This window comes from Nesoenas mayeri (assembly GCF_963082525.1).
Source record: "Nesoenas mayeri genome assembly, chromosome: 4".
NCBI lineage: Eukaryota > Metazoa > Chordata > Aves > Columbiformes > Columbidae > Nesoenas > Nesoenas mayeri.
The window spans coordinates 20,488,752-20,632,930 of NC_137540.1; the positions used below are offsets into that span (position 1 = coordinate 20,488,752).

The 144,179-nt window shown below is 37.7% G+C and overlaps 1 protein-coding gene across 1 annotated transcript; it reads left to right on the forward strand.

Annotated features, from left to right (window-relative positions):
* Window positions 1-38,989: 38,989 nt before the first annotated feature.
* HHIP (hedgehog interacting protein) lies at window positions 38,990-109,118 on the forward strand (the record flags this gene model as incomplete). The annotated part of the gene is made up of 13 exons (XM_080343791.1): window positions 38,990-39,256; window positions 46,575-46,770; window positions 53,991-54,147; window positions 54,924-55,125; window positions 89,223-89,374; window positions 89,826-89,999; window positions 91,441-91,584; window positions 92,494-92,615; window positions 94,672-94,795; window positions 95,447-95,577; window positions 96,182-96,263; window positions 106,409-106,557; window positions 108,925-109,118. 13 exons carry the CDS (start codon window positions 38,990-38,992, stop codon window positions 109,116-109,118), a joined length of 2,094 nt encoding a protein of 697 aa, XP_080199917.1.
* Window positions 109,119-144,179: the final 35,061 nt, after the last annotated feature.

Consider the following 144,179-nt stretch of genomic DNA (forward strand, 5'->3'; position numbering starts at 1 on the left):
CCATACAACCATAACAAAATTAACGTGTTTCTGGGTCAGAGAATGGTCTACTGAGCCTGCTGCTCTGCTTTCAACAGTGGCAGTAGCAGATGCCATTTCGGTAGACTACTCAAGCCTGGCCCTTATCTGTGAGTACCTTTTTTTTAATGCCTTGTTTTAATGACATTCTCAATATTGCATGCTTTTGCTTCACGTGCTTATTTATGAACTAACAAGAAGCTTGAAAGAAACCATACATGAGTATAAAACACAAATCAATTTGCAATATAAAGCAAAAGGATTTCTCTAGGTGTTTCCATCGAAACCTAGTGTGAACAAAAATTAGCCTTCTAAATAGAAATATAACAACTACAACCAAAGACTGATTTGATAATAGATATTTGAAAAGCAGCTACGTTAGAGCAGCTGCAATAGCTTAATAAAGTCTGGGTCCTAAAGATATATTTAAGTTATGAGTAAATAAATCAAAACATCAATTTAGATCAGTATTTATGAATACTGCTTATCAGCATTTTCATATGTTGCTTCCATTTTACAAATGCTGCTAAAATACAATGGAATTTCAGATGCTCTCCACATTGACTTAACTCATCTGTTACGGAAATCAATGGGGGATTCTTTTGAATGTCCTACTTACAAGAGAACAATTTCACCAGCTCATCCATGTCTCCAAAAGCCAGAGTTCCAGTGTAGTAGCTTGCTGTTACAATTCAAATATTTCCATAAAACCAAATGTCAGAAGATTTTCTGAATATGTAGTGAAAATTGAAAACATGTTATAAACAGACTGAATTACTGTATAATTAGGATTTCCAGGAATGCAGCTTGCAGGCTAGTCAGCATTTTAAAGATGCAGAAATAATAAATAATGGGATTGTTCATGTACTAACTTCCAAACAAATACAATGCAGATTCAACTGACATGGATCCAACATTTTACACCTTTTCTAAATCAGTATTTCTTAGTCTGTGATTCCATCTGCTTTATCAAAAAACAGTAGAGTATGAAAATAGTCTATCAAGGTGAAGTTCTAAAATACTACGAAATGAACAGAATACTGTGGAAATTTGTGTTGCACCAGTAACAAGTGCAGGTGGCTGAACATAGAGGTATAGAACATTTTTCAACTAATTCTCATTATATATTAATATATACCACTTACTTCTATGTTCTACCTCTGTAAAATACAGATGTGCTCCTCCTGGTCTGATCATACAAGTTTAAACTTGGTGAGTTCAGCTCAGTCAGAAATCTGGAGTTAAAGGATATTATATGCTATATGGTGTAATATAGAGATACACATCAGGCTCCTTCACTATTTTTTGAGCAGCATTCTCCTCTTGAGAATCTCTGTCTGCCTCAGTGGCAGTTTTCACTCAGCTGAACTGTAGCAAGACGATATTTTAGGATTTGTTTGATCTGACTAATCTCCTTGACTTGCTGTTGGCAATGAACCAGGATCATCCTTAAGAAGCTGTTAACAAATAGATTCATTAAATTGTTTTAAATTTTATTTCTCAGTCTGCACTTCAATAAATTAAAATTATAGAGGAACTGTGGGAATGGAAAACAATAATTAAAGTTTACAAATATAAATTGACTTCTGATTTAACTTGGCTAAGGAATACAGTCCACCCTTTTGCTTGGTTTATCGGGACAATGGCTGTCAGTCAACGCAGTGCAACTATTTAAGAACTTAACTTATTGCTGATATAAACTACCAAATAATGTTGTGTCACTAGACTAAAAAGTGATACATGCAGGGTACTCCAGGGATGAGCTGACTGTAAATTCTAAAAACTAATGACTTCCTTGAAAATGCTCCTGTAATTTCAGTGGATGTAAACCTTGGAACAATTTTTAAATCACTCTAGTACAATTTATTTTTTTCTCCAAGCATAAATTTATACATAAGAATAAATAATTACCAGTTCTTGTGTTCTTTACACATTAAAAATAGACAAGAGTTATGGTTATTATTTCATTGCACAGAATCTTAACTGACAGGGCTGGTGTTGTTTGGGTGAGTAATTTGAATATAGTAATATGTGTAGCACTTTGTTTTTAAAATACAGAAAGAAATGAAAAGCACAGAAGAGCTTAATCCTGCCATTTTTTTAAGGCCATGAAATATCACAGATGTTAAAACTGCAAGGTGTTGCAAGAGTAGGCTGTAATACGCCCGTCATCTCACTATACTATTTACTACACATCTCGGGAGATGCATCACACTCCCAATAACCTGTCCCTAGCAGTACAATCTCCGTATATCACATCTTCCTCCAGGGTGATGTCTCATCAAGTGCAATTGCTCTTTCTTTCTCTGAGGTGGTGATTGAAATTACATAGTCCTGTTCTTAAATATGAAGCCACTAGAACAAATCGGAGTATTCACATCAGAAGGGTCAGGTACTGAATGTATTAATCCCAGAATTACAGGGATTTTTATAAATCAAGCTACTAAACCATGCCATGTATGTCTCTCAGGGACACTGTAAAGTTGGCCACTTTTGTCTATCTACCTGCCTCTGACAAGTAAGCAGCAATTTGTCACTTTGTCAGCCTAGAACCTTATCTGTTATCATTCTTCACACCTGGGACCACTACCATACTGGCCCTTATTGCATCTGCTGAAGCAGCACGTTCCTATGACTATTCTTATTGTGTCTGACACTTCAGAAGGTATTTTGTCAAATAATATTTTAATGCACTTATATCAGTTATGTAGGTAGCAGCCATGTAAATACAACTAATTTTCATCATTTCTTCCAATTTTGGTGCTTGTTACTTTTTGAGCTACTAAATCCCTGTAATAGTTTATAGGAGTAATCATGCACAGGATCTGGTTTTTACCTGGTAGCCATGTGGTCAATACATCAAAACTGCAAGCAAAACTTGCACTTTCCAAGCAAGCAAATGTGCAGGTACATATCGCTATTAAAAATAGCTTCATGTAAAACGATAAGTAACAAAGCACACAGTAGAAAAACGCAGCACCCGGCCAAAGACGAGAAACACTGAAAGTACTCTGAGATACCAAAAGTACTTTACATGAACCACCCCTTTAAATGTTTCACCTGTGTTTTTGAAAAGGGATTGATGGTGAATCAAAGGAAAATTATTCTGTTAACTGTCAGATACCAGGAGCGAATGCTGCCATGAACAGCAATACACTTTTGAAAGGTGAGTGAGGAAAGGAAGAAGAAACGACAGCAAGTTCACGTTGAAAGCTAAAAGCAGCATTGCTACTAAGCAATGAAGAATAAGATAATGTCTGCATCTTGTGGACCTTTCTGAAGATCAGAACAAGATCAGAGAACCTGAGCTGACTGATTTTCCTCATTTGCATGTATTTGTTTAAATTACTTGTCACATTACTGCTTTGTGAGTAGTAAGGAGGGGGGAAACCTTGCTTTATCTCTTTGACGTGACAAAAGCCAAATACCAACTGCATATATGATCAGTAAAAGAAATTCAGATCTACCAAATTGGGCTAACACAAGGAAACAAAATGTGAAGTTTCATTTTAAAAATTGTTTTCCTACTAACGTTCAATGCCTTCACAACTTGCTTCTAAAAACAACAGTATGTATTAGCAACAGCCAGAACTCTTTCTCTGCCATGGTCATCTGTTAGATAAACTGATACAAAAGTTGGAACGATTTATTACCAACACGATCTTGATATTTAGTCAGAGTGATATTATAGTTTTGACAACATTTTCCTTCAGTTCCAAACTCCAGTTATTCACTATAAAGGCACTTTGTCAAAGATTAGCCTCACACTCCATATCAATTGTTAATCTAAAGAGTGCCCAGCACTGACTGGCTCAGTATTTCAAAACTCTTCTTAGTTGTGGATACAACACATACTGAGGTCATAATTTTATTTTCCTACAGATAATTATTCAGAGAGTATCCCCTTTATCAACACAAGGAAACAGATGAAAAGAGTTATGCATGTTGGTAAATGTTAATGGATTTAGGCTTCTATTATATTTATGTTTCTCCAGAAGTGTTTCATTATTAAAAAATAACTAAAATATGGTGTAGTAAAGGCCTGCATCTCCTGGTCCCATGTACCCTGCTTAAGCCTCACAATTTTTCAGAACTATTTTTAAGCAATTTTCTATCTCCCCAAAGAATCAGTTGGCAGTGACGAATTCAATACCCAAAATTAAGTGTTTGTTTTAATGTAAAAGTCATTTAATCTCTAATTTGCATATTTTGTTATGTCTTTTTAGCTGCCAAATTTACAACAAAGTGAAAAATAGAGCCTCCTAAGGGATTTATTTCAATTAAGCTTGGCTTCATGGTGGTCCCTATTTCAGTCAAAACTAGAAAATTGATGCTTGATTTCCAAAGCTAAAAGCACACCAAGCTACACAAAAATAATTCATTCTAACATTTTCCAGAGTTTCACTGATGTGTGTTCATGGTATATTCCACATTTTATTAATTGTTTACGCATTTCAATACTGCATTTCCAACAATCTGTAAAAAAATCTTTAAATGTGGCTGTAAGAAATAGCACAGATGACATACCCTTTAATTTCTTTTTCTTCTAACTTGGATTCTTTCAGTGAACCTTCGTCTAAGCTAACATAATGTGACTTTTTTTGTTAAAGGCTATTACAGAGTACTAGAAAACATTCAAACAATTAATGAGACTAAACCACTAAAACTTTTTTTCAGTCAAATATCTCCAGGAAAAGAACAAGCATAAGGAATCAAACTAGAAAATTTAAGATATTAGAATACAGGAATTACGGTTTAGTGTTTAAATGCAAAAGAAAATCACAACATTTTTCCAGCTTATTTTAAAATGCAACATTACATTCCATGAAAATGTTTTTGAGCAAACGTGATGGGTTTCACATGAGTTGTGATGTTTCTAAACATCTTCATATTTGTCACAGAGTTAGACAACAACAGTTACCCTCCCACCTTGCTTCCAGTACAATATTTACAAATTTGTTGAATGTTTTCATCTGACCGGAAAACATCAACGCAGTAAAAACAATTGATTGGCCCCTCTATTCACAATTGCATTGCGAGTGTATTGATAACAGTTGAGGCATACTAACTTGCCCCTGGATTTCTTTCATGTTTTCATACATATAGCATGTGTTTCTGAAGTCTACCCTTCATCTATTCTGGTAAATCTGTGTGTACATTTTATTTAAATGTTTGAAGTTGCATGCATACTTCTCTCTCAGATCAGAGGTTGTCCATTCTTTTGGGCCAGGTTTTCTAACGTGAATTAAAGATCTTTAGTACTTTCAGAAAACTATCGCTAGCTCCTTCATAGACAGCTCCAAAATTCTGCAAGATACAAATGGGCTAAGACAATAGTATACAAAATTGTAATTTACCCAAAGAGCCATTCCTATGGCCATATATAGCTGCTTCATAGCTTTAGCAGATAATAGAAACTACTAAGCAGAGTTGCAGAAATATGAAGATATACACAGGCATATATTGCATATGTACATACTTATTTTGGACATAAAATATTTGCTTCTTGGCAGCTGTGTCTCTGGCCATCAATTCACAGTTCAATGTTACACTTACTGGTGCAATTACTATGCATCCTGGGGGAGGAAGAAAACAATTTCAGTCTCCTGCATAACTACATCTCTACACATGTAGAGATGACTTTCAGAAGTACAGTGATTCCCATGTTGGTCACAGAACATAACAAAACAAAGTGGCCATTTCTGTTCCTGTGATGAGATCCCTCCATACTTTGTGATAAAGCAGTTTAACTCCAGAGCTTTAATATTCTGCTTCCTTTGAACAACAGTATTGGCTTCAGTAGGAGGCTTGACAACATGACCAAAGGTGATCAAAATCTTTCTTCTCTTTTATTAATGCTTTTAGATTAAATTTGTGGAAGTTAGCACCACCTTGCATACTGGAAACACCTGGGTACAAATGCTCCTATTTGGACTAAACACTAAGACCATATGAGTATAATCAGATAATAAAGCTGCTGAATGTTATCATCCACAGAAACAACTGATCTTACATCCAACTTGATAGCCACAAAAGTACATGCTGTATTTTAAAGAAATCATGTCCTTTGGATCTAAATGCCAGTGTTCTAGAAAGTAATGGTAAGTTTTCAGGGAGAGGACTAAAACAGAATTGTAGCATTTACTGATGTCAAAGACATGGTATTATCAGTTTATGTCTTGCCACAGTTTGTAGAGCAATACGCCCATTTGTTTATAATGTAGCCAAATAAATATTTATCTTCATTTTTGTCAATTGAAATAGTCTCTCCAACTATCTTAAATATTTTGGCTTACCCTGTAATACTCTTTCTAGAAGCAAGTATTAAAGATTTTAACATTCACATTAAAATGGCATTTTTAGTGAAATTTTCTGTTACTCCAATTTACTTAGAAGTCATAACATGAAGATTCAAAGATTAAAAACTCCTATCTGTTGTAATGCTATTGCTTTAGCAAGTGTCTGACTCAAAATAAAATCTTCTAGTCATGATTAGAGAAACAGACTTCAAGAAGTAGTACCTGACATGACTATACATCACGATCCCAAACACTGTTTCATCACTTACACCAGTAATGAGTAACTGCACAACATTACAAACAGTAGTTTCCATCAGTTCGATTTCTGCCAAAAGACACAAGAATGACTTTTCCAGATAAAAATTGAAACAGTAAAAGTATGTCCTGTGGTATAAACAGAGAAGCTCCAGGCACATGCCAAAGAATGGAAGATGTTACATTCATCTCTCAAAACTAATTCTGAACAAAATAAGCCCTTTACACTTCCCAGTTCCCATCTCAGAGCTGAGCCCAATAGGACTGAAGTCAATTTTGCTAGTCATCAGCTTAGCTGGGAGAAGTATCATGCCCAAAACATGCCTTAAAATATTTTTCATGCCCCAGTTCCAAATAAACCATATGGGATGTTTGATTCTAGGATAAAAACATCAGAGGCAGAAAAAATGCTATAGATAACCACAAAGAAGGAGAGCAATATTATTTTGGTACTTTCAGTGAGTGTGCCAGAAACATTGGTCAAGCATATTCGCTTTTACTCTCCAAGTGTTTCTGTTCCAACATTTAACAGGGATGAGCCAGTCATGAATGGCTGCAGTGAGCTTTCTTCTTCCTGCAGTTCCCACCAGCATCACTGCTCTGTGTGTTATGAGATATTACAGGCTGGCAGAGTTACAAGGTCACCTCAACCAGCCCTCATCCATTCAAAACCTGTTTCTCCTGTTCACTTGCACTCTGTCCTGAGTAGACTGCAGCAACAGGACCTCTCCTGATTCCTACAGAAATTTATTCTTTAGGCTCCTAGGGAGCGTTTTATTTTCTCCTTGATATTTTCACCTTTCATGCATTCTGCTCTATCAGACATTGTCACATTATCTTTCTGTTCATTCTTTTTAAGACTCTGCTCATCATTATGGCATTGTGTGGTATGATTAACTTCTATGTTTAATTGTTGAAAGTGCTACAAAAAATTTTCTCTAAATATCTGTCCATGTTTTAAGATAGTTTCTCTGCATGACGTGCTGATTGTACTGAATGCAGCCACATTAAGAGTCTCTGCCTTGATGATCAGGGTGGTGGGTAGGAACAACTCTCATTAAACTTCACATGCATCGCCTAGAAGAAGAGCATTGGCCTTACAAACTCCAAGTAGCTGCCTAACCAACATCCCAGACTACAACAATCCAGCTGCAACTGCTTGTATAGGAGAAGTAATGGGCTGTCCTGCATCTTAGGTCACTGTGCATATGATACATAAAAGTATCCTGCATTCTAACTGCACAGTTTGGATCTGAGGATGTCATCTGAAGATGACTTCAATCAATAACTTGAACAGAATAGCCATTTATATACCAAGACAGCCTTTAAGATAAGACAGTAGGCCATTTCAAAATGGCTGAGTCCCTGTTTTCTCCACCCACAATTTATTTCCCACTCTTCCAGTTCCGAGATGAATCACTACCAGAGTCTGGTTCCCAGGCTGCTTCACTGTTCAACTCAGAGAGTCATAGCCCACCACTACTTCTGAACAGAGCCATGGACACTCTTTTCTTCTCCCTAGCACTTCTTTATATTTGCACAATGCAGAGTTCTTACATATATCCTCATCCTGCTCTGGTTGCTGCTGTTCATTCCCTGCAGCAATTCCATATGAACTAGGAGATTAGGCACTGAACTCTGAGATGAAACAAGCAGATCTCTGGTGTACACGGAGCCCTTCTCCTAAGACACTTCTTGAAATAAACTTCCTAATACACAAACTCCTAAGAACATCCGCCATAGACACCACTGATAAGATGACCAAAATGAAGGTCTGTATAGGAGTCTGTCCAATAACAATGACAGCTAACTGAGATTAGTCACTTTATAGCCGAATATGCCACTTTGCTGATTATTTCAGGTCACAAAAGTCACGTAGGAGGGCCAAATGTTTAGGGTCAGCTGGTCCAGTTAATTACACATTGTACGGCAATCATCAGAAAGGTCAAGGACTTCAAAAAGTATCACAGGAACTTATGCTACTTGGCCAGGTGCCATAGGACGTAGTAAACTAGAAAGGAGTAAATAGCATAGTCTGTCTGGAACGAAGTAACTGCCTTTGAACCAGAAATTTGCAGCACTGTGTAAAGCCCACTGTGATGACTAGACTCCAGAAATGGCACTCTTCATACCACAGAATTGAAGACTGCATAGGAAAAAGATGGATGTGCATCTGGGTTTCTTCCTTGTTTGATATGCCTTCTCTCGCAGGTAACAAGAGAAATAACTACAAAACAACATGGGCATATGCAGCCAATACTGTGGCCTACCTTATGTAATCCAAAGTTGACAAATAATGACAGCTTCCCCAACATAACCATTGTCTCCTCACATTCATTTCCAGGAAACCAGGTGTTTATCAGCTTATTGTGAAAGTTCTGGTACATGATCTGTTCAGATTATGTTCAGAATAAGCAACAGGAGATACTGGACAGTAAAATGTGCCTAAAAAATGATACCACTATGCATAACACATTTTCACGACCTGAGAGCAGATAAACAGGGTAGCAGAACAGTTGGAAATATCTGCTGCCTGGAGGGCACTAACGAAAATGTCAGCTTGGCTCAAGCATATCTCAAGGCTGGGCTGGAATCAGCTTGTACACAGATTCCAGAAACCTGACACAGGTATGTAAAATAGGGGTTGGTATCAGAGACAGTAATTATATTCATACCATATGTCCACTATCATCTGATGAGGCCACAGCTGGGATTAATGGAATTTTTTAATACTTATTCAGGTCCTGCTACGTGTCCATACTATCCTCAAATATTGTCTTTCCTGAAAATTCTTGTATGGTCAGTGTTCAGTTTTCCAAATGCCCAAGGAACTTGATTTGTTCTTCTCACTATTTGCTAGTTTTTTTAATTCTCCAAGCATCTTACAGGCCATGGATTAGTCAATGTGGACTGATAGGCTGTGCAGGGCAATACTCATCAAAGACTTTGATGGAGGTAGTCAAAGGCATCCCAGAACTGAGGGTGGGCCTGTTCCACAACTAAGCTCTGCATAGCCTCAGTTTGCTCAGTAATCCTATTCAATTCAAGCCTCCCCCGTGGGGCTGGGAAAGCCGGAGTAGGTGGCCTGCTCGTCCTCTGCCAAGCTTGTTTCCCCAGCTCCTCCAAATGACCCGACACAACTAAAGGAAAACATACTGGATAAGTCACCAAGTCTGCTTTCTCCTACTCTTTCCACCCACTGACCCCCCCTGTCCCATACCTCTAACCTGAGTTTAGATGCTCTTGTATCCAGTCTCATAGTCAGTCTTACCACCCCACTTGTCTCTTACACAATACACACCTTCCCCCCATATCCCTGATAGATCTGCTGCTATTTCCCAGTCTATTCCATCTCTCCTAACACATACCTTCTGTGTCTCTGCTCAAACAGTCTGCTAACCCAAAAGCCTGGATGAGCATGAGGGAATAATGGCTTTTATACTGGTGGGCAAGCCTTGTTCCCAGTTTGGGAGCCTTGGTTCTGATCTTCCTGGGTGGGCTAGTCATGACCCTGTCTTGACAAGAATTAAGGACTTTCCACATGGGTTGGGCAATATTTAGGCACGCGGCATGAGGGAAATGAATTAAAACAGGGATGGGTGGAGGACAGAAGGCTGAGTTAGCAGGGGAGAATCGTATGAATGTGAGAAAAGCAACTCAGAAGGCCAGAGCACTTTAAAAATCTCATTGTGGATGGCTATCTGACTTCGATGAGTAGTGGTGCATCCTTGGGAGGTGAGGTTCAGCAAAAGAGGATATGGACAGCAAGACTTAGCTACTGACCTTCACCTAACTAGCTATATGAGAAACAGAATCCTAATATTAATGTCAAGAATCTTTGCCAGGAAAGCATATTACTCACCAGTTATATTGAAAACATATAATCTTATCTTTTAAAACATTTCTGTAGCCTAGTCTCTTGACTGCATTTTCCAAGGTTTCTGGAAATATGATGCTTAGAAGTAAGCTGCAGTTTTCTAGGATAAACACTATAATCTCCCAACATCCATGAAGATACATGCAGTGTACAAATTAACTATTTATGTTAACATTCATATTGCATTCATTTCAGCAAGTACTGACCATTATGACCAACAAACTGATTTGAAACTTAAGTATCAGCGAAAAGCAAAATTAAAATGTGTCTGTTATAATAATTTGCATTAGAAATTAGAATTTAAGAGAATTACAGCATGCATTTGACCAGGACACAGTGGTAAAAGTGTATGTGTTTTCTGACCACTATTAGCCAAATAAAATAAACTTTAAATATATTTTTTTTTCAAACAGCAAGCCATATTATACTCCATATTTACAAAACGATTTGTTAATAGCTTTAGTTTCAAAAAACTATACTTAAGATCATTTCACTCATTTATGGATATTCAGTGATGGGTTTTTTTCCTTGGCAAACTTCTCACTACTATTTTTCTTTTAGCTATTCAATTGGAATCGTGTTAGCATCAAACAGAAATTGATCCATCTTACACCGAAAACATGGTAGTTTTTCTATGGACTCTGAAGAGAACTGGATTAGGCCCACAAAGAAGAAATATTTCCCTTTCACTCCATGATACAGTTTATAATCTTCAAAAGTGAATTTTCCGTTTCCTATGAGCACTTCCACTGATTATGCAGTACCCATTTACAACTTGCTAGTTCATTTTTTATTTCTCCATCCTCTCTAGAGCAAGCTGTTCATCACAATTCAGACACAGCTTCACAACTAGTTTATTTCACAATCCACGTCCAGGCTGCCACCAAAAGGGAAAGTTCTCCCTATGCTCTTAAGCTCTTGGCCCCTCCTTTGTGCCAGCACTGGATTGCTGGGATCAGATGGATTGACTCTATTCAGCTGAAAACTACCAAAATTCATTAATTAGTTTTCAGGCAGATCAGCTCTCTGATCCAACCAATTACACAGCTGCATGAATGTTGGTGCCAGCAGAAGAAAGGCATTATAATACATTGCCTCGAGCGGAAAAGTGGTGGGACAGTAGCAGAATAGACTTAAACTGGTTTACACCAATTGTGAAACTGCAGCCATGTAACTGGACTGAACATACTGATCACCATCTTCTTTAATTAAGGGGGTAATAAATAAAATGGGAGCTAACAAAATGAAAGATTCAAACGAAAGAGTACTTTGAATATTAAATAGTCAATTAAATAGTTGTTAATGTGACGGGGCCAATCTGTACAAACTAGATACTAACATGTGAATTTATGAAGCACTATATCACTATTTTACATTCCTCTTTTTTTTTTTAATTTCACTGAAAAAGGGACCTTTTAGATAAATTTTTGCTCCTCATCTATTTTTTCTGCTTCAGAAATGTTAATATTTATACCTTCTTACTAATACTTACCTAACAAAAAAATGCCAGGATTGCCCTTTCATTACACAATGAAAATGTTAAATAAATTTTATCCTCATCTTATGCCAAGTCAATTCCCTTAAAAACAATTGTTACTGTTACTATACATACAACAGCTATATCTTTTAAAAAATATTTGGAAACATATTGTTTTGATGAGTCCAATAATAATCCATATATTCATGAACAGGTTTCACTGTTCATATGTTTTGCTTTTTGTGTTTCCATAATTTTTGGCCCAATTGAAGATCCTAACAGGTAAACATAAATGGATATTGCATATATGAAATAAGAAAGAGGTATCAAGTAATGTAATTGACCAGGATAGACAGCAGTGATTTTCTAGAAATGTACTACTCCTATTTGTTGAAACTATTTTGCTTCTAAAAGGAAAAAAATGTTCAAACTCTCTTTTTTATCCCTTTCATCTCCATCATACGACACCTGGGATTCACTACTGGCTGTTGTTAATGTCCTTCAGCTCAGCTCTGGACCACTAGGCCATACTTCAAGTGAGCACCTCAGAATATTACTGCAGAGCTCTGGTGAAAAGTCAAAGTGGGTTTTCTCAAGGAACACTGAAGACTATTGTCACCTATTACATACTACTAGGGGGATGTTTGCCCCAATATACTGATGTGATTAACAAATCACTAGCTTCCTTTTCTCAAATATCAGATTCCCAGCTATTCTGGCAATAACTTTGTCTTGTTTAATTCCTCCTGTGGACCCCCTAGACCACCCTACCTAACATACTTAAAATCACAAAGCTACTTGACTGTAAGTGATATCCTTCTACTCTACCTAATTCCTTTACAGACCTATAAGACTTGCACTGATATCAGTATATTGCAATCAGGAATTTTTTTAAAAGCCAAGAAAAAAAATAATCTGAAAAGAGTAAGGGATTCTGGCTGTAGTTTTTCCATTTCACCTTAAAATGCCAGAAGTCATTTGTCACTCTTACTGAATTACCTCATATATGTTCAAAGTCCGCCAAGTCCTTTTTACTATTATTTCCATCAACCTTTTGATGTGATGACTAATCTGCTGCAGAACTACATGATGTAAGACAATGGTTAAAAATAGTAAGGAATATCTTTGCTTTCTTTTATTGCCAGTCATTTCCAAAGTTCTTCATGCCCTCATATAACTTTCTGTCCTTATAAATTTTTAAGCAGCTTTATGTCCTTCAGTTACACTCATCAATTTGCATGCTCACACTATAATGTGTATACATGCATGCATATGTATAATTACATACATGAAAAATTAAAAAATAATGTTAAGACCACAACATTAAGCACTGAAAAATTAGGAAATACTGGAGCTGGTCTTGTTGGTGCAAGCCTACTTAAAATGTTAGTGACAGAGGCCTTACAAAAATCTCTGAAAAAATGAATAATTCTGCCTTCAGATGAGGATTTGAAATGTCTGCAACAAGTAGGGCTTAGGGCCATACACATTATAAGGGCAAAGCAATATATTTAATAGCTGTTAATTAAGTGTATCCTGTGTGAAGTAGGAATTCTGTGGAAAAATTGTGTAATCTCACAATTAAGTAAACATATAAGGGGCCAACTTTACTCCATCAAAACCTCCCAGGATTTTTCTTCTTCCTTTTCCCTATCTATTATTGTAGCTCTGTTATCACTACTGTCCATGCCTCTCTAGTTCTTCTCCCAGTTTATTCCTTACATTTATATATGTTTCGCTTCCTCCTCTACATTGCACCAAGGTAACTCCTCCTCTATGTTTCCATGGAGGTATGTGCACAAACAGCACGTGCAAAACAGATTTCCTCATCTGTTCCAGCGACTGGACCTAGATCCAACCCAGTTTAAAACAGGGTACGGATGAATGTATACAAAGCAGGAGTTCGGTTCAAGATTATTACATCTAAAGAAGAATGTAACTGAAAACTTGATTTTGTCACAGATTGTACCGAACAACTTCAGTAATATACAATACCATCAGCTCACCTTCAGCAGCAGAAGTCATATCTTTGTGTTTGTCTGTTCTAAGCACTGTCGAACAGAAGTCGTGAGGTCATGTAGTTAAACACGGTGCGTACACAAAAGCTCAAATTGAGCTGTACAGGTCATGTTAATATATTAAGTCCTATTATTTTATTGCTGAACTTGGCAACACTAACAGTGTTCTTTAATACAGATTGTGTATGTGCCTGTGTTTGTACGTGATTTGTTTTACAAAAAAGAAGATTTGATTTATGTCCTTGAGATGCAGGAGGCTTGATTCTCTTCTCACACTGCTTTACATTGCAAAACTACTTTGATTTCAGTGAAGTTATGTCTGTTGCATATTAATCTGACAGTAAATTACTGCTTTCTTTTCATACAGATAAATACCTGTGCACGTACATCAGGTTTTATCCATGCAGTTGTATATGTACACACACCTGCATACTCAAATACGATAACAAAGAGTTAACAAAGCAATTTATGTCTGCTAAGTTTTGAATATTGCCATGTTTGACTACATTTGTTCTATTGTGTTTTCTGGATCATTATCTTACTAAGATCCTACTCAAGCTTGCTGGCAGAAAATTTCAGCTTTGCACTAAACCGAAAGCTAAACTAAGGCAATAAACTAAACTCACCTCTCACTTCTGGAAGGGGTCTAACAAAAAAAAAAGAACATAAAGGCTGCTTGTTCAGCTGTGTCACTCCTCTTTTAAAGCTATTGTATGACTGCCGTTATTTCAATGATGCATGCTGCCTCTCGGAAGGTGATAGTCTGTCATATTAATTAAAAGCAGTTTTGGTACTAAACAGTCTTAAGCAGCTAACTAAAGGCTGTGACATAAATCATGTACGACATTACAACACATGAAGAATGGTTTTCAAAGTAGTTGCCAACCAGTGACCCTATCATACAATATTTTTACAACACAAAATGGACAGAAAAATATTGAAGTACAGGGCAGAAGCTTCAAAACTTCTGAATATCAAAAGCCATCCTTCCCAGGAGTTGAATTTGATTTTGCCTCTCTTTGATAACTGAAAAGGTACACGATTTTGCAAGCTAGAAGCTTTCTATTAGCTATGCCTTTTGAGGGACTCATGATAATTGTTTTATCTAACAGCTTCTGCATCTGATTAACTGTTTTTTTAAGTGTTCCCAACTGCTGATCAAAACATGAAATACATTATGCTTTGGTTTTGAAGTACTTATTTAGTATACCTTTTCTGGGGGTAATCTTCTAATGCATTATTTTTTACACAGCAATAAAATAATAATAAAGACACAAATACCACCACTAATTTAAATTACAAAAAAGTCTGTACGAAAGACTGGAGTGCAGAGATGCCCAGGCTCATTTTAAGCCAGCCACAAGAAGCCATTCTGCTCTATGTCTATGGAGGAACATACCAGCTTATTTCTTTCCGAAACTTCCATGCTTCCCCAGCAAGATTTCTTCCAGTAGTTAAACTTCCTTATTTATCCAGGTCTTTGAATACCTACACATTGTAGTGAATGTACAGGTTACATTTACACATCTCTGGCCCTACCTGAATTTAACAAGACTTCTTGATTTGGCAGCAGCTGCCATGTTGCTGCTACTATAAACTTGTAAAGTTTCCCTTGGTGATCCCTAGTATGTGATCCTGATATCTGGTTCACATACACATTTTAAGTTCATAAACACACTAAGCATTATTTTTTCTTTGCTCTACCTAACAATGGTGCATTTACTGGGTTATCGCCATTAAAAATGCAGCAGATTTCACATATCTTCCTTTGAACAGTAAAACACAGGACCACGTATTTTATTTCGTAGTGTCCCTTTAACAGTATAATTCAGAATATTTTATGAGGCTAAATATTAAACATATTTGTGTTCATAAGAAAACCGAACAATTGCTTTGCAAAGAAAAGAAAAGTTGGTTTGGCTGCATAAGAAAACTGCAGGTGAAGAAGAAGCTCTATGGAAGTCCTCCTTACAATATTTACAGTAAAGCAAACCTGCAGCTCTATGGCTTGAGAGTATGGTAGAACAAAGAGACTTGATCTCTGCTTCGCTGAAGAAGAGTATGAAGAAAGTCAAGGGGCGCTGACAGTAGGAGCGCAGAGGTTGAAAGGAAGTCCTAAAACAAGCTGTTGCAGAACTTGAATATAAACCATTGGAATTGAATGGCTGTGAGACACAGTGCTGCTTACTGCTCTCTGCAAAGAGATAGACAGCAATGTTTGACACTGATTGAAGTATAGAAATGGTAGGTCTTCAGATCATGCAGTAAGAAAATACAGAGGTCTGAGGAAAAAAAGAGATGAAAGCTTAACGTACTGTCTGTACTACCTAGCAGTTCTCACATTAAATTCTGTTTCTTGTTCCTAGAGATGCCATTATCATTAGACTAAATAGAACAACTTCTGTAAAGCAATCAAAAGCACTCTCATATTAATAACATGAGTATTTTGTGGGTAACAACTTGGAATTTTAAACCTGGACAAGACATGACTTAGAATGACTGCTGCTGACAATTGTTTTGCTTCATCCTGTTTCTGGACATTGTAGCTGGGTGGTATATACTTCCTTTCCTGTGAAACTTCGAAATGTCAGAAAGATTTCTTCCCCACATTAGAATTAACTCTAGAAGTTTCAAAGATTTTCCACATAAAAGCCAGGAAGAGAGACTCCAGAACAGCAAAAAGGACATTGTTGTCAGCGCCTTTATTTTAAAAGTCAGCGCAGGGATTTGAAGCTTAGCCTTCTGCAACCCAGTTACATTGCTCCCTGCATTTTTTGTATTTTTCATTCATTTTTTTCCTTCTTCACTCCTAGTAAAAGTGTTTATGAATTAGCATTTCCAGACAAAAAAAAAAATCACTCCCTACAGCTTTCATAGAAACAAAGAGCAAAAATAGCCAGGCATTTTGCTTGCTCTTACTGCACCACACAAAACCAGGTATGTAAAGAAACATAACCATTTGCTTGGCAAAAATACATTTATTTTAAGCAACTTGAGAATATTAATCTAGTCAGTTCTAAGCTGTGAGTAAGGATGCAAAATATTCTGTTAAGTAAGATACTAAAATAAATCAACATACTATTAACAACAATTTCAAATATTCTAAATTAAATTGGGAGTGAAGAAATCAGTCTAAGTATTAACCAGGGAATTTTCACCACTCGTATGAATTTAAATTATTTAAGCCAGTTTCAACATTTGAAGAACTTTCCTACTCTGAAGGGAGGTATTAAACGTATACATCAGTAATTCACAGATTTCTGCAGCTGCTATGCATCAGAATCTGGCTTTAATTCCACCCAGTTAAAATTTCTCTTCAAATCAAGAGTGCTTACCTCACTAAAAACATCTCAAAATCAAACAGTGAAGAAATAATCTTACTAAAGGCAGACAGACTAAAATGATATCTTCCCTTTAGCACCTGAGAAAAGGAGGTGCCTGATTATCCAAACTATCTGGAGAGCAAACTGTAACTTAATTTACATAGTAGTAATGAGCACATAGCTTTCGTATGACTTCCTGAACCATTTGCACACTGAGTTGACTGAACCTGGAGTCTAGAGAGTAAGAAATAGGACAATACACAGAAAAGGAAACAGTCCAAGCAAAAGGAGGCAATAATAAACATATGGATGCAATTTACATGGGTGTGAGGAAAAAAAAAATGGGGTCATGCTGTAGCAAAGAGTTCAGTGATCTTCATTTCACACCCTTCACACAGTCTAGGGCTACTGTAATGCTGTTCTGTTCCCAGAAGAAAGAGAAGATGAGGTAGGGGTCTTGCCATCTTGGCCTGTGCTAGGCAGGGCTCTTGGCTTTGTCGTCTCTTCTTGGACAACAGTTTGGTTTCAGAATGGCCAGCGGAAGATGTAATATCATTAATTTGTCCGTTCATTCTCCTCAGCTGTTAATCAGGTAGGCAGGGACTTGCTCTTCTTTTCTCTCTGAAATTCTTTCGTACCATTCCTCAATAAACCTTGCTATCAAAGACAGATTTCAGAACAGTCACCAACCATGGAAGGGATTAACAAATCATTTTAGTGCTACATGGCTGTCTTGAGGAAAGGGGCTTTATACCCAAGATCTAATACATTTGCTGGACATACTGAAGCTTACCACACTATGAAACACCACATAGTTTTCCAGGAATGCATCGCTACGTAAGAACTAATTTACTTTTTTATTTATTGAACAGCAGGCTAAGTCACTCCTTTTTGATTTCTTTCTCAAAATGAGACCAAGTGTCACCTAGTATTTAGTGGAACTATGTTACTTTTACACCAGATGGAGACCTTTATTTGACGCAGAGAGTCAGATACGTGTTAAAAACTCCCACTCATATTTTGTTCCCAGAAAAAAATTTTTTGTTTTCTAGAAACTCCTGTTCTATGAATGAATCTGGAACTTTCTATAATGTTAGGCATATAATGCTGTCTCTAGGAGTCTTCTAAATCTGTGTGTGATTATACACTTTGATTTTATGGATTTAACCCCATTTCTGCAAAAGAACCAATAAAGAAGCTTAATTACACTCTTCTGCTCATGTTGAAAAATTCTTACAGCTGTTTCACTGAAAGGGTCTTCAACTTCCTTTCTTTGAAGAGAGGGCTTAAAATTTGGCAGGATGCTTTCTGCTGTCACTATGCAGTCACACCCTGTTTGGACAAGCTATGAACTTCTGACAAAAATCAAGAGTTTGCACGTGCTCAATGGAAACTTGTTAAAGGGTATCAAGCAACATTCTTTATGGAGTCTGTTTTCTCATTTTTGTCTTCCAGAACTGAACAGAGCTTTTCCTTGCAACAGCTCCTCATGGCTGCCAGAAACAATTATGGCACTGGGCACTGGAACAGAAAAGAGGCAAACAGTCTTCCTGTGTTCTCAGTGTTCCTCTTATTATACACACAGCTCAGAGAAAGACTCACTTGGGTTGGAAGACGCAGTGCTCATAAAAAAGTGAGTGAAAAGTGGATGGTAAGGTCTGACAGGAGAAAAAGGACTACCAGAAAATATTGCTGGCTGTGTGAGATGTGCTAAGGGACAAGACCAGAAGGAGCAAACTGGTGGGAAGACTGTGCAAAAAAATTAACTAGTACTGCTAATTACAACTTAGTACGACTAAGTACAACTACTTCCCACAAGAACCTGGAATATGACACACAGTTCTCAGTTTTCAACATTACTCTGCTGTAGGTATATGGTTGGGAAAGTCACTGCTGAACTGTATGCATCTTCTCCGTGCTGGGGCCAACCCACAAAAGAGATGAGAGCTTATGGTTGTTGCCAAAGACTTCATTTGGAGACATGCAAGAGTCTGTGCTACAGGTCTGTAAATTCTCCATTTAATATCAATGTAGCAGTCTGTAGAGCTCCATCTAATGACAATTCCATCTTTCAGGAAGGTCTTATTTTGTTTACTGTACCCTACTTTGCAAGATAGGATGATACATTAAAACCTGTATAAAATACTATACATGCTGCAAAATCTTATTGAAAATTGAGAACATATCAGCATTAAGTTCACTTGTTTAATCTCTAATTGCTTCCTGCATGCATAATGATTGTAATTTTTTTTCCACAAATATATTTTCTCCCAGATCCCTACTTCATTCAATATGCAGGAACTATAGTGTTTAGGGAATGTCAAAGATTTAGGCTTTCCATAAGGATGTTGTCATTTGACATCTGCGTCATTTGTTCCAGAAGGCAGACCGTGTCCTGGAAGGACCAGGCAAAATCAAAGATTGGTCTTCTCTTCCAAATATGAATTTTAAAAGTCTGTGTTGAGCTGAACAGGAGGAGATCCAGAGAGAAGGATGAGCCCTATAGCCACTGAGGAAGTAGACTCTGTCAAGAGAAAGGCAAGGGATGAGAAGCAAGGTCTCCCACTAATGCAATGGAAGGAACTGCATTCTGTCTCTGAAGTCTGCCAGAAGATCTGAATTCCTACAACAGCAGCGTAAGTCGAGAAGAGCTCTGTTTTTCCCACTTCAAGCTCTATGAGCAGCTCCAAACCATATGAGCAATCAGGCCCAAAGTCTCCTGCATTCTGAGGATTAGACATTTCTGATAGAAAGGATTTGCTCTCTCAGTGTTTCAAGGACACAGATACTTCTGTGGGGGCATGGAAAGCAGCTCGTTTTACAAAATAAATTATTTCTTGCTTGCAGAGAACTCATTTAATATAGCACTAATTGCACAGAAAATCCCACATGGAAATTAGTTACTCAAAGTAGGGTTTGGCTAGAGGTCACAAACAAAGCAAAAGGGGAAAACATTGATTATGCAACCACAAAGCTATGCTGTGTTGTCAACTCAATTGAGGTATATTTAACTGGAGCAGCACAGTACCATATACGGATAGACAAGCTTGCTCTCCACAACAGACACTGCTCCCTCTGGGCCAAAACACCCTACTGCTCTATGGGGCTAAGGAAATAAAAGATGCCTAAACTGATTAAAACAAACTTATGGTCCAAATTTACTGATATTCCTATAAACAACAGGTGCATGCTAGGAAATAGGAGGTGGGGCTACAGGAATGCAAAAGGACTAAAACATTCCCAGCTCCCACATCTGTTGCTGGGACTGTCAGCTCAGAAGTAGCCAAAATAATAGCGTCCTCAAATACTACTGCTTTTCTGCGCATTCAGTTTGGAAGCAGATGAACCCTTAAATCTCTGCCCTCCACTATAATCTGCTGCACCAGAACATAAAACTACAACATGTGTTACTCACATCGTGAATAACTTGGAGATAACATGGAGATACAGTATGGATTACAGTATGGATTGAGATACAGTATGGATTACAATTCTGTCTCTTTTGGAGAGTGGTAACTACATGTGATTTCCTCATAGGGGTTACACTTGAAAACACAACCAGCAACTGATTTAGTAACCTGTGTTACCCGGACAGGAGTAAATTCTGCTTATTGCAAAGAGTCCTGAATTCACAGAATGTTAAATTTATAAAGGACTGTATTCATGTCTGAGGATCAGATTGTTAAGGTCCAGTCTGAGTAAAAGTTGCTTACATGTCTCTTGGCTCAACTGAGGGACCACAAACATTGTGTACGATGGAGCCACTCAACATAATCTGAAGAGAATATTTCCTTCAGCATAGCTGCAAAATACCATAAATAGGCATTTTCTCAGCTTCCATTACAAAGAACAAAATCTCAAACTTGGCTCAGTAAATATCTGCTTCACTTGGGGGAGAGAATCCCCTTAATTTATTTCCTACAACTATTAGTATTCAATAAAAGCAATATTAAACAAAAAATATATATCTAAAAGATGAGTCTACATTTTGCTCATCATCTATCTTCATTTATATCTGTAAATAGATTACAACACCATACTGGAGTAATTTTCACTCCCTATATACCCTCAAAGAATATTTAATGCACAGCAAGGAAGGGGACAGAATAACATGGAGATCCAAGGGCTATTACGACCATTCTCTGTCCTACTTGCCCAAATCCTTTTATGGCTTGGAAGCTAAGGAAGGCTTTTTTCTGTCAAGTGGCTATTAACTTTGACAGATTAACTTGTCATGAAAATTGTTTAGGTATATACATTGTAGTAAGAAGGGACATACACGCATAGTTCAACCAGAAAATGAGACAATTTATGTTCCTTTGGTTTTCAATAAAGAAAATGTTGTCATCTATTTTATTTTTCTCTTCCTTGAGACAACAGTTGAAAACAGTTAGCATTTAAAACATATCTTACTCTTCATTCTTTATGTGCAAACCACTTGAGGGACACCACTCGTTGCTGGTTTCCATTCAGACACTGAGCCATTGACTGTAATTCTCTGGCTGTGCTCAGTCAATTCCTTATCCATCTAACAGTCCATCCACCAAACCCGTATCTCTCCAATTTAGAGGTGTGTATGTTGTGAGGGACCATGTCAAAGGCCTTACAGATGTCCAGATAGATGACATCAATAGCTCTTCCTTTATCCACTTGTGCAATTACTTCACTGTTGAAGGCCACAAGATTAGCCAGGCACACTTTGCCCTGGGTGAAGATTTGCCCTTGGTGAAGCTATGTTTGCTGTCTCTTACCTAATTTCTGTAAAATGTTGCTTACCTTGTTGATGCTTTAGTTAAAGATATGCTTCCTTCACCTTAATTTAACAAAACTCACAGTACTTGTGTGTGTGACACCAATTCCTAGCATAATACTTCCAGAAAACATGACTTTCAAGAAGAAAAATGTTCTGGCCACAAAGATTATGCTACTCAATTATTCACCATGCTGGGAAACTACAGAGGATTCATTGGTATTACTATCAGGTTTCCAGCAAGCAATACACTGTTAAAATACATACTCTTTGATAGCCAATGAGGGGTGACTAGGATTTTAGAAATGCTGGTGAAGCTGCTAAAATAATATTTTATTTTGGAAATCGAGTCTGTGCACATACTGCAATTGAAAAGCTTGTGACATTTTTATAGGACTGTTACTCCAGTTATGCCAGTGACTGGCTAGATTCTGCCTGGGGCTGTGATTTCACTAAATCAGGGTAACAACTCTGAGAATAAATTTCTGTTAGAAAACATAAATACAAGTAGCAAAATCTAGACAAAAACTTCGGATGTTCTCACCAATAAAATTTAAAAATATTGAGAAACCACTGTGCAACGGGTAACTGTGACCTAAATTCCTCTAGTTGAGTACTTTCTGCCATCCAGACAAGGAAGAATTTAATCAGTATGAACCATATTCTCTTTCAAACCCATTGGCTTCCTAGAACTTCATTGTCTTACCCAGATAGTTCTGCATCCTGCCTGAAATTAGTTTAATGAATAGTGTGTGCCTGGTATCCTCAGTAAGCTAGTTCTGCTGCCATTTCCACTGCTCCTGTTTTTTCCATCTTGTGTAACAGAATAATCACTGCTTGTTTCAGCTCTGTGCTACTTCTGTTTTTTAATCTCCCCCAAATAATTGATGCAGGATTTTATTGCCTCTGATTCACCATCTTTTCATATTTCATGTACAGCTGCATAGTTTACTTATCTTATTTCTGTATTTATTTATTTCACTAGCCTCTCCTTATCCTTCAGTGCCATTTCTTTCTCCATGAACATTTCCAGAAACACACACTCTACAACTGTTTAATAAGTATATTTAATAACTATAACTATGTCTTGCCATCTTAAGTTTTACCTATTTTTAATATGCTATCACATAGTCATTCTACAACATTGCTGCCTGTAATTTTTAAGTAAAATTCAGTTTCACTAATGAACAGTTAGCCATAAAAAAATCAGTCCTTTTTGTTGCTCTTCCTGTTTGATGCTTTCATTCAATTATTTATTCCTGAACAAACGTCTTATCTGAAAGTTAGGCTGTCTGAATTCCTTCAGCTGTTGTATTCCCTTCCTCTTTTCTGTCACCATCAGTCATCTCCGAGATGTAAGACAATGTTAGGAAAGAAAAAGGAAAATAAAGAGGGGTGTAGAGTAGCGCAGCAAAGTGAACATGGCAGAAAAGGGAAAAGACAGACTGAAGAACAGAAGGAAAAAGGTTGTGAGGGGAAGTGGAAGGAACACCAAAGGAAGACAGAGGTAAATCAGTGTGAAAAGAGGAGCTGAGTATGAAAGAGGAAGAGAAGGAAAAGGAAAGAAAGACTTGGGGAAAACACGGTAGCTATAGATAGCATAAATAGACAATGAGAAGAACAGATGAAGAGGAGACAGAAAATAAAGGAGATTAATCAAGATCCAAAAAAAAAGCCCTGGGGAGATGATCTGTATCAGAAATAAGGGGTTTTCTTAACCAAAATTGGAGATGCAGAGTATAATGGGGAACAGTACAGAAGAGTGTAGATGGCCTAGGACAATAAACAGAAGAAATATTTTCAAATAAATGAGCACAGAGTGAACAGAGCAGTTGTGCTGCTGTACACTCTAAATAGCAAAGAGGTTATAAGCTATGAACATTAATCTGGTGTTTCTCTACATCCTAAAAGGTAAGCGGGATGCTAAAAGGCATTAGCATAACACTAAGATGTTGTATTATGGTGTGTTGTTTTTTTTCCCTACTATATGCTCCTTGGCAACCCTATGTGCTACAGTGTATTGAATACTGATACTAAAACTAGCAGGCCTCTGCTGTCATCACACAATGTCATATGGTAACAGTAAATGTACATTTGGGTATAATGCTCCTGATTGCTTATTTCAGCCTTTTGCCAAGCTGTAGTCTGTCCCATTCCTGCTAAACATTGTAAATATATTTAATGGAAATGGTCGAAATATGCAATATTATTGTTTCATGAGGCACTGGTTATACCTTACGCTTAGTTGGGCTCATTTTACTACAGAAAAGTTACTAATGTACAACATAAAGGACTACGTGGGATAAATTCAGCTTAAGAGATAATTTTTTATGAAGAATTGCATGTTGACAGATGCACTGATTTCAAGTGAGGCACCCATGTGCATCTGAAGGTAAAGATATTCTCCAACAAAAAACGGCACAGTAGCCAAATGAAATCCTTTAAAATTATATTGTCAATTTGACAAAATATACTTGGTTCTCATGGTGCTTTCAACGCATTGTGCTTGGTTATTATTATGCTCATCTTGCGTAAGGGAAAAAGACAGAGTGACTTGTCAGAGGGCACTTATGGAAGTCAGATGCAAAACCAGAAACAATACCATGGATTAATAACATCAACTTTGTTGAAGTTGATACTAAAATTCTAGTTAGCTCCAACTGTCCTGGGGCTTAAGAACAGTTTCCTGTCACTCTGTCTATTAATTTATCAGTCTAACCAGGAAAAAAAACAGTGGCCCAGCTTTTTAGGGACAGCTGCTAGTTCCCACTTGTAGCACCCCCTTTGAAGACTGTTTTGAAAGGACAAACCAGGAGTTGGACTTGATGATGCTTATGGGTCCCTTCCAACATGAAATGTCCTATGATACTATGGCAACTAGTCTCTCTAGACACCCGACTGCCCAGGAAAAGGGATGTCTAGTGCCAGTCTTTTTTTCTGGGTGGAGATGGCACAACAGTTGGGATTTAAGCATGGTTATGCATCTGAGCGATAGGTAACATTTGCTTATGAAGACAGTGCATGCCCTTACAGGCATTTTCTAGCTCCTCCTTGGCAAATGCAGCAGGCCAGATGGAACTGTTCCTTGGGCTGCCAGTTGGACCACCCTGGTTTGTACCAAACAGGATTTTAAAAAACCCAAGGGGATGGAAAAAAGTCTGAAAATTAGCAACTAAAAATAAACAGGAAATGAAGGCAGAACTGTTTCACATGAAGTGCCGTAAGTACATGAAATAGAATTGTCCTGTTAAAATTATCGAAATGATGAATTTAAGTAAAAACACTGGGAACAGTGAAAATAATGCCACAGCAGAAGGGAAAAGAAGAGTTATATTTAAACAAAAAATCCTGAACAACCACAGCTACAACAACTAGCTATCACTAGAACCACACGTGGATATCTGCAATTTTGAGATAAAGTAATGTCTATGGGATTTTGAAGGTCTGAAACATGTTAACTTTAACAAGGTTCTTGTAACCTCCTTTGGAATTCCTTATTTGTTGCAGCAGCTATGGTCTGCAGCTTGATTTTTTTTTCCCTGTAAGCAATAGTTTTGAGATATTAAGACTCAGTCTAAGTAGATAAAGGAAGTTTGTATTCTATCACTTGTATGGCATAAGCATGAGCAGTTAAATAGGAGAAAGTTACTGCATCATAATAACAATAATAACAACCAAGATTTAATGAAGACTTTTTTTTCCAGATGGATATAAGATGCTGTTAGCCTTTGAGGACATGTTGTTTTCAATATACACTATTTAACGGAAACGTCAGGCCAAAGAGAAATAGCACTACCTACAATTTTATAGCACAATTTTAGAGCTGGAAAAGTCAGAAGCTCTCAAAAAATACAGGGCCCAATTCTGTATCGCCAAGATAAAACCTAGATGATCCACACATGACCTTTTTCCTTCTTCAGGTTCTGTTATCACAAAGAGCTACGAAACTGCCTTCTGACCATTCCATTTAACACTCACACCAACAAAATGTAATCTAGAAAATAAGTGTAAACTCACATTATTTATTGTGTACACTACTGTTGATATAATGAGTAAAATACTGCAATATGCTATTCCTTTCGGTATTTCACTCATCTGAGACCTCGAGACACTAAAGGCTGTGTTTTCTAATTTTGGAGTTTTACACAAATGTGGGCACTGGAGCACTTTTGTTATCTAAACAGTTCCCCAAACAATTTAAACACAGTGAAGCACAATCAAGTCTTATCAGATACATTATTAAGTAGGACTTGCTAGGATACTTGAACTGCTAACCAAAACAACATATGCAGCACGTTTGTGCAGCCTACTAGGAGCCTAAAAACATCTTCCTGTCCTGCAAGGTGAATTCACTCAATAACACTTTGTTCTGGGGGAAAAACAACTCAATCGAGAGATACTCCTTTCCTGCAGGACATACAGAACGCAAACCATGCAGGACAGCAAACAGCAGAAGTATCACTTCAGAGTTCTTTTGCTTTTGTGAACTCTCCCAACAGCTAAGGCCAGCAATACAATCAGAATCTCAGGTATTTCCATAGCATCTTTAAGTAACCACTTTTTTGGGTGGTTGGCTCTGAAATGTCATAGAAACAATCTCTCAGTAATTATGCTTGTATACTAAAGCTGTTAAGTTTGCAAGCAAAACAGCACTAGGTTTTTTGGGTTTGTTTTTGTTTGTTTGTTTGTTTGTTTGTTTAAGCCCCATCGCTACAAGTATAATCTGAAAATGATACTGTATTTTCCTGGTTTTCTCTGCCTTACTGGTAGTAACAGTATTTCTACATTTGGAATTTAAAGTAATGAGAAGACAGTAATCAATTATACAAGAGGTTGGTTAGCAAAGACGACAACGTAGGAGAATACAAGACTGTAGGTACCAACTGCATCCTGCTTTAGGTGGCAGGCCACCTTTGGTACTAAAATGTCACTACACTTTATACTTTGAAACAATAATGCACAATGTTGTTTCATGGCTATGGATTTTTGCCTTTCAAAGGAAGTAACACTGAAGGGTCTTTTAGAGAAAGGCCTTGGGGCAGACTCTTAGCTAGTAGAAATGATCAGAACTGAAATCAAGAGAGACATGACAGTTTCAAACAGCTGATGAGCCTCCTCTTTTCTTTCAGGAGTGGGTCCTAAATGTGGCCAGAAGAGGGTCACAGAAAGTCCCATCACAGAATTTCCATGCCACGAACAAGGACACAAATCTGCCTCTGCTACAGGTTCTAGAAAATGTGCTACTGGTTTTAATGAAACCCAATTATTTTTACTTCTCTGCTTGTTGGACACTTCAAAAGATTAGAATTTTTCAACTTTTCTGTACTTGAAAAATTTTCAGTCTCTCAGAGAAGTAATGGGTTATGTTTCCCTTTCCCAAATTTAAAATGTACATTAAGACCTACATAACCAATAAGTTAATTAATCAACCTACTAATTTAACATTTCTTTTTTTTTTTCCAATGACATGAAGTCTTTACTCATTTAGTTAAAATTATTCATAGGACAAAACCAAGAAATCAGCATTCTGAATATTATCTATAGCTCAGAGTTCACACCAGAGTTCAACAACTCTCAATTACTACCTACAGGTATTCAATTTGATAGTAGAAGGAAATATGCATTTTCTCCATTTACAACCCTATAATAATAAATGTTCCTTCTATAAGCTCTATACTTTCATTTCTAGAAAATTTACTCTAATATTACTGTACAGGCTAATGTAATATGAATTAGATGACAAAATAAAATGTAGATTGCCACTGTGCAGGGCAACATATACATACAATTTAAATAATAAATTTTATTAAAACAATTGTACTCACCTTTCTGTTTCATTATGTGCCTCATTTCAGTATCACACTGTAGTCAATAAGTTTCCAAAAGCTGTGTGATTCAGACACTGTTTCACCCATGCCACCATGTGAAAATAAAATTAATTTTGATGCACATTGTACCAGAAACTCTGTACAGGTCCTGTAAATAGTGTTCTGTAGCAATACTCATATATTTTAGTGTCAACTAAAGTTTTTTAGTGAAAATTCATTACCCATTCTCAGTATGAAACATCGATGGAGTTGGCGTGGGAATCATGCTTGGGTTGCAGCACTCCTCACCATCTCAGCCAAAATTCAAGCAGCCAAGAGCGTTGGCTACCTGTAAAACAGTGATATCATCATTTCCAATTGTCTCGTTTCTGAAGATATGTAAACAAAGACATTGTATCAACAATTAAGGCTCTTTGCAAAGCTGAATTTCCATGAGCAAAGTAAATTCAAGAAATTGCAATTCCAGGCTATTTTACATGTTTTGAAAATTTCAAACTACAACTACTAAAAAGAATGAATTTTTATCATTCACTTGAACAGGAATATTTGAGTATTTACCTGTTTCTGACATAAAATGAACCAAAAGAACCTCAGTTCTTTTCTGACAGGTTACTAGCATTATAAATATTCCCCAAAAGTTTATGAATGTGCAGGCTCATAATGCATTAAACCTATATATCAAAGCACAAGATACCTCAATTTTTGTTGCTTTATGTTAAAACAGTTATTCAGGGCACTTGACACCAATGAAAAAATGCATGTTTACCACATTTAATAATTTAATAATATAAACTGCAGTGCTACTGTTCTCTAGTTTGTGTATTGCCATACACAATGACTATATCTTACATGCCACATGAAGAAATGAAACATTATTCTCATTTAAACACTATAGAAAGCTCCAGCACAGCCTGGTTAAATAATTTACCAAGAAGATCTTAGGAAGTTTGGGAATGTAAGAAAAATTTCCTATTACAAACTGTACTTAGCACTTATGAAGTGCTTTGCGTTTTCACAATACTCCTCAAACAAGCATGTGTCAACTAAAGTTGTGTGCATTGTACAAGTACACTTACTGAAATGGACAACTTTCTCTAAGATTTAAAAATAAATGTTTTCTCAAATAAGAATCAGAATATGTTGCAATGGTTTCTCCATCAGACCTCAATTGTCCAAAAGTTAAGTGGTAGGTGACGCAATTTTATTTATCAATGCATGACTGAAAATATTACATACTAATGTAATATTAATAACATAAGTATCAAAATCAATGTAAGTATGTAAATAAACAGTTATTGTATACATAGCTAGCTAACATCTTTGCACTCGTAATAAAGTGTCAAGGTGTTGTAATGCTGAAGTTCAGGCCCAGCCTAGAAGCACATAAACAGTAAGAGAACCGATAAATTTAAGGGAACCTGTTCAATGGGCTTTAAAGCAAGCCACAACTGAGACTATAAAGCGTATATAAAAGAACCTTGACTTCATTATTCACTTTTACTTTTCTACCTTGTCATTAATTGTTATCATTTCTTTTTTCTGTTTTTCAGTGTTAGCCTCATTTTCCTTTTACTCATAAATTTTTGTTTTCTTCAGATACAGGGGTCATATCTTAGCTTGGCCCAACAATGGGTGAATTGCTGCCTAACTGGAGAAATGACATCAACATGCATAATTAACCCATTTAAATGTTATTTCTTTCCAGAATTTCATCTCATTCTAATGGCTGTAGGAAGGTGGATCTCAAGATACAGTGTGGAATCCTATTTGAGAAATCTCTAAGTTAAGGATCAGTAAGAAAGCAGCACAGGACTGTTTCCCCACCAAGTCCTTTTTCTAAAAGTGTCCTATTTATGTCTTATATAACTCCCTCCCTGTAGGAAAACTGAAAGGTAACTAACTCATAGTTACTATGTCATCTGCTTGAAATTACATTTTTAACATCATGTTTAAAATTACTATTAAGACTTTTTAAAACTCTGTCTCATACCCAAAAATACTGGAAACTTTTGAATTACTATGTGTCCACTCAGCTCTGTCAAAAAAAAAAATTAATTCTGCAAACTTCCAGACTAGTTCATTGATTTCTTGGTACAACAGCACTCTCAGGGAACATACAGCTGTCACTTAGAAGTGTTCCGCAAAGTTTTGTCTGTACAGATTATCCGCTCCTGAGACATGCAAGTGCCCTTGATGTTAAAGTTCAAACCCTCTGGAAAGCCATGCTTGGTGGAGCGATATACAAGCCTCCCAGAAGAACTGAACATTCAGTGTGAGGTTATATAAAAAAACACAGGTCCAGAGAGAACAGCCCACACAGTCCCTCTGCTCCTTCAAGCTGCCAGAGGCACAAGCTTTGAATGTCCTCAGGGCCTCCTTCCATCACATATACCCAAATAAGTTTATCATAAAAAGTTCCACTGAAAGTACAGTGCTAGTATCTCAGACTTTATATTAGGAAAAAAACCAAATGCAAACAAACAAAAAAATCCCAAACAAACAAAAAAATCAACCAACAAACAAACACACACACCCCGAACCCCTACTAGAACAAAGTATTCCCTTGTGAACAACCAGCTGACCCTTGAGTTTCCATAAAAAAATTGAATGGCAGCAGAAACTCATTTGACTCTCACCCATACTTGACTGATTTGCTAGCAGAATTCAACAAGTAGTCCATAACACGCACATTGTCCTGCAAATAATGTACTTCCATATTAAAAATCATTATATATCATTATTCCAGTGGATAGGTCTGAAAAAATGATCCTGATTATCATCCTTTATGGAAGTCAACACTGAAACCATTGATTGCTTATATCATATCTAAGTGTTGACCTATATCTACTAACCTTGTCCCAGACGTAGAAAGTAGTCTGTCACTTTGTACCATCCCTGGAACACTATGATTCCTGTTTCACATTGACCATTTAGGTTCTACTCTAAAAAATTATATCAGGAGTAGGAAAGGTTAAACTGCCAGAATCATGACTACTTTAAATCTTGTTTTTGCCAGAATAAGAACGGAACCTCTGAAGTAAGGGTTAAGTGCAGTCTGTTTACCTCATTCAAACAACATCTAGTCTGCAGTGACCATTCCTTGGGAAATTAGGGATTCCCTCACATCTGTAACAAATTACGTGGAGCGGTACAGCTCATCCTTAAAGTTCTTTTGATAGTGATTATAATACATGCCTTAAGGTTAGGACGGACTGCTTAACTCAATCACTTGATTATACAAAGAATTTCAAATGCAGTAGAAGCCTGGCTGCATATAAAAGTTCTGGGAAAGAGGATGACTCACCTGGAGATCAGGGCCATTACTGTTGGTGTCTCACCACAGGCAGACCACATTCATACAGAGAATACTACTACCTAAGGGGGAAACATACAATAGACTAGAAGTTGTTTTCTATTAGAGCTGTCCAGGAACAGATGGTTCCAGCATCTGCTATTGTGTCTCCTTATCCTGGGTTATTTATTTTTTAAAATATGGTTTGGCCTTAAGTTCAGTCAAAGTTCATCTGGCATCCACATCAGTGTACATCTTTATTCAAGGATCTTCTTTGTTCATACGTCTTAACAGTCAAATGAAATAAATGATTCACACATTGCCACTGCTTGTGAACCTACCACCTACTTCGATTTATTTCTCACCAAAGTTAATGGACTCTTCATCTCAAGGTTTAGAAGAACATACACAGTCCAATCTACCTTTGAAAACCACATTCTTGGCAAAATAGTATCAGCCTGCACAACCAGGGAGTCCCAAAACCCGACGGTTTGACGGCGCTCCATACAGATAAAGCAGCTTTATGACCACATCCTAAACTCCCAGCCAAATGGGTGTCTACATTCCATTTTAATTACAGTGAAGCTGAGCATCGCTTTTTAGTTAAAGGTTGACTACAGTAAATAATCTCAGATCCACATCCTTGAAATTTGCTGTGCATTACAGAGTATGGGGGAGGGCAAGCAGGCCAAACTCAGTCACTTCAATGACAGGTTCCCATAAAAAAGCCCCTGTAAGAATTAGCTGTTTACAAAATCACCTGCTTCTTCCAGCTTTTTCTTTGCATAACTAGGACTCGGACTATAGTTTTAATCCTCTACAGACTGACCTCATTCAGTCAGGATTTAGGCTGCTAACACAATGCTCCCAATGCCCCTTTAGAGAAGCAAGACAGAAGAAGTTACCAAGGGCAAAATTTGTAACTGCAGGTCAGTGCAGGCTAAAGGGACACTTCAGAAAGATGGTACTATGTCCACATTACAGTGGCACAGACAAGACAGCCTAGAAGTGCACGCAAGCCTGCAGAAGCACGTGTGATGCCAGAAACATGAGGATGCCAGAAATGTGAGGTAGCTTTCAGCACCATTCTGGAGTCAACACAGGCCAAAATGACTGATTTTGAGCATGCTGTTAGCATGTGTCTGAGTATGACCAGTACACTAGTACTTTCTTCCATAAGCCAGAGGACTTGGTAGTTCTGAGAATGATATGTCAGGAAGCCTACATATGTGGGATGAATTCCCTACTCTCTGAATGATAAATTATGCTACTGAATTAGATACACGTTTCTATTGCACATATCAATTAGATACATAGTGTTCTAGGAAAATATATGACAATGGTTGCTGACTCCATTGCTATCTTCTACCTGCAGGGGAAAAGTTGTTTTACTGTTTAGTGTTCTACTGTTTTTTACTGTTTGAAAAGTAGAGTTAATGTAGTATATGGTGCCTTAGCATCTATGAGGAATTTGCCAAAGCTTCCATATCAAATATGAATTGACTCACACTGACTTGTGTAACAGAGTGAAATGCAGATGCACTGCATCGACACAGAGAAAACCTGTCTGACACCCCATATCATTGGGCACCTGAGAGCAGAGCTTTGTAACTGCTTAGTTTGAACACTGCCAGGCTACAATTTCCATCCCCACACTTAGCAGGCAATAAAGAATACTAGGCACAAATATTTAGGCCCATTATTCAGTTCTGGCATGCACAATATCACTTATTCAGAAAGACCATTATTCCTTTGATAACCATTAGAAGTATTTCAGAGTTTCCTTGATGACATCTTGTACAAATTGTTCTTGCAGCAAGTCAAGGATACTTCAAACACTGGAGCAAGGGACAGCATCCATGTCATAGGAAAACTGCAGTAGGCAGTGGGATTACTACAGTCCTGGGTAAGAAAGAACTATTTTCCCACAGCAGCTTCCTTTGTCTCTTTGTAACATGCATAAATAGAGACACGTTGTTGAGGTGAATTACAGCAGGTAGTGAAAGCATGCAGACCATTGGCAAGGGGGCCTCTTGAGTCTTCATTCCCTCACAAAATGGTTTGCTTTATCTGCCTTATAGTTAGCCTAGCCTATGCTACAAAACTGAAGACACATAATTGAAAGTTTGTGTTAGCAGCTGACATGATGTGCTAAATTAATCTGTAGTTCATATTCCCTGATGGGCCAATCAAGTGGAGTTAACATCAGCCCAATACTGCTTTTGTGCCCAGACGGGACTCAGGGTTTTTTTTTTAAGTCATGTTCAGAGAGTAGACGCATTAGTTTACAGCCTCAAATAGTCCAGGTGGCTTCAGCTGGTTTAGAGGATTTCTAAGAGCCATGGGGAACTCTGTGGTAAAGACATACCCTAAAAACCTGTCTGTGACTGTCTGGGCACCTATTTTCCCATAAAAAATATCCTAACAAGTCTTGTTCATTCATGTTATACCAGCTTTCACACCTCGTATTTGTGGTATGCAAAGACAAGCAACATGTTATTCTCAACCCCATGAAATGATGTGGGCTATAGCATATGCTGAATAGAACCAACCAGAAATGTTCTGACCAAGCTGAAAAATTCTGTTACATCACAAACAGCAATATAAGAAAAAAAAATATAATGCTTTTATATACTTCTGACTAACCACAAGATGCTTTAATGAAACCACTCCAGCAGTTTTCCTTCTTCATTACCAGAGGAGCTCCTACAGCAAATGGACTTGCAGAGTTCACAGCTGTGGGGAATTCCTGCCATAAAGACTGTCCCGGAGTCAGGGTTTCCTGATATTGCAGCTCTCTGCCTTGAAGCCACAGGAACCCCAGCCCCAGTGATGCAGCAGCGAGCCAGAAAAAACTCTCAACTTCACTTCTAATGGGACTCTCAGGACAGTCGGGCTTTCACCGAAAAAAAGCCAGAAGCACCAGGGCCCAGACTGCCAAACCCTGAGATTCCTGCCCAAGTCCTCATTCCAAATTTCCAGATTCTTGGGTCTCCGTCCATCAAGCTGATGGAAAACAGGGAGATGGGACCTGTAAGTTTCAGGAGCCATGACTGAGGCAGAAGCCTCAGAGCTTGGGGTCTCAAGCTTGGTTGTGTTGCAAAGTAATTTAAATGAACTGACTACTTTAGAAAGATTTTTTTTTTCTACTTTCCTTTCTAAATGAAACATACAAAATTTAAGGCTTTTTTTTTTTTTTTCCAGAATTGAATCTGGAAATGGGACTCAAATTTTGAACATCTACAGTGGAGAACCTATGACTGTTTCTTGCTGGCATATGATATAAAGTGACCCCCAACAAGAACATGAGTAAATAAGAAATAATGTACAATCACTGGCTTCACAACACATCCCACAGTTTAGGTAGAGTGCTCTAAATAACAAGCATAATGTCATAATGGACTTGGTGAAAAGCGTAATGGTGATGAGATATGGAGTGATTCCACCCTCATTTAATCTGACAATGAAGTGATTCAGGGTGGGGGAAAGCTTTTTTTCTCTTAACAAAATAAATGGTAAGACAAAAGTGCATTTGAGAAGTTCAACTCAAATCCCAGCTAAAACAAAAGCAGAGCCACCCTCCAAGATCTGAAGTCCACCTGCTGCACCTAGTGAAGTGTCCCTGATACAGAGGGGTGATCCCCCTGTACCAGTATCTTAAATACCATAATTCCTCAGATGCAGACCAAGGTGAACATTGACTTGCCTCCTGGCCTGCTCCAACATTGCAAAGTTCCTCCTCATGGCACAGCACATATTTGCTACCAGTGTGGAAAGACTGAATTTAGCTCTGATAAAGCTGAGAAGACATCTCATATTGCATGGGCATAGCCATAAAAGTGAGGTGACCACATGTGAAGTTCTTCTGTGAATCACAGGAACATGTAAAGGTGTGCTGTCGTACAACACCTGTTGGGAGTTTAAGAATAATTTGATGCTACTGCTTCCTTCCATCAAGCCTGATGCCATGAGATTACTTTGCCCAGCTTCTGTTCCTATCTGCAAATTCATATGATAGCTATTAATTCCCAAAACTTAGACTAGCTTCTACTCTTAACTACACATTTCCTCTTGTGCTCAAACAACTGAAGAATTCACTAACTCTAAATCTTAAAGCAGGTTTCTTGGTACAACTAGATTCCCTTGCAAAATATGCATGACTGTCTGAGAACAAACATATAATAACCTGAAAAATAATAAGCTCAAGTGCATGCCACAATCAGCCTTATGCTCTTTGAAGGGACACATTTAATTCAGACAATGCAGGTGCTATTATGTATCACAATATAGATAGTAATATAGATAATTAATTTAATGGCATAAATAAGCAGAGTCTGCTTATCTCCTAGACAAAACAAACAAACAAACAATCTAGCTACATTAAAACACTATAGCAGTAATAGCTTCCTTTTTTAAAAAAACCTTTCTAACCCTTTCACAGGCAATTGGAACTCAAAGTTTCTCATCTACACCCTACACACTCTGAACAAATTACAGAATTTATTAATCTAATACTGCTACCATGTTTAACCATTTCCAGCAATGAGCTTCACATGACAGAATGCAGGTTGTCTTAAAAAAATGATGTGCTAATTAACTGTATTTCCTACGTATATGTTTTTACTTCATGAGTGCCACCTTATTTCTGTTCATGAGAGGCTGGAAGTTACCTGAGGTTGACACTCTGACATGGCATACACTAATACTGACCTTAAGTTTGCAAAAACTCTGCAAAAAGGTTTATGAATAAAATCCTGTATCAACCAGTCTTTTCACACAAAATGCCAAGAATCAGCCATTTCTATTCAGAGGTTTAAAAAAAAAATTCAAACGTCTTCAAATCTTGCTTATACATCTTTATATCACTCTATCACTACAGAGCTTGAGGCTTTGAGCACTTGATATTATACCAGGTCAACAGTACATTCCATAGAATTTCTGGGAAGTATCTCCATCACAGAACCCTGTAAAATTTTGATGTAGAAATGGACCTTCACAAACTTAGTTTGGCAACCTGATCTAATTCCCATTTTGGGAAATCATTCTCTAATTAATACACCTCAGACTCACCTCCTCTGAGAACTAGTACAGGTATACATAGAAATTGATGTTTATGCAGGCAGCACTTAAAGGAGGAAGAAAGGTTATTTACTAATAGCTGCATTACTTTGATCATACAGATTTATATTCCTCACTTCCTCTCGACTTCAGCAAGAGAGGAACTGTGAGGACTGGGCCACAACTGCTCAACAGAAATTTCCACTGAACATTTGTTTTTTCAAGAGGGCATTTGCCCCACGGTCACTGCTTTCTACTGAGTTCCAGTTCCCTGCTCCAGTAAGGGAGATGTAGGGCAGAAGTATGCAATCTGCTTGAAAAGTATGAGCACCTGCCTGCACAGGGAGACATACAGACCTCCAGCTGTGTCCTTTTGCCATTACAACTCTGCCAGCATAACCCTCTGTAAGGAGTCTGCTTGGGAATAAAAGCGACTTTATTCCCATACCGTTATGCTGCTTTATACCAGGACCTTTTTCTTTCAGGATAATCTCAGTAGTAATATAGAGTAATAAAAATGGCATAGCTGTTGTAGTATAATTACCTTGCTACAGTTCTGCCAGGCAGGCTGCTCATAGAACAAATTCACATATTGCAAAGCAGTACTTTCCTCTAAAACTAAAAAGCAAGAACACTGTATCCCCACTGCTGCTGAGCCCAAAGGGTGCTATCCTTATTTCACTCACCAGCATGCCTGCTGGGGCCCATGCTGCACCAAGAGGCCTCCCTCATTCATGTTCCCTTGGTCGGGAACATTTTCAGCCAAATGGGAGCCAGTGGTAAGACAAGTGGTGGTCATGAGTTTATGAACCACTAGCCTTCAAGAAATGCACTTAAAGGGAGAGGAAACAGTCTTTATGTCTACTCAGTGATTTATCTGATGTACTGTTTGTCCATGCCAAATTCCTATTTAGTTCAGTGCGGACTGTTTAAGAGTTCAAACGTAAATCTGAAGAGACTAATTTTCTTCAGTTAAAAATAAACACAAGGGGAACAGTAACAGGCCACAGTTGATTTAGAAACCCCACTACCGGACATCAGGAACTCCGTGCTATACGTCTCCTTTCTCCCTCCAAAGGGGGCTCTTTGGATGCAAGCGTTTTTTTTCCTCTATTTCAGGGATTGCCAGCAAGTCCCTGGTAAATACACCTCGGGGCTCTATTTGTCCAGCTGCCCTTTACCTCAAGTCAGCAGCTGCACCCGCACTACAGCTGCCTCTGAAGCCCCCCCGCTCCTTTCTCCCCTGGGGGGAAGATGCTAACACCCCTTGCTCTGCCCTGGCTCCCTCCTCCCAGCTGCGGGGCTCTGTCCCACCTCCCTCCCGGGGACCCTGGCCTCTGCCCCCCCGGGTTTGCAACTTTCTCTCTCCCAAAGTCACTTCACCTCCACTACCGTTTCTCCTGGCCTTCCAGGTGCTCTCTTGTCACCCACTGCCAGATGCTCGGTTCACGCCAGTCTTCCTGCATGCAGGTCTCCCATTCCCAGCACACCAGGAGGACGCTCACCGCTCTACACCCCGCTCCCTCCTACCATTAGCAGCGGCCGCAGTTACCAACCGGCCACACTTTGGACTCGGTTGGGATGGTGAGAACAAAGGCGGGAGTGTTGCTCTATTGGCAGACACCTGCACCTCCGGTGACTGCAGCAATGCTGGACATGGAGCTTGACTAAGAGCCACCGGGCGACCCCGGCAGCTCCCAGCCCTCTCCCCCGTGCGTCTGGAACCTTCCCTGGCACTTGGGGATGAGTCAGGGTTGCCGGACACGGTCACGGCCGAGCAGCCCCAGCGCTGCCCCTCTGCCGGGCTGCCCGAAGGGTGGCTGGGGCAGCCGCGGGCCGGGTACCTCGGCCGGCAGGGGAGCAGGACCCACCTACAGCGCTCGCGTCCCGCCGGGCACGGACGTGGCTCCACCGGTTCCCGCCAAGGCAGGGCCGGCTGAGATGGGGAAGGGGCCCGGCCGGGCACCCCGGCCGCCGTTTCGCCGGGGGGCGGATGCGGGGCCGAGGTGACGACCCCCGGGGCGCCGCAAAGACACCCTGACAGGGCGGGGCGCCGCCGCGTGCCCCGCGCCCGTGGCAGCTCGCGGCGAGGCGCGCGGCCCCGCGCCGCTCCCGCCCGGCCGCTCGCGCGCGGGCTCGGGCGCGCGGCCGCTTCCCGCCGGGCCCCCGCGGCGGCGCGCGCGGCCGGTGCCGCCGGGTGACGTGCAGGGCGCGCGGTGGCAGCACCTCCCCGCGCGCGGCTTAAAAAGAAGAAGAAAAGAGGGAGCGAAACATGAGAGCCCTGGTGAGCTGCAGCCGCCGCCGGCAGCAGCGGAGGGGGCATCGCCCGGCGCGGCCGCCGCCGTCCCACCGCGGGGACACCCTTCCTATGGGACGACAAGTGGAGGGCTGCTGCCGCTGCCGCTGCTGCCGCTGCCGCTGCTGCCGCCGCCCGCTGCCCGGCCCGCCCCGAGCCTCGGCGCCTCGGCGCGGCAGCGGGAGCTGTTAAACCTGTGCCACTTGCACAACTTGGCCGGCCCCGAGCATCCTCCCGCCGCGCCGCCGAGCTGGGGGCTCGGGGGTTGCTCCCCCGTTCCTGCCTTTTCGCGTCCGCCTCTTTGGGAGCGGGGGTGACCGAAGTGCTCTTCCTCCTTAGGCTTTTTAATTGCTACTGTTATTATTCTCCTCCAGACTTTCCCCTTCTGGGAGAGGGAGGTGGTTTCCTGATCCGAAGTGCAAAGAAAAGTCAGTGGGATTCCCCTCCTTCTCCTCCCACCCCCCCCTTTTTTGGGTGCATTCACACGCTCCCTCAGGCATGATGCTCAAGATGCTGCCGTTTAAGCTGCTGCTGGTGGCCGTGGTTCTGTGCTTCTTCGAGGGGGATGCCAAGTTTGGGGAGAGCGGCGCCCGGAGGAGAAGGTGCCTCAACGGGACCCCGCCGAGGCGGCTGAAGAAGCGGGACCGGCGGGTGCTGTCCCCGGAGGCCCCGGGCGGCGGGGAGGCGATGTGCCGCGGCCTCTACCCCCGCCTGTCTTGCTGCTCCCGCACTGACGCGCAGGGGCTGCTGCACGCCGAGGCGAAGGTAGGCACCTCTGAGGCTGCTTTGGTGTTCGGGGGGAGGTTTTTTGTTTTGTTTTGTTTTGTTTCCTCGCGGAGCCCGCGCACCAGCCGCTAACCTGCTGCGTTCCCGTGCGGTGGGATGCGGCGGCGGGGGGGGCGACCGTTTCTGCCTGGGAGGTGAGGGCGAAACAGAAACATGACACTGGTGCTGATTTATTTCCTCGGGAGTCGCGGGGAGCCTGGCTGCAGATCTGCTGCCCTGGAGGGGACGGGCGCTCGGCGGGGAGAGCGCTTTGCCAGCCGACAGCCGTGCGTGGAAGTTACTTTTTGTCCGCAGCGCCGGAGTTCCTGGCGGTGGCTGCGGTCCCGTCCCGGGGCGCCGCGGTGGAGCCGGTGCAGCGGGGCCGGGCCGCCCGCAGGTACCGCTGCCCGGGCGCGGCTCCGGGGAAAGGTGGAGGCGCTGGACGGGCTTTGGCTCCCGCCCCGCCACGGGCAGCAGGGCAGCTGGACCGTCCCCCGGCGGTGCTTTCCTGTTTATTTTTCTGGAGTGAGCTATCTTGTCCGGTTTGCTCCACGTGTTTAGTCAGGAAGGTTTTTGGAGAGCAGATGGTGCCGGTGTTGCAAAACTTTATGATCTCCACCCTCCTCGGGCCCTTGTGTTACTCACGAGTACGTCTATCACCTGCAAAAGACCCACGAAGTTTCCATTTTAGGACCCTGGTCTAACAGTTCTGGCTAATGACCGATGTCTCACACAAGGTGCTCTGAGCTATTTCTCCTTGCAACGTTACCTGGCAGCGCCCCTGCCCAATTTCAAACTGCGGCCATGTGAAGCACCTCCTCTCCTCACCGGTTTCTTAAAAACTGACAGTTCCCTGCATCCTTTAGCAAGTTAAAGCCTGTTTATCAGCCCGTTGCTTAGATTTTCAAACGCGTTGGTACCTAACCCTGCAGGACCGTGTTTGATAAGCTCTGCTGTGATGACCAGTGTGGCATCCAGGGTACGCACAGGCAGGGAAGTTGCTGAATAATGTCATTAAGAATCACTGCACGTGAAATAAACAATCAGGTGTTTTTTGGTTTGGTTGTGGGTTTTTTTGTTTTGGTTTGGTTTGTTTTTTTTTCATCCTGGTTTAGGTTTAATTAAGAATTCCTCAGTTAAAACTCTGTAGTTGTCAAGGTCTGAGAGACTCTTGGAAAACTTGTGTTTCACTCTTGCTGGCCCAAGCATAATAAAAAAAAATACCCAGCCTGAATCGAATTTTTATGCTCAGTTCACGGTAGATTTCACTCCATTCTCATGTAAACAGCTTCTACGAATCAACATATGTGTCTGGGTGGTATCTCTCACTTTGTTTTGTAACAAAAAGCCATATTGCATCATTTAATTTGCTCAAGTCATGCAAATAGGAAAAAATCAATAGGACAAAAAGGGGTCGACTTATCCTCCTCCCCACTAAACTGCTGCCCACACACAGAGTCCTGTTGCTTATGGCAAAAGAATAACAACAACACCATTGTGTTTGTTAGTTGGTTCACTAATGGGTGAAACTGGAGAACATCATTCTCCTTCAGTCCCCAGCTCTGTCCAAATGTTCATGCCTTTTGAGGGAGCATTTGTCCTTCCCCCTCTATTCCCAGATGAGTGAGAACTGTCTTACTGCAGGTTTTCAGCTGCAGATCTCTCTTTATTCATACCATATGCAGCAGCAGTTTGAGATTCAAGGCAGATATATTTCTTCATGTTGTCTAGAGACAGTGTCATTAAGCTCCTGTGTAATAACTGAATTAAACTATAAACTAACCACACACACATAACCTGAAAGATCTAGCTGGGGAAAAAAACAAAAAACAAACAAACAAACAAAAAACAACAACAAAAAAAGAATATGGACTGGAAAATATGTCCTTAATTCACCCTGTGTGCAATGGCTCAGTGGCATATATGGTACTGAGATTATTCAATGCTTGGAGATCCTTGTAGTAACTGGCTCAATGCAGTAAATTGGAAGTTGAATTTTGGTTAGTTTTCAATCTCCAGGGAGCTGAAGAGTGTATTCTCTTCTTACTATTCCTTGAAAATATCTTTTCATTCCATTTATTGTTGTTGTATGTTTTGTTTGTCTTTTCTTTCTAATGGTACTAAACACCTGATATAAATGTGAGATATTGACCATATATGCCACAGTAGCTATTTCTGAGCTGTTTAACCTGTTGTTTTTTGTTTAAATATATTCAGATAAAATACACTTTTTCAGGAATACCATTTACAAGGTTTTAAAATCAGACTATTTTTCACCAAAGATTAACATTTATGAGACTCGCAAATCTGCTTTATCATATCAATATGTGTGTAGAAAAAAAAAAGACAAAATATATGTCATTTATACTTGACAGAATGAGGTGGTCATTCCGTAAAAGTCAGGCAGCCTATTATGGAATACATTTGAACAGAATTTTTCAAAAAGGACATTTTTTTAAACTGTGTTCTACTACTGTTCCAAAACCAGCTTTTTAGAATGTTGTACTCCATCATATATCTACAGGATGGAGTGGCTATGACATTAACAGAAATCTGAGCACTAGCTTCTTGGGGAAAAAAAAAAAAAAGAAAAAAAAAGAGTTGAGCATGCTCAGTAGACATTTGTATAACAGTTCAGCTAAGATGCTGGGTCTTTGAGAATTTTTGATCAAATTATTGATCTGTGTTTCTAATGAAATCACAACCATTGCCTGCAGTTTTGGGAAATGGAGCTACTATAATGAGCAGATTCAGCATTGCAGTAGCTCAAGTCAGATTTTTGAATACTGTTGTTGACATTTAACTCTTTGTCTTCTACTTTTCCGCACCGTCCCCTTGTTTATGAAGGGCTACTACATCCCAGTCAAACATTGCAATATCAGGTTTTCTAAAAGTTTGATTACAACCTGACAGGCAAAGAAGTCCTCTCTACCTTGGATGGTTTCACAGCCAAGGCTGTCAAGGAATGGGTGAAAAGTAATTGTTTTCAAGTGTGCCCTTTTACAATCATTTGTTTGCTCTGGCTCTTTCACGAACAAAGGCTATTGTTGAACACATCCAACTAAACAAATAACTCATCTTGGGGTCCCTTTAACAGCTGCCTTAGTACAATGATCTATTTACATATTACCCTAAAATTGAAACTGAACTCTTTAATGACATAATCCAGCACTATAATACAGAAGAAGCATATGTTCAACCCAACAGCTGAACAATCTCATAAGCATATGATTTTTAGACATAAACGCTTGTATGTCAAATACAGCTTAAAGAAATAACTTATTTCACTGTGGTGTTTTTTTGTTTTGTTTTGTTTTTCTGTTGACATCAAATCTATACTGACTTTCTCAAACTAGATATGACAGGGTACACAAAATAGATGACAATATTCAATGTAAAGAATTTCTGTCTATTGTGTCTTCTGCCGTTGCTTGTTCTTTGCACTATTCTTTTTATTGATGAACCAATTTAGTATGCTATCCTTTCCTGTGCATTCCAGGATTTATTTTACCTTTAGTCCATGCATTTTACTTACATGTGGCTAGAGATTAAAGGATCATCTTACAGATGTTGTAAATTAGTCAGCAGAAGGCATGATCATTATTAGGCATGTTGCAATAAATGTTTGAAAGTTTTACATATTTTCCAGAGCACAGTTAGTTTAAACCACTGCAGTTTGATGGTTTCACATACGACTTTAAAAATTGAAGCAGGAAATTAGTTTACATTTGTCCAAAAGTCTAAAGCCATTGTCAACTTTAAGGTCATTCTCAAAGTAGAGATCCAATAGAAAAAGCTTAATTCAAGTAAGTATTTCAGCTTTTCCTTAGAACTGGTTTGATATACTCCAGGATAAATACATTATCAATTTACTGAAATTTAGAACAGAACAGTTGTCCTATCTCCTAGCCAGGACAGAGTTACACATCAGACCTCACACAGAGCAAATGTTACCACCCTATTTTGCTTGAGCATTCTAAAAGTTAAATAACATTGTACTTGATTTTCAGATAATTGATTGACTCTCATTCCTTAATCTTCCGATTAGCTATTATATGACCAAGATTCATTCCAGAAATGACATGAGGGGGTGAATTCCTGTGGTTAATTCCTGGATAGCAGCTGCTCAGGGGGATTAGGATCCTTTTGTCTTAACTTTGAGGACTGAAATGTTGGCAAGCATTGCTTCTCCTGTATCACCAGGCAATGTCAATTACATTTTCCACAAGAAACGGTAAATTAGCTTTTCTATCCTGTTTGGTGTGGGGTTTTTTTTGTTTGATTGTTTTTTTCCCCTGTTCGCAACGCATTCTGGAGTCTTCCAGTAGAAGTGCAGTTTTCTATCTGCATCGCTGTGTAGGTAATTCAACAAACACACTGAATATTTACCTAGTAATACCTAGTGTTTACTTGTACTTCCAAACACACCATCACACTGCTACCACAAGAAAGCCTACTGCCCGAGATCAGCTTCCTGATGGCAACATCTGAGACTTTTGCAAAGCAGGTGATACCACTGGATGCAGGCAAGCACTTTGCACAGTTTGTAGTCATGGTGCACTTTCCTTTGGTAGAAGCACCAAAAAAGGTAATTTCATCCCTACTTTAGGAGACCTCCCAGCCTCTTGGTGACATAATGTTCTTAATAAGTGGCACTTATGGATAGTGCTTTCAGTTATCCCCTACTGGCTTCAGACTTTGTTCTTTTTGGCAGACAATGACTTGCCTGAATTATACAGGCCACTTCCCATCTGAGCCCTAGCAATGCAAGGTAGCAAGGTCAGGATGCCATCACCGCTTAAGAAAGTCCAGCTAATGCAGAAGGTTGCCTCAGCAGTGTGGATTACTGCAAGCGTATAAAGCCTATTCTCTACTACCTGGATTGCAATCATAGAATAATTTGGGATGGAAGGGACCTTCAAAGGTCACCTAGTCCAACTCCCCTGCCATGAGCAGGGACATCTTCAACCAGACCAGGTTGCTCAGAGCCCTGTCCAGCCTGGCCTGGAATGTTTCCAGGGACAGGGCATCTACCACCTCTCTGGGCAACCTGGGCCACTGTTTCACCACCCTCATTGTAAAAAAATGTCTTCCTCATGTCTATGCTACGCAGTAATAAGTCAAGTTCAAAGTTTTAGTTATTATGTATTTTGGTTATATTTTATTTCAGTTATCATTATATTTGTAGTTCTTGTCTTCAAGGCATTTTTTTCCTAGATCTGAACCACATCTGAAGCTCAAGAAATGAGACTAAGGTTAACAGTTCTGCTCCTATGGCCCAAATGAGCAATCTAGCAAAAAGAATCTGAATGTTTTCAGGAGAGAAGGCACTGGTGCTGTGCAAAGAATTCCCCAAATAATTCAGGGCCAATGCAAACCTTTTGTCATACATGTAACATGCAATTAATTGATTACTGTCTTCGAGATTTAAAAGGAAAAAAAAAAAAAAAAGACAAACCCTTTCCAAAAAAAGATGTGAGACGAAGATGTGAGACAATCAGATTCCCAAGAAAGGTCTCAGGAGAGATAATAAACCATATGTGGCAGATGTTAGACACATTACTTAACTGCAGGTGCTATGAAGCCAAGGATAATCTGAGAATAGATAGTTTAAAGAACAGAACATTTAATGCATTTAGCGATCCTGGCAAATCTGGAGAACCTCTTTTTGAAGGCAATGGCAGCTCTTCCAGAATATGAGTAGAGGCCAAATGGTGTTCTAATCAGTGGTCTAACTTACACCACTAAACTTCAGTACACATTTCAGATGGCTTTTTGAAAATACGTAAGACTAAATTTTCCTGGAAAGAGTTTGCCTTTTCAATTAAGGTTCCTTTAAATAGGATTTTGTGTAAGTGTGCAGGCCATATATTATGTAATATTTTGAATACATATCTGTTTAAAACAACAGGGAGTGCACTTCTCTGAAGTGTTGATGTTTACGTAATTATGATCTGTAAATAAAATGCTGAGTTCAGAACCGTATTCTCAGAGTACTGCATCCTAGAAGAGAATTGACCTATGAGACAGCATACCCAAACATATCAAGAGTCTTAATGCATTAAATAACTTATTTTATCAAAAGTAATTTCAATAATTCCCATCCATGTTACGTTGCAAGAGAATGACATTGGAAAGTCTTCTTACAAATCAACTCAGAGATATGAACTATAGCAAAACTGTGTCAGTATTATCAAATGTGCTATTTACAACTACTTACAAACTTTACAGAATACAAATATTTACCACGTTAATATTTCTCAATATAAGTGCCTTATGGTCTTTGTTTATAACTGCATTAAACAAATAGCAGAAAGAACCTGAACTTTGTATTTGCTTTGGATCAGATTCAGTCCCTCTCAACTGAGAACACATTTCCCATTAGCCACCATTGGGATGAATGATCAAAAAACAATCCATGTGGTTAACAATAGATTAACAAAGTGCACTGCATTCAAAGACTAATAAAGACGACTATGCTGTTTTCCATTATTTTTCACGATTTGATGACATTGTGCTCCTTAGGCTCCTGCGTTTACTTAAACAGATCATCAATCGTGGTTTAGTGCTTCTTCAAGTACTATGCATAATATATGCTTTTTTTTTCAGGACAAAGTTACAGTTTCAATATTGAGACAAACAAGATGTTACGGGTGAATTCCACTTATAAAAAGAAGTGCCTGAAAACATACAACTTTTCCCACCTCCAAGTAGTTTGCATTAGAGAGAGCAAAAAGCAGAGCAGCATTTCAAGTATGAAAAATCCAAGGCACCTGCTGAACCCCACAGCAGTCATTTCAGTAGCCGGACTGTGGTATTGTTCAAGATAACATCTATTTAACAAATACCTAGATATACGTTTTTCCTGATGCATTTTTATGGGAGTATTTTAATTTTTAATCTCTAAATACTTGAATAGGTCACCTTACAAGTTAGGTTTTTAAGTATTTCATGTAAGAGAAGTGAGCAGAAGTCCCGCTGCTGTAGTTCTTCCTTGTATAAATGACCCCTTGAGTTCAGAGGTTGGCTACGTGATTAAGAGATTGCAGGCTTGAGTCCATAAAATAACTTGAGTACCACGATTCTTATCTGAGAAAGAGAAGCAAGCACTTAAAATCTCACTGTACGAATGACATATTGCACATTTCATGCCAATAATTTTTGCACTTCCAGAATGGTGATATGAAACATGATGCATTTATACTAACTGTGTTGGTTCTGTTAGCGTTATTTATTACATTAGATCATGCAATCATTTTTTTGTATAAGATGGGGAAACAGGTTATATGTTTATTTGTCTCTGGTTTGTGGCTTGCAGATACTTTCTGTTACCAACAACACAGAATGTGCGAAGCTACTGGAGGAAATCAAATGTGCACACTGCTCACCTCACGCTCAGAATCTATTCCACTCACCTGAGAAAGGGGAAACACCTGAACGAGAACTAACTCTTCCCTACCTGTGCAGAGACTATTGTAAAGAATTCTATTATACTTGCAGAGGTCACATACCAGGTAAAGCCTATAACAAAATACGGGTCTAAAGGATGTGTGGTTTGAACTGTTGATATTGCCTGAGCGGTCAGGAGATATCCCCATTAATATCCAGGGGATTTTGCCCATGCAAAGACAGCATACCTCAGCATCTTCACAGTGGATCTTATGTAGTGAGGCAAATATTTGCACTTTCTTGCCACCCTCCTATTAAACGCTCCATGAAAGATGGGATTGTTGCCAAAGGCACCTGAAACTATTACCTTTGCTAAAATATTAGCATGTTCTTCAAATCATATAAACAAGTAGCTGGCCATCCAAAAGGCTATTCTAAACAATAGATAGCTTTAAAATGCAAGATGAAAAGGATGCTGGCTGTTTGTTGTAGATTGTTTTTTTCTGGTTTTGTTACCCTAGAAACTGATGTTTTTTCCACAGGGTTTAAAGCCCATTGAAATCAAAGGGAGCTATTTGATAGACTTCTGTGATCTTTGAATCGCTTCCAATATGCTGTTAACAACCAAATTCTTAACTAAACTAACACTTCCTCACTGTAGTCAGTAGAGTTAGTTGGACAAAACCAAAACCAGAATTTGACCTGTGTTGTCTAAGGCAGTCACCAAATGTGTGCTATCACTTGTAACTATATCAACAAAATAACCACAGATGAAGGTTCTTCTAGAAATACTGTCTTAATACACTATTATGTTAAATAACATCTTTGGTATTCTCAATAGTAAATTATTTATATGTTTAAGACTGTCACTTTTAAACTATGCTTTTTTCCCCGTCCAAACACTACTTACAAATAATGCCACACAGGAGAAAATAATTAAACTGGTTAAGATTTTTTTCCTTTTTGCTAGCAGCGGAGACTGGAAAAAGGAGTTGATAATGGATATGAAAAATGAATTTGTGACTAGTCATTTCTGACATATGAACACAGCTTTGTAATATAATATAAACATATTTGAGTCAACGGGATAGTTTAAGTGGATGAGATTTGGAGGAGGGTTTTTTAATTGCGTGTGTACAGTGTGTACTTGTTTTCTCTGAAATCCCAAGAGCACAGGGATTTCTTGCAGCGTTCTTTTAGTGACTTGAGAAAACATTTTGTATTGACTTACTTTTTCCCTTTACTGTGGTTTAACATGTATCTCAACCCGTTCAAATATGAAAATATTATTATTGTCTTTATAAACTAAGAGATGTTTCTAAGGCTTTCTTAAACCAGCTGTTTCTTGCTCTTTATCACATTCCCCAAAGCAAAGCAGAATACATCACAGTTGCCAAGACTGCCTGCTGAACAGCGATAACAGATTAGATATTCTAAATGTTTGGCCCATATGAGAAGTCAGCACAAAGGCTTTTTTTGACATGAGTTTGTAGCTAGTGCAAATGATTCGTTTATTCTGCAGAGCAAATCCCTCATAGCTGTTCTGTGAAATTCTGTGTGTTTCTGAGGAAACAATTTGTTTAATTGGGAAAAGTGAAAGAAGGAGAAGGGAGAAATAAGGAGAAGGCGGAGGGAGAGAGAATGAGAAAGGGCTGAGCAGCACAGGAGCTGTAGCCACAGGAACCTCACTCCTCAGATCAACATATGTGGTGACGAATGACAAATTTATTTTTCTACAAAGTTTGTGTATATGTAAAACTGCTGAAGTGCATCAAGATGTCAAGTGCTTTGTGTGACCACCCAGGTTGCCTTGAAAGATAACCAGATGAAAGCATAACTTAGCACTGGACAGAGCACTGTGCTTTGCAGGGAAAGAGCTTACATACTTCAGCCCCAGTTAAACTAGGATTTTTCCTACATCAATCAGATGCTAATAATCGTTCTAAATACTTGTTCTGAAAGTGGGTTGTACTAACAGAAAGTTGTTGTATACTTACATCCACCAACAGGGTTAATTTGGTGACTTGACTGGTACATATGTTTCTTGATACCTTATACTAGTATTTCCTGAAGGTTTCCATTAAGATTCAGGTTCCTGTTTTTGAGAAGATGGGCCATAGGACTGCAATATACTTTAATATTCTTACACACTCTAAAATATAAATAATTAAAATAACAACTTATTTGGGTTTTCTATTTTACTTGTGAGACCCATATATCCATAACATTTTTCCTGTAAAAGAAAGAAAAAAACATAAAATTTGGAAGCTGTGTTTCTAGTTTAGCCTGGAGGATTAGAAAAAGAGTTGGAAATTAACAGCCCCCGGAACCCAAGGTCTCTGGCAATGATTCACTGTGCATTTGTTAAAAAGTCCAATAATTACTCATTCTCTATTAAGGAGCGCTAATTGTTTCTGAACACCAATACAAAGGAGTTTAAGGAAATTGCTGACTACAAAAATAATGTTATCCCTTAAGTCCTGCACAAATGAGAAATACTATTAGCCTTTTAAGATAGCAAGCATCTTTTCTGGAATTGAAATTTTAGCACTACTTATTAACCAAGACAACTGAGAAATTATACATGAGGTTTTTTGATGAGTTAGCTCCAGAAATGCATTCGTTGTTCTGTCTCATTTTGCAAAGATGAAAACTCCAGCAGATCCTTGCTTAACTCTTTTGAAGATAGCAGTTTGCCCACCAATTATGACTGTAGCCGAACTTCCTTTGACTTTTTTAGGAATATCCAAAGAAAAGGTGGACCCAATTCTTTATTCAAACAGAATAAGAACAACAGCTGTTAGGATAGTATGAATATGTTAATGCAGGAGGGTGTAATGTTTCACAAAGCCTATGAGGTTACAACTTCCCTGCTTCATCTCAGGTGACTGTTCTCATTAATTCTCATCTGATTTTTATTGTGAGCCTCAGTTGAAGTGATTACTGATGAGGACACTGGAGTCAAGTGGCTTAATGAAGTATCTTCTAACAATAAAAATTTTAAGTTTTCCAAGGTCATAAGAGAAGGCTGTCTAATATGTATTACGAATAGGGCTAGTAAAGAAAGGCACGGTTGGTTCTCCTTTTAGGCATGAGCAGAAACTTGATCCATGCCAGTGAAAGTGACACATTCTAAGGAACAAACCTCTGCCTCAGCCACGGTGTGTTCTGCCATCCAAGGACATCCGACAAGTTTTGAACTATGTGCTCCTCATAATTTTCATTTGAAGAAATGGGTTCCAGATGATTGTGGGTGAATCAGATCCAGCCCCAGATCTGAATCCAGGCATTACTAGAACAGATGCCCGATACAAATTTTTTAACTCCAAACAAAGGCACCCCAGCCCAAAACACTGGAAATCTAAGAAATTCTGCAATCCACGCAACACTTGCAGAAATGCTCATGTCGTCAACTAATAGTAGCAGTCACTATAGTCAACCTGCAGAAAAATAGTAGTGGCTCACAATGTTGCTGCTGCTAACAAGAGCATGAAGGGGATTAACCCTGGCGTTGCTTGTGTGCAGGCACATGCAATGCATGTAAGAAGAGGGCTGCTGGTCACTTGAAAAACTGTAGCAAGTGATGTGAGCTACCACCAAACTTACTACGTTTTGACAAAGTCTGGAATCACCTCTTTGATTCAGTTTTCACTAATAGTTGAGAAAAGATAGGAGAATGTGGTTTTTGTGAACAAATTCACATCTAGCTGGCAAAAGTGCAAACCAGAAAAACGAACAAACAAACAAAAAAACCAACAACCAAAAAAAAAAAACCCAGGCAAATGCTGTTCACACAATACTGAATAATAGTCAATAATAGCAGGAATAAAGCAGATGAGCCTGATCTCCAGATGTTCTCTAAGGCCATGTAGATCTCCTCAGATGAGTGGATGGTATTCCATCCTGTGTGAGGTACAAACAAGGAAGGGAGTGAATAGTAACTTGACATGCTGTACAGACCAGGACAAATGCTACCACAACATTTGAGCTGTATATCACAGAGAAGGGTGATGCGTATGCAGGGAATCCAGTGAAGTGGAATATGGTGAATGTAGGTTAGGAAGCAAGATAGAGTGTGAGGAAGAACTGGAGTGGAGAAAGGAGCTGAGGATCAACTGAGAGCAGAAGTTTTCCACTGAAAAGGCTTGAAATCCTGCAACTTATTCCCACAGTGTTTTAAAAAGGCAAACACAGAAAGCCTTCACTATAAATGCCTCAACTGAAAAGTCTGTAGTTTGATTCTTGTTAGGAAGACATAAAGTTTTAAAAGCATTGAAATGCAAGCCTGCACAAAATCGGACATGTATAACTCTTAATGTTTAATCTTCCTTTGTAATTTCAGTTTTCTTTGTTAACATGGGCACTGCTCTGTCAACATATACACAGTTGGGAAGACATTTGTAATGATACATATAAGTCTTTTAAAATAAAGAAGGAAGTGCACAAATTCACACAGGAGCAAACGTTGCAGTCCTTATTAGGCAGAGTTCTCATAAAGGACAGTGACAGAGCTGGATTTGAATAAATTCAGACTGCAAAAAATGATCTTTTCTTTTTTTTTCTCCAAACAATTTCAGTGCTTAGGGCACTTGTCAGGGGCCATTCTTCTGGACACTGTGCGAACACTAAACAAAATGGCAAACTTCTAAACTAGCAGAGACCTTATACAGTCTAAGCAGGGTAAAGAAAATATTACATGGCTACGAGCAGTTAGGAGAGTAGAGGCAAAATGTTTTTCTAATTGCCTTTGGTGAAGCTGTTAGTATGTTGAATTTAGCATTTATAACACAAGCAGATTTTTTTTTTTTTGTAAATTACTATGGTTTTTATAGGACAAAATTCCATTCTTAATACACAGGTGAAACTGTATTTACAGAGGTTACATTCCTTCCAGTAATGCAACATTTTAGCAATTTAATGATGTATTTTCCTAGTTTAATTCAAACTCCACTTTTTAAGAGCATTTCTAAGGAAAATGGAACAGAAGTCTTATCCTTTGTTGGAACCTGCTGATGTATTTCCTCAATAGCAAAAGGCAACTCCAGTATAGCACATACTGCTGAAGCGCATGATAAAAACATTTCATAAGAAAAAGGGATTAGACTTATACATAAGAAAAGGCATTGCATAAGGCATTAGTCAATTGAGTTGGCATCTGATTGTTATTTGAAATGAACATGTACCAAGTAAACAATATGATCATAATATGCTCTCAGTTTTTCTGACTAAAGACAACATTCAAGCCAAGGGTAGCTTGTCTTTAGTAAATAGTAGATGGTATGCTTGGAAAATTATAGAAATTCTTAGAAATTGTATGCCTCTGATTTGCTATTTCATTTTTTTTAAAGATCCCCTGTGCCTAGAGAAATAAATTATTAACAGCAAAACTGTGTATTCTTAGGTCAAATAATTAAACACTAAGATTCTAGATTACCTTTGATTTTGGCATTATTTCTACAAGCCTTGGAATACCAGTCTGTGATTATGTCAGAGTTCCTCCTCAGTTGTTCCACTTGAAATTATATCTCCCATTTTCTCCAAATAACTACTATAAATTAAAACCAGCTCTTCAGAAATTATATTTACTGAAGCTTCGAATCATGGTAATTAAACTTTTACACCACAACACACTACCATGTGTTTCCAGATATTATTTTGTAGAAACCAAAGGCAGGCTTTGTCATGTTATTTTTCCAATATTTTTAAAGGAAGATGCATATGAAAAGAAGTATAGTTGGGTGGGAAAGGTTTTCCACTCCACAAAAATTCTGGGATCTAAAAAATTTTCCTATTCCACATACGGAAGAAATTGAACTCTTTTGAAATTTTCCATGAAGAAAGCCACAGAGAGACCACCCCAGGATAGCTAATAAAGTGGTTGTTAGGACATTTACTTGGGAAATGGGAGACTTGGGGTCAAACTCTTGCCTGACAGATGAGGGGCATTGACCTGAATATTCCTCTTCCTAATGAAACACCCTAATTACAAGACATTGCAGTATAGTGATATGAGGTTTACTGTCTGTTTCGCTGATTTTCATTTAGATGAGAAGTTTTAATTTGGACCAGAAACGTCATGTTAACTAAAATTTTGTCAAAACTGATAATGTTTCTGAAGAAGCTTTGGTTTTAAGAAATTGGCATTTTCCAATGAAACACAGCTGTCCCTGATCAGCTCTTATTGTAAGTTGTAAGCCAGAGGCTTTATAGCCAAGATCTATGGATTACTGCATTATTCACAAGTGATAAAGCCATGCATAAATTAGGCCTCTCATTCCAATTAAGTGCTAATTCGGTGTATCCTATGAGTTATGTATGTCCTGGACCATAGTGCATCCTAACACAGTATGCCAATAATGCAAAGAGGAATGAAGGTAACTGAAGACACATTATCTTAACATCTGTTTTAGTAAAATAGTACATATATAACTAGCCAATTCTGTCTTCTTATATTTAATATTAATGATTAAAAACTGGATAGAAATGACTTTGTGGATAGAAATAGATATTTTTCCTGTCATTAAATATAGTGTAATATCAGTAGTGCTGGGGTTTTTCCTCAAAGGCTCTCATTTTACCAACTTTTTGTTTCCCTGAGTCTTCAAACTCCTTCCCATTTTAACCTACAACCTAAAGACCACCTTTCATCCAAGCCAGCTTAAAGCCGGCTCCAGTGCAGCATGTGACATATCCCTGTTGTCAGGGGGTGGGGGCCGAGGACATAGACCTCCCAACAGGACACTGTGTTCACCCACTGGAACATCGGGAGTCAACCAGAGGCCAACTGCACGTCACTACGGGGCAGGTTTCAGCAGCGCTTCTCGCTTTCTGAGACAACTCATTATTCACCTCTCCCATCGATGTCCTGTGCTGCCAGCAGTCCACAAAGTCTTCACTGCATGTCTTTTACCAAAGCCTGCACTGAAATTTTTAGTACAACAAACCACTTAGAAAAAGAAAAGTTAAACGGAAGCTGCTCCAGCTATTTTACAGCAGATACTACACTTGATTAACAGGGTTAAAACCAAGGAAAAGTGTATCACAGCCTCAGCTCTGAACTTTCTTAATTTTTTAATGAGCAAACTGTAGCGTAATTTTGAATGCATTGGGTTTCTTATTTAAGCCCACTGAAATGAAGGTTTAATACAAATACAGATGATTGAATTATAAAAGGTAACACTTTGTTTGTATTTATTCAGAGCAGGCCTTTTTTGCAAGTAGTGCTTTGTTTAAAATTACTCCTTTTTCCACTCAATATATCATCTATTTAAAAATTGGTTTGGCAGCATGAAACTGCGGACATGACAACACGCTAAATATTTGTATGCTCTTTTGCATTTTTAAGGTTTTCTCCAAACTACAGCTGATGAGTTTTGCTTTTACTATGCAAGAAAAGACGGTGGTGTATGCTTTCCAGACTTTCCAAGAAAACAAGTGCGAGGGCCAGCTTCTAACTCCCTGGACCACATGGAAGAATATGACAAAGAGGAAGAGATCAGCAGGTTCATAAAGATAAATGCTGTTTAATCTGAAAAAAAACCTTTGCAAAGCCTGTGGTTTTCACAGTGAACCAGCTCAGTGTGTGCTTATGCTCAGCAGCTGTGTTTTCCAGATGTTACTTTCTTTTGCCGCTGCTGGTGTACGTCAAAAAAGAAAGTTACTTTAGCTTCAATATTTCAGTACCATTTGACATTTGCCTTGCTGAAAAGGTGTTAGAATCCTGGTTTGATCCCCTCTCTGGATCTTACATAGTTCTAAGAAGTCATTTCTTCCTGAATTTAATATTCCTAAATGACTACAATAAGTTTAATAGTATAATACTTATTTCATTATTTTTAATTTATTTTTAATGTATTTTTCATTGTAAAAATAATCACATTAGGTTGTCCCATCATAAGTTGTTATTTTTAAATGGGTTCTAGAAGCCAAATTTTTTCAAATTCCTGGAATTTACTGTGCTTATTACACAGTAGAAATTGTGTGTTTATTAATTCTTTTGTGTTTTTTACCAATTTTTTCCCTCATATTCCTCTGTATTTCAGATCTAAGATAAATTAATTTTCTCTTTCTTGTATACAAACCAAATTTGGCTCTTGTGAAGTTCAAATTGATTTGCAGTATTATCTGCTTGCTTACATTCAAAGAAACCATTTATTCTGCATTATATAACTGTGTTTTTAATATCACTGCAGAATGATAATTTTATCTTCTAGGGACATTGTTGTGTCATGGTTACAAGAAAGAAGAAATTTCTCACTATTTTTTTAAATCTTTCTAGAAAACACAAGCACAACTGCTTCTGTATTCAGGAGGTTGTGAGTGGACTACGGCAGCCTGTTGGAGCAGTACATTGTGGGGATGGATCCCATCGCCTCTTCATTCTTGAGAAGGAAGGATATGTGAAGATCTTCAGTCCTGAAGGAGACATATTCAAGGAACCTTTTTTGGATATACACAAGCTTGTTCAAAGTGGAATAAAGGTTGGGTTTTTTACTTATCTCTATCTGTTTATATTTTAGCCTGTATATGGGGGAAAAGGGAAGAAACTTTTTTTCAGAAATTAAAGAGTTATGGCAACAGATCCTACAGGTCAATCTAGCAAAGAAGTGAAAACTTCCTTGTTTTGGAAAGGGAAACCATAGTGTCTTCTAACATTTTTCTCTTTCCCTTCATTTATTCCTCACTTTAAATTCAGAAGAAACTATCTAACATCAGCATCCCACAGCATTCTCTTTTCATCCTTTGGGCTCATTTCCATCCCACTCAATTCAGCTGAGTTTTGCTGTGATTCTCATGGGAGCAAGTTTGGTTCAGGGCCTCCCTTGACCTGCGGGTGCTGGGTGATGCCCTTGGAGGTTTGAGAGACTCCCAGGAGAGGGGCAGTGGTGCCCACTCCCCCTTGGCTCAACCTTCAATGTGGCACAAGCTGCCCTGGTTGGGAGGCTGCTTTAAATCGGCATGTAAGAAGTGACTGACCCTCCAGATTCAGATCTATGGGTGGGTCAGTGCAACAGCTTTCATCATGTTTACTGGGGAGACTTTCATGGTCAGGGGAGGGAATGGTGAACGGGCAATGATGGGAATACGTTGGGGGGCGGAGGTAAGAAATTACGTCTAGGTATGGGGTAAGTACTTAAGTACTACTGGAAAACTTATAAGTCTGTTGGGGGATATTTTACTTCGGAAATGTTGTAAGTGTTGTTCCATGTTGATTTCTTGTCACATTTTAGAGCGGTAATGCAAATAAAATCAAGATACATAAAGCATATTTTAAATTGTAATCTAGTTTTGCCTAGAACAGGCAGGACTGTACATCATAAAGCCTCCATGGATGAAAGATATATTGACATACTGTATTGATTTAAAATGCATAATCACTTTGTGTTTCAGCTATAAGGTCAGTAAGACTATTTAGGATAGTCTTTTCTGATAGGTTTTGGGTTGTGCTGAAAGAGAGCGAAAAATGAAATATATGACAACTTTTTCAGGAAAAGAACTGATCTGTGAGATTCTGTGATTTCTTGAACACTTCCCTTTCAGCCTCTGTAGGTAACCATTATGTTCAAGATGTTAGAACAGCAGGGACTTATCGGGGCTATTTTTTAACATCAGTCTAAAGCTGTTCTGTATTTCTTAACTCAAAATTCTGATTGTACTTGTGAAAAACTGACACTGAAACTTTCCACAGAACTGATACCAGTACCAAACAAGCTTTCCTCAAGACAACTTATATAGCTAGAGGCAAGGCTAAATCAAAAACTGATTTTCCTTGTTCTGAATAGGCAATAGCCTGGTTGATAAGACTCTGAAGAGCTACTCTCAGATTCAGATTCAACTTTTAGTTCTGTTTTAAATCAGAGCCCTGGTCTTTTTAGTCTTTAGTACCTTAACTATCATTTAATACTCCAAGCTGGATCTGTTTCAACTATAACATTTTGTGTAAATAATTTGATGCTCTCTAAGCTAGAAAGTCTAATTTAATTCCCTGAGATAACAGTCCAGTGACTGAGGATAATTGTATTGCAGTGTTTAATGCAGGCTGGCAAGAACAGAGGCTTTGTGTACTTCACAGGTAAGGAGAAAGGGAATGTGCCCAGAAGCAACCCTCCAGCTTTCAAATGCAAAGGGGAAAGTACAAGAATTTGAGGAATTAGTACATTATATAAAATAATAAATAAACAGAATAAAACAAAACCCACATGATGCAAATGGTAGTTTTAAACCACAGGTTCTAAAACATTTCCATGTTTATCCCCTGCAGTCTGATTTCTATAATTATTGTCCATGGTCCTTTACCTACAAGGATGCAAGATCACTGTGACAACGGTAGTAATTATTCTATCAAAATAGACTACTTGAGGGTATTTGATTTTACTTACCTGTTATACACTTTAAAACTAGGAACCAGTAATGGAGAATACTGTGTGGATAGACAATTTTCCAGAAGGCGATGCAGATCGTCTACAGCCAGCAATTAAACAAAAATTTACCTAAACCACTGCATCCATATGCAAAGTGTGAGAATTACTGAATGTGTCTCTGTGCCTTCTCAAGAAATGCTTGTAGTGTAAGGTAAATGGATTTGTATGTATATATTTTACTTGACGTTCTTCTCGTTTAGTGGTGTAAGTGAAAGAGTAAAATGAAATCAATGAATTTTCAGTTGTACCTGATCAAACTTAGGCCTGTATGTTCCAGTGAAGTGTTTTGCCACGGTAACAAGCTGCCTTTTTTTGAGTTCTCTGTTCATTTACACAGATTCATAGATGTTGAATCAAATATCTAGTCAATTCCTGTATCACATCATCCATATAATGTTATTCTTGAATTAGCATGGAGACTCTTCATTGAAGTAAACAAAAACTATTCACCTTTTTTCCAACACTTGAGCAATGGTAGCAAGAAGTGGCAAATGATTCTTTTCCCCTAAAAAGAGTGGGTTAGGACTTTAAGTGTGAAAATCTTGTCCCTTATATCCAAGTATCTGAAAATAGCAGTTTCTGTTCATTTTTTGTCAGTATCTGAAATACTAACAAATGCTTAACTCTAGTGACAATAATAAAAATATTTTTTCAAACTTTTATAGATATATGTTGTACTCAGTAAATAATAATAATTATGCAGCTGTGGTAGAATAAAAGGTAATTTAAATTGATACTCTGAAAAGCATTTTGGACAGCTATGACAAGAAGACATTTTTAATGTTGATAGATGGAGTAAAATAGTGGTAGGTGATTTTCACTTCTTTTTCTAATGTAAAGAGGAGATTTAGGAGCGATAAAATTGTCATATTGTCACAAAGCAGCAAATCTGTTGCCTGATGATTTTCCAAGGAATATACTTAAAACTATCTTAAGGCTGGTATAACCAAGAAACAGAAAAGACATATTTCCTTCATAAAAATAATCGTGGACTTCTTTAGTTCTGATCTCACATGATTTCACTCATCACAGCACTGGCAGTCACATAAGGAGGAAAACACTATGCAAAAACAGAGGATGAGGGCTGACAGCATTGTATAGCAATCAGCCAGGATACCCTCCTAAAATGACGCTGTTTCGTTCCTCTAATGGAACTAATGGTCCCTGTGTTGATGAAATTCATGTGGAGCCCCTGACGTTGCTGTGGGCAAGCTTGTAAGGGTTCTTCACTGGTCCTGCTAACCCAAGCACAAAACTAGGATTATCTCGAGTTGCTTCTTGTTGGTCACTTCTATGAAGGTCTGTGGATATAAGTAGAAATGAAGTAAGAAGAATGGTACAACCTGATGCATATGTTTTATTGGTCCATTGGCTTTTAATGTTCATTAAAGTCATGGAGCTCTCTGCTTAAAACTTGTTGCTTCAGTAAAATCTACTAACAGTTATGTGATTTAGTTTTAAGGAGTTTAAATGAAACAGAAGAAGTGATAATGTTATATGCTGCCAGTGTCTCAGAAGGAATTAGCACAAGTATGTGGAAGTATTTCATAACACAGAGACATGCCATGAATGGATGATGGTAGCTTGTGCTTCTTGGAGGCCCGACTCAAGAGAAAATTAGATGCAGGATTTCTGAAGAGTTAAGAAAAAAAAAGCTCTGAAGAGCTTAAGAAACAATTTTTCTCTGCACATCTCCCAGTTTCTAATCCTCTTTGGCAGCACAGTTAGCAGGAATGCTTTTTTGATCTTTTATTTTTCAACTTAGTTGTTGGAAGCCATGGATGGATCTTAACGAAGAAGCTGGTAATCCAAAATCTGTGGCCCTTTCCAATGTACTTTATGTCACACTGGCTACATAAGTATTGTAGTAGGTGTGGATGGACTGGGTACTTGGTCAAGTCCCTCCTGGCACACTTAGCCTTTTCTTCACTACCTCAAGAATGTGGAGAAAAGAAGGCAGCTGTGCACCTCAGCCTTGCCTCGAAGTTGAGTAAGGACAGGAGTGAGACATGCACCTGTAACTCAAATCTAGCACATGCACCTGGGCTCAACTATTTAGGAATATATGGCCCAGTGTAGTAGAGAAAATACCAATTCCATCCATCATCTGGGCCCATTAATATTACAACATACCCAGAGTATGTGGCATGTATGTAGAAGAAAAGAATTAAGCATTTGCCAGAAACAAAACAAAACAAAACAAAACATACCCTATGAGACTGCTTCCCTGTTCTAGTGAATTACTGCTCCATCACGTTGTGGTGAAGAGAGTTGTTAGTTACGGAGCAACATTTTACAGTTGTTCCTTCAAAGTTATGTGGCAAAGACAATTTTTATATGAAAATATTACCTGTTATTTTTCTTTGGGACTGCTTTTCACTACCATTTTTTTCTTTTTGTTTTAACCTGTTGCCAAGTGGAAGTGAGATGGAAAGTCTGAATAAGAAGCTATTGAACTAATAATGGTAATGCTTTGATTTCACTGATGCTTACTTGCATTTAATGATTTATTGAGACGTAGCAGTGCTGCATATGTAACTATTACAAGATCAGTCACCTTGTAGTCAAGATTCTATCCAACTTACAGAAAATGCTGAATGCTCTAGCAGTTCTCTAAATGTCCTTACTCCTGTGGCTCTATTTCATCTTATTAACTGTATTATTTCCTAAGATTTGGAAACCTTTAGATCAGTAGCAGCCACCATAAAGTGCAGCACAACCTATTACATTCGTTTTCACTCACTCTTGTGTCGTGAGCCCAATAACATATATTGGTCTAAAATGTATTTTTTTTTAATTATTTGGCAACAACAAAAAAGGGAGAGCCTACCAGTTCTCCTGGGAGTTAGATGCTATAATCACCTTTCAAAATACTTTCTGAAAAATAAGTAGCTTGAGGGCTGCCACACTAGAGAATTTCCCCTAGTCATTAAACCATTTTTGCCGTCCTTCCCTACAATCATTCAACTTTTCCAACATCCTTTTAAAATGAAGGACTTCAGACCCGGACAAACTAGCCAAGTCTCCATCTTACTACTGCCAGTGGTTAAATCAAGCCCTGTAGTTACAAGGTACTTTCCTACTGATATATCCACTGACTGAAGTAGCTGGAATTGCATGGGTTTCATGCTCAGTTGCTTGTTATCTCTGTTCCTTAAGCTGTTTTCAGATTATTGCCACTTTTTTTGATTGTGACCAAGCTCTGGTGTGTATCTGCTGGCTACAGGGTCATAAATCATGCACCCAGAGAGAACGGCTGCATTCTCTTGCACTTTGCTTCACAAGGTGCCTGGAGTAGAAAGTGCTGCAAAATGGGTGTCCTTAACACTGCCATTATGGTATTACCATTTGTACTTGTGTAAAGATTTTTTTTTGAGCTAGTGATGAAATATGCTTAGTAGATCTCACGGGAATATTGTGATAAAGGGCAAAGCCTCTGAGGAAGGAAGGGGCAGAGCAGGAGAGGGAAGGGAAAAAGGACAGAAAAATATGTTGAAGGGCACTGTTAAGAATATCTGAGTTAGACTCCTCGATCTCAGTCACTTTCTTCTTTACTCTGAGACTGTGGTTTAACTTGTCAGAAACAAAATTTAACAGAAACTGCCCTTAAATCCTAAGCCATAATCACCTTTTGATTTCACATTACTTTCAAATTAATCAGTAAGATTAGCTTTATATGTTTTTTTAATTCCCAAAGGTTTATATTGCTATAATATAATATTGCTAAAATATAATATTGCTATAATGCTATATTCCTATGTAATTCCTTGTAAGTATTTTAAAAACCAAGAAAGATACAGAAATATCTAACAATTATTTAAGTCTATGCTCAGCAAATTTCAAAGTAATATTCTTAAGAAGAGTTAAAAGCTAGATATATTCCTCACTGTATGTTAGTTGGTTTTTATATCAGAGCACAAGTACTTTCAGTCCTGCAAAGTCTAATTGACAAGTGATCCTGTGATTTAGGTAGGACTCTTCTGTGAGTAGGAGTACAGAGACGGGTTTTCAGAGTGATGCCATGAAGAGGGGTGGGACCCCTAAATGGGTTTACATACACAGTAGACCCATTTTCCACGCGTAACAATTCATATATCCAGCATAACACTGTGAAAGTAGACTTTCAGGTATTAAATATGCTAACTATGATGCTACAAGACAATTATTCCAGAGCTTCTCAGGGTCAAATGAGCACCCTGTCACCAGAGGCAGGTTTTTGCAGGAATGCAGGGTTAGTACTGAAACTCCTAGTATGCCTTCATGTTTGTATCACAACATAACATTTAATCACATGAATACATATTAGTCAGATAATTCAATATACAATACAAGTAAAAACCTACAGAAAGTACCACAATGTCCAGCACTAGCACAGCATGTTTCAGGGCACTTATAATAGGTCATGCAGCCTTTGCAGTGAAGAGTGCTGCTACAGAAAATGACAATAAACCAGTGATAAAATCTATTGAAAACTTACAACCAGATTGTGAATAGTGTTATTTTCTGAATTGTATGCTCAGTTTTATCACTGATAAAACTTCTCACATATTCCTCTTGACAGTGGATATGTCCATTTGTTTTTGGATCATGTTAATGTACACACCTAAGTTAATGCAAACACTTTCTATTGATACCCACGGTATTTATGTTACTGACAAAAGATCCACAATTCACATGGTTCATGCTAATCCTTCCAGGCAAGTCCCATAATTTCAATCAATTTATTTTCCTTTCAAATCTTAAGTAGATGAGGATGAAATCAATGAACCTTTTTTGAACAACTTCTTTGCCTTAACATCACAGAGCGAGCTGGGCTCTCCTCCTCTAAACACCTGGTTATGCTCCCGGCAAAGGTGATCTCTGCTCCCTAGAAAGCCAAATTTATGGTCACTACTAAATTTGTGACCAATTGCTCCCAAACAGGAGTTTCTTTTGATGCATGGTGAGAAACGGGAGCAGTGGAAAGGTGTACTTGGCTTCAAGCTAAAGGACTGGAAAGAGTATTGGGAGATTCTATCTAAATTTCTTCCTTCTTCAGCTTAACAGGCCTGCAGCTCTTCAGAGTTACTCAGAAACATTGCCTACAAAAACTCTGGAAAGCAAACCTTTGTTCTACCAGACCAAGCTCCCATATGTCTGTGAAGAATAGGGATAGTGCTCTAAAATAATAACAGTAGAGTGTAGAATATAAATATGACATACATCCTGTTATGTGAACAAGATTTCATTTTCCTTTCATTGTACAATTGATTCCATGATGCTAAGTGCAAATTCTATTTACTGTCTTGCTCCCATACTTCTAACAAAGACTAAGATACATGCATAGGCTCAGGCAGAGTGGCAAGGGAAATAAAATTTTTGGTATATACCAGTGATACATTTTGGGGTGTTCTTCGGTGTCCTGAACTCCTCTTTCAGAGTGTGAAAGGGGAGCCTCTAGGATGTCTTTGGTGAGAAGCTGAAATGCAATGTTCACATTGTTGCAAAAATGACAAGGAAGTAAATGTAGACCTGAACTTTGCACTGGAAACTGCAGAGAGGGTTGTGGGGAAGACTGTTCTTCAGCACAGACTTACATGTGAAGCCATGTGGGGTCACAGGACATGAGGGTTTCTCACCCATTCAAGAGGTCAGAAGAGATGCAGTCAGACTTGTAGCATAACAGATGCCGTTTCTGAGGCCATACTTCACCTGTGACCTGCCCACTAGGAATCACAATTAATTGGTTCTAAATACCTTGCCATAAGTGAAGCAGGAAATCAGGAAAGTAAAGATAAACCAAGGAGAATGTCCTTGCTTGTAATGACCTTAAACGTTCATAAAATAGACACAATGCACAGAGCACAACAGCCTGCATGACAGTTCAGTCGTCTGTATAAAAGGAAGATTTTTTCTTTATTAGTGATAAGTTCTTTATAATAATGTGATTTTTGAGAGGGTGATAATGCTTCTGTGAGGACTTAATATACTTCAACTATATTCAGAAACTGTAAAATACAATCAGTGTTCTAGCCAAGGACTACATAATGACAGTGAAATGTGCCTGGATTTCCCATTAACCATTTGCAGATTTTGGTTCTAATCCTAGAAGTCACACAATAGTCCTTTGAAAGAGGCTGTATCCTACCACCATATAGCTCTGTTGCTTGCATAGAAAAGACAGATTCTTACAATTCCAAAAAGCATGTGCCAAAAGCTCTAGAGACCTCTATTTCTGTGTGAGAGACTGCACTAGATAACCATATCCAAGCTAGCAATTGTGGAACAGTGCAGTGACTCTCAGGTTGTAAGCTGACCAGATGAAGAATTGCCAGTTTATTCTAAGGAAATTTGAATCAACAAAACATAATCGTTTCTGTTGATTTTGGGTAGCGTGTCTTAGATTTGAGGAGCTGAGAGGGGAATGAAGATAATACTTTATCATTTTACATGCACATGTGTAGATTTTAATGTTCTGTGTTTCCTTGAGAGGAATCCCATGGTGCCAATTAACCTAACTTATTCCAAAACAATTCTCTGTTTGGAAAGAATAATTTTCATTGTGGGTGTTCCATGAAATTGTATGCCTCATACCCTGTTATTACTGAGATGTGTGCAGTGCAATTGAGAATGCCAGTTTCTTTTCCATGCACTGTATAGATTATAGCTGTATCCCACACACAGTGCTAGATAATCCCTACTTTAATTTTGTTATGTGTACAAATCCTTTTTGAACATTTAGCGGTTTTAAAAATGTAAAAATCCATCATCTTCTGAAAGTGCATTTGTTAAAACCAAAAGCTGAATTTAGAAGTGTTTAAAACCAATGAATAACATGGTAATTATCTAATTAAAAGGAAATTATTGAGTTTGCTGAAATATAACAGGCAGATCATGATATCCAACACAAAATGGCAAAGAAGGAATACAGTTACGCAGAAAATTCCATGGGTTTTAGCCAACACGGTTTCAACCACATGTTTTTCTTTAATGGGAGGAGGTTTAACAGTCCACTAAGGCTCCAAGATTCATCATCCCTTCAAGCTCTTGGACACCCCAAAATCTCTAATGAGGTCCTAGAATGCTTCAGGGAGCCCATGAAGTGCTGGAGCTCTCAAAAACAGCACCCAGTGTCCTTGAGACTTCTCCTATATGCCCATCATGGCGATACGATTTCCTCAGGCGTTATACCCCTTGCACTATGTCATAGAGAAAATGGGTCACATGTATGTCTTGAAAGAGATTCGAAATTGAATAACACATATACTTTCATAGTTAATACAGCCCAACTGCTATTCCTGCATGTACTTTCCCCAGATGCCACAGAACAATTTTCCTCTATATCCTCTTACACACATTTTCTCACAAGCTCTTAAGTCCTACTGAGGATTGAGGGAGGAACACTTCCTCTGATGGAGCACTGGTATATTATCATGTTTTCCACCTCCTTTATCCCCTTTGCAGTTAAAATTGGACAAATGATCTGTCCCTAATTTAACGGCTTATATATAATTCTAGTTTTAAAAAACAGTCAGAACTAATTTTTCCCATTACTGAAAAAAAAATCTCCAAAAGATGAAACCACTTAGTAGCTGACACTTGTTTTTGTTCACTGTCAGGGTCTGCCTGCATTCTCATATTGCTGGAATTTTTAAAGAAATTATTCCATAAATCTCAATAAAGTAATATTCTCTCTTAGATTTAATTTGGAAAATGGAATATACAATCTGTGGGAGAGAGGTCTGCAAAATACTTTCAACCATTTGTTTTTAATTTACAGCAGATACTTTTTAAAACCTTGATCTAGCTTCACAATCCCTACAGCTGAATTGCAACAACTTTAATTTATGTAATAATCATTATTTTTATGCTCACTGAATGCCCCGAAAATAAATGAAAGGGGAGTAAATCACCAAAAACTTTTATGTTTTTGACATTCCTAAACATTCTGTGAATCTCTGTTAGCTAGATTCTCAATCACTGCAACAGCTCAGAGACAACATAACAGAAGTGCTAGTAGATGAATGGATCTGAGTCACACTGTAGCGTGAAGAAGAACATTTTCTAATGCAAAACTACATAAGAAAAGTACTTACTTAGACTTGAAGTATCCATGTAATTTTCTGAAAGCGTGATCAGTTTTCATGAGGAACCACATTAGAAGGAAGTTGGCTCCAATCAGGACATCATTACAAGCTCCTCCTTAAAAATAACACATATATTTGCATTACAAATTAAATGCTTAATTGTGACTAATGAACATAAAATAGTATTGTACACTTTACAGGAGCCTAGTTGGAGGTGTGACTAAGCACTATTGACTCTCCTCATCAAACATCAGCCAGTGTTTAGGTATGTTAATGTATGCGCTAAACCTTGAATACTTTAAAGACCTAGTCAAATAAATGGAATTTCAGATTCAAAGAAAAGCAATGCAAAATGTTGGCAGCTTCCATTACTGCTATTTTCTTCCCCCATAATTCCTTTGCAGGATATGACGGGACAATATTATCAGGACACTATCACTACAGTGACTTTCTGAGGGAAAAAGCAATATGGCAGTGGTTTCAACTAAAAAGCACATGTGTGTGTGTAAATAAGTCAGTAAGAACACATAAAACTAACAAGCCACCTATGAGATGACACAGATTTGCCCCCACAGTTACTTAACAGATCCCCAAAACAACACACTGTTCCGAATGTCGTGTTTAAAGTTTGAAGGAACAGACAAATCCAAGAGCAGAGGATAGTAGGGAACTGCCTAATAGAAACTGGCCTCTGTGGGTTTTTACCCCCTGTGCTAGATTGCCCCTCACTGGGACAAATCCAAACTATTTCGCAGCCAGTATCCATGTGTCCCCAAAGGTCTGTGGCGCTGGGAAGGCCACACATAAAATTGGATCAAGCCCTTTATTTACAAATGCTTGGTAAAAAAATGTGTAATCAATTACTTAATTTAAAAGTAATTTCAGTTCTTGAAGCAGAAGCATTCAAAACTGTGTTTTTGCTGTAGTTTAATGAGTCAGTGTTTTGCAACTTGCAACATTTTGCACTTCTTGTAGAGATACATTATCGTTACACATTACATATATCCTTTAGTATTTTTGCTTTTGAAATAATATGTTAAATATGTATCTGGCACACCTGAAAGAACAAAAGGAACATAGTTCAATACAATTCATATAATCTATTTTGTATAAAATGTGTATATATTTCATGAATGTATATAAATTCTATTATATTTAACTATCTGCATAAATATTTCAACTTCCAGGACTAAATATTCTAAGGAAAAAACAGTAGCACTTGACTAAGGGTAATTATCTTAATTAGTTACTAACTAGTAACTTTTGAAATCACTTTATATGAATGGTCAAAAAAATCACAAACAAAAGGCATGAAAGAAACTACTATTCTGAATCTGAGCACTGCTAAAATTATCTTTTAATAAGGCCTGAGAATTCCCACCTTTGTTCAATAAAATGAAAATGTACCTTCAAAAATCAGTGGACAGCTTAGAAGGTGAAATGAAACAAAATGAACTAGCATCCTTAGTACTGAATTTGATTCCTCTGATTTTCTTAGGTGCTATAATTCAACAAAAGGCCCATTACAGATGTTTTCATAGAAAATGAGGAGAATATATTAATGTGTTTGAGGTAGTAGATATCCAGTGAAGGAGAGGGTTTTGGGGAAAAAACAAACAAACAAAACCAAAACCAAACAAACAAAAAAAGAAAACAGTTTCAAAAATGAAGCACTGGCTTTCAAAACAGAGTCTGCAGTGTGCCAATTTGGTTAGCAAATATGTATTACTCCTTAGCAGTAACCAGTGATATAATAGAAAGTGCAAAGAGTGTTGCTTGTATTACAGTATCACTCTGTCTGGAGTATTTAAAGAAGCTCCTGAGGCTGTACTGCACAAAACTTAGACTTTGCCCACTGTGTTTCCTTGTTTTCTGTGTTAATTGTTCTGCCCATTTGCCAAAAGGTATTATAGAAAAGTGTTTTCTTAATGCTGTCCTCAACTGCACAACTCTTAATTTGATCAAAAACTAGCAGAATTGGGATTGGTGTTTAACTGATGAAAGGTCCGAGTCCGTGACACTCGGTGTTTCAGTTCTAGCTGTTTGAAACTTCATCTTAATTTTGAGACTGAACATACACTGTGTTGTTCTAATTGCACTGGCCTTTTGAAAAGAACTTTGTACTGAATTCAGCCAAGTTAAAGGGTTTCCAAGATCATGATCTTGGCTCAGGATAAATGGAGCCAACGAGCTAAACAAATTCCTGCTTTCTTGGTTCCTATAGTATGAGAAAAATAGAAAGAGCAGAATACTTTTACTGCTTTATACAAGTGAAACACTCCTGGAAACTGCAAAAATATAAGTTAACCATGTTTATGTCAGCAAGACACGCAATTTCAGAAACTATTTTTAGCTCTCTTTCAAAATCTGAACCACAAATTATAACATTAATGAAGCAAACATTTCTCACTTGGCAAATTTAAGAAGTTAGTTTTAAGAGTAATCCCTTTGGGATTTAAAACAATAAAGAAATTTAGTCTAGTACAGACAAATATTAGTGTTCTTATAACATGTAATAGTAATAGCTGCCTTGCACTGTGTTGAGCGAGGATACAGGGCTATATTTGTTTCCACTTCTGTTACTGAGAATGCTTTTCTAATGAGCTAGATTTTAAAATTGGGATTGAAATAAATGAGTAATGGAAAAAAAAGAAAAGGAACTTCTAATCAGGAAAACAGTGTACATTCTTTCAAAGTCGTGTTTATAAGTTCAGAGAAGCAGTGGATCTAGTTCAAAGATAAACCATGTTTCAATCTGCCTTTCAAAACTATCATATAGTTCATTACTAAAGTTTGTTTTCAGTTGAATCTTAGCGTAAAAACAACGGGTTACTTGAGATACATACATCATAATGTGCTTTCAGTTGTAAGGTGTCACAATTTCTGTTTAGTACAGGTCACAAAATCATTGATTTACAGTTTGGGTTTCAGGTTTACACAGGTCTAAATTAATAATGTACAGAGGCAACTGCTATTTCAATCAGCTTATGCTGTCAAGCAATAAGAGAACCAGTAACTTGCATTTGCTGATGTGAAATAACTGTAGGATATTTAACCTGCAAGAATTCATGCTGCACAAACGTGAATTTCAGCACAAGCAGAGTTAGATGTGTAACTGCCCTCCCGAACATACAGTTTGATTCATGCACACAGGAAAATATTTGAATTTACAAAACTCTGTGTGGTTTCATTGACAATTAAGCTCTTTAGACTTTAGGCACTCTTAAAAGTGCATTGAATAAACAAGTATTTCCTGGTGACTTTCTCATGTATATTGCAGGCATGTATTTTTAAGCCTTCTCAGTATTATACTGGAATAGTGTGTGTAGACACCAAGGAGAATCATTTGTTTACAAGAATTCTAGAATACCGAAAGGGCAAATCTAGTCTTGACGAAGGTCTTGAATGAAACATATGAGTTGATTCAGTAAGTTAACGTGGTTGGGCCACTAAATAAAAGTGACCATAATATAATTAAGTTCGACATCCTCCCATGGGATCCTACCATGAGGTAATAATATTACAGTACTTTTCAAAAAAGGAAGATTTTTATATTGAGGAAGTTAGAAATAGCCTGAAGGGGAAAGTTAGGAAATTAAAATCCATAGAAGCAGCATGGAGGTTCTTTAAAAGTACCTTATTAGACTCAGAGAACGTATGTATATACTGGAACAATTAGGAATCAAGAAGGTGAGAAATATAGCAAGGTACAAGGGAATGTTCAGGCCCCCAAAAAATAATAATCCTATAATAAAATGGAAATCCAACTCAAGTGACACTAACAGAACTGAATATAAATTGAGAACAGAGTAAGGGTTATATCCTGCCATTGTTTCCCTGGCAAAGTAAGTAGGAGTTTCCATAAACATTCTGAGGTTTGAGAGGAAATTTAAAGAACAAATAGGGAAAACAGAGAAAGTTTCAATAGGTTGTGATAAAAGAATTTCCTCGAGCTAGGTGATGGTCTTTGGCACAGGCTGGTTAGCCAGACCAGTAGAGTATAAAAGCAAAAGACACAGCTTGATCTCTTTGCATAAGAGAGACTGGAAAAGACACATCTATAGTTGGTGTTTAACCTTTTGTTCCTCCACATGTAGGCTGAGAAAAAAAAAGAGCGGGAGAAAAGAAATTATAGTCAGCACCAGCATAAATTGCTCTAAAAATAAGTGCTTGAAAGGAACTGAAAATTGGAGTAGTTGAGATAATGAAGTTGTACTATTTATTTTTACAAAAGTTAACTGTTATCTGTGAGGCTGGCTATGAAAGGGCTCTGGAGGTCATCCTGCAAATTACAGAGAAGTGATAGCCTAGAAAAACCCTAGGTGGCAAAAATTAAGGGAATTGTAAAAGCAGGTCAAAAAAGCATCTCGAGTCAATGTTAATTTGCTGCCATAACCAGAATTCTGCCAAAGAATTGGGTAAGGTAATGAATAAAAATAGTTTACATTTCTAGAAGATTTTACAGTATATCTTGAGAAAGCAGTATGAGAGATTCCCAGTCAGAAAATCATTTCTAAAAAGTGGTTGTGGTTCAGACTGGACTCGGGGAAGAACTGCTCTAGACTGGTGCCTCTGGACATACCTCCAGTATACTGCTAAATTAGAGGTGAAAAAAAAAATAGAAGAAATAAATAACCAATATCTTTAAAATAATTTTAAAATGTTTAATCTAGTAGTTCTTCTAGAAAATCAGCTGTTACTTTGAAGAGTTCATGATTAAGTGGCAGAATTTGCCAGCAGCATCCTCAGGAGTTCAGCAAGACACAATTAAGTAAACAGTGTTGAAAGGGTTTTTGTTTGGTAGCATCTAAAAATATATTTAATTTGGAAAAGATAAGATCTAGCAGAAATAGGTGAAGTAATACATTTCAGAAAAGGCAACTTTGCCTTTTCATTCTCGTTCTTCTTTGATGAAAATGTTTAACAAATTGAATTGTCACACATAAAAGGAATGACATTTGAACAACATAATCACTTGTCTGTTACATGCTGCTGCTTTGATAGTTTTGATTCAACACCAATTCATGAAGGATTTGCCTGTAGTTTTCCTGCTACTATAATTTATTATGCAATTGTTTACAAAAATTACAGCAGCCATGTAGCTTTCCTGATAGGGCATTGGGTCATATGTCAATAAAATTGGGTGCAGGTAGGTCCTAGCTCTGCTGGTGTTGTAGTCTACACAACTGTCACCTTGAATCTTTCCTTCAGATTCCTTGTCCAGAAACATCCTAGTGTTAACATCCTTCTTTTTGGCGTGGAGCAGAACCAAGACATCTCAAAATTATCTTTTTTGAGAAACTGAATATGCTGCAAAGCTAGGTGACTTGGGAACTCAGGCTGGCAGACTTGCATGTAAAAGTCTGCTTTATATTAGGGCTGAATGCAATAATAAGCATTTCCAAGGCTATCAACAGTAACTAAAGGGTTGTCAAGATATATTCCAGGGACAGTTATAAAATTGTAAAATATTGGATACAATATACAATAAGATAGACGAAGTTCAGAGAGGCAACTCCAAAGGCACATATAAAGTCAATGTTACTTGCTCATAAAGAGACCTGCTGTGCTACTGTAAATAATTAAATATTGTTTGGTAAAAGAGACTCATTGCTCTGTATTGATGATCAGGGAAGTTATTCAGGATATGCAAGTTACAGACTGTAGTCCCTGCTGTGACTTAAGTGCAGAATTCCTCTTCTGATTTTAAGGAAACGGTTGTTTGGGAACCTTCTCAGGTCAAAGCTAGAAAATCTAGTAAAAAACAGAAAAAGAGAAAGTCCATAACAACAAAAACAATAGCTTGATAGGTTAAACCTTTACATGGGATGTGCAAACTGCAAGTATAGCCCTCTAGCTGGAATCAGGCATATTAACTATTCATGTGTCTTCTGCTCTGAGAGCACAGATGTCCACTAGAACTGGGGGACACAGTTGCAAACAATAGTCTTGTCAGAATCAAAAACTTCTTTTTACTGATTAGGATTTTCCAGCAATAACTGCCACAGAAATGTTTTGCCAAAAATCCTAGATTAGCATTAGTAACGCAATTCTCTGTTGCCCCACTTGCTGAAGAAGCTCCCGAAGCTTTCACTTCTCCAGGCTGAATGAGACCTACTGTCTTGGTCTCTCCACAAAGGTCAAACGCTCCAGTCCCCAACCACCCTTCACTGCACTCCCTCTGGTCTACCGATATCATTCTGATACAGAGTGGCCTCTAAACCAGATGCAGTATTTTACCTGCAGCCTGGTGAGTGCAGAGTAAGGGAGGATGCTCCCGTGCTCTGCTGGCTGTGCTCGTGTTCACACAGCCCAGGACACTGTTGGCTCACCTCCAGTTTGCCATCTCCCGAGACCCCAAAGTCCCTTTCAGCAGAGCTGTCCCCAGCCAGTTGGTCCCCTGCCTGTATTGCTGCAAATGAAATAGGGTTTGAAAAAGTCTGCAGTAATCTGTGTCTGTAGTTCCAATTCATTCCTTCTGACTGTGGCTATCCAGCCAGAGGTAGTTGTTCCCCAGTGCAGTGAGGATCAAGTTTTCTCTTTAAAACCTTCACTAGACATAGTCTCCCCCTGAGATATCTTCCTTATCCTTCTGTCACTTGTCACACCACAAAACCCATCCAGTTGCTTTAAGCACTGTAAGGCAGAGAGCTTCATATCAGGCTGGATCCTCTCTCAATAATTTTTCAAATAATTTCTCAAAAATCAATATTCAAATGAGATTTGCGACTATACAGATGTGCACAACACTTCAGAAATAACAGATGCTGTCACGCTGTTGACTTAATGGCTGTGAACTGCACAAGTACATAGAAGGGTGTGAAAGAAACCTCACCACCGAGAGCATTTCCACTGAAGAGCGTCTTTTAAGGGGTTGATTTTCAGAACTCTTAATCACTGCTGTAACCAGATACTTAGACTTGAATATTTATTATATACATAAGGCATTAAATACTTATGGTTGATTTATAGCTTGGGTTAGGATGTTATTTTTAAATAAGCCATATAAAGTACCTTCAATCCTGTCCATTCAGACACCCATGAGGCAGACTCCAAAATCATGGAATTGGCTTAAATGGCATGTGCTTTAAAAAAATCCATTTGGAAACAGAGGGAGTAGAAATTCACTGCCTCCTTACTTTTTAGCCTGATCTGTATTCTCAGAGTTTTCCCTGAAATTATGCAGTCCAAAGGTTTCAAATTAAAAAGCTGAAAACCTACTGCAATGTTTTATTCTACTAATTTCAGCTTTCAATAAACCTCTCATACTTTGCAAGACTTGTAAAATAATTGCAAGCATTGACTATACTACCTACTAAGATGTGCACACACATCTGTGTAGCTGAAAATTCCACAACATACTGAAATATTAGTTGTAATTAACAAGAGGCTGGATTGCTGAGGTTTTGTGGCATGCCTTTAAATGTTTGAGCACACATTCCTTCCAGTCAGCTCTAATGAATTTTGTAACTCCTTCATGCAGTGAGACTGGAGGAAGAGCCCTTATGAGCAGAGAACAGGGGAACCTGCTGGTTTTCTGCAGAATATTTGGGTTTTCATCTTCATAAGAGAAAGGGCAATTTTCATATTACACATAACATTTTGTGTGTCCCTGGATGGTTTTCCTCTGTTAGTTCCAAGAACAATTGCAAGGAAACATTTGTGAGTCAATGAATTTGTAGAGAAAGTGAATTTACCACTTTTTAAATATGCTTAAGCAGTCATATTTGTATTCTTCAGACATAACAAATTATGTATAGCTTGTCACTTTTTTCAGTGGTTATTGTTCTTTTCCTCCTAAGGGAATATTGTTTTTGTAGCTCAGTGAGGCTTTGCTAATTATTACATACCTTGTATTTCTAAAGATAAATTATGCTTATGTTAGCTATTTTTCTTTCAGGAAATGTTCCATTCAATACTTAAGTATAGATTGTAAATAGGTGAATTCCTTATTCCTTTTTTGGGGAAGGAGTGTAACAGAAAATTTTGGCATTTATCAAGGAATAATGGATGAGTATATCACAAAATTCTGACAATCTAGTAAATTTTTCTATGCTGAATTTGAATAACTGTCACATTTAGCTAACGTATATTCAAATACAGGAGTCACCATGTGTAAACAATTTAACATTTACCACAGATGCCCAAGTCTTACAACAACAACAAAATCAGGAATAATGAGTAGTATTTACTTAACTTGCAAGTCTATATTAAGTAACGTGATGTATTGTCTGAAAAAGTTATCAGAAGTTTTGGGATTAAATTGGTCCAAATCTTCGGTGTACTGCATATCTTTGAAAGGTGACTAGAAATGAAAGATGTACTTCCAGTTGATTGTTTCATTAAAAATCAACCCATTTGGTATATATTATATTTGTCCAAACCAAAAGTGTGTTAAGGACAAAGATGCTAAGGAGCCAGTTGTGCGATGGAGCGGAAGAGCACGGGTGGTTTGGGGAAGGCAGTGGGGATCAGATCTCCCCACCAGCTCTCCTGCTCCTTTGCTCCTTCCCAGGAGTGGAGCGATGGCACAGACGTCATTGAAAGGACACTGTGGGCAAGAGACAGAAAAAGCAAGACTCTGTATTCCACAAGTGGAACAAGACGTGTTTCATGTGAAATACAACTTTCTCATCTTCTGCATATGTTATTAGCAAATGCTAATAAGAGAGCAATAATGTTATGAAATAACCATTTAAAAATGTAGACAACTTTAGAACTGAAAGAAAAAGGAAGATGAAAGGCATTGGCTGGCCATTCTACATCTATAAATTATCACTTAATAGACAGTATTCTTATTAATGTAAATATAAGACAAAGATTTACAAATATGAGTTTAGTGCTTGAGACTAGCTTTGAGGAAATACTGATCACTCTTTCTGTGATTTCTGTGTATTCACTTTTTAGCTGTTTTAAGTTAAACCTTAAAAACAAGGAATTATTTTTAGAAATGTTCTTTAATGTTTGACATCTCAAAGCAGAAGCAACAAAAAAAAGAATCCATGTCTATTCAGAAAGATTTTTTAAAGACTGAGAGATTCAAAGAAGCCTTTGCAGGTCAATCTATGATAAATGGGCATATATGACATGGCAGGGAATATTGTTTCCTAAGTAGAACAATTCTGATGATGCTTATTTCTTTTTCAAGAGAGCATCATTTGACAAGCATGGTTCCCTTTTTCAAGTGAGGACTCGGACTCAGGACTGAAATTCTGATTGTTACAGATGATCACATATTTGACAAATTGCAACTGCTGTACTTGTCTCATTCCTGGCCTGTTTTGGGGTAGGTTTGTTTTGTTTTAAGCAAGTTACAAAGATGGCTTAACTTCAGAGAGATTTTCTTAATGGAATCCATTCCACCCAGAAGGTGTTCTCTCTAACAAATGCGAAACATCACTAAATTTAACCCAAAGTCTGAGCAATGGAAAGCTACATAGATGATGTCAGATATTACAAATATTATTTGTACTTGCTAGTTTACTTGAAGGGAAATTATGAGAATGACATCATAATGATGACTAATTTTTATTAGTGTTTTCTCTCTGAAACTCTAGACTTACAGTTATAAAGAAAAACAACTTTTAAAATGCTGAACCTGTTATTCTTTTCTAACACTTTGTGATTTTCTTATTTGTAAAAGATAGTAATATTTAAAAATACAATAGATCCTATCAGTTCTTATTCTAGTCATTTGATGTGTCAAATATTTTTTGTCTAAAAGAAAAGAAAATATTTAATGCTCACAAAAGATAGGAAATGATCACATCTTTTAAATTAATCGCTGCTTGGGTCGGCCTATGAACCTATAAACTCTGCTGGAACAGTTGTAGCCAAATTTCTTTGCAACAGTTTCATACTATGGAAATGAATTATGCTGATGAAGGGGTGATGACCAGCTTAGGAACAACGCTATGTTTCTTCAGTCAGCAAAAGCAAATCATAGGGTGCCACAGCTCTAGAAACATCCAAAATCCGCAGAACCAGTATAACTCTATTTTACAGCAAAACCTGCAGTAATCTGGGGTTGCAAAAGGACTTGGTGCAAAAGTCTGTTGGGTACTTGTGCTTACCAAGAAGTTCTGTATGAGCTCCAGCTCCAAAGGGCATTGGATGTGATCTTCAGAGCTGGAGATAGCAGTAGCCAAGGAGACCAAGAGAAGAGTATCTCCCACAGCAAGGCAAGAAACATTTTTCAAGCCCAGATGAAGGGCATCCCTACAGGAATACTGAGAGGGTCATCAAGGGACTAGATATGCCCATTCAAGTCAGTAGAGACTCCATAGCTAAAAGCTGGTGGGTGGCATAGCAACCCAAATGCTGCCTCTGGTGGAGAATCCCCCTCCCTATTTTTAGGAACTCACCACCATCAGACTGCATTCTCAGGTTCTTTACTAAGGACAAGATTAGGCCACAATACCAGGTAGAGACACATCTCCATGACTATATTAATATCTTTCTCCAAATGCTGATATCCAATTCAGCGCCTCAAAGGCAATGGAATTACCCAAGTGTGGATGGTTGACATTCTAATAGGTGTTTTGTCTACCAGGAGCTTTGTTTATCTATGAAGAATTGTTTTAATGAGAAATGAATATTCATGGAGTCAAAGTGCTTACACACATTACGGAACTTAAATATTGTGCCCTAATGCAGCCTTCATATTAATGCATTATTTTAATATGCAAAATTCAGGGATTAATTTAGCATCAATAATAACTGCCAGCCCTGCATATATGACTCTGACTCCTGACATAAAGTGATGCATTTGCAGTCTCAGCTCTCACGTAAATAAGAATATGGGTTAAGTGTGCAAAGGCAGGGCTGCAAATGTCACTCCTATGGCTGAGTTCAAACCTTACTGGTAGAGGTTTCAGTGCAAAGCAAATGAAGTTCAGCAAATAACTCAGGGGTGGTACCTTCACATAGTGCTAGAATTTTTACCTCCAGGGAATCACACAACATCTTGGGTAAATGATACGTATTTGTGTTCAAAGATACCTCAAAATGAGAGGTCTAGGTAGCATCAATGGCATTGTTCATCTCAACACTGAAAGAGAGTTAGTTCTGCGACTAGTTTTCAGAGCTCTTGTAAAGAGTTACACCACCAGGTAATGGGCCTATGCGACAAAGAATGCTCCCCTAATCAACCCCATTTGCAAAGGATTTTCAGGATAAAAATGAACAAATGATCTGTAATAGATAATAAACAGCTAATCATTACATCATTCATACCAAATCAATTAATACAGATACATTTATTCAACTTCTTTTATATATTACTTATATTAAAGCATTCTATTTTATCAAGGATTCAAAGGGATTAGGCTTTAATTTGTTATTTTAGTATACTATACCTTTAAATTGTTGACATATAAGTTGTATAAATAGAAACACTATAAATCTCTTAAAAAATGTACCATAAATGTTTTATGTATGACCTTTAAGTAACAGCAGTCTGTTGCATAACTCTGCAGGGGAAGTCACGTGGTGGAAACCTCATATTTCCTTAAATTTATGGTTGTTTCATGGTGGTCTAAAAGACTTTTTTTTTTAAGTTCCCTTTCAAAGTCGTAATCTTAGTAAATTGTTTAATGTTTGGTCTAATGCAGGTCAATGTAAGTTCTTATCTAGATTTATAATAGGAAATATATAACGTCAGATACCAATGAAGCCTGGCTAATAAAGTCAAGGATACCAGTGTTATGTTTCATTATAATGATGTGAAGATAATGCCTTTAGCCGCATAACCACCACATTAGCTACAGACCATAAAGAAATCTTATGAAATCTCCGGGTCAGATTCATTAAGTCTCCATTTTTTCCAACAATTTTTTCTTCCTCAATCAGAAGTATTTTTGATTGATAAATCCCCCCACTACCACTGTATCAGATCTCATTTACTGACACCAAAAGTCATGTAACTCTGGAGAGAATCAGCTGCCTCGGGATATTCTGGTTTGCACTAGAAAGAAAATTGGTGGAGTTTGTGCACATGCTTAAATACCTGCTGAATTAGGGCCTTATGAAACAAAATTTTATATTAAGGTAATTATCATTTCCATTAGCTGGAGGAAATTTCACTCTTTCCTACTCCAAAGGAGTTTGGTTTATACTCAGAACAGCGTTATCAGCATCAACAGAAAAGGTCTGCTTCAAGTTAAAACATGCAAGTGAATACAAGTTGCGTGAACAAGAAGAAATTATTAGTGGTTTTCCACCTCCACCAAAATCCTCAGGATCCAAAACAGGAATTTACAACGCTTGGCAAAATAAAAATTAAACCCCACTCAGAAATGTCAATATTTAAAATACGTACTATGACCATAATTTAATGAGTTCTTTAAAAAACACAGGCATATACATGAAATGTGTATTTTTCAAGACCCTTTTCCCCCAACATTGTGGGCATAACAATATTAACTTATTAAATACTATAAAATAAATTATTTCAGGTAGTTTGAACACCATTTATTTAAGCCTTAAGATATGCAAATCAAGCATGAGTGCACTGTTTATTTCCACTCATGTTCTGCTTTTGGAACTACAAAAAAGAATTAAATTTGATGAGAATTTAAACTACAGGGACAAGGAAATCTGTGTTCACCTAAATGCTGGATGCATGTCTATGTTTATATGTGTATGTAGTGAGTATATACATAACACATAAGTGTAAACAGATTGGACAGTTCAAGCCTTGCAGAATCATAAATTCTCACCCGAAAGGCAGATGTGCACGTTCCACAGTAGATGCAAATGAAAGCAATACTCTGTGTACAGCCTTGCAAAACATGAACTAATACGACACAATTCTATAATGGCACTGAAAGAGGTACTAATAATTCATTTTCAAAGAACAAGGAATCCCTCTCACTTGCCCACTTCTTCAGATAGCCTGTATCAACCTGAACATAATCCGTCAATTAAAGATAGGCGATGGTGTGCCGTTAGTGTATTAATAACATTTTATTCAATAGACTTCGAGCATCCTGTCCAAAGATCACAGGTGCATACTAAGAAAGAATGGAAAATAAAAGAATCAAAGTGGACACTTAATTTTCCAACTTCTTTTACATTGTGCCTTCTTGGTAAGCACTAAACCAATGAATACATGTTAAATAAATGTCTACAGCAGTGTTTAGTGGTGATAAGAATAATCCTGTTCAGGTATGTCAGAAATCTGCTGAAAAACAAATGAAGAGCAAGATACAATAACAGACAGTTTACTGGCATCATATGAGCATTGCTTAGCTGAGGAACAGGTAATTTGTGTCAGTGTCTTTGAACCTGGAACAGGGTTAATCCAGGATCTTGACAGACATGAAAGACTAACAAACCTTTTTTCTTCTCAATAATTTTATTTTAATAGAGCATTTAGAGCCTGAACTTAGAGAAAGGACGATTGTACTAAAGGCTAGTCTGGAGAAGAAGTCAAATGTGCACCAAAAAGAGAGCATGGAACTTTTTTCTGTACATGCAAGGCATTCATTAGCCTCACAAAAACCAGAAAAATCAGCACTGCTGGGGCTTTCACAAGTAGATGAGGGTGTCAAGGGAGAGGCAAAAATCCACCCCGCAGGCAGTGAGTCTCAGGAACCTCAGAATGCTGGCAATGGCTTCGTTAGAAACCAGAGAGCCTTCCCATGCCAAGAACAGACACTAAAATCTCAGACAGTTAATGCAAGAACGGGATAGAGAGGAGAATATTCTGAGATTTTGAAAACATACTCTCACCAAGTGTGGACTGAAAGGTTCTCAGGAAGGGCCAAATGAAATATTCCATTTCAGTGTTGACATTCTTTTAACTAAAACTAATTTCCAAGCTGAAAACAACTCACTGAAATAATCCAAATTCCCAGTTTTACAAATATTAGAACTGGATGTTTCATCAATTTCAAAACTATGTTTTTTCCCAAAACACAACATGTATCGCAAGCAAACCTCCCTTTCTATCAGGGATTGCAGTGGCTTAGACAAATCTGCATTTTCAAATACTGTCTTTATTCAGAAAGCTGCTGGCCATTTATACTGAAGACAGTTTTCATAGTAATTTACTGGTTGTCTTAGGACAAATGAATTCTGAAGTTTTAAGTCTGCATCAGCTATTGATGCACACAAACATATTCCTCTAATTATTCCATATGCATGCAATGCCTCACCCTATTTCATTTTTGTAAGTGTGCATGCTTAACACATTCCTTCTTTGCAATGTCCAAAACTATCTTTGCATTCTCAACAAGAAACATATTTCTCATTCACACATCTTGGGCCAAACCCAGATGGTATTAGTTTCCTACAAGGGTATTTCCTGCATGTCTGAATTGTCAACACGGCTGTGGATTGCCATCATTCTCCTCCTATATACAGATTCTAGTCATGAAGAGCAAACCATATATCCTCCACCACCCTGGTTTTTCCACTTGGCACGTTTCACAAAAATATTCATGTCTCTCTTCAAATTATTAATATTTTTTCGCTACTTTAGTTGAGCGGTAAAGAGGAGATCTATAGAAGCGATCCATAAAAATGCTTGATTATTTTAGCTTCCTCTGGTATTGACAAAATGTCTGTGGAAAAATCTGGGTTTCTCTGGATTTATTTACTCCTTGTTTTCAGGTAGCTGGCACATTACGTATATTTTTTAAGACTTACCAAAAGAACTCAAATTCTACGATTACTGGAGTCAGTATTTGAAATCCAAGCTGTTGCATAACTAAGCAGTCAATAGGTTGCACGCCAGCCTTTCTCACCCAGCCCCTGGGGCACCGTGAGGCTGACAGCAATGGCAAAGCACCCGGGAGGGAAACACTGAGGCACTATCAGACAATTCAAATGCTTTTTTCTTCCCAGCTCCCATTCAGTGCTTTTTCAGAAATGGGAGGGTGCTGCTGCTTGAAAGTGTTTCTGACCCAGGTACAAAACATGATGCACATGCATAGCTTTTGTTGAAAAAAAAAAAAAAGCAATAATAGCATTTTCTCTTTTTTTTTCTAGCTGCCTTTCTATCAGGATTCCAACAAGTGCAGTCTTTATATTTCAAACAGTTTGACTTTGGATAACAAATACACTTCCAATGCTCATGCTCGCATGTCGGAGCTTAAAACTTAGAGCTCAGCTGGAGCTCTAAATTGATTTTCTGTTTGCATTTGTGTCAATAACGGAAGATTGTTTTCTGTTTGAAACAATTGAATGGACAGAGAACATAGGTATAAACAATTTTAAAATTGGAGTAAATAGACATAACATAGTTGTCTAGCCTTCATCCAGTAGATCTATTGAATGTCTACTGGTAAAACATTGAAGAATACTTGCAGAGCTTCTAAGAATGCAAATTCTGATTTTGCCTATCACGTTTAGCATAGTCATCTACTGAGGTAACCAGCAACATATGCAACCAGCATTTGCTTTGAAGATATGACACATCATTATCAAAACTATGCTGAATGCTGATGCTAAATATAGGCTGAAATATGCCCCTCCATGCATCCAGATTGCAGAGGCCGAAAGTTCCTTGGATATTAGGGAACAGAATAGCATTTGCTTTATCTTTAGAATTTGCATACCCGTTCTTTGGCAACTGAAAACCTATGACGTGTTCCCATGTTTCGGTGCCTGCAGGCAAGCCCCACACTCTACATAGTGGCTCTGCCTTCAGGAGAGAATCCCAGACAAGATAATGGGTGGAACAGAAGCATCAATTGCAGTGAACTTTCACATGCTTCTTGACTCTGTCCTGTGTTTTTCTGTCACCCAAACTTCTATACTGCTAATTGTCTCCTACTCCCCTACCAAAAACCATTCAGATAATGTGATTCTCCAGTTTCTAAAAATAAGAAAAAAAGGCAACATAAAATATCTTGCAGAAAAGACTTTACAACCTTTGCTTAGTACCTTTGCAGCCTTAATGACTGAAGCTAGAAATCTGTTAAGGAAATCAACTTCAGTGAAGAAGAAAATCTGTCTATTTTACAGTGAAGATCAATATCAGTGTGATAAGCCACTGAACTCACTCTTCTCTTAGAGCAGTGACAGAGCCAGGCCCACAGTTTAATCTAGGTTATGTTGCAAATATGAATTATTACCATAGTAATGACTAGGAAAAACACAGTGTAGACTGAATGAAGCGCCTCTAGTCCATCGATACCATCTGGCAAAGGTATCCTGTTTAGAGTGTTTTTTGGGGTTTTTTTTGTTTATTTTTTGCAAGAGGGAGACTGCTAGCAACTTAACGTTTATCACTTGTTAAGTAAGTTTTAGTATCCATTAACATACAGACAACAACAAAGACATGGGGACACAATATTAAAATACCTAGCTCATGTGAATGTAACATTCCCCTTGCAAGCAGAAAAAGCCAGTACCTGCTTTAATAGAGAACACTTCAGTGCCGAGAGGCATAGGAGAAAGGCCAGATTGTTTGTAAGAGAGAGTAATGTCATCGGGGCATCTTTCCATTTCCATCTCTCTTTTTTGAAACTAGTTATTTTTTAATGCCTACAATTAGACAGATCAACATTTCTGGTTTTAATTTAATGCAGAGAGTATGATAATTACTGTTATTCTGTTCTGAATTATATCCCTACATTTCCATATAAAGTGGTCATGGTAAAACAGCATGAATTTGTTTTCAATTATCGGAGTATAGAATTTGTTGAAGGTTGGTTCATTTTACATAAGCACTGTCAAATTTGCTATGTGTCACTATACATCCTCTTTTTTTGCCTCTCTCAGCATAAAAAAAAATAGTCTTACAGCTCATTTGAAAGTGGACACTTGTGGACACTTACGAAAAGTCTTAATTTAGCAGCCCAGGGAGATCTTTGCACCATAGTAATGGTTTTATTTTTCCATAGCATATTTTTATCTTTAGCAATGACAAAAGCAGCAGTGATTGGCTGAAATGTCATGCCACATAAAACCAACTTATCTATGGAATCATAATTCTTGAACTCTTTTGACACCTCTCTGCCATTAGACCTGTATTTTAACCACAAAGAAAGACTTTATGAAATACGTTACTGAAAAATGAAGATAAGGTTTATAGACAATGGTCAAGGAATGAGAGCATGAGAAAACCAGAGTAGATGCCTGGGCAGACCACCGCCATATTACAGTGTTGATAGAACAGTAAATCACTAATAAGATTAATTTGCCTTGTTAATCTGTTTACAGAAAAATAATGTTAGCATTAAAATATGGTCTAGAAAAATCATTCTGATTTGAAGAGGTAAAGTCACAGTTTTGATGAATGAAAAAGGAATTATTAGTCTCTTGTTGTCATGTATTTGTGAATGTTGATGTGACGTAGCCTGCTCTCTTTGGAGTCTCATCTGAGATGATTTTATCGGACTGCCCACTGAAAGAGAGTTGTAAAAATTACCTTTATCACAGAAGTGGCATGGAAAGGTGGGTAAAGCTTTAAAGCAACAGAAAGAAGGAGCAAAAAATACTACAGCCATCAAGAAGTCTATTCTCCCTATTAATGAAGGATTTTCATGATCAGTAAATTTCTTAACACTAACTGCATTCTCGTTCACTTGGAAGGAAACTTTCTTGCTTTCCTAGAAGGCTAATTCTACAACACAATAGACCTCAAACCAATGCAGCTGAAAAGCTGTCAGGTGAAGACAGTCAAGAGTGGAAGAATGCTGAAGAAGAATAGTATAGGAGAGCAGATATGCCAAAGAAAGAAAAAAGAAAGACAGACCAGAAAGTGGAAGTGTGCCAGGGAAATAAGAAGGAGCATGCTTATTTTTTACCTTCCCTCAGTGGCCTCCGCTGGTGAGCCACTCACTGAATTGCTGGTGGAATGTAAAGCTTCCTTGAAAATAAATCCAGCTGGGGACAGAGGTGGAATCACCACCTGTGTTCCCAGAGGATGAATGTTGCTTACAGCTCAAGAGGCCTCTATGGTGCAGGAAAGTGTGTAATTCACACCTTCTTGAGCCAGCTTTACTGGATGCAATAATCATCTGGTCTTTATTTGAATCTCCCTCTTCCGGGACTGATTTCCACTGTCTTCTGTTATTCCAATTCTCCTAAAGCAGTGCAGTACATAAAGTTTTGCAGTCCAGATGCAGACCTCACATGGGCTCACGGCCACCTCCTTGCAAGCACGCTCACAGTCCTGTGTCACTTTGCCCAAAACCTCCCAATTATTGGCTGGCTTTTGGCAGTCTTGGAGCTTTTAGCGGCTTCTAACCAATAATTGGGAGAGTTGTCAAAGCAGGATTCCTGTCTTACTAGAAGAGTGTGAAGGAGGCAAGCTGTGGGTTTATGTTGGGTTGGTATCTGCATTTATAAGTTTCACATACTTTCTTTAGGAGGACGGGAGGAATTGTATTATCAGGGAACGAGGATTGTCATTTGAATCAAACTAAAGATTGCCCAGCAGAAGAGCAAAATCTGGAGTTGTGGAATTAAAAATATAAGTACGGAGGACTAGGACTAGGACTAGAAATGAAAGGGCCTGCATTTAGTAACTGATATCTTCAAAGGACTGTGAAGATAAGGAAAAGAAAACATGATCAAGGCCATGTCAAAATTTTGGTTTTGTTGCAACAGAAGAATTAGAATAGAATTAGGTTTTCAGTTCCAGTGCTACCTTTAGGTCTCAAACCATTTTTATTTCTGGTTACTCTAGTGTCCTTTTTTTGCTGGACAACTATGCTGCATAATAAAAGTGTGTGTGTAATTAATTCCTGTGGATCAGTACTCTGACTTTTTCCCAAGCGCAGAGAAGCCCGATTCAAATCCATGCAGAACTGTTCTTATGAATCGTGTTACTACCTTTTGACAGGTCTAATGTGTGGACCCACTGAGCTCTAAAGGAGCAGGATGTCATTACTTTATAGTGAGTACAGTTGTCTTGTAAAAAATAAGCATTTAAATATCCCTGCAAACATCAGAGCAGACAACTTTGTGATGGATGCACTTTGGCCATCAATGATTTGCAGCCAAATCCTGCCCTGCACCTAACTGAACAAAAACCAGCTCTAACTTCAGTAGGATTTGTGCTCACATTCCAAGTAAGAGTATGGCCCTCTAAGTATTTTTCCTGTATAAATTTAATTGTAAAGCATTCCTCTATCTAAAGGTATTTTTAAGTGAAGTATAAAAATAGTGCATTTGTTAAAATAAGTAGAAAATATTGAAAATGTTTTAAAAAATCCTTAGATAACTGCAAAGTCCTTTATAAATGAGAGAGAAAGAAAGAAGGAAAAAAAAAAAGCAGCTTTCCAGCACAACAGGAAAAAGGAAATGCTTTGGAGATAGGGTCTACTATGTATACTATACTGAGCCATGACATCAGTGTAATTATTTTTCCCTAAAGTAAATGTCTTGTGTTACCAGTTCTTCCCTTGCCAGAGGCCTCAGGCCCCACAGATGTTCAGATAGCAAAGCACTTGAATTTTCAACACCCAAGAGGTCTATAGGAGCTCTATTCCTATGCCATACCTACAGCCCAATTAGTGTCTGGTTTTCTCATTCGCTGTGCGTTGTCCTCTTTCACCTGTCAGGGGAACCTCTCCTTGTGTTTGTCAGAGCAGTCGAGGCAGCTTGGAAAGGCGAGGTGGACCCTTTCAGCAGAGCTTTTGCTGGTTTCTGCTTCTGCTGTAGTCAGGTTTCTGTCCTGTGCTGGGGCCAGATTTCAAAAACCTTAATTTGGCAAACACATCCCTCTGAGAAAAATACCTGACACGGATATTCAGCTCTACAGTAAGATCTGGTAAAGGAAGGTTCAGACAAGCAGAGATTCTTCTGGGATCTCCTAATTAGAAATCCCTTTCTGATGAGTTCATGTGGTACTGCATGATAAGAAATTTTACATGTTCCATGACCCCCTCACCCATGTGTTTTACAAATAAAACTCCTTCAGATCCAACACATGGTAGTGAGTATTAGTTATGGTATATATTACATAGGAAATAAACTAAATTAAGGGTGATCATACTACGTGAACAAGTTATGTAGCATTTGCTCTATAATAAATGAAAACAAACTATATAAAGACATTACATTAGAGCTAATATTTAAGTCACAAACAACTGTTGAATAGAAATATCTTAGGCACAACCCCTTTTAAAAAATTTGCTACTCATTTCCAAAATGAGGGTGGGATTGTTGAGATGAAAAAGCTGTTAAGTATAAATGCCACTATTTTATATGAATGAATGAAAATCAATTTTAAAGGAAAACTCAAATTCTGCTACCTATATTGTTTATTATTAAGCCACACAGAGTAATGAAAATAAATGGTTATACCTGGTTTTGCTTACTAAAATTAATTACTATTAAGGTTACATAATTAAGGGTCATGCTTACAATAAATGAAATAGTTAACAATACCCGTTAAGGCATTCCCATGTATTTCTATATATATACTACAGGAAATAAAACATACATTGCTATAATGAAATGGCAGCATGTGTAAAAAATAACTGTGGCATATGTTTCTGTATTATAGAAAAAGTATAATACCTTAACAATATAATAATACTTCCATATATAATATCAGAGATATAACAGAGTACATTTGGAAACACATAGATGGAAAGTAGAGCCCTGTTCTAAGGAGTGCTTCCGTGAAAATAGCACCTTTCCATAAAAATCCAATATTCACGTGCAACAATTAAATCCAAGTGTAAATACTACAACAGAAACTACAATGCAAAAATAAATATTAAAAATATACTTCAGTGGAGAACACTTACTGTAGTAATATAGTTTTAGGACTGACATAATGTACCTAATCAACCATTTTAAAATTAAAATTAAAGAAACACTTTAATGCATACAATTAATCTTTACTTGCCTTAGAACTGACTTAATATAATTCTAATTAAATTATTTTCATGCTTGTAGTCCTAAACTTGATCAATCTGTTTTTGAAGGAATGTTCTTCCTTTCACAGAACTCTTTAGCTGAAGCTTATAACCCAGCCCAAGGAAAATCAGCTCTGAAACAAACATAGTATTGGCGCAAAACACAGTTACTGTGAATGGAAGACAGGAGTGTTCAAGCTCAAGAGCTGCATAGACAGACATTGGAAGTGGGAGCTTCCAGGTTTAGTTACAATAGAGATTTCACACTGGCCCCAGTCCACAGCATGTTTAGGTAATTAACACTCATTTCAGACAACCATCATTCTTTTGTCTTCAACAGATATCCCAATGGAATACAAAGATTTGTCTCATTCTCCTTGCCCTTTCTTATACAACTGACTAATGTTAGTAATTATTCCATCAAACAGTGTAGTGCAGGATCTTATACCAGCTACTCTCCCATCTACAGTTTGTTGGTGCTGGTGTCACCTAAGGGGAAACTTAAAAAGAAAAGGATGTCAAGAAGTTATTAAGCTGCTGAGAGAAGGATATGGATATTTGACAGATGGTGTCTACAAGACAAGACTCTAAAACCTGGGATGCTAGTTTCACAGTAGACACTAGAAGTCCGTTGATGAAAAATAAGTGTGGATTATTCTATAGGGAAAAAATCTGACTTTTTGAAATTTTGTATGTAATTATTCAGTTTGACAGTACCAAAATGAATGCTTGTAAGGGATTTTGCTGGGTATCTCAATTTACACCGCAACATAAGAGACATAACACTACAGAAAACTATATACTTTCTGGCACCACAGAGATGCTTTCAGAAGCTATGCAAGTTGTGGCAGTGATTTAATTGGAAACAACAGGTTTGCCAATTAGTGATAAAGCTAAAAGTACACAGGAACTATTGCTTTCCAAAACCAGAAGAAATAAGTATGGACAAAATCAGATGGATTTCTAATTGGCTGTAAGACACTTAACATCTTGATGCTGCACTGATTTCAGTATCTTAGAGGAATTATTCCAAAGTTTTTATTGAATGCAACAGTATATAGACTTTTTAGAACATAGTGTGTCCAGCCCACTTTGAAAAACAGCAGCATGACTCTTCAGGAAGCAATAGACACATTCTACAAACAAAGTAAGTAATATATTGCAGTCTAAGGGAATCACGCAGGACAGCAATTAGTAGAAATACTGGCCTGATCCTATGAATGCAACTTGCCATACTTATTACCTTGCAGGTCCCGTGTTTCATTCATTTGTCAAATTCTTGCTTCATGTGTGCTTCATTAAAAGCTCTTAATTTAATTTTCACCTGTTTACACTTTCAACAGCTTCACTTTCACACTGAGATTGCTTCCATGGCATCAAGTGCTAAATAAAAGCTTCAGCTTAGTAACAGAAAGATCTTTTCTTACTAATACTTTCAATAACTCACCTTGAATGGCAGGCCTAGTGTGACTCATTGACATTCCTGGGCTCTTAAATGAGTTGAACTCATCTCTCAGGAGAAGAAATGGGACTGGCTTTGTCTGGCACAACAGATAGAATCATTCATCAGGAATCTCTGAAATAAGCCTTACTCTTCCCAAAGCAACTGATTCGCCTCCCTTTGCTTCAGACTTTATCAGAGCAACTTGGTCAAGACTCTTAGAAACTCATACAATAATATCTACAATCAGTTCAGACTCAGCTGCAGAATTATTCTTGGCTCATAAAGGAGCAGGAGCTTGATTACCAGTCCCTTCATCCATGATGACTGCAACTGATTTGGCAGCTCTAACTAGACCTTCAAAACTAACCCCTCTGATAACCCGCTGAAACCCAATTTTTCTAGCAAACAAACTGGCAAATTTAGGCTGCCTCTAGATTAGCAGGACCCAGATTTCATTGTACAAATCTCTTTCTGTGGAAATCTCTTGACCAATTTACATTCTGACTCAGGTTTCTCTTTGGTGGTTGTGATTAAAAAGGAAGTATGGCAATCACGTTGAATTAAAATAAATTAAAGCTGTGCACTTTCCCAGTTAGGGCTTTTGTGGGATGCCTTTCAACAGGAAGACAGGCCCATCCATCACTTTGAATTGCAAATACATTTTAAAAGCTTCATTCTCTCTAACAATTTAAAATTTCATAATTAGTTATCATGGGTGTGGTTAGAGTTGCAAAATGGTGTCTCCTTATGTGTGCAGCTGGAGCACTTGAATCTACAACAGAGTCACTAGTTTTGAAAGGCTGGCAAACCCTGAGTTAAATTCCCAAACAATTATCAGCCTGTGAATAATCACATATATTAATAGAATTTGAATTGTTAATTATGTATTCTGATTCTTTCTATGCCTCAGCTTCTCTCCCCTGCATTACCTCAAGAGCAACTACTGAATCTGAGTTTTATTCTTCATTTATACAAATACAATTTTAGGCATAGCAATATTACATACATTTTTAGAAGCCAAAGAGAAAATTGCCTTCTCTTTAAGTATACAGGGTATTTGCAGTGTTGCAGTACATTACATAGTTATGATGCTTAACATATAACTGTACTAACCTTCGTGGCAAACATAATAACAAAAGAAAGTTGTTTGGAGATTTTTCTATTTTTATTTTAAAAAATAACAAAACCCTCTCCATTGAAGGACCACATGTAAAACTATGGTTTCTCTGCACTGAGACCAAGGCTGCTTATTACCTACAGTACACTAGCTATGATGAACAGACCACCATAGTTGTGACAACTGATGTTGCTGCCTCCAGGGTAAAACAAAGGTTTACATATTACACAAGCAATTTAACTGTTTTCTAAACATATTGCCAAGACAGTGGGAGCTGGCAGCCAGCACTGTGTTTTAGGTTTTGGATACTTGGATTAGAAGTGACTGCTGATTATAGACCTTTTTATTTGTCCTCGACGAATTACAAGCAACCTAGTAACCCAGCAAAGAATCCTTCACAGCACTTATACTTGTCTTCATGGCTTCCCAAAGATTGCATACACAAATCACTCCACAAAAGTGGCGTAAGAGACTTGTGCATAGATAACTACGTAAGACAATTGTCTTGTTCCGACTCTTAAAGAGTTCCCCAAAGTGAAACGTTTTATAATCCTTTTTTGTGCAGTAGTCAGGAAAGAAAGAAAAGAGTTTGGGCAAAGATTATCCACAAGAAAGAAACGGGTTTTTTTTTTTGGATTCCAGCTGAAACACAATAAAGAACATAATTAACTTCACAATTCTTTGTGTTTTTCATTTGACTGCAGGGAGGAGATGAAAGAGGACTGTTAAGCCTTGCATTCCATCCCAATTACAAGAAAAATGGAAAGCTGTATGTGTCTTATACCACCAACCAAGAACGGTGGGCTATTGGACCTCATGACCACATCCTGCGGGTTGTAGAATACACAGTATCCAGGTATCAGTAAAAGTCTAAGATTCACAGATTCTGTATTTCTCAGCAACCTTTTCATTTTAGTATTTCCCACATCTGAAAGGAACTATCAGATTTACAGTGTGTATGCTTGGACACTTACAGAAAAGTTATTGCTGCTTTTATTTCAAAGGGTAGTTTTGGAATGCCAGTAAGTACACTAGTTTATTCTTTTTAAGACTTTAAAAAATTATTCTGTATTTTTAAAAATTATTCTGTCATTTTTATATTATAGCTCTTTCCTACTTATTGTGTATAGGCAGCAAAATCATTTTTGTGAATGATGGAAAATCTAAATTCCTCAGAAATAATTGTTTGACATTTTTCTACCAAGTATATATCTTCAAGTATAACTTGAATGACTCGAGTTTACTTTTAGAATAAAAAACAACGAAAATGAGCTGTGAAAAACTGTGTTCTTATCTTTATATTGCAGGAAAAATCCACACCAAGTTGATATGAGAACAGCAAGAGTGTTTTTAGAAGTAGCAGAACTACATCGAAAACACCTAGGAGGACAACTTCTCTTTGGCCCAGATGGTTTCCTATACATTTTTCTTGGAGATGGCATGATCACTCTGGATGATATGGAGGAAATGGATGGTTTAAGGTAAAAAAACTACCAATGGAAAGACTTCTAGTATTGTCTTCTGGTTTCGCACAGTGGAGTCAGAATCAAAAATGATCTGCAGTTGTCAGGACAAATCTTACTCCCCCTTCTTGTACTACATAATCCCACTATTTTCAGTGCCTGGGTTTAGAAAACTGCCAATTTTCAGAACAGTCTTACTGCTTACATACATCGTCTTGTAGCTGCGTGCTTCAAACCATGTAAATATTGGAGCCTTCACCAGTAGATGCAATTGTATTTAAGCACAGGTTAGACTTCTTTTTTCCAATCTACTATTCTATGAACAAGATAGCTTTGTTGAGCAAACACTCTAGAAGAGTGTCTACAAACACATATTAGAGTCAAAACCAACACTTTATCACTGAGGAAAATGCCTAGAGAACATATAAAAAGCATACTTTGGTCTACCTATACAGTTTTCTCAGCCTGCCTTTTCCCTCTGTTTCATTATGCTGTTAGAGTTGCAACATTTGCCTTAATTTAGACAAAGTGGGGTACTGAGCTTTTAGAGACCTAAAAGGAGTTGCTGTGTGCAAAGGTATCTTTGGCTCAGCAGAACCACAGGTGTTCCTGCTCTTTGCAGTGAGGATATACCTAAAGCCAAGGCCAGGGAGCAGTTCTAATACTTGATTTTAAATTTATATAAACCAAGGAGAGACTGAAAGAGATTCATGACGAAGAAAGACAGAAAGGAATAAATTTAAATATGACATCTCTTCATGTTTGTAAAAAGAGTTTTGATGCTCTTCTGTTCCTTCCACATTCTTGTCCTTCTCCCTTTCTCCATCAAAGTCATGAATGGCAACACATTTTACTCTGTCCTCTTCCATGTAAAAGGAAGTTCTGATTCTTTAGCAAGAATGGGGGGTTGGACTAAATGAGCTTTAAAGGTGCCTTCTAACCCAAATTATTCTATGATTCTATGATATCAACATCTCAATTCAACCAAAACAATTACTTTTTTTTGTGTGTGTTAATGTATAATTAATCTTTGGATGATATTGTGGCTAAAACTCATTGAATTCAATAGCAGCATTCAAAGTGTTAGCAAAAAAGCATGTAACTACATAGTGATTATAAACATAGTTACTCTAGACAAGACCCAGCATAAAAGAGTTGACAGCCTTATGTTTGAAGCCATAAAAAAATGCTGTATGGAAAGTTGCTCTTATTATCAAGTTGCTTCCCAACAGAATGGTCAGAGGCATTCTAGTACACTCCTAACAAGTGAGCGTATTGGCTAAACTGAATCTTTGATAGGTTCTGCTACTGTTCTTTGGACTTGTATGTACCATAAAACCAATCTAGAAGTGATTATTCAGTAAAGTGCATTTTGCAGGTTCACTGTAGTATTATATGGATTCAATCTACCAGTAAAATACATCTAAAACCCCAATATTTTATCCTCCAATTTTTTCAGTGATTTTACAGGTTCTGTATTGCGCCTCGATGTAAATACTGACCTGTGCAATGTACCTTATTCCATACCACGGAGCAACCCACATTTTAATAGCACAAACCAACCTCCTGAGATTTTTGCACATGGACTCCACAATCCAGGCCGGTAAGTTAAAATTAAATTGAAGTATTCTGGAGCACATCTGTTTTCAACCCAAAATTTTTATACAGTCAGGTAGCAAAATTTTAATAACAAAGACACTAATGAACTTTTTAAAACTTCCATGGCTCCATCTCCACACTTATGTCACAGATAGAAATAAATGTACATTGGCAAAGGGGATGGAAAAGAGAATACACAACTATTACAAGTCAAGACTGAAATGACAGAAACAAAGTACAGGATTTTTTTGTTTTAATGAATAATAAAATTATTACCTTTGTGAAAGAAAAAAACTTAAAGCAGAGAGCTGGTAAAGTACAGCTGAGATGGGAATCTGAAAAATTAGAGCAGTAGAATCTTGATTGAGCAAAAAAGGCACATGGAAAACAAAAGGGAACATCTGGTGATATCTAAACAATAACACGGAGGAGAACAACGCTTTAACTAAACAACGCATAATTCAGCAAAGTAGGTGGGTGGTAGTACTGAAATGACATTTAAAGTCATGGTATGAAAAAATTTCGAAAGTCAAGTTGTTCCGATAAGGGGTTGATCCTTGGACCTTTTAACAGTCCAAAATTCCCACACCATATGAGTCAATTCATTGAGCGTGTTTAAAGCACTATTCATTTCAGGTGCTATTCAGTAGACATTTTATCACTAGGAAAAAATGGGTTTACTTCACATTGTATAAGAAATGATGCAGGGACAGGAAAGGTATATTATCTTTTGTATACAAATCTGACACACTTCTCAGATATTTTGGCTCAGTATGAAACAGGTCCCTCAAATGAGTAGGCAGCACAAAGAAACAATAATCCTTCAAAATGTGATGCTTCAAACTATTGATAGACAATTTTACATTGTAAGCTCATCTGTCTCATGGATTTCCTCGTATTTTTTGTTTCACAGATGTGCTGTGGATCGCCACCCAACAGATGTAAACATCAATTTAACTATACTTTGCTCAGATTCAAATGGAAAGAACAGATCTTCAGCAAGAATCTTACAAATAATCAAGGGCAAAGACTATGGTAAGTTTCATCCAGGGTAAAGCTACTGGGAACAATGTTTCTGCACTCATAGAATAATAAATAGAAAGCAGAAAAAAGTAGATGAAGTACTGTATAGCCATGATGCATAACTTCTTGCATAGAGAGGCCAGGTTACCTACAAAAGACAGAACTTACGAAAAGTGGTACAAGCAGACAAAAGATGCAAGACAAAAGAAAATGTAAGTGACTGAACTTTGTTCTTGGTGTAGAATATCATGTAAATAACATTTAAGAAATATGCCAGTTGATAGCCTGTCAAAGGTCTCACTGTTGCTGCATATGATGGCTCATAAAGAAAAGATTTTGGAATATCAGGAAGTGATGAAAATGTATTCTTAGCCATTCACAAGTAACCTTATAAGATACAGAATGGAAACCTCATGAAATGTGCCTCCTATAATAGAAAAAATGAGATAGAAAACAGACCAAAACCAAACAGGGTAAAGACTGAGCTCTGTTTAAGTGTTACTAAAAATGAAAAACTTAGAAAAATGCATTATGCTGCTACTTTCTTATAAAAGACTTGTTTAGATTAGATTGCAATGAGATAAACATTCTCAGTTAGGGACTTAAAGTTTTAAAGTGTTTCATGTGCTTTCTGAATCAGTATGATTACCAGTCACAATATTAGTTTAATCTTTAACTCTGACACTCACTAAGACTGCTTGCTAGTTTAGGCAAGCCAGGTGACAGTTTCTCCGAGCTATCATCTGTCTCGGTTGTCCATTGAACAGCTTCTACCTTCACAGTGGTAAAAGATTATAAATGCCAAAGGTGTGTAAAGGCATCAAGAATTGGTCTGTCTCCCGGAACACAGCACTTGCTGGTTTTATTCACGTCCCTAGTTCTCCCACCTGTACTTTACTTAAAAGCAAAGGAGCTGTGCTGGCTAGTACACTAGTACACAATAGTGTAATCCAATTGTTCTGTGTTAGTCATTGCATGTATTTTCTGTTTTCATTTTATAAAAGTCAAACCAAAAATAATAGTTGGTAAACCACTGCTCCAATGGAATTATGACTGCATCTTTAATGCAGAGTAAACTAAGCAATATTGTGTCTATCCAGAACAGCTTGCCAATATTAATAGTAGGCCGTGGGTCAATTGCTTCAATAAAAAAGAGCTCATCATGATCTTCTCCCATGTAAAATTTCAGCTCTTACTCTTGTAAAGTAATCTGGGAAATTAATTTGTCAAAGATTAACAGATAGCACTCCGATCAAATAAAACAAAGCTCCTATAAACCAAAAAGGTCTGTTGGCTGTGGCTTTAAAATCATGCAGTTAGCATGTCAAGTTCAGCCTGCTTTTACCTTAAGCAGTATTTGATTGCATGAATATGAACATTTACACTGAAGCTTCCCAGAAGATATTATTTCATGTGACTAAACTTTGCAGTTTTGTAAAACAAACAAACAAAAAACCACCAGGTAGGAACTGAGCCTACAACAGCAGCATAAAATAAATTACCACAAAAAGCTATGGCCAGCAATACTAGTATTGTCTAGTGTTTTATGGGACCTAACACACATACCATGTTTAAAAGTGTGATTTTGAAAGAATTTCTCAAACCGTTGAATGGCTTTGAAAACTAGTTCTGCTGAAAAATCAGTGGAATTTCAGCTTTTAGATACTGGAAGGACTTCAAAGTGAAGTGGGTTTAATTGTACTCCTGAAGTTTAAGAGATCCATTTTGCAGACTGTATTGACATGTAAAAGTTAGTAGCAGCAACCACATCACCTTCAATGAAAGTCCAGCCTAATCCTTGCATAGTTTTATTCTCCCAGCCTGCGCACATGGAAGGAAGCAATTATAGCCTCTCCTATCTAAATCCCTAACGGATTGTTTTCACAAACAGCCCTGGTTGGAATTTGCTAATTTTTTTTTTTAATGTTTCATTTCCAGCAACACATCTTGAATTTTGAGGACTGTTTAAACAGGATTAACCTCTTTTCTTGAAGTAATAACATTCTCATAAATGTGAATCACAATATGAAACTGCATATGATCTAATGCTATGGTAGTTCCTTTTTAGAAAGTGAGCCTTCACTTTTAGAATTCAAACCATTCAGCAGTGGATCCTTGGTTGGTGGATTTGTCTATCGAGGCTGCCAGTCTGAAAGACTCTATGGAAGTTACGTATTTGGAGACCGCAATGGGTAGGTTTCTTATAACTCAGTATTAAACAAAAATGCATGTTTAGTTATTGAGCTTCCTCTATAAAGGAACACCAACAATCTTGTATGTTGTGTCACTTTGCCAATTTAGCAGTGTGACAATGCAAATTAAAGTCTAGATTTACAAATGAAATAGCACAGCGTTCTAATGAATGGCAAGTGGTACATATCTGATTCTTGGAAAAAAGTACAAAGACACGTCACAGTGCTAGTAAGATTTTAATTTTACCAACACGTGTCATTTACATCATAATGGAAATAGATGTTAATCATGGAACTGTTTCCTAAAGAGTCTAACTGGTAAGATATTGAAAACTTTTGGTGTTTTATGGAAACATCACTGATGGAGTAAAATGAATGCTTTTTTAATGAATGGGCTTAGTTTTCCCATGCCTAATAGCTCAGTATTCACAAATGGCTATATATTTTAGCTTGGACTCAATTTTGCAATGTTTCAATGACAGGCAGGGAAATGCTGTGCTTTTTAAGCATCTGAAAAATGACAGGAAGGAAATCATAAGATCATGAACTACACAGATGTATCTATGGAGTTACTTGCAGCAAGTGTTTACAGTGAAAAATCTCTATTCAAAATGTAATGTAACAATTTGCTTTATGTGTTTTTGAATATAGAAATTTTTTAACACTGCAACAGAGTCCTGCAACCAAACAGTGGCAAGAGAAACCCCTCTGTCTTGGCAACACTGGTTCATGTAGAGGTTTCTTTTCAGGCCCTGTCTTGGGATTTGGTGAAGACGAATTAGGTAAATAGACAAAAAAAAACATTATTAAATCATAACCCTTATCGGTAATATCTGCTGAACTATTCAGAGTTATAGCAAATGTTTAAAAAGAAGGAATCTAAAGGCTAACTTTGTTCTGCCAAAGCTGTCTACACTGCTCTCAGCTACACTGTAGCAGCTGTGTAAGAAGAACTGAGAATGGGTTGTTGGAAGGGGCAAAGGTCCTTAGTGTCTCTCGCATTCTGTGAACTGTGTCACTCACTGTGACACGATGTGTCATATACCGGCTTTTATTCCCAACATTACAGACTTAAGGGGCAAAGATATTGCATAAGCAGATCAATTCCCCTATTCTTGCTTCCTTCCCAAGTTTATTTTTTAACCAATTCTATACAAAATGAAAGAAAAAACATTCATGATAAAGTATCTTTCACATTTTAGCATCAATTTGGGCAAAGTGCTTATTTAAATTTTCAAATAGGAATGATTCTGTTTTGTATTTCGAGATGAGTGTTTCTTCTGAAGTTTTTTTTTTAATCTCATCCTACAAATACAGCTAGATCAAAAAATCACGCATTTGGCATCGTAGGAAAGAACTAATTTCTTGCACTGGTTTCTTTAACAGGTGAGGTTTACATATTATCAAGCAGTAAAAGTATGACACAGCCTCACAGTGGAAAACTCTACAAAATCATTGACCCAAAAAGGTGAGCACCACATTTCTCACTAAGATCATACTTCCCTTCAACAGGTTAAAAACCAAAAGGTAAACACAGTTTGTTCCATGTAGCTGTATTGTGCAATACTGACATCCAATAAGAAGGGAAATTCTTAGTGCAAGGGGTTTCCTAAGAGCACCATCAGCAGCAAGAAGAACAGATTTAGTCAAAGTAATCACTGTCTCATAGAAACTGTCAGAACAGCAGTGGGAAACTTCAGGAAATTTTTGTTCTTTGACAATATGCTAAATGCTGCCCACTTTCCCACCTAGATTCACATTATTTGCATGTTTTCATAGAATTTTAGACATATTTAATATGGGACCATGTGGACCAGTACAGGTAAAAGATTCCCCTGGTAGTTCTGAAGTCAAATGGGTTGTAGGTACCACAGAGGTTACGCAGCATCAATGGAAGGCAGACACTAGAACTGCCCCCAGCGCTACTGCTGCCTCACCTGCCACTGCCGTGGGACAGTGCCCAGCAGGACCTGGCACCGAGGTTCGTACTGGCTCACAATACCCACTCGGTACACTGAAAAGCTACTACAAAAAATAATTTGAAAGTACTAGCTAGCGGACAAGCCTTCCCTGGGCAGTTCCCATCTCACTTCCTCAATTTCAGATTTGCCACAAGCTCTGAGAGACAAATTCAGTCTTTCCCAAACATCTCTTCTGTTGTATAGGAGATACCACCAGCAGAGAAAAAAACAAAGGACTGAAACCTCAGTGGTTGTCACTGCTCACTAGTTTTCAACATCCTTCCATACCCCTGCATTTACCTGTCTCTCCATGGGAAGGTTTGGATCATGAAGAGAGAATCCAAGGGTAGAAACCTTCTGTCCTTGGGCTGTGTGCCAAAAATACACCAAATTATTTAACAGTCCTTAAAGTATTGTTTCCAAAAGGCTTATAAATCCCACTGAAATTATCTATAAAATAAAAAATTCATATGACTGGTTTAATTATTTGGACTGATTTATCAGTTGTTAAATCAGGACAAATGAAAATTATTAAACCAGAGTCTCTTGAGATGTGATCACCTTTAGGTTCTTCGCAGAGCAGCTAGAGCTATGAAAATATTAAGAAGTCTGAAAAGACTGCAAAAAGCCAGTCCCTAACGTGACCCAGGGGCCCCAGCAGCAATAAGATGACTAGCAGATACTCACTTTAACTGGAGAAATAGCATTTTCTTCATGATGGATCTTGCTGCTCTATCCGACCACGTCTGTGGCAAGGAAAGGTACCACCTCCATCCTGAAAATGAATCAGAAATGAACACCAAATGAAAGAGCCAAGAGAAATTAAGTTTGTCATTTTAATTACTTTGACCCCATCATACCCTGCAAAAGGAACTGCCTATTTGTTGAGTATCTGCTTCTGCATGTTTCCCTGTTAGCAGCATCATGTGCAGCTAGGCTTGCATTTTTGGTTTTGCCATTGACTGTTTAAGAGAGGAATTTATTTACGTATCAGAATTTAAATTCTAAAATTGTTACTGGGACAAGTGAATTCAATAATAAATTCATGAAATTGGACACACACTGTACTATAAGTTACAGTAGAGTTTCAGTGTTTTATAATCACACTATCCCAAACCTATAGCAAATAATTTGGAAGCAGATGTTACACAGGTTAGCACAGTCTGTCAATCAGGGTTATTATGTATGTTTTATTTATGCTTTCTGGTTTTAAAAACATTTTTTAGAACAAAACTTGCCATTCTTACTGAGATTGTTTAGTCTGTTGGTGTATGGTTTTAAGTGAATTTTACACCCTAAATCCACTATTAGTATCTAATTACATGGGGCTGCCTTGTTTGACCTCGGCTTTTTGTTCTTGTTACCTCTTCCAGTAGGGTGGTCTTCAGCTGACATACCTGAAAGGCCAGACCTCCCATTGCTCTGCTCACGGTTGGCGGTTTTCATGTATGGACAAGGGTCAAGACTGTGCTTGGTTCCTGGTGAAAGTAACCAGAAAACTATAAAATACTTTTGCAAATTGGCACACAGTTGAAATTAAACAGACTGTAGCGAAGGGTTGTAGTTTTTGGTAACACTTTTTAGAAACATGGGATAATTTGCATTCAGGCAAAGTTTTGAGTTTTGTTGTTATTCAGTCTCACACCACTGCAGGCTTTTAAGTGAAAGATAATGAGTTACTTCCACAAAAGAGTATTGCAGCTCTATTTACCATTTAATGCTAATTTCATATTACACATGTAAACAATTAAAAACTCCATGGCTTCGGCAAATTTTCATGTACGGCTTTATTAACAAAATATGCTGGTTTTTTTTTTTTTCCGTGTGAATATTTTGTTGCTCCTTTTAATGTCTTCCCCATGGTATGCATCATACAAATACATCAAATATAGCTGCAAACTCTAACGCAGTAAGCTTTCTAGAACACAAATAAAGATGCAACAGGTAGGCTATGAGCATCAGGTATAAAAATGTCATCAAAGTACTGATTTGTCACGTCTTGGAAATTTATGACTTCCTAACAAAACCCGGTGATGGGTGGCCCCTGGCAGACTAATCAATTTGCAGGGCGAGCCTTCCATGCATGAAAGAACAAAATTATCATTCCTTACGGTAGCCCCTTGCTTGAAATCAGTAACCTCATGCAGAAAACAGTCCACCTCTGCTAGTGGTTATTCATAAGCTGTTGCAAGCTTAGGAAATTCTTCTTCTAAATAATAAATGTTATATGAAGATGCATGATTTTGGTTTTTTTGGTCTTTGTAGGAAACTACGGCATAATCAAAGTTGTTCTCAAACATAATCATGATTCTGCTTTCCTTGTCTCAAATGTAGCTTAAGAAAGAAACCTACTACCTGGATATTGCTAGCAGTAGAATTCAAAAGAGGTGGGCAGATTAAACCATTAGAAGATCAGAGGATCAGGGTAATACAGAGAACCCTTTGCATTAGTCTTTGCATCAGCAAAGGGAAGGTCCTTTCCTAAAACAATCCTTCACATATAACAAAAATGAAGTGTTAAACTGAGGTGATATGTGACAAATTGATATGATCAACACAGAGGTTCTGAATCCCTCCACCATCAAGGCTGTTTGAAACATAGAATTCAAGGTACCACAGCAAACTCTTGTTCAGTTTCTCCAGGTACTTCATGTCAACAACTAAATAGCTTCCATCAAAAGCATAGAATGAAATAATCCTTGTCTTTATAACAAGGTTGTTATAGTGATAAAGAAAGGTTAAAAATGAATGTAAAAACCAAGTATGTGAGGTGCTGCAAAATACACATATATTAATACTACCCGTTACCAACTTTGACTGAAGTGAAGAGTACAGGTAATAGCATGTTTAGCTTTGAGACTGGAGGAGAAGTGGGAAACCGTAAAAATTACAAACACAGAAAACCAGCACTGGGTAAATTAGTTAAAATAGCAGACAAAGGAAGAAGTTCTTAAGTTAAAGCTGTGATCCTAAAAAATACAGGCATTCTTTGATGGTTATCAAAAGAATGTTATCGTAAGCAAACTACTTTTGAGGGTTACGAACTAACGAGAAAATATAAGGAAAAAGACTTAGATAGTTCTCAACTAAAGAGTAGGGTTAGTCAGCTGTCCTGAAGAGCAGTGCAAATACTAGCATTTTATAAACAGCCTGTGACCAAAAAAGAAAAACTTTTTAGTTCTGTTTTTCTACTTTCTGTTTTGTAATTTTTCCGTCTCTCTTTCTGTTTATACAATTACATACTAAGACCAATTACAAAAACATTGATGAATGCATAGGAAAACTAGGTAAACAATGAAATAGAAAATGTGTACAGGCCCAAATATTCCTGTTATTCAATAACAGAGAAAATAGGAGACAAGCCCTTTAGGAAAGAAAAAGCAGTCATTTTCTAGCATGATGAGAGGAGAAAACCAGCTGTAAGCAGTATTAAAAACGCATATTTAAATAAGAAATATCTGTCAATAGGTTTATATCAGCTGTAATTTAAACATTATTACCAGCTGTTCTTTGAAAACCATAGACAGGGACAGATGAAGACGTACAAAAATAAACTTTGGAAGGTGGCAGAACAGCCATATTGTGGCTTTGTAAGTCTTCTTTTAGAGTACTTACATTATGATCGCTTTTATCTCTGAGCAAGTTATAGATAAAATGTAGGAGATTCAGACAAGAGTACTCAAACTGATGGACAATGCAAAATATTTCAATTTAAAAGATGAGAAGACCATAGAAGTTTATGGGGCATTCACACAGCACTGTATCCCCTGTGAAGTTTAAGTGATTGTCGTTGTTGATACGGCGATTCCAAAGGGGATGAACAATTCTTTTGACCAGGATGGCTCTCTGGAGCCAGCAGGTGATTTTTACAAAAGAGGGCAGGGCTTAAGCATGTGTCCCTGCACAAGTCAGAAGACTCCCTCTTCCGCTCCCTCTACCACCTTCTAGGGCTGGATTTCAATATGTTTCTTATCAACAGCCGGAATTGCTGCTTTCTGTTGGATTGAAACTTGAACTTGATTCAAACCATCTCACTCCTCTTTCATGCCCCTCCAGAATTTGTAACTCCGCTTATCATCCTTTCCATCATCACCTTCTGGGATTTCTGCGATCAGGGAACATTTCCAAACAGACCGGTTTCAGACACTAAGGGACAATATCTAGGTCATACCTCATTCTGACATTGTTCAGGCTCTTTACAAAAACATTGGTGATTTTATTTTTTAGTATGAGTCAAGAGTGTTTGATGGTGTGATAGAAAAATAGCATTTATGAAAGTGTAGCCCTCTTGAAGACTTGAATTGGTATGGAAATGGAAACTCAGAAACATGGATTATTAGACTAATCTGCATCAAGATACTCAGTTCTGATGGTTTATAGATACACTCTGAAGCTACTGCTGGAAACTGTAGAATGAGCCAATTTGGTTGGTGAATGCTCTCACCAGCTCAGGTGGGCCATATGATTTCTTTCTGTTCAAAAGTTACTATCCTTTAAGTAAATTGGGGGAATGGAAAGCCAGAATTAATGTCTAATTATGTTTAGTTTAGCTGTAGCATGCAAAATTCTTATCTCATTTACCTACCCACATGCGGTTACTATTCCCATAAGAGACACTAAAGAGAAATTAGAGATTTTTGCAAATACCAGTCTAGAGAGTTTCACTTTACAGAAGTACTTCACAAAAACTCCTTTGTAACCACGATGGAAAAACCTAAGGATTTTTTTCAATCACATCACAGCTCACTAACTGTAAAAGTTTTTGGTTTGGGATTTTTTTTTTCATTTTTTTTTTTCAGTCTTTCTAACCGTGGCTATTAAGGAGTTCTCTCTTTTTATCACTTTATAAGGAAAAAACAGCTCAGTTTATCTTTTGCTTATTTTCTGGAGCCTGCAGGAAGCCTCTGCCGTCCTAAAGAAAGTCATACATAATAGAGCAGCTTTAGCCCAGTAAGCCAGTCTTTCCCAATTCATCAGTCAAAGTGTTATGCAAGTGGCCCCCTAAATTGATAAATTCCCACAGTGCCTGTTGACCCAGCTGCCAAGTGCTCATGCAGCAGGTGTTGTTTTCATGACCACCCTGACAGTAATACAAACTGTTTAGCAGTTGCATTGACCTCTTAGCTATTAACATTGATACAGGCTTCACTAGGGACTAGTTTTCAAACATGACAGAATTTCTTCAGACTAGAGGTCATGAACAAGTATACCATATAAGAATAAATTTGATATGCTGCTGAGTTTAAATCTTAAAAGCCATGAGTTTTTTCCACATTATTCCCATGTAGTAAATCTGGAGACAAGTAACGAGCTTTTGGCATCTCTCCCAGGACTAAAGGTATACTTTTTTAATTTTAGGAGCTGTACCTGAAGGGATGCTCTATTTATTCTATGACAAGTAGTAAATTTAGTCTGTGACAAGCAGTGAAACAAAATTATTTTTTCTTGACATTTTCCCTTGTAAAGGGAAAAAAATAAACTAGTGCACAAATTTTGGTGATGCATTTAAGCATCATTCGAATACCTAATATCTTGAGTGCAGTTAACCGAAGCATAACATTCTTTCCATGTATTTTGTACCAAGGTCAGGATTTCTACAGCCATGTCTCTTGTTCAAATTTGAACATCCAGGAATTTTGTAATTTTGTCTGGGTTTTTTTTTCTCACTTTAGTGGCAAAGTAGATATTTTTGATATTGTCAAAGGCACGACAGGGGAATTGTTTTCTGTTCAGTACCATTGTATTATGGCTGAATTTGACCCTCCATTTGCATTGATTTATGTGTGTCTGAGTTACAGGCTAGCGCATATAGCAACTCAGTCACTCTGTATGTTTAGTGGAACTGTGAAGAGAAGCCCTAAAGAAAGCATGAAACCCTAAGCAGTTCCAGGATGTGTTTTAACTATTTTGTATGCCGATAAACTATTAGTAAAGGCTACTTTCTTATACCAGCTACAATAATGCAGCAAAATTTATCTTACCATACAGTGAAGGGGCATAGCAAGGGCCCCCACTCCCAGTACAACTTTTCGTCCATGTTCCATACATTTAGAGTTGTTACACAGTTCCATGAAAGCATGTTTTAACAAGCAAGATATACTGTACTGTACTGTATATATGAACAGCTCTTTAAGATAACTAGAATTGTACAGTCCATATAAATAGTCATTATCAGCCACATTTTTGGCTGACTTTCTGCGGACCAAATAGTGCTTACTGTGAGAGTAATCAAGCTGTACCCTTTAGAGTTTTATAGATTGAGGGAGACAAGTAAAAAAAATTCTCTCCAGCCCATGGTGTGGCTCCGTCTATTCCCCTCCGTTTTCCATGTCAAGAGACACAGCGAAGCACTAGCTATATAAACAAAATCCTAGGTTTGTCTAAGTGCTGGAAAGATCAAGACCCAACAGTGAGTTCCAAGACTTATGTTACCTTTGTGAGATTCAGTTCAACTTGCACTCAGCCTGAAAATTTCCACCCCTTTAAAGCCTTAAGAACGCAACGTGTTAAGTATTGTAGGGCAGAGACTTTCTCTTGATGCAGGTTGGTACCATAGCGGCATTTGAATACTGAGGAAGATGTGTCGCTTCTCCCACAGCACAGCTAAGGAAAACCTGTAATTCTTCTCACACACAAGAAGGATTCTGCTGCAGCTGCATTTGTATTCCTCTTCTCCTGGGGCACTCCGCCAACCAGAATTTTTTCCATCTTTGTTTCTACTCCACCCCACCATTAATAAATATTATCCGAGGCTGATGAGTGCAAGTTATTGATTGATGGTAGAATAAAAGGCAAGGTTATATTTACAAGTACCAAGAGCGCTAGAAAACTTTAAATCATAAAAGTGACCAGCCATGCTTGGCTGGATACAAAAAAGTATGATTTCTGCCTCCCACATTAAATACAAATTTTAAAAGAGCCATATATTCCAGCACTATCAGACTTTACAGCTATTAATAAGATAAATCGTTATATTCACAAATGAAATATCTCTGTGACTTCTGAGGTCATTCTTTGCTAAAGGTACACCTCTGGAGCTCTTTTTCAAGAGATGCACCAGGAGCCTGAGGTTATGTGTCTTGCTGAACACAGTATTGTACTTGTGTGTTAGCAAGGAAATAGGAGACTCCTATTTAAAGTAATTTGAAAGAAATGACCTTAACAGAGACAGATGAAGAAAGAACGTTGTCTCCTATGCAGTTGACTACAAAGAAATCAACTCAAATTTATTTTTTTTCCTCGAGGTAGGAATTGGAACACAGATCCTTTTACTTTAAATCTGAACAAGTCTCCACTGAAAATAGTATGATTTTGTACAACTGTTTTCAAAACAGCATTGCCTGGGAATCTCATATGTAATGTCAAGTGTAGGAACTTTCTTAATCAGATCATACATGTAATGCACTCATTACTGCAGAACTAGAATTCCTTAGAGGTCAAAAAAATGCATTATATTTCAAAGGCAGCTGTGGAAATATGTAAACACAAAAACTGAAAGGGTTTCAAATATGCTGCACAAAAGGTGTCAAAACGTGTTTCAAAATAATAATAATACAGGACCCAAAGTCTGATTCTTGGAAGTATTTTTGAAATCTGAACTTGGTACTACACTAAATGATGCATCTACACATTCTGTCTGTCCTGAACATGTTTGGGGAAACAGTTCTTCTGCATAGATGTTGAAATAATCATGGTAGCAATTAAGACTGAGCAGAGGAAATTCTTCAGTGAAACAAAGCAGCCAGCCTGTGCTCTATTACTCTTTCAAAGAAAAATGCAAGAAAATCGGTAATGTACCATTAACAAGCTGCATGCCAAAATGAGGGGAAAAATGTAAGCCCAGTCAACTAGTGAGAGACTTCTACAACATTAGGTATGAGTGCTTATTTTTATTATAAATTATTTTTACCCTATTACTTTGAATGGCCCTATTATGCATAGGAATATCTTTTAAAAATCCTATTAGAACATGGGATTCATTGATATTTTAGAACCATGAGTTCAACCAGTTAATTTTATTTTCTTTAGCTTATTTTTTCCCTCAATATTTCTTATGATGTTGAAATGGGATATAAACACGAATGCTCAGTTTTCCTCATCTTTTTTTTCTGCACCTTTATCATACCCCCGCTTTCTCAGAATCCAAAGACCATCCTTTTCTCCACACAGGAGTATCAATGTAGGATTTTAATATTTGATAGGGTAGTCAGTGCACAAGTTGCTATTCCAGCTATTTGCATATAATTGGAGATTTAATACGCATGTCAGTATAATCAATAATGTTCTATTCTATTCTATTCTATTCTATTCTATTCTATTCTATTCTATTCTATTCTATTCTATTCTATTCTACTCTATTCTATTCTATTCTATTCTATTCTATTCTATTCTATTCTATATCTCATACAATTTTGCTTTGTTTGGATTCTAGCTGGACACTAAGCCAAGGTTTCACTGAGCTCTCCACAAAACTATTAAAATCTTTGTAATGCACATGTCAAGCTTAGGAATGTATGGCAGTAGTTAAGATTATTTCCTTGAGAATGAATTATTTTGTATTTATCATTAATTAATTCCTCATTCTGCTCCCAGCATTCAATTACTCGATTAGATCTCTTGGGAGATCCTGACGTTCTTTGCTCAACTTATCCCTATGCAATCAAACCCACAGCAGAGACAAAACATGGTACCTGTACTGGGAACCTGTAGCCTTGGGATGATCCTATCAGTCTCTAGATGCTGAACTCAGCAAATAAAATAAGTGGTCAGCATGGTGACATAAAGCTAAATTTAAAAAAATTTCAAAATCTAAAAAAGCTTTGGAAGTTGTAGCAACAGTTAGGGCACGCTTAGGTTAAAACACTTAGGTGTTTTACATACTTAACACTACAGAAGGAACACTACAGTGCCTTCTTTGTTAAGGAAAATAATGCTGTGTTTTTGTAAATAAAAAAGGCTGCTGGACATCCAAAATATTTTGCAGACTGACAGAAAAATTGCACCGTGTAACAAGCAGGGCCACCTAGAGCCAGTTGCCCAGGACTGTGTCCAGAGAGGTTATGAACATCTCCAAGGCTGGAAACTCCACAACCTCTCTGGGCAGCCTGTGCCCATGCTTGGTCACCTTCACAGTGAAAAAGGATGTGGAATACCTAATCCAAATATCATTTCACAAAAATATGAAAATAAAAAATATGCAATGTCTAGAAAAGCAAAGAGACATCAACAGATTCTGAGCTGAATTATGTGACTATTTGTGCTCTCTGAAGAAAAGCCAGACTATCAGTACAGTTTAGCACATCTAATAGTGAAATTATTATATCTAGAGTTACATGCTGCCTGTGATAAGCTCCTCAGCAAGCTGGTTTTGCCAGGTTCAAGCTTCAAGAATTCTCAAGGACTATTATTTAAGCTTGTAAAAGACTCCTGAAGGCAGTTGTATGAAAGAACAGCAAATCACACTGTATTTTTCTGTAATGAAACATATCAATTCTATTTTTACTGGTGTTTTTGAGAAAAAAAACCAATCCCCTTAGAACACATATCTCTCCCACTGAGAATACCATAAAAGAGAATCAGGACTTAAAAAAACAAAGTTTTTATCCCTGACTCCAGCTCTTAACTATCTGCTTGGCTTGTATATTTTTTACAGGCCTTTAGTCCCTGAAGAATGCAAAAGAACAGCTCAGCCTGCACAGGTACTGACATCCGAATGCTCAAGGCACTGTCGGAACGGGCACTGCACTCCTACAGGAAAATGCTGCTGTAATCAAGGCTGGGAAGGGGAGTTCTGCAGAACTGGTTTGTATATAGATTCACAGCAACAAATGAAAAAAAGCAGTGATATGTCATAATTTGCTTTTAATTATTTGCTGAGAGAAAATGTCAGTATATGTCCTTGACCATTAGTTCTAAGACAACATTGAAGAAATACTCATCTCATGAGTTGTAGGAGCACAGTAAGTCTTTAGATGAGTGCAATGGTTAAAACATCTAATGCAACGTGAACCATTACAGAATGCAATTAATAGCATAAATAAGACAACAACAGTCTTCTTATTTATGAAAGCAAATATAATCAACACATGTTCCATTTTGGACATTCAGCTTCCACCTGCAGTATTGTCATTGTCAGTGTCAAATAGGAGTATCATTGTCAGGAAAGATGATAAGTCAGACCTGCAGGTCACAATTGTGTATTTTGCACTTCACTAATTTAATCCAAATACTTTAGTTTCGGTACATTGTTACTTTCGATCCTCCCAAATAAAGTGGCTCCAATTTTTTAAAGAGAATTCCATGTACAACTTATCACAAAGCAGCTAATAACCAGAAGGTTACTGTAATCCATTATTAATCACGGTGCTTTTATTAAGTCCTATCTTGTTGCCGTAACGTATCTTTTAAAAGTCACTTGAAAAACTGACTGTGAGCAAACTAGATGCTGTGTATGCCACCAAAGGGGTGACATGAATGAACATGGGATGCCACAGCTGTGCTGTCACTGTCGTACAGAGACTATGGTTATGTCTGAGCTCTGTAACTCTGGTCTATGCAGATCTCCCAGAGCAAGCCTGGGTACCAGATGCTGTTACTAGAGCATCACTGCTGACTGAGCTTATTTGCTCAGCAAGTTTGACCAGGTGCCTGTACAAAGAGAGAAGGTTCCATTATGGCAGCAGAACTCTAAAGAGGAATAGAATCACTGAGTAAGACACAGCAAGGACCACGTGATGGACCAGGGATAACTCAGGTTGAAGGGCATTCGGGAGGACCATGCTGAAGCAGAGGTAGCTACAGGGTCCTCATAGTCTGGAGTGGAAAATTCCAGTAACCTCAGGGTTTGTAGGCATGAGTAGGAGTGACTTTGTTCAGAATGAAATGACACAAATGACATTGCTAAAGACTTCTCTTACTGGCAAGATCCATGAGCTGACCATCATCCAGCTATGCAACAAAAGCAAGGTAGAGAAATGGATGAGGTAATCTGGCCAAATAGCCCAACTTCAATCGTCCTCACCTGTCAGTCAGGGATTTCCTACATTTAGAGAATAAGGCCAATTCTATAGCCCTTATCCAATTTCCACTTGGACAAGTACAAAACATCTCCAGTGTGAATATAAATGGGTCTTGAATAATCTGTGATATATAATTTGGTAGGTGCAATGTACAAGAAAGCTACAGAAAATATGTAGACTAAGGATCTTTCCTCCCTGTATTCCACAGACGTTCCAGATTGGACCTCAAGCTCCCATTATAAATTAAACAAGAAAAATTACTTTTTGAGGCATCAGTTTCCTCATAGGGTAATTAAGAAATTAATGAATAAAACCAAGAAAGCTGGTTTTATGCAGTGTATCATAAATCTCTGTAAATCAATATTTTAGTTTTGTCATAGATAACATTAAACAGGAAAACATCTGCAAAAAGAAAGATACATTATATTTATCACAGTGCTGTGACTCTACCCCAGAAGAAAATACTTCCACAACTAAAGTTATTGATTATTAGTTTTGCTAACACCGGCTACAATTTAAAATAGCATTTACATTTGAAAAAATTTAGCAAGTTGATTAACCAAGAACTCTCTAGGGAATTGTCAGGCATCTGCTAAAAAGAGAGGGGAAAACTCTGAAATTTATAATAAGTCATAAAAGCTGTCAAAAATACTATGGTTCTTTATTCAGTACTTGCTGGCTTGAAGATGGCCAGGTCCTAAAACATCTCACCAACTTCAAGACTTTTTTGGCTTGCCACCATAAGGAATGGGATGAGGCAGAGCACCACTGTTTAAAGATCTAGATGTGCTCTGTATCTTGCTTTCAAATGATATGACATTTAGAGCCTAAACTCTTTTGAGGTAGGTTTTCTGTGCTCTCCAGAATCAAGCATGAATATGGGAATCGAACACTTTCAAAAATGTGGTATTGGAGTTTCACAGTCTGTCCCTGGGTGATGTCCTCTCAGACATACAAAATTACTTCCTCCCCCTAATGTTTTAAAACTTTAAAAAAATAGTTTCAAAACTTCTAATATTTCACTCTTTCTATTTTCTTTTTAATTTATGCGCTTTATAAGTTTCAAAAAGTTGTTAATGAATGTGTACTGTATCTTTTCACTTTGTGATGTTCTAAATAAATTAGAAACTCACTGTTTTTTTCCCCACAGCAAAATGTGACCCAGCCTGTCGCCATGGAGGTGTCTGTGTAAGGCCTAATAAATGCTTATGTAAAAAAGGCTATCTCGGCCCCCAGTGTGAACAAGTGGATAGAAACATCCGAAGAGTGACAAGGGCAGGTATTCTCGATCAGATCCTAGACATGACATCCTATTTGCTGGATCTAACCAGCTATATTGTATAGTTTCTGGGACTATTTGGAAACTACACTTTCAACGGGCATTTGTTTTGAGTCCTGTCGTTTTTAAAAGACTGTTATCCTGCAACAAATACCGGTGATTTGATTTACTTTATTAATTTAAGCATAATATCCACAAATGTGCAGATAAATTCTTTGTATGTGTGTAAATAATTCTGTATGTCTCCACAGACATGCCCATATCCAATACTTGCACACATACACATGCACGCACTATCACAAATATGGTTTTACAGCTAGTGGATTTTTTTTTTATATTTATTTCTTCATGAGAAATCGTTTACAAATTCCACTGTAAACCACATTTTCGTCAAAGTACTTTCGTGATGTCTTAATGGATTCTTTAACATCCCAGAAATCTCGTGGCTGTACCTATCTGATTATAGCAATAAGAGAACAGTTTTCGAATATCACTGTATAAACTGCTAGACTTCGCAAAATCCAGTTGTAACGGTTTCTAAGGTGAACTGAACTACATCATGAGACAATATTTCAGAACTCCTTAATGCATTCCTATCTAGGCGATTCATTGTAAGACTGTAACCTTCACCTTCGTCAATGTAAGTCTATTACAGAATATTACGCATTTCTTTATCTAGCATAGATGCAAGGATCTGGTTATCGCAGCTTAATATCAAGATTGTTTTGAGTGTTTAATTATTAAATTATATTGCATACTTCAAAAACAGTCATCCTAGAAGGTCTGCTTTTTATCATATATTTTATTTAACGATGGGCACTGGGTTCATGTTACATATTTATATTATTTTATTTTATTTTTATAATATAGACATCACCTAGATGAGACAGCTTTACCATGTCCTGTAAAATCCTAAAGTTACATTTTTCACCAACTTAATTGGAAAAACGGGGAAAGAGAGAACAAATACGCTCTTTAATGTGTTGTGGATCTAACCTAGAAAATGTATCCTTACGTCAACTTGTATTCATTTACAACGGATGAAAAAAACAACCGCCAAACAATCATAATAAAATTCCAGTATATGTTGTAAGTGTTCATAAAGCAATTTTCACTGTAACAGGACAGGCCAGACTGAACACGATTTCACACTGAACGGAACGTCACTGGAGGAGAGCTCACATGAGCACGTGTTGGCTGTGTAAGATGTCACTTGTACAAAACGTGTCACAGTTCTCGCCAAATGCGGTTCTAAATGTAAATGTTCCTTGGAGAGCTAACGTAAAGTTGAGTGTTTGTAAATGTATCAATAAATACGGTGTACATGCTATGGTCAGGTTTTCTAAAGTATTCGTAGTCTAATTAGATGTATCTTCAGAACTGGTGCCCTCTTATCTCCAGCTCTAGGGCGTTTCTTTGCTCATTATGTACTGACTATCAGATTTCCTTTGCACTACCTGGCTTTTATAAAATCTTGCCTCAGAAAAGAAAGCAAAGTAGCCACAGTGTGCACATCCTATGGTTCTTATAAGCAGCTGCTCATGCACCAACAATTATACAAAACTTGAGGTAACAGATCTAAAAGACTTCAGCAATATTACTCTCTAGTAGCAAAATTACCTCACTAGGGTGGTGACATGCAACGAATTTTCCTCTATAGAGAGTTGTCAGTCTTCATTCAGTAAGTATTAAATCTGAAAGTACAGCATGACTGCTACTTGCATTTTGCTGTTTTAAGCATTTCAGCTTGGAGAAATAGAAAATTACATTTGCCTTCCATATACGTTTGCCGGGGTTTCGAGTGACCTCATGCCAAATGGAAATCGGTTGAGAAATCTTGGTTAAAGTGCTCAGTGAACAATGGTCTGCATTAAAAAGTGCATGCATAATTTTGCACAATGTAGATTCACTGACAGTCCATTGAAAGATGTCTCGGGATTAAATGAGCATGAAGACCAAATTGCCCTCTCACCCCAAAAAGGGTGGTCCCTTCTAGTCACACGAATACTCCATTGGCTCAGCAGTGTGACCAATCTTAAAATGAACCCTGCGGTAGCATCTGTAGGTTAATAGCAGCTCTTTGTCTCTGCTGCTTTCTGCCTTTAGTCTTTTCCCCGAATTCCATCACAAAAAGTTTTACAATTAAAAAATGTCCTGACAACCATTTTTGTAAATTGACCTTAGCATCTAATCTTTCCTTATTCAACGTGGGTGACAAAACTGTGAACTTCTCATGAATGAACCAGCTGTCTAAATCTGTCAGATAGCACAGTTTTATTACACTCTCCATAATCAGCAAAGCAATAAAGTCACTGATGTATTTTAGCAACATTTAAATATCTGACAGAGATAACATCTTTAACACTTTCTTTAAAGAAATGTATATGCCATAGTCATGTAGAGAAGGGATAAAAATGATCTTAGAGTTTTGATCTCAATAATAAGGACAATTTAGTTTACTAGCGAAATCAGAAAATAAAACTCCAGTCAAGGCTAAGAATTAAATGCAGGCCTCATGCAAATCAACGGCAAAAAACTCTCATCAGCTGTGCTGCACCCAGAAAATGGCTTTTAAAATTTAAGCAAAATACTTCAGTTTATTTTACTAAAAAAAAAAAAAAAAAAATCTGTTTGAGTGATTCCAATCAAAACTTCAAAAGTAATAAGTAATGTAAGTAAAGATTAGAAAGGGAGGGGAGGTAGTTTGTGGAAAGTGTTTTGCTTCATTTCAAAATCATCTTTTATATCATGTGAAAGCACGTTTCTGCATTAAGTCCACATAGGTACATAGGAAGTGCCAGTGGAAAAGAAGTATTCTCAAAAAAAAAAAGACACAAAAAATCCTAGCTGCTTATTTATCAAAAGAAATTATACTGTTAAAAAGAGTGAGTAAAGCCCCGGTCTAGCCACCCAAGATGCTCATATAAAAAGGGCAACTGCAGTAATTGCCCTGAGAATTGGCATACAACAACAAAAAAAAAAGGGTCTGTAGAAAGCCCATTGCCAGTTAGGTCATTCTGCAGCCATTCTCACACAACCTCCGAGAATGTCCCAGAATAAAACTGAGCTTATAAATGAAACGAGATAAATGAGGCAATTAGATAAGGGCCTCCAGAAGGGATTTTATGTATGTGTTCAAGTTGTCTCTGTCTCTCTCTCTCCTAATCTTTTATTCCATTCATTTCTTCCTTTATTCAGAGATACTGCCTGTCTGTTCCCAACACATGGTACATTTCAGGCATTCTTGGAGTCTTTTTGCTGTCAAAAGAGAACAAACATACCTGTTGCAAGATGCAACTGATGTCTGCTAGTTTTCAACCTCCATTTTATTATTTTAGGACAGAAAACCTTCATATTTTTCTGTTTAAATGCCACTGATCAGAAAGAAGGCTTATTATTGGAATACAAGAAGAAACGTTTTTACTCCATAGATAAGTAGGGAGACAAAAAGATGTTATGTAAAATCAGCTCCAAATTGTTTTACTCCATTTCAGAAAAACAGTAAACTCATTTTTCTAATGTGTCCAATAAGAAATATTAGCTCAAACCCTCACTGTCAAGGAAATAAACTTCTTTTTTAACAGTCAGAGCCACAGATGCAAAACCTTTGTACCTTTAAATCCTTACAGGTTATTCTATTTTACACAAAGTGTAAGTCAGGTAAAATGTATAGTGTAACTACTCCTACATTTATACAGTCCTAAAATTACATTCAGCCCTTTGAAGGCAACTGCGAGGCTGATGTGGCACCCAGTGAAAATGGTTTGACACCCCTCCTGTACAGTAACTGTGGTAATCCAAAAGTTTCCCAATTCAATCCAATAATCAGATGCCTCAAGTAAAAAGCTGAATGATATTATGACATTCCTGGAATGATGAAATGTTGCTTTTCAGTATACACTTCCACTCATTTGGGTTTAGAAACTAAGACCTTTTCATGTACAAATACACAAAGTAAATAGGCACTTTTAAGATCAGGCCTACATGAAAAAAGCAACTCCGAGGACAGACTGCTCTGCTTGTTTTTCCTTAAAAATGTAAATTCTTTAAAATACATTAATGCATTTTAATTTATTATCCATTAGTTTAACTGTGTATCAATTTAATTAGGAATGATACTATTTTGATCTTCTGTCCAACTGAAAATGTGATCTTTGTCTCAGAAAAAAGGGAAGGGAGTCATGAAGTAAATAAAAACTATTTTTTCCCATTTTACAATATTAAAAATGGACCAATATTTTCATCACTTAAAGAATATAACTAAGAATCTTGCCAAAAAGGCAACCAACCCTTTACTTTTTTTCTAATCCAAATTTGCAGAAAAAAATGTACCAAATAATCTGAGTTCCAGTTACAAAACCTGATAAATATTTCCATAAGGAGTTTCAGGGCAAAAATGTTGTAGAAAAAATGAAAAATTTTAAGAGCGATTTGCTAAAATGCTAATTGTTTTCAACAGCAGAGTAATTCAGTGAAATAAGATGTGTGTACTTTTTAGGATATAGGTGTGAAACAGCCTAAGCCACCTGAAAGCTTAGTTCAGGATTACTTGTCCAGGATTACTTTAATCTTTGAGGGCCTGACTCATTGATGTCAACGGAAAATCTTCTATTGACTTCACTAGTTATAGGATTAAGTCCTTAAAAGATATCCACTTAGCTGGCAGAAGATCTGAACTTCAGACATCAGTGCACGCATGATCTCTCCGTGTCTGCATCTGCAGTCATTAGGCTCACTGAGGCTTTCTGAAACCAGACTGCAGATTCAGCCCCGCGTAAAGACGTATGGAGCATGGCCAGCCCTCCTGGCTTTCCTGATAGGTATCGCCAACAGTTACACAAGAGGTCTGTTAAATTGGCCAGACTGCTCGATACTTCTTTAAAAACCCGGAGCAATTAGCTCACATTTGTTTCTCTTTCAGAAGTATATGTGCTTATTTCAAATATTTAAGCATAGGGAAGTAAAAAATACCAAGTCAGTGGCCACATTTTGTGAAATACCCACAGTAAGACAGGGCCCAAAGTTGCACCCACAGATGCTCCTGAACATCAACAGATGAGTTCCGGCATTGTCTGGAGTGCAGCATTACAAGGCTGAATTCAGCAGCACTAGGCAGATTTTCAAACCTATATTTAATAGGAATGGTGTAGTAGTTCAATCAAGACTATAGCCTAAATCCAAAACTGTTGCTGTCACCCTTCCTAATACGACTGAATGTGATGAGACTGCTCCATGCTGAGCTAACAGGCATAAGCGATGATGGGGTGGGACATGACAGGTATTCTACAGACACGTGCGAGGCAAAGAGACGGCCGTGAGCCTTTGTACTCACCCATTTCAATTACAATTCTGCATACAGAATGTATCATGCTATAAAATGCACAATGTCCAAACAATCTTAGCACAGCAATTAATTCTGCATAGATTCACATTCATCAGACGAACTAATCAGTATTACTAATGTCTTCTCTGGGAAAAGAAAAACATTATTATTTTGTAGCACTGTAGAAGTGGTTCAACTGATGCATCAACCTTTTTCCTTCAGTTCACTCATGAGTTATTAATAAATAATAATTTTGTCTGTGTATTGGCAAAGGATTATCATGTTGTACCATAACCCAAAGAAAATTCCCATAGGCTTCTTCACATTACACTGTACAGTTTGCTTTGAAAGCCAAGTGACGCACCTGCTTACCAGAGCTCTCATTACTGAAAATATGTCATTCTAGTGATCATTTCATGCTATAGGAATTCAGAAAAAACAATATTCTCTGTTATATATATACTTAATGTGTCTTTACTTATTGTCTACTGTAGACATACTGGCTTCCATAATCAAAAATTTCAGAAACTGTTACTAAGAATGTGCACAAACAGCAAGTTGCAGTTTGAAGAAAAACCAACTTTCCATCTGTTGTAAGTGGTCAATAGGGTCCCGTGTATCAAATCGTTCGTTTTACAGTCTATGAGGTTTTCCCATTTATTTTCATCTTGCAATGAAAATGAAAGTGAAAAAAAAATTTCAATGAAAAATTGCATAAATTCCCGCAAAATTTCAGAAAGAAGGCACCAGCTAAAGCATGTGAATATACGCAGGGGCTGTGTTCACAATGTTCTTGGGTGGGAAGAAAGCAGAGAGATGTGGCTGTTTGAGGCTTTTGTTATTTTTATGTAGGATGCATTTTGCTGTAGGACTGAAAGGTGGTTTGCATCACAAGGCAGTAACAAACAAATCCCATTTTCTGAATGTTCCTAGGAGGAACCACGAAAAGGAAAACGTTCTGGGCAGAGTCAAAACTGGTGTGCAGAATGAACTTAATTCATACCAAGATATACTGAGATCAGAACCATCTGGTATTATGTCACCAGATGTATGATCTCCATTAATACCAGAAGCAGCAACCTTATCCTATGAATTACCCAGAAATGCTATTAGCTGTCCCACACACAACACACTGCAGAATTAAAACTTTAGTTCCTTTTTAAGAACAATTAGATTCTAATGGGAGCCAAGCAGAAAAGGAAATAATATTCTGTCACTTGAGACCATTACTGTTGTGATATTCCTCTGTTTAATTAGTTTTATTTTATAGTAGCCATCAGGTACTGTATGTACATTTGAAATGTGGGAAAATAGCTTAGAAAATATCATTCAAACTATGTTTAAGTATCTTCTATATACTGTATTATACCACTAAGCATACACAGGCACCAATCTAGCAGAGCACTGGAGCAGACAAGTAATTTTAAGCACATGAATCTCACTGAAGTCATGCGCTTAATGTTATTAATATAATTAAGTGCTTTCTTGGTTTGAGACCTTACAAGTCTTTGAAAGTCTACCTACAGAGATTACACATGCTATATGTGTATTTCTTTTTAGGGAGACAGCATGGCTGAAGTTCACAAGAGAATTCAGTTACTGTCTGTCACAAATTCTGTATAACCTGAAACAATTGCATCTTTGTGCCTCCACTTTCCATCTGAAAATTAGTGAAATCAACTCTTGTAAAGCGCTTGGAGCTCTTCAAATGAAAAGTGCTATAAAAAGTACAAATTATTATTATATTATTGAACACCATGTATGTATACACATTATTATGTAATATATAATATATGTATAATGCATATAAATTCTAACAAATGTATTTGTGTAATATCTGAGAAATGGAACAGTTGTATCTGGAAGTGATAAATGCATAGAGTTGGATTTATTGTTAATCTGTGGATTTAATGATTTTCTAGACAAAAGGATGTTTAAGTGTATAATTGCTTTTCTTAATTTAATATATTTATGTAAATGCATGCCTGAAGTTCTGGATAGATAGTTATTCTGTGTCCCTTAAGCTAATAAAATATATTAAGCTTTATCTTACTATATGAGGTACATGTGCTGCTTTTTTTTTAAAGTATATGTTATGACTAAAGACATAATTTAAAATTAATGAAATGATAATTTTAATCAGCTCTTTGACCTTTGCAGTAAAAGCAAACGCCAGCATTTTATATACCCTTTGAAATGTATACTAGTTTTATTTATATAAATTCTAAGATGCTTTCATAAAATTTGACTGCACACTGCTATTATTTTTGGAATGGGTGCTTTGGAATGGGGTTTCCTGCTTGCTTCTTGATAAATGAGAGCAAAAATTAAGACCCCCATATTGAAAAAATTTCATTTGCAAGCAATATGTGTATGTAGCTTGAAGAAGGAGATTTTATATACAGGCTTTTCACATACAGATATCTTGGAGAATTAGTTCAGCAATGATGGGAGAATCGTTGGGGGTAATTTCTATGTTTTATCTAATCTCTTCAGAGAAGCACATCATCAAATCAACCTATGTTAAATTCAGATGCACCATTTCCAGTGACTTAAATAAGGGCCATAAAATTGGATGCAATCTTAAGTAAAAGGTTCTGTTACATTGAAACCAACACCTAAGCCTGTAGGTGAGAGCAGGGCCAACTCAATATGTCAACTCACTATATCTTTTTGATACAAAAGAACATTTAATAATGACACTTAAATTACACTTGCAGCTTCCATCTGTGAGAGCTAAAAACCAGTTTGGACAGGGAGCACTAAAGACCCAAGGGCTTCTTCACACCCCAAGTTTACCTTAGTGGTTTTGAAATGCTGTTGAATTAGTCTTACACATTTAACTCACCTCAGGTATTTAGCCCATTCTGCGTTTATTTTTCAGACTAAAGAATGAAGCATTACTGACACTACGATATTGATGCTATCTCTACACTTCAGATCTAAGCCAAAATAATCCTGAAATTTTCATGAAATTGTTTTTCCATTTTTCAGCTAGTTATACCATTAGTGATATGGGCTGGTGGCCAGCCAGAGAACTAGGATCCAAGGAAAATTTGAACTTCACCCAAATTTAAGGATATTTGAAAACTGTATTTTATTTCAGCTTTTCAGTGAATAAATGCAGTTGCAGCAATCTGCTTTTAAATATATTTCCTTTAAAAATTTCTTCATTTGAAGAAGAGTTCAGAACAAGAAACCAGTGGAAAGATAGCAAATAAAAATGAATGGAGAAATCAATGAGGATTGTTTTGATTTTTAAGTTGGACCTATATATTCATGTAGAAAGTAAAATAATTCTGTGAGGCATAGCACATAATTACAATAAATACATTGCAGCCTGTAGTTCTGGTGACATCATGAGTCATTGAGTTTGTTCTTGTAATTTATTAAGACATTATGAAAACCCACTGACATATTTATAAGCCTTGGAATTAACAGCTACCTTTCATTTCTTTTACAACACCTAAGACACAAATTTTACTTCAAGAATTATATACACTCAGCTGTGTACAGCAAGACTGTAATTCCCTCTAGACCTTCTGATGGCATCCTAAACCTGAGGGGCCAAATTCTGCTGCGCCTTGAGATGAATCAAAGGGGGTGTCCTTGGTCTCTTGATTGAGGCTTGTGTGGTTTGTCAATGTCATCAGAACTTTGAAATGGAATTCAACTCCTAAATCCACAATTCTGGAGCATTTCATTTTTGTAATGTAGTTACTGATACCTTTGCTTCAGTATTTAATCACTGTTCCCAAAATATATACTTAGAATAAACTTCTGTCCTCTTATTGCCTTTTCTTAACTTCCACTTTTCTTTAAGTCTCATTTGGTTCATTTGTGCTGCTTCTCCATTCTATTACATGAAATTTACAAGTTTTTAACAAGATCAGTTATGACACAAGTGCTTTTTTACTGTTTTGTTTTAACAAAAACACTAAGTAAGGGATCAGTCCCTGGTTTAATTCTAAATTAAAAACACACCACAAGTAGGGTAGAATCTTCAAAATGCCTAAGAATCATTTCAGTCTATGTGGTTGCATCTATTTATTTTGGGGGAAGGTTTGGTTTGAGTCACATTTGATGACATGTCTACAGATGACATACATCTCCAGTAGAAATGGGCAAAGTGGGACATAGCTTTGGTTTTGAAAAACCTCACTGAACAGTGACTTTCTTGTTTGCTCCAGTTACACACGCAGTTCTACATGTTGCATCTTTCACTATGTATGTTTGATTACAAAGAGATGGATTGACTGAGGGAGTGTAGTAGTTGTATACTAGTCCTCCTTTAGATCAAGAGGAATGTTCTCCCTTCAATATTAGAAATATGAAATTGGGTGACATATAAGCAAGCTGGTTCCATTTCAGGGAAGGGGAACATACACGTGAATCAAAGAAGGAGTGCATTTGCTTCAGGAGATTTATAAAGAAGAGATCCAAACTCTACAAACTCTCATGCAGTGGAATTAGTGCTTTCCTGTTCAGATGAATAGAACAGGTGCACATTGAGCCTTCAGGTCTTTAAACTACACAAGCCCAAATAAATTACAGCTATGGAGTGTGTTTAGCAATTTCAAGTGAGCCTTAGAAATGCAATGCCCACGGTGCAGATAAAGTACTTATGAAAAAGGTGGACACAACATCTGTACTGGCACGGAACGCCTGTTCTAAAGTAATAGCTGCAAAATGCCTCCTATGAAGCATAAGTCTGTTAGTACAGCTGCAGCTTTTAATAGCTATTGAATTTCTTGATCAGGGAGGCAGTTCCAGAGCAAGGGAAATGGACAAGTGAAACTATAAACTGCTATTTTACACCTATGAATGTAATATCAAATAAATGTGGTCAAACTCACTTTTATTTTTTTAAGAAATTCATCCCTAGAGAGCCTTGTGCTAGATCTTACCTCGCAAGCCATCAGAAAGCACTTACGTCAGCTTAACCCTGAGCTTTCCAAGACATATAACTGTACACTCCGCATATACCTATTGCTTATTATATCTGTAACAGAAACCTGCAGCTACACACACGTGTAATACCTCATGCATCATTTGTGCACTTATCCAAAGCTATTTGATTCTAGATCAATGCAAACAAGGAATGAAAAGGTACACAACAGATCAGATAGCTTTTAAGATGGTTACACAAGAAAAAAAACATCAGAGTGAAGTGACTGAGTTGCAGAGACTTGCATACAGCCAACAGGATGCAACCAGTAAACCCATTACCATGTTAGCTTATTAAAATTATTCCAAAGAATACAGCTGTCTCACATTTTCTGGGTTTTCTTATTTAAATACCTTAGTAGTAAGATGAATTTGTGTTTAAGAGGTCCCCTGTGAATTACTAGAAACATATTTACATTGCCTGTATAATTACAGCTTTTTGTTTATGATGGAATTTTTATGGGATTATCAGATCTCCAGTATGCAGGTAAACTGTCATTTTAATATTTTCTAAACTTATTGTCTTGCAAATTCTTCATTTCTCTTATTAGCCTGGAAATAAAATACACCACATAATACTCAGGTAGCAGTGAGTGCTGAGAGTGCAGATTGACCTGGTATGGAACTTACCCAAAATTACGCCAGACGGAACACTCTTAATATCTTACTTTTCATGTCTTTTCAATTAAACTTATAAGTCATACTCTGACTTGTTTTGGTTTGGAACACTTTTTCTTCAGAGAAGATGGCAGGTTTTAGACTATGCGCTGTTAATATCTACTAAAAGTGTGTCCCAGGCACATAAACCCTTCTGAATCTTGAACAACAAACCAGTCTACCCAATTTCCAGTACTAGTTAAACTTCCTGGCACATGAACTCACTATGTACCTTTTAATCTGGCTAGAAATTTTTCTTGCTGGCATGTATCATCAGAAGTAACCTAACAATGTGAAGATAGATATTTATCTCCTTCTAAAAGCAATCCAAGATAAGACATACAATTGCAAAAGCTTGCTTGAGACCTTGGAGAATCCTGAAAAGTTAGTCATAGACAGCACCTCAATTAACTTCATGGGTGGTGGTGCCAGTTTAATGATAATAACACTAATACAACTCAGAAAGAGGTGGATCTAACTCCTCTGGTTACTTCCCAAAAAATTGCTTTGACTGCAGTCCTGGTTGAATCCAAGCTATGATGCCACCAGAAATGATAAAAAGCAGTGGGTCAAAAGAAGGGAGAGAAGAACAGAGTCAGAATCTTCTGGCTTAGAAAGTTTATTTGAAAGTGGAAAGGCCCACTAAGAAGAACTAAACTAGTTCTCCTTAAAAAGTCAGTACTGTCACCCCAGAAAGCAGCACACAGTGCCATAGCTCTTCCCCTTCCAGGTGAGAGTAAATTCCCTTTTCTGCCTCTATGCTCTGCTTTTCTGACTGGTTCATTTTCAGCAGGCAGCCCTGAGAATGCCTGTTCTTCGCACTTCTTCCTTACTCCTCCCTGTGGCAGAACATCTCTGAAATCTTCAAGAAGCTTTGTAAAAGAATTTAGGGGACAAGACACAAAGCATTTATTCATCAGGAATAATCAGTGCTTTTTAATTATTACTATTCTACAGATGATAGAAGGCCCAGTTCACATCACAAGCATAGATTTGCAAGGAAGAGAAGTCTACATAGGAAAAGAAAAAGTCATTACAAGAACTGCTATGAAAACAGCCCTGACATAAAAATTACTACCTGAGAGCTGGAAGTTATTTGTTTTTCAAAATCCACCTGCCAAAAAAGACCACGGTGTGAATCCAGATGTCTTGATGTCCATAGGAGCTCTGCCTGTGATTTCAATAGTGCCAGTGTACCAACCCACAGAGAGATTAAAATCTGATGAAGTTTAACAGAGCCTTTAGGAAGGCAAGTTGAGACAGCAATGGGCTTCAGTGGAGCACATGGCTATCATTTTGAGTTTCAGGCTTCAACTCCCTGACAAATGAATATCCCTACAAAAAGTTCAAAATGAAAGTTTTGTCAGACTATGGCACTGAGACATTAAAAAAAAAATGATTACATGAATCCTTCCATGCATCTTATGGACATGTAACTAACTGCTGAAGTGTCCTCTGTCTTATAAAATGTGAAGACAAGCCTTTGCTGAAGGTTTCAGTGACTACTGAGTTGTACAGAGATGTGGGAGATTGCTTTCAGTCAGCTTAGACAGGAGCAGCAGTCTAGTAGTGGCATCAGGACATCTAGAGAAGCAGCAAAACATCGCAGCTGAGCCTGTGAAGCTCTACACGACTATTTTTAACTGTAACCATCCTCCTGAAGCACTACTGACACCTCACGCAGACCTTTATGCTATGTGCTGCGCTCACTATTAACTACAGTACAGGCAAGACCGGAGACTCACCTTTGGTATCGTTACTGACTGAAGTAAAGCCTCCCTCAGATCAAAAAATGATCACTCAAATTAACAGGGATTAATAAACAATTAATGTCAAGCCTGTTATAAAGAGTAAACCCAGGTAAAGCAGATTCCTTTGCCTATTTTGAAAGCTACCTGCTCAAGAGAGAGATTTCTGTCAATTATCTGTCATGGGAAGGGCACATTTTCCCCAGTAAGCTTCTCCTCAGAAACAGGTAATGCTGATAAACTTTGCACAAGAACTACAAGAGAGAAAAATGTTAAACAACTGAAGAGTCACTGGATTGCAAATACTCAGATTAACATAATCAGAGTAGCAGTTAGCACTCCTACAAAATCACAGTGTAATATATAATAATGCTTAAAGTAAATAAACTGGATTTTGTCTATGTAAAATATTTTCACTGATTTCAATCAAACATAAAATTCTCCTGCATTTTCTGTCTTAACAACTATTCTATATTTTCTACTACTATAAAACAACTGCTACATTGCACTTCAACCACACAGATAGGTTAGCTATTATTAATTACCTCCTGCTTTTTAATGTGGTCATAAAAGCATGAGGTTTGGCCTTCTCTCTGTTGATTCATGGTGACCAAATATTTCAAATATTATTCTGGCTACAGTGCAGTTCTGCTCACACAGCATCTAAACTGCTTAGCACAAAGGAGAAAAGGGATTTGCAGGTCCATTTCTTGCCATTAACAAGTGAAAAGAAACAAAGTTGAATCTGAAAAACCAAAGAATTAACTGAATCGTAGCAGATGTGCACAATTATGTAGACAAGTGTAATTAACTCTTAACATTTTGCATGCATAGAAATTGCACTTATTTGTAATCTCAAAAATCCTTCAGCATTAGCTACATATGTATAAAACATACATTTATTAAAATAAAGTGATGCCTCACTTGAATGCAGCCGGACCAACGTATTAAGGCTAAGAATGTATCTGCAAAGGGTAGTCACATCTATCAAAAATTCTTTAAATAAACAGAGATGGAAACATCTAGAAGGTGCTATCCAAAATGAAAAATTACACCACACACTACAGAAGATGCTGCCTACAATACCCCATTCTTAAGATCAAGTGGCCGTTACATCACAGATGAAATGAAAGAACATGTCTCATGGGTTTTATTGCATCATAAGAAAGTTAAGGATCAAACTAATTTTTTTCAGTTTGCTTCTATCAAGGAATGATCATAAGAATTTCCAAGCAACGTGCAGGGGAATATTGTAATAACAGGAATGGAATAAAACTATGAGAAAAGGAATTAGAACATGATTTTTAAAATCATTTGCATGGTAAATTGGTGTCTGAACAACCTTGAAAGTCTGGCTTTTATTTCCTGATCCTTCAAATTGCCCTGCTTGCCAGCTTTAGAAGTATAAGCAGTTGGAATGAACACATAGAATCTGCTTATGTATTTAAAAGTTTCACATACGTATCATTTTCAGAATCATATCTTGACAATAAAATGCTTATTTTAACTTGTGATTTCCTAGCGATACCTGATAATCTCTCCAGTGTTCAAGATATAAGATGTAACTTTAAAAGTTAGACAGTGCAAAATGTGTTTACATTTTTTTTAGACATATTCGTCACTTACAGTATTTTTTTCTTCCTTTCTCTTGATGAGTATGTATCCAAATGCCTAAGGAGCCCAAATATGAATGTAAAGAGATAAGCTCAAACCTGAGAATTTCAGGAGTGCTGAAGTGCATGCTTTCACCTCTCCCCCTTTTAAAAGTGTCAAATGCTTCCTGACACGCTTAGGTCCATGGAAATGGAACATATTTTCTCATTACATTAATTAATGGTCTGCTTGGGTGGCATAATTCAGTATAAATTTCCTTTAGTATTCTGTCATACCTAAAAAGGATCTTATTTTTGTGATGTCTTTAAATTTTTATGACTTCTACTCTGTTTAGTCTGTGTGTAATCCTTCTTTTGAAACCTAATGTCCTAGAAAATCTGCAGGTTTTTCTCAAAACTGGCACACTTTGTAGTTCATAGTGATTCCTTTCTCTTGCCTTCTGAGAACTCTCTGCGAGTCCTGAAGGTGCAGTTCCCAGCTCAGGGAATTTATGATTCCACCGTCAATGTAAACTAAAGCACGATGATATATTAAAACTGACAAGATGCCGTTCATTAATCTCTGAAATGTGGCCAGGTGTGATGTCATGAAGAGAGGTTCCAAGTTGGAGAAGACGAACCCAGCTCAGCTCGATGGTGGCTTCCTTACCTCATCCTGGAGAAGGACTGTCTGGGTGGGGACTCTCTCTGGAAGCGTCATTTCAGAAAAATGTGGTTTGGGGAAAATGAGACAGGGTAATCCCTTGCCGTGCCAATGTTTCTCAAAGAGCTCAGCTTCTGCTCTCCTCTCATTTCCAGGTTAGAATGCTCACTTGGTTGTGCTGTAGCGAACCACAGCTTCCCAAGGAAATAGCTTGATGGGCTGGAGGTACATTTTTATGTATGAAAAAGAGAAGTGCTTTAAGTACTGGAGTCTCGACTAGCGAGGACCAACGGCAGGCTCGGAACACAGAGCAGCAAGCGCTGCAGTTTACACTTGCATTATATCTCGATCAAAACAAGCCTTTAATTTGGTTGTGACAGTTTAAGTCTTTTTTCTTTTTATGAATAATTTTACCGTTTCAACACAAAAAAGGGCAAAATCAGAAGAGACCAAATATAGGGAAAAGCTCAACATTTCTGCATGATTAATTCAAATCTCAAATGAAATTGATAAATGTTATTGTCTAATTCTACTTCATTAACAATGTATGTGGAATATGTATTCAATAAAAATAAGACTTTGAAACTCATCCCTGCCACAATAACAGAAGAGACTTTGTGAACAAAACTCATTCCTGCGTTGAAAAAGAAACACGTTTTTCCAAATCTAGAAAGAAAATGTGAAAATAAGTTTTTATACACTCCATAATTTAGCATTCTGTGTCCATGCAGCATTGAGGTCTACACACCAAAACAAGTTATGGCCATGATTTGCTCTCTGCAAATCATAACCAAGCCAGCTATTGCAACGGTGCAAAACTGGTTGATTTTCAGAGTTTACTTGATTTGATCAATTTTATCCAGCTACAAATGATAGCTTTTGAGTACAATGAACCTAGTTCCTACACCTGGGAACAAAACACAGCTCTTCTCAGAAAAATAAGGTTTGCATAACCTTTGTACTACCTTTCAAAATTTCTAGGAAAGAATGCAGAACAAGACCAGCCTTTCCATTTTCTTCTGACTACGGAGAAGTTACAAAGAGAAGGCTCCTCTTGTTAACTTCTCTTTCTACTCCTTGTTCTTGTTATTATTATTATTAAATTAAAATCTCTCCTGTTGATTCCAGAGTAGAGTATCACGAGCTCCTCATCCATGGGCAAAGTGAAAAAGAGAGGACAGTATAACAAAAAGACCGTGGAACTGGAAGCAGACAGACTGATGGGAAAAGATAAGGGGTCTGAAAAAATAAAGTGAAAAGGAAGGAAGGATTATAAAGAAAGGAGAACTGACAGGATAGTGAGCCCTGAAGAGAAAGTTAGGCATATGAACAATAACATTCTTCTGTATATTTCATTGCTGTGAAATATTTGTGAATATGATAAATGTAAATACTTTTTAATACCTATCTCTATCCAGGCATCTTAAAGACTTTTTTGCTGATGTCACTATGGGACATGACATGTAGTTATTGAAGCCATTTTGTACACTACGGTGTTGTAGTGATTGTGAGTCCCTTCTCTGGTTTGCATAGAGCTCTCCAGGCCCTGAGACAAGCAGACCTATTCCCTTTTATCAGAATCCAAATCTTACTAAAGTATGACTCTCCTACGTCAATTATTAGCAGGCACACCTTCCTCTCTCAGCTGTTTCTACCCTACCACACATGTCCTCATCACTGAACACTATCTTTAAAAGAGAAATTGCATAAGTAAATAAATATTAATACACTGGAACTAGTCTGCAGAATAATAATATATGTTAGAATCTTAAATGTCTAATGGATTTATTGTATCTTTGCTTAGGAATGTGAACTATTTTTTGTAAGTATTCTGGCATTTTACTTGCATAAGTGATTTAAAGAAAAAAAAAAACAAAACAAAACAAGAAGATACTGATGAACATTCCCAGAAAGTGAATTGTGTATTTAATAAGAAACAAGATTCTCAGAATTGTATTCATCTGTTAGATTAGAAATTTCTCTTACTGGCTGTTATCTATCAGAACTAAGTTTGAATATTGTCCTGGTTTTGTTGAAAACAAGTTTCTCTTTCAGTGATTTTTGCCTGTCAGCTAAAGCCTTCATATTAACTGCATTTTCCTGGAGAACCAGACACATGTTTTGGTAAACCTAGCAATGGAATGCAAACTTATTGATAAGCACGAATGGACATCTCGCGAGAGGGGCGACGAGAAACAAGTGACCAAGAAACTGACCAACTGTGTATAACATTCCATTCACGTGAATACTTCATATAAAAGTGGGAGATCACGAGGATCTCGTCCTTTTTCCCTTTCCCTTTTCCCTTCTGCTTATGGCCGACATTAGGAGAGGACCTTGCTAGTTGTCCCTGCGAACTGAGGCCTAGTGACAGACTGAATCCAGCTCCGGTTGGCTGCAGAGTCCAATCCAGGACTTCGGGTGCCGGCTCTGCAGTTGCTGAGACTTTCAAGATTGGTTTCGTATATTTTGTATTATTTTCTCTATTCTTATTAGTAGCATTAGTAAAACATCTTTAATTTTTCTAACTCTCTTCTCTCTGTCCTTCTTTTCCTCCCGATCGCCTGTCCTGAGTGGGAAGGGGGGAGAGGGAGGGGCAAAAGGGGGAAGTGGGGCGAAGAGGAGGTTACATCTGCCAGGGTTTTATTGTCACCCCGCAATCTAAACCCTCGACAAATATGATATCAAATAACTACTACACTAATTTGTTGGTTGATTAATTTAACTATCTCTTTTTTATGTATTTAATTCCATTAATGTAGTTAAGTAATCTGAAATCACTTACATCAACCATTAAGCTTGAGAATATCTATAATCTTGAGAATTATTTTAAACTCAGTTCAGATATAGACAAAAAGGTGATGTACAGCAAATTAAATATCCCCTAATAAGATTCCCTCAGCAATGATCAAGATATCGTTGCAGCTTCCTGAGTTAACATTACACCCATTCTGGAGCAATTTCTGCCATGTAAGATAATTTGGCACAGAATTGTTGTTTTTGCTAGAGGTGTACCAATTGCGAGCCCTTAGCTCACAATCCTCCACTCAGAGCCATCCCAGTCTTTTACCGAAGTGTGTTCTACTACAGAAAAGGCATTTGGCAAAGAAAGAAATATTTCATGTTAGTTAAAAATTTGAGAAAGGGGTAGTTGTGTAACAAAAGTACTCCAAAACTGACACAGTACCGGCCATATTTTGACACCTCACTTTTTGCAGCATTAGCCAGATCTATCACACTTCAAGACTAAGGATGAAATTTAAAGTCTCTTGATGCCTCGCCAACAATCTTCATCAAACTACTGAACCTTGTAGGCCTTTGTCTATACTATTGCTACTTTCATTAAAAAATTCATTAGATCAAAGCACAATGATAAACAGGTGGTCAATAATTTCAGGTAAAGGTGGACCCCAATCCATGAGTGGATCAGTTAATTAATCCCAAGTTCTGCAGAAACTTGAACACAGTATGAAAATAACTGGTAGAACAAATCTTTAGACTGAGAGACACATACTCATACCCTCCACCAGGAAAATATTAAACTGAAAATTTTGTCCATGAGAACGAAAATTACAGAAACTGGCTGTAACTTCAGTTGCAATAATCAGGAACCATTTATTCAATTTCATTAGGTTTTATTTGATAGTCCGTAGTTGTTTTTTTTTTTTTTATAAAATGAGTCTATTATCCTTCAAATATTAACCTGATTTCCAACCAAATTGTAAAAAGGGGTCTATTAAGTTCATGTTAATTGCATACAAGGGATTTTTTGATTGTTCATAGATGTTCATATCTATTAGAAGGAATTTAGTACAATTCCTTTTACTTTAAATTGCCATTATTAAATGACACTGCAGGAATTTCAAAGCTTAGATATTACTATTTAAAGGATTTTTAATATTTTTTAAATGTTAAGATTTATTTGTTTTTTTTTTTTTTAATACACTAATTGAATATCAAATTACACACATAAGAAACAATGCAAGAGTTATTCTGAGCCAGGCTTTACATTGAAAAGTTCGCTGATTTGCGGTAAATGAAATCTACCTCTTGTATTCTTGTATTATTTATCTATTTCCACAGTCTTTAAGCTTTCCCTGCAGCAAAATGGCATTCTGATGATTGCATATTTAACATCAACTATCTGCCAATGAAGCATTAGACAATAACTCAAAATACAACAGATTACTGTAATAATTTATGCCTGTAGTCAGGAAAGGGATTGACTCCTTATGGTCTCAGAGACTGTCAGAAATAGCCTCTGTCTCTTAAAAATGTGCCTGCTGCCCCAGATCCCAGATGGAAAAATCAAAACCTCTATGAATTCCAAGTGTCTTGCAACCATGAGTGACAGAGCTCTGTCAAAATCTTTTCAAGGCTACAGCATCATTGGCCAACAACTCCAAATCTCAGCAACAGACAGAAATGAAGATTTAAATAATTACCTCTCACTAGCTACTACAGTTATTGTGCACATGCTTTACTGAGATAAATTAATAGCAAGTCAATACTGCCTCCTGCACGTAAAACCTACTGTTAATACTAGAAATCAACTATATTCCTCAGGACAATGGCCATTAAGACTAGTCTGTCTCTCTTCTCTTTCTCCTTCACACTTGGCTACCAAAAAAGTCCTGAGCCACTTTTTATATTCTAAAATTAAATATTCACACTCATAATTTGTATCTCTGTATCACCTTCCACCCAAAGTTTCAGGTAACTTTGCAAAGGCTAATTAATTCCCTAAATATATAATAAATTTTGGTCACACCTTATTGTGGGAAACTGCAGCGGGTCTGTGGAATCCTTGACAGAAAATATGGGAGTAGAGATCAGCCTTGAGATATTAAGATTTACCCTTGAGAAGGATGGGAGTAAAGGAGTATCCAGAGAGAGGAGAGATGTACCCGTGAGAGAGAAGGGGATAGAAGAATAACATGGATGATAGAAAAATTAACCAATGAGATGTTAGTGCTGTAACTTGTAACCAATAGTGAAAAGACACATGAACTGGTAGAATTGTATAAAAATGCACTTGTAGCAATAAACAGCACCTATTACTTTCATCTTGAAAGAATTTGGTCCATGTCATTTGTCCGTCTCAACCATGATACCTTATAGAAAAGGAACAAAAAGAAAGCCGGCATAACAAATGCAGACTTGATTTTCCATGTTGACTCTTCTAACTTCTGAAAACATACCACATCTTTTACTGAGAGAATATGAATACAGGTACTGAATAACAACCTCTGTGTTTGAAAAACATACACTAAAATGGTGCTTGATAGATCAAGAAAAAACAGGACTGGCATCATCCAGTAACTTTTCCTTTCTCTGTGTTATCTGAATCGTTACTCTATACTCGGTTCTGTATAAGCTTCCACCATTCACAGAGATTTTGTGGAACAACCTCTCTATCTGAAAATAACCCATTTTCCCTGCAGACACCTGCCTCAGTCCCCTCCACAGGTTCTCCAGAGCACAGCTGCAGGATTTACGGATAAAGGCTTGAGATGTTTATTCATTTGAGCTTGCACAGCTCACTACTCTTCACAGTAAGTTTAATCTGAAACCTCAGATGAACCAGAAGGCTTTTCTAAACCTCTGTGGAAGTTTGTCAGACCTGTGCCCACAAACTATTTGCCTGTTGAGATATCCAAAAGCTGTCATGGTCTTAAAAAAAGCTAACTTCTACTGAAACAGGATCCTTCTCTAAACAGAGTGGGAGGTTAACCAGTTTCATTGTATCTGCTTCTATTCTTTGATTTTATCTTTTAATATTAATATTCTTGAGACCACCCATCAGGTAACCTGTTTAACAAAACTTACTCCCCAGTTATCTGATCAACAATTGGAATGAGGTATAACTTCCTAAAAAGACGCATACGTTTTTAGGTAATTATTTAATTAAATTCTTATATCATGGATCATGATATTTGACTTTTAAATGCAAATACTCAAAACAATGGTGTGGATATAAGTTCATGTTTAAGATGATGTGGCACTTCAGCACAGAGACTTGGTTCAACAAGGTATCTAATTTGCAATCCGTAATCCTCAAATTTTTTACCTTTAGAACTGATTTTTTTTTTTAAATCATCCTTAAATTTTAAAACTTAACTTGATGTGACTAAAAAACTAATTCCTATGTAATATACAAGACTTACTGAATTATCTAAAGCTAAAGGGGTGCAAGAGGACCGTTTTTAAAACTATTGTGGGGAAAAAACAAAGACAACACAAGTGTTGTATCTCTTTATCTTATGCTGCAAGTGCTATTTGTTTCAAACAAATTCCAAAGGAAAGAAACCAAAAATGGAGCATTCGTGAAGTTCTGTGGAGCCTCAGAAGATTGTAAGGAAAAGGGGATGCACATTTAAGATCAGATATTAAAAAGCTGACAGTTTACTTTGGCCAGCATACTACAGTCTAAAGCAGATGAGCACATTCTGAATGTATTACTGGTCTGAAAACGTAGCCTACATTGCACAAAAGGAAATATGGGTTTGATAATGTTAACTCCCAGAGCAAAATTTAGACTTGTGAAAGCATGCAACACATGCTGTATACATTGATTGAAGAAAACAACCTCCATACAAATTTTATTGATGTATTGACGTCACCACATCACCAAGTCTCTTAAAACGTGCCACCTAGTGGAAGACACGAATTTTCTCTACACCACCAAAGCAGCCAGCTCTGTGCCAGCGCAGGTTTGGCCGTCCAGGTAAAGCCTCTCCTGCCTTTCCAGCCCTCGTTTGGAAGAACAGCTTTGCATCTACCACTGCTCACACTGCACATTGTCCATCCTCCTCAGCTCACCCTGCAAACTTTGCTCTGCTTGGAAGCAGAATTCAACTGCAACACTCCTAAAATACCTAGTACTCATCACTAAAAATATGCACCCTAAACCAAGAGCAAAATTAGTTGAGCAGAGAAAATGTGTGAACAGGTCAAATGAAATGCAACGCTTTCTCTGCTGGCTAGCAAACTATGGAATCTGCACGAGATATTATTCTGATAGAGGTATCTCTGATTTTTTTTCCCCCTTGTCTGCAGAAGTATACAGTTGAGAAGATGAGAAAAGAGCTGTGCACTGCTACGCAAGACAGACACATGCATAACTCATACACCTTAGGAAACAGCTGTGAAAAATGATCTGGAGATTGAAGAGAGATGAGACCAAATAACATCCAACTTCAGCTATCTAGAAAAGAGTAACTTCTGAGTCTAAAGGCTACTTTAACATGCAGTTTTCTCAAAGGATGACTATTTTTCCAAAAACCAGCACTTCAGATAGCAGTATTAGCTAACTGCTCCTATCATCACAATAGCCTTCACTTTCCATCAAAAACTATTTGAGTCTTTTTTTCTCTAATTTCAATACCAAAATATAAGGATTCTTTCAATCTTACATTATAATTTCAGACTGGCTTATATGTATAAAGTGTAATTGTATCAGGTTATACGAATAAGTTCAGCATAGAGGGCACTACAGAAACAAACAAAAGTAAAGTTATTTCAAAAAAATGCAAGTTACGAGTTGTATACAATATTCAGGTAAAAATATGAAGTTTTCCTTGGTGAATGTCTCTTAGAAGCATAGCATATAAGGCATGTTCATAGATCCTAAAGGACTCTGAAAGTTGCTATGTACCCTTACCTGTTTTCAAACTGCAACAGAACTTGAGGGTGCTAAAACTCCTGATGGTGAGGTGTAATTTCACCCTACACTTTCCCATAAAATTTTCTGAGTTTAAGTATCTTTACTTTGTGTAGTGGAAGGTACAGTACACATTAAACCTAAGAAATTTCAACAGAAGGAGAAAAAAATTCCAGAGAAATAGCTACATGTTGACATTCTCTGACACCTGTACCACTGTGCATTTGTAACAAGAGCCATATAGACCTTGAAAACATCACTTATAGACCATTTTCCCTCTCTTCTTCAAAATTAGTTCTAAGTAAAAGTAACAGCGAAGAAGCAAAGGAACCTTTCACAAAGCACTGCATGAAATCACTTGGGACTCTAGTCCAACACCACTGTTACAACTGTGTCTTTTCAGAAGATGCGTGAGGACGTATATATGCAAGTGTGTGGATGTGCACTCTCACATGCATGTGTACATTCACATAATTCTAAGCATTTCCTTTACCAGTCCAAGATTCATGGCAGTGCACAGGTTTTTAACGCAGATCCAAGCCAGGCCCCATCAGTGACCTGTTAAACTCTGTTTACGCTTCAAAAACGAACAGTTTGTCCAGAGGAAACAGGCTGGGTTTGATGAGAATGGGGAAAACCAGGCATCTGAGAAAACACCATTGTGTTGGGCTCATAGGGATGGATATTAATCATCTGCTGAGGAAAATTAACATAAATTAGATTTTTATCATCGTGCCATCTATACTATGGCAGTGCTCAAACACTCCATTTGATTTGCAGCCACATTATTCCAAACAAACAGTAAAAAAAAAATATTCTTGCCATGCAGCTGGATAGTATAACAGGCTCCACTGACTGAAAAGCTGAGGAATGCTTTCACACTCTGAAGTAAAAAGAAAACCTCTGCAAGAGGAGCTTGGGTTTTTTTGGTGTGTCCCCCCAAGACATAGCTGTTCTGGTGAACAAAAATAGGCTATTTTTGTCATTTCTTGTAAAAAATAAATGCGGATGGTTATTTTTTTTCCCTGTCTTCAAAAGCCTATGCACATTTGTTGCCAGCACCCTAACTCCTAAATTGGAAAGGTAAATGCTTTCACCTTAGGCAGCTGCAAACATGAATAAGATTCTCTACAACATCACAGCAGCTGCAAAATCACCCAACTAATCTCATGAAGACTAATTTCCTTCACTTCTAGTTTGTAAAATCAGGATTTCCTCTTCTTATAAGAATATCAGTGTTTCAATAACTATAAGCCGATGCACAGTATTTTAGAACTTCATGCATCTCAATATTCTCCCACAAGGAGTGATACATTCCTCAAGTTTGTGTGAGCTGGAAAAAAAACTTCTAATCTAAAATGAAGAAGCAACTTTAATGAGAATCACCAAATGAATCATCGCATCTCTAATGGTTTCCCCATGCACACTTGCCCCACGTTGCCCAGTACTGTCAGTCCCCACAGTGAGCATGTGCTGTGAATGTCACATGTGTGTACATTGCAGTAAACATGGACCAGAGCATCCATTAGTAATTAATGAGGGACGAGCAAAGCAACTGGTAACAGTTAAAGCAAGCATTCGCAGACCATTTTGAATGGGTTGCTCCACATTCTTTTGCAATGAACAGGGAAAGCTGTGATTGGCTCCATATGACTGGCAAAGGTGATGATAACATGACTTATGAGCAACCTGCCAAAAAAAGTATTTATCTAGCAATATATTATGTGTACACAACCAAAGATGCTCCTCTAGAGGCACATCACACGGTAGTTAAACACATAGTTTAGTAAGGTGATTATAAAATCGCCTCAATGCTCACACAAGGAAAGAACTTTAACAGCAACGAGGCAATCACAGACAGCAGAACTGCAAAGAAGTTGTGGAGTTCACTCACTTCCCACCTTTGAAAACAAGTCTCTGTAATCTCAGACCTTGCAACCAGTGCAACACGCTGAAGTAATTATGCAGATATCATACTTTAAGATAAGGGACAGGACTTTGCAAGTCAAAAGGAGCAACTGTGTTTGTGTCCTGCTGCATGCCACATTACCACAAAGTTCTCCTCTGGGCTACTTCAGATCTTTTCCAATCTGTCGTGGTCTGGATTCTCTCTTACTAGTTGCACTTTTGGTTATTTCCTCTTTCAGGTTAGTTTCCAGATGTTGTTGCTTACCCATTTTTTCCCTGCCACACTGCATCCTTCGCCTGAACTTCTACACCATTCCCTTCTGTGCTTCCCCCCGCTATTCAACTCACAATGTAAGTCAGGATTTTGAAACCTGTTGTAAATTACATTAATTGGCAGTTCTTTCCTGCAGCTGTGTGCATTTCTTAAGACATACTTGCAGGGCTTGAGGGGGTGTGTCTTTTTTACCTTCTTTGGACAAATTTTATACTGAACCAAATTGCATCTGGTTCCAACACCAGCTGAAGAGTCATGCTGGTACCTTCCAGGGTTCCTAGCAGGGTTAGGTTTATAATTACTTTGTACAGTATTCAAGTGACACAGAGATCCATTAGAAACTTATAAGGAAAATCAGTTTATGCATAACACACCTGAATACTTCATGCTATCATGGGGAGCTCACCAGTTACTTCCTACTTGCTAAATGCAAAATTACATTAACTAATAAAGACCTTTAAACAATGTGAGTCATGAGGGTGTCTGGAAGAAAAGTGAGGCTGCATGAGAATGGGCAAAAAGTTTTACTAGCCCTGCCGTTTCTCTTTTTATTTAGAATCAACTCAACCTACATAATTTAAAAAATAATTATTTAGAAAATAATTTAGGTTACCTTAAAATTACCATATTAATTTCCACAGTTCACTTTTTAATATGGCCCCATAAATTAAAAACAAGATCCTGAAAATATTCAAAGAAAATATGATTAAATCCTAAAAATCAGACCACAGCATTGTAGCAGGCCAAAATAAAATCTTGAATCTGTCAAACATCTTTGAGTTCTAGCAAAATCATTCAAGATGATTCTTTCTTTAAATTTGGCCTACAAAAACAGTAAGAAAGTAACTGGGAATTGGAAATTAGAGGATAATTTTCAGCTTAGATTGTTAACATATCATAGTGAATTTTTCCATTTAAAACTAGGAAAAAAAACCCCTAGTTTTGTTGGAAAATGATAAAAAGTGCCATCAAAAGGATTTCATTTATACGTACACCTGAACCAGAAAGCTCAAAACCACTGTGACAGAAGGTCTGTAACTAGTAAGGTTGACTGTAGAAGGCGGTTTACTCTGACCTCTAATTCATTTTGCCCATTGAAGTTGACCAATCATCTAAAATCTAGATTGCAGGTCCGAGAGACACCTATGCGGTCAGACTAGAATTGCCTCCACTTGCCCTTCTTTGTGCCCCACATATTTTCCATTAATATCTCCTCTGACTAAAAACAGTTGCAGCCTTCTCCTGCCTGTAGCCCCAAAGCTGAAACAGCTGAGCACAAAGAAGTAAAAGAGATGGAGAAGCCAAGGGTCATATAGAGAGAAGCAGAGAATGAACCCAGTGACAGATGTATCTGCAGCCCCAGCCCCCACGTAGCCGACTGTACTTAGTGAAATGAAGCCTTGCTCATTGCAATACCTGTACCCCCTTTCTCCCCACCCTGTAACACCCTGGGTTTCTCCTATACCCTTTCTCCCCTTTTATTCATCACTTGCCCTTTTCTGATCTCCTTCCTGAAATTCTTACTCTCCTAAACCTGTCAGAACTTTTTTCACAGCATCTTCAAAATTTTCTCCCCTGTCCCTCTCACACACAGAACCAGAGATGTGTCACACAGTCATGCCAAATTTCATTAGCAGCTGCTTGAACAGCAGCACGTGCTATGGCTGGCCTGAAGGTACAGATGTGTTGCCTGGCCAGTCAGTACATGTTTCCTGACTGATCAGCTGCTGGAACAAATAATACAAATGACTGTCAAGCTCTAGTAAATGCTTTTTCTTCAATGAGAACACTAGTGGTGGTCTTCATCTGCTTACCAATTTTCACAAAGATTGTGGGAACACAATAACCTTCAAATCTCTATCCTTCTGCCAAATATAAATCACATTTATTGAATTGTGGAAATAGTGAAAAACATAGTATGCACAAATGCTATTTGGTTGTGTTTCACATTCTGTTGGTTTTAGTATGCATTTGAAGGTATACAGGCTGACAAGTAGCTTTCTTTTCATATCCGGTAGAAGTATGATGCCAGTTACTCCAACTCTTACAGCTCTTTGAGCTCTGAGACTCTATTGGCAACCTTTTCACACCATTTAGATGAGAGTATACCAATCAATTTATAGTCAAACACTAAAATGCATCCAAAATAAAAATAAGTTAACCTCCATTGGTTTTATTGGTTTTAATAATAAATTTTATTCACATTTCTTGGATTATAAAGTAAGGCCAACCAATGCACTATCAATGACGTGTATTAGAAGGGGTGTGGTTAGTAGATCGAGAGGTTCTCCTGCCCCTCTACTTTGCTCTGGTGAGACCACATCTGGAATATTGTGTCCAGTTCTGGACCCCTCAGTTCAAGAAGGACAGGGAACTGCTGGAGAGAGTCCAGCGCAGGGCAACAAAGATGATTAAGAGAGTGGAGTATCTCCTGTGTGAGGAAAAGCTGAGGGAGCTGGGTCTCTTTAGCTTGGAGGAGACTGAGGGGTGACCTCATTCATGTTTATAAATATATAAAGGGTGAGTGTCACGAGGATGGAGCCAGGCTCTTCTCGGTGACAACCAATAACAGGACAAGGGGTAATGGGTTCAAACTGGAACACAAGAGGTTCCACTTAAATTTGAGAAGAAACTTATTCTCAGTGAGGGTGACAGAGCACTGGAACAGCCTGCCCAGGGCAGGTGTGGAGTCTCCTTCTCTGGAGACATTCAAAACCCGCCTGGACGCCTTCCTGTGTAACCTCATGAGGTGTTCCTGCTCCGGCAGGGGTATTGGACTAGATGATCTTTTGAGGTCCCTTCCAATCCCTGACATTCTGTGATTCTGTGAAAATGAGTACATGTGTCATCGATTTAAATTTTCCTACACATTTTTTTCTTTCACTTGCTGTGTTACCGACTTTCTAAGACAAAGTTTCTGAGAACAAGGAGGTTGGACAGGGTCTTCAGTTTAAATTGACAAATGCTTAAATGCAATGAAGCTCCATCGTTTTGCTGCAGCGGATCTAAGAGATGCTGTGCACAAAATATTGTACTTTAAAAAGTAATGTTGTCACAAATAAATTAATTTGTAATAGTATAGAAATGGTATGTATTTTTTAGGATTGCATACAAAACCCTGACAAGTGCAACTTATCTGAGGCGTGTCATTGCCTCAACATGGCTTTACAGTGGTTCACCACCCTGCTAGGCAATCTATAACAAATTAGAGAGCTTCAGTTGCACTTCAAAAACACTTGGGTTCAATTATCATCAGATCAACTAATATAAAAAATAAATATTTTTATTTTTTAAAAGAACGTGCATTATCAATTAGACTATGTGGTTTAAATCAGCTCTGGAATCTGGACAAACAAATAAGAAGTGTTTTACATAGCCAGCTGCACATCAAAAGTAATTTTGCAACACAAAAATTTTCTGGCCAGACCTGCCTTTTAGACAGTTATAGATCCCAGTGGAGGCATGGGAAGACCAGAGTTCAAATTCAGTTTACTATGGCAGTTCTCCCAGCTCTGAATCGTAGCCATGTGACTGGCAATGCTTACTGTCACCACAGGGGAGTCTTAAAAGAGAAAAGTGGTAGCTCTGACATTCAAAGAAAAAGCAAATACTACCATACATAACTCATAAAAGAGCAGAATGTTTCTCAGTAGAATTTCAAGCGATTTCTTAGCATTGTGCAGGTATCTCATGGCTGTTTGAGAATTATAGCAGACGCAGAATAAATATTATCGCACAGGAAAGTGCCTTTGTCAGCTTATCTGCCTCACTGAGCAGACCCTGAACAAACTAGATGCACCTTGAGGAAAAGGTAAGAGACATTACAGCTACATCTGCATTAGCAAGCAGTGTGGTCAGACAGAACTGGGTCTCCTGAAGCCACTAACACTGAACCATTTATTGAAGGGGCAGTTACTATACTGCCAGCAATGAGGACCTGATGGGCCTGCATACATCTGCCTTTGGAGGGTTTCTGTTTCAGAACTGCTCTGGTTTGGGGCTGTGGATAGAACACCAGTAGGGTCTGGAGTGGTTTAGGTGCCCTCATGGTACACAGGTTTGAAAGAAATCCAGTTTTTGTCCTTTGGGACTTCACTGCAATACAAACTGAAAATGCAGCAAGTGGAGACCACTGTGAGGTTTGTCTCAAAAGCATACTCATCATCTCAACTGTAATATACACATACCTGAGGTTGAAAAGCATGAAAAAGTGCTCCAAGGTAACAAACCAGCAACTGTTATGATAATTCTCAAATCATGGATGTATGCCATCATAGTAATGTATCCATGCAATGGGTTGAATACTTCTGTGCCTATCTTAATGACAAAGCAACATTCAGCGTTTGCTTGAATAAGTGGCATTTTAAATTTTTTGTGAACTTTTCAAGTCCTTTTTTTCCCCAATCCAACATTATTCAACCAGTTCTACCAATTGCTGTTCTTTTGTGTTTTTTACATTAACTATAACTCAGGAAGACTTCTTTCTTCTGTTAGCTTCTTTCAGTGAATTATTTATACTGTATTCAGTGTCATGAACTTAAACATACAGACTACTTGTTTATATCAATATAACTTGAATATTGTTAAACAATCTGGGGTCAAATAAGGAAAGGGAGCACTGGCATTGCAGCCTACTATTGGTCAGGTTTACCCCTATAACACATTTCTTATATACTGTTAGCTATAGGGAATGTTAAGGGACCTGGCAAAGATGTAGCACCTCTTCATAACTGGGGAGTATCAACAGATGAGGGGTGACAATAAATCTAAATTCAAGATACTGCCATTATACTGTACTGGCTGTTGGTGTGATCAGACAGTCAACACTAAATAAAGCAAGAGTGTCTAAATCTGGCCAGTGCTCAATAAAAGCCAAGATGAGCATAAATGCTATTATCAGAGAAGCTGCTTGAGAAATCAAAATACAGCATAATAATGCAAATGGGGGCATCTGATTTGTGAGGAAAAACTGCACAATACCCTAGTTGATTTCTGTTTAAATTTTCGAGAGAGTGTTTGGCTTTCTATGCCAAAACCACGCCAAATAGAAGTAGATTGACAAGATACTTATTTTGTAGCAGTTTTTTGGAGCAGTCACCAGTACTGGTCCAAACAACCTCTACTTCCATTTATTGGCTTTACTCATTCATACAACTGAAAATAATCACCTCTTCTCAGCTCTAGCATAATGGTGGTTAAGCAACTAAGTAGCTGGAAAGCTAGTAAGCACAGCTAATCACAACTTGGAGGAACTGATGTATTCAAAGGCTGACCCTTCAATAAGAAGCATCATATACTACCTCTTTTGTCACTTTTGAAACTTTACAGACTCAGAAATGCAAAATCATAAACTATAATAGAAGATATCTGTTAGTGAACAGGACAGATACTTTCCATCCAACAAATTATTGAGATTTTGTACAGCTCTTTTCATAGCCAAATTTATCTAGACACTTTAAAAACAAATGGAAATGATGTCGTCATATGGCAGCCAATTTGTACAGCATACAGACTTGGAAAACTCTCCCTGCAAGAATCTTCAGCTGCACAATTTTTTAATAATTCAGCATCCTTATGAACATCAATACAAAGGCTATTGACATGTCTCCTTGTAAAAAGGTGTCTTCAACTCTATATTGCAGAGTCAGTGGCAGCTATGACAATATGTCTTTGGTATTCAATGGTCTTTTCATTGTTAAGGGAAAAAGTGTTAAGCAGAACAGAAAGTTTCAAGAGTTTCAGAAAATATAGGAATTTTTCATCTTTAGGTCACTCTTCACCTCCAGCCAGGCTTTTGCTAGTTGGTGTGACAGTGAATCCCATAGAACAGATTGGTGTTTTAATGGTAACTAGCAGATAATTCACAATATCAATACAATTATTGCTATTGTTGTCATCACTTGTGAAAAAGCCCATGAAGAGTTTGAAGACTGCATGGGCATAAAAAAATCCCCAGACGCTATATTGCTTCAAATGGCTTATATAATATATTTAAATCTACACTGCTGATGTCATTACAGTTTAAATATAAGAACATTTAACCTTGTTTCAACAAGCTGACTCCAGGATGGGAAACAATTCTGCTGAGGTATCAGCAAGCATAGTATTTGGTTAATTATCCTGCCAAAAAGCAGGGCGATTAACCTAGCTAAGTGCCAAATATGGGGAACAGAGTACAAACACTGCTACATGTATTGAACCTATTCTATATAATCACCAGATTACAGGGTTGTCAGTCTGCTACGGGCAGAGCCTAAATTCATATGTAAAACAATGGAAAAGATGGTCTACTCAGCGTACATGCACAGAACAAAATAATGCATTTTATCAGGACATAACTGTAATGTCTGAGACAAAACTGTAGTCATATTTCTTAAAACTATTTAAGAGACATATTTCTGACATGTAACTTATACATAAAATCATAATTAGGCTATTGCTCCCTATGAGCTACTGTCAGTTATTTTTAAAGCCATTGCAAGATTTATTTTCCAAGAGAAAAGTAGTGTGTAATTTTTACCCCTCAGATCAAGAAGTTTCACGAGTCCTGAAGTTCTGAAAAAATATTACAAACATTTCCAATGGTTACTTTGCATGTTTTTCATCTAATTGAAATTTTCAGCATTCCCAAACTGACAAAGTTAGAAGGCAGCAGGTTCAAAAGCAAGGTTACGCCAAATTTTTATTTGTGGTGAGATTACATTCCAATGATGCAGCTTGGCAATTGCACTAGAAAAAAGCTATAAAGGTGAGAAGGTATATCATGGGAACATAGTCCTTAGAAAGAATAGGACTATTACCTTACCAATCTGATGGCAAAATAAAGCATTTCTATAATTTTTAACAAATAAAAAATGTGCCGTGTAGGAAAAGGCAACTGATTTGGTTTATTTTCCTATTAAGGTATTTTATGTGAAGAAACATTACTGATAGAGAAACCAATTGTCATTCAAAAGACACAAAAAGAATAGTATGTCATTCTCCACCTATTTTAATTTCTATTTTCAGTGGGCAAAATATAGCTTACATATAGTGTACTTAATATTCTTTCAGATTAGAAAAATCCCTGCTTGGAATTAGCCCTTCATAGTTCAACAGCAACAGTCAAACTGAGTCTCCATGTGAGCAAACAGGCTCACAGAGGTATTCACAAAGGAAGGAAAGACAAACTTGTTAAAAAGTTAACCAAGTTAAAAGAAGGAGAACATATTTTGATTAATACCCTGGTTGCACCACAGCCAAAGGGACTGCTGTCCTCATGGGGCAAGTGAAAAGACACACTTTTATAAAAGCCCAGAGGGCTAGAAATGGATAACAACCAAAAGTAATGGCTTGAAGCCATCAGTACATTTCCTTCATTTACAAAAAAAAGAACTTCAATATGTGCTTGAAATGCTTTGTTTTAATTTGTTAGCTGTTCTGCAAAGATCTCTTGATAATACAGAATGTTTCCACAATAAATGTTGGCCAGAACAAGTTTACTCTAGAGTTTTACTCTATCATTGAGCGTTTACAAAATAAAATAAATTTCAATAAGTAAGGTTGGCCAAATTCAAACCACAAATCAGAAAACCACCAAGTAGGACCATCCTCCCTGCCAAAGCTTAATGTGACCTAATGGGAGAGCTGTAAGAGGTTAGAGTTGGTTTTTATGTAGCTTCATGTAATATTTGGCAAACCGAAGGGGCTAGGCCAGGACTCCTGATCCTTAAACAAACATTTGATGTAATTTTTTTTCACTTTTTCATCATAATAATACTCTGCATTCTGCCCTCCTATGACCTCAGCCCCTTTTCCCCAGAGTGGCTCAGATTTAGACCCTCCTTCTTCACTTACGAGTGCCATTTGAATCAAGCCCCTTCCAGATGTGTTTTACCTCCACCCACCACGGGCCCTGCAGGTCCCTCAAAGTGCGGAGAGGGGAAGGACCGCCGGGAGAAGGAGCCGTGCCCTGGCAGCACATCAGTTGGCTTGCAGCTCCTTGCTGAGTTTATTATTCATAGCACTGGTGGGAGGGCAGGGGGCAGGGTGACTCACACAACATCTTGTCTAAATTGAAAACCAATACGGATCCACACCCCCGCAAGCCGGCAGCGGAGCTGCGGTGGGTCACTGTGGTCAGTTTTGCTTCCAGGGGATGTCTGGGCCCTGGGGACTTGCTGCTCCAGGCTAAGCAGGTCACTCGCTATCGTGAAAATGAGAGAGAATGGCAAGTTTGTCTTTCCCTCCAACCTCTTCAAAGAAGTGATCTCCACCGCCTGTTCTCTCTGAAAGAAGCTATATTAATGTTTGTGACAAAAGTGAGAGTCAACATGAGATCTCTTAAATTATCTTTTAATTGGTATGAAACATATACAGAGCTGTATCAAACTCCTCGCATTCCAATTTAATGCTAACTCTAAAAACACGAAAAATTAAATAATCACCTTACCAGCATTGATCCAACTAGGAAAAGGAAGGTTATTTAGCCTGAACTCCACAATATTTCAAATGCAAGCAAACGAGAAAATTATGGTACTAACTACACATTGAAAGACTAATGCAGTAAGGCAGAAATAAAGTGGCACTTTCAAGTATTGCTATAGAAAAAATACTACTTTAACGCTATTCAATTCGTTTGCCTAAAAAAAAATAATAATAATAATAATTAACACACTGTTCCAATCACATTTTAAACCAAAAACTCCAGTGTTTTTGCCACCATCAGAGAACTCCACAACCAGAAGATACACATGTATCTTCAGTAGTGACTATGTGACTTTTTAAACTTGCCCAGCTGTCCTGGGTTTCTCTCATTGCTTCACAATTTTGTATAATCTTGTCTTCAGTTTGCCCCACAGCATAATTTTTGATCACCAAATCCCTAATTCTGCTGTCAGCACACCCTATCCTGAAGACAGGTAAGGGCAAAGTGGAGAGCTACACAACCTCAGCACCAGGAATAGGTGCTCCTGGCTGGCTGGGGATCTGTCAGCGCTAGTCCAGGGCTGTCAGCGAACCTGCTTAGTTGAGGAGTGATAGGAAGTTCCGGGGATGCTCGAGGTTGTTTCAGTCACCTGGAGCAAGGCAAAGTCAATGAGGACAACAGGAAATTGTGCTGCTTTTATGCTGCTGCAACTTCTGCCTCTCAAGAACTCCTTCCTGCCCGGGATCCAACAGGGAGGAGATGCTCCACGTTTCCTGCTCAAGAGAGCCACAGTGGCCCCAAGTGGTAAACAAGGAAAACTTCAAGCAGAAACCTGCAAGTCTTCCTGTGGCAGAGCCAAATCTTAAATGAAAGGAATGTGTGACAAACTGCCAAAAGTGTGACACTTGTCAGCTCTCCCAGCTGCCTTCTACTACTTCCCTTCTAGCCCCAAAAGTATCTGCAATGTGAGGGGCACTCTTAAGTAGCTGCTGGTGCTTTCCCACTGGAACTGCTTGGAAGAAGACTTTTGGCTTCCTCAGGCACCACTGGGTTAAGGTGGAGAATGTGGCTCCCGGGCCCTCTGCCCAATTCCTATTCAGATGGTGGAAAGCAGCATAGGAGATGGCTGGCTCTTTCTGAATTGAGGAAAGCCTCTAACGAAATTAAGTTCCTTTCTTCACAATGCTACACAGAAGAAAATAAAGCATCAGCCAAAAATCTCTGCCCTTGCTTTCTCCCAACCCTTATGTCAATGGGAGTTAACTCCCACTGAACAGTACGTCAGCTGAGGACTGGGATGTGTCACTCCCTTCACGACTGTTTCACAAACCAGTGTCCAACCCCAAGGTATCAACTCTGCCTTCATAACCTTCTTTCAGTACTTTCAGTCCTGACGTCTTGGAAGCCAGATCCATGTGCTTTAGCTGCTTTCCCTTCACCCAAGTCACAAAGGCCATAATTAGAGAAAAATCTCTCCCACCTCACCCTTCCTTATAAACTGTTTCCACCTGGATAATATTAAGTTGTTGTTTTTTTTTTTTCCTCAGCTTAGATTGATATTTCTAATATTTCATTTCCAGAGGGGGGAAAACACAGCAAATTACCAACGTGTTTCATATTATGTTACACTCTATTGAACTGAACGTTCACTGACTCCTTTCCACGTAAGGATAATTGTGTTTTATCCATTAACAATTAAAAAGTGTAAGTACATGCCATCTTTTACCCCAAAAGTAGAGCAGTGTACAAATTCAATCAACACAGCTAACTAAAAACCAATGGAAAACAACTATTTACACACATGAGATATCTCAAAGAGGAGCAGAATAAAAATGGAAATATATCATACCCAGGTTATCAAAAGGATAATTTAGTTAGCACAGATACACACACAATATTTATAAAATATTCAAGATGTGTGGGAAATACTTTCATATCTTACC